Here is a 144,179-nt window from a genome sequence, read left to right as displayed (position 1 = left end):
AATGTTTTTTGAATGAAAAATGTCAGGTTCATTTGTACAGCATAGAATAAGCAACTTTGATTTTAGGTTTCCCACAGTATATTATTTCTTCCCTTCAAATTCGGTTTGAATAGACTGATGTGTTCTCAAATTAAATATAATGTTCTTCATTTACAGAATAAATTAAAATTAATTTTTCTTAATGCTTTAAATTATATGTGCTTCAATGAAATAAGTAAGATGTTTGAGAGATTAGGATCTTAGACTTGTCAAATAATTAGTGTTGGAATCATTGAAACATTTTTTTATTATTTTAATATGTTTCAAATTAGAAATTAAAGAGAAATAGTGGATATGAAGAAGTAATGAGAACAAAACAATCCTGTAATCAAAATTATAGCTTCTTTATTCTATCCATGTAAAGTAATGGAGAAAATTTGAAGGTGATTACAAGAACAAGAGGTTTAATAGATTCTAAAATCATAGGATTTGAAATTGCATCCCAAGATCCTTCTGCCATGAGCACTTTGAATGAAATATGGCTTTGATTTGCTTTTGGATCATGAAGGTACAAAACAATTATATTTCTGAATGATTGGGGGATGGGGCATTGGAAATAAGATTGACCCATGCTCCTCCGTCTTGGCTGCTAACAGATAATCAATTTTGAAAATCCCCATTTAATTTATTTAAAATTTTTCAAATAGCCTGAAAATTTTGGCAAGAAAAGGTCCATGACTAAGAGTCAGGATCATCGCTACGGTGCTGCTAAAGGAAATGATATTCTGTGATGAACTGTTCTACATTGTTAGGAGCTTCCATTTAGTGGATGGAAATGTACTTTACAGACTACAACATGCTATGGTAGTCTTATTTCCTGTTACTCAAAAAAAAAAGAAAAAAACAGTGGAAGAGATATACTTTATTCTTGTTTAATAATTAAACAGAAAAGAACTTCTTTCAGCTTCTTTTGAAGTAATCACAAGGAGTTTTTGAAATCTCAGCAAAAGGAATACCTCATATGTTTCTTTTCCTTTTTTTTCTGAGTCTATGTCATGCGAAGGATAAAAGGAATGTCCTTAAGAATAAGACTACTGAAACTTTTGACATTTTTAAAGTAAATGTGAAAGCTTAGTAGTCACAGAATTAGTTTCTTAAGAATGCATAGCTACAATTTAAAAAGTTAGAGAAACTTTTGAGGGGAACTGACCTAAAGTACCAGAAGTATAAAAAATTCTAGAAAATATCTAAACTAAAAGTCTGAATAATTAAGAAAGAAATATCTGACCAAATTCTGTATGAATATTAGGCCTGGAATGGGTAAAAAAAATAGTTAATATTTACCGAGAAAGCTATCAATCCATTTTTGAGTGTCATATTCTTTTAAAATACTCCTTTATGGTTATATTCTTTAGAGCTTACCATTTATTTATTTTAGATATTTAAATTGATTTATAACATTTGTTAAAAATAATAATCAGTATTTATTTTTATAATAGCTATAGTGAAACACACACACACAGTCTTTGCCTTACGTGTTTTTTGGCCATGAATAAGTACCACTGCTAACATGAAGAGCCAAATATGATCACAAGGAAATATGTAAGAGAGTAAAAATGTTTCTTGAATGCCAACACCGAACATCCAAATCCCAGCGCAGGCATTTGGGCAGAAGGAACAAGTACAGCATATTGAGTGCTTCTGGCTGATGTCTGCCCTGGCTCCTTTGTACATCTTTTCTGATTGGTCATTGCCTATGTCATTCTGATTTTTGACTGTTTTTGATGTAATTCATGGTAACATATAAGATTATAAAGTGACAGACAACACTTAAGTGCTCACAAGCTTACTTCCATCTACGATAGCCTTACTGCATATACACAAGAATGTTCACTGCAGCATTTTTGTTTTGGTAAAAAAAAAAAGAACAACCTAAATGCCTATCAATAGGGGAATTAATAAATTCTGATATGCTCTCAGTTAGATGGCACAACAATAAAAAGAAATGAGGACAAATAACTGAGGAAACTAAGAAATAAAGACTTCTCGTGCCCCCTAAAAAATGAATGAGATATAGTTATTTTAATAAAATTTATTTTAAAAAGTTTCAAAAAAATATGGAATAGTATTATTAGTGTAAAAAAAACAGAGAAATTAATATTCCCATATATATGTAAATTCAGAGACAATGGCCCTGGAAGGAACACACGAAACAGTGATTACCTCCATTGATGGTACATGACACAGAGATACAGGGCTGGTTATCAAAAGGCACTTCATTTTTACAAAAAGAATGCATTCAGGTATTATTTGATTAACTAATTTTTTTAAAAAATAAACTTGCTAGGGGTATTGGAAAAGAAGAAAAATTAAGGGGTATTTGGTAATGTACTATGTTTTTTTTCTTCATGCTTCAGTAATGTCCTTCACATATGACCTTATCTCTAGGGACATGACAAGGTAACTGACCTTAGGCAAAACCCTCCATTCATTGATGGAACTGAATTTGCTAGGTAGAGAGCTATGTGTCTTGTCCCCAAATATGAACCTGTTTGAAAGCTTTTCACTCTGAATATATAATAGCTCATCTGGGTGTGTCTGTTCTTTTTTCCTGTCCCGGTGGGTACATGTGGTTCTTACTGACTAATGAATCAAAACATATATATTTCAAGCACATAGGGTTTAATAAAACAAGATATGGATTGATATATTACAGAGCTAATTTGGGAGATTGGAACAAAGAATCCATTGAATATAAATGTCCTTATTTTGGTGAATCAGCATTCTGGATGTTAGAAAGATGAACTGAAACATGGACATGGCAGAAAAGGTATGTTAATAATAACCCTTGGCTTTAACAATTCTTTTGTGAAAAACCCAGCTTACCTTACACTGTCAATAGACAGAGTTCTTGGCTATATGCTTATGTACTCTCATGGAACTATGCTTTTTAATGCAGGTTGGATAATAATAGACAATAAGCTTTAAGAGGGCAGGAACCATAAATGTTTTTCACTCACCTTTATATATGCACAATGCCTGGTAAATAATTGACAAATAAATCAATGAATGAAGTAAATAAATACAATAGCTGAATTTACATAATGGGGAGAGCAAAAACTTTTAAATGAAATTTTGCTTAATTCTATTATCTCAAAATAAAGATAAAGCCACTTTGTAAACAGAGCAATTTAAATGTCATTATTGGTTTTACTGAAAATAATTAAAGTAAGTATCTACTATATACCACTCATTAGTCTACAAATAAGAGTTATGATGATGATGAATGAACTGTACCACAAATAACTGAAATCACCACAAGGAATTTCACCCTGGGGACGTCTCATAAATGTGACCAACTCTTTAAACTAAGGAGCTGCATAATAGTGATACTATTGCTGTGTCCTGGCTTTGATATATTACTTAGATGGCACTGTAGCTATAGAAATGATTGATTCTCTGCACCAACCCTTATGTAAAGCTTACTTTGTGCCAGGCACGCTTCTGAGGTCTTATTATGTATTAACCCATTTTTTCTTAATTAAAGAGGTAGTACTTACTTACTGTAGAAAACTTGAAATTATAAAAGGCAATTTCTGATTATCCTTAATAAATTTTTCATTTTAATACTTATATATTTATTTTGCTCTTAAAGGATTACTTCAAATTGTTTAAAATATCAATCTGAGAGGATGTATAATATATTTATTTGTATTTTCATAACTGATATATTTCGCCTTGCTTTTGCTGTTTTAGAGATTTGGTCCTTTTATTCGTTTATTTGGTTTTATCTTTTCTACTTTGCTATCTCCTCCTCAGTTTTCTGCATTCACTATATTGACAATATTTTGAGTTTTTAAAGCTTCTAAACGTATTTGGAAGATAAAAATTTTATTTTTAATATTAATGGTTATTTTCAGTTTATGACATACATAGTTCAATATATATTTTTTTAATTTTCAAAGATAAACACAAAGGGATAAATTTATCGTTCTTGATGCGTAATAGAGAATTCAGCAAGTTGGACAATGTCATGCCACAAAATCTTCTAAGCTTTGTTGTCTGTGGTTATAGATTCAACACATTATTATACAATTATACAATTATTTTACAATTATTTTAATCCTGTAAACCTTTTCCTTCTTTTTTAATTTACCACTGAAACTCATAACCATTGCTACCAATGTAATTCACAGCCAGATCTGTAAGCATAATTTATTATTTAGTCATAATATCAATTAGTAACAATAATAAATATTCACTGTATATTCCTTATAACCCTCTAAAAGAGTATCTGTTTTATTTTCATTTTCGTAGAAAAATAACTAAAATTCAAATAGATTAGGCAATTCAACCCAGGTCAGTCTATTAAGCTGATAGTGCCCAAGCTGACATTTGAATGCAGTACTCAGTCTGAAGAAGCCTGAGGAACTCTTATAAACCCATTATACCATCACAAGAAGGCTTTTGTTATCCACCTCTTCAAAAGTTGCACTTCATTTCTTCAACACATAGTTATGAAGTAGGTAATATGTGATAGACAAACTGTTGATTAAAGGGTGAATTTTTGCCTTCATTGCCAAAAATCAGATGTTGAAGAGGTTCAACTTAAGAAGCCACAGTGCTGAAGTGTAATAAATATTATAATAAGAACAAAATACTAGCAAATCTGACCGGAGCTGTGCCTACTCTGGGCATCAGGGCAGGCACCTCAGACAGAGGAACTTTTCAGCGCAGACCTGAAATTTGAGGAGGACTTAAGTTGGCGAGAAAGAAACTGAAAAGAGGTGAATATGGCTGGAGAGTCCCATTTTTGCTGGGAAAAAATGAAAATAACAGATTTAAGGAAGGAGGGATGAGAAATACAGCTGAAGTGCCTACAAGTTAGTTAATAGAACTTGCCATTGCCCAGGACTTTGCTTTTAGCTCATAGAATTTCTCTTTTTAGGTTATAATGCTCGTGCTGGTTTGTCTTTTTTGTATCTGTCCATGGGTATTAGCATGTGATGCTTAGAGCAGGCATATAGAGCACTGTAAATCTGTTCTCATGTTATTGTGAAATTTAAAATGAAAATTTAGCTTCTAAAAGTATTTGCTATGTTGAAAAGGAAATTCTAAGAAGGCAGCTCTAAATTTACATTTGTTCAGCCGTTGGAAATGATGAGAAGCTCAGTGGAGCTCAAACCTCCATCAAGTTATTGACATGTTCTTGTTGGTTTTTGAGGGGTGGTCCCTAGAAAAGTCATTGGAATATTAATGAAAGTTTTACGATGAAATAAAAACCATACAGCTGGAACAAAAAGCATGCATTAACCAAAAATAATGCTGGAATACAAATTCCATGGCTACTAAAATATTACTCTGGTATTTGTTAAGCTAGGAAATGAGATGGATATCTTGTAAAGAGATAAGTGAGGGTCAGCCTAGTTACATTGGTTGAGAAGAAGCACAATCTCACTTTTTCACTTTCTACCATCAAAAATGGTGAACAACCTAAATCTTAAGTTTATGAGATGAAAACTCTGGTAAGAGTATTGGCCCTATAAATGTAATGTAGGGGGAAATTATTATTAAAGTCCAAATAGAACACAATATGTATAATATTCTACAAATAAATGATTCAATAAGTGCAGGAATGATGAATGCCATCATTTATAGAGATTCAAAACTAGCAAAAATAATAGATAGAAATCAACTCCTTTTCTTATATTTGCAAAATAAATATATTTTATTTAAAACCAAGTTCATAAACACAAGTAATTGAAAGTCTGACTTCAGAAAAATTATACGAATGAGGTAATATATGTTACTTATATAATGAACACCATCGATAAACTTACTGCACACTTCTACCCTCCACCAAAAGAACAAAACAAAAGAAAAGAAAAATAAAGAACGGCAACCACCTTACACCTCAAGGAAAAAAGTTCTTGTGAGTGGGAGTGGTGGTGGAATTGGGAGTGGTGCTGTGTAAAGCATGCTAACATCTAAAGAGGGAGTTTTAAAATTTTAGAACTTTACAAAACATTGTTCTAAGGGATGGATATAGGACAAGGTTTTGTGGAAGATTTACAAATACTTTTCTTCAGAATTTTAGTAAGTTCCTGGTATTTATTTTTCTTTAAGTGAAATACAATTTATTTTATTGAGAATAAACCAGGTACATGCTAATTACAAAATCAGCAGCAGAGGAGTAATGAAAAACATGGACTCTAGATTTAGACACTCTGAGCTCCTAGTTCTGTCATATTCAAACAAGCACTTTACCCATCTTCTCAGTTTTCTCATGTGTTAAAATAGGAAAAAAGATATCTAACTCTCAGATTGTTTTCAGAGTTAACACAGAGTATATGTAAAGATCTTAGTTGAGTGGAAAGTGCAGACCCCACAAAAATGATTAGATAATAAAGATGACAGCAATGACGATATGATAAGAATGATGATGTAGGAAGAAAGCCTTGACTGAGTGAAATTGTATAATCATCCATTCTTTTAAGATGGTTTCCTTGGTATTCTTCATGAGTTGGAAATAATTAGAAAGTAGATGTCAACCTTGAGACAGAAGCAGGGCTGCTGCATTTAGGAAGAGCAGGAGTAAGGCTGAGGATGAACTCTCGACATAAACTAACTTTCAGCTGAACTCCTGTTGGGTAATCAAACTCCAGAACGAGTAATTGAATCATGGGCCATCAAATCTGGAAAGTTTCCTCTTTTCGTCTGCTCTCGGAGCCATGGTTGACTGCCATTTGCCTTCTCTAAATCCTCCTCCCACAAATAATTTATCTGCTTGGCCTCCAAAAAACTTTTCTCTCCTGGTTTTCCTCCTATTTCGCTAACTAAAATTTCCTAGTCTCTTTTTGCATGCTTATTTTTTAACACTCCCAACCTTTGTAATGAAATGCCTTAGGGCTCCTTGGAATTCTTCCTTTCTTCATTCTACACTCACTTCATAAGTGAGCTTATCTAGCCAGGTGTTTCAAATACATACTCTATCCTGATAACTCTCATATTTACATCTTAGCTCTGACTTGTCCCCTGAACTCTAGAATCCTGTCTGTAGCCATTCACTCATCATTTTCACTTGTATATTTAATCAGCATCTCAAATTTATCACCAGAAAAACGAGTTTTACACCAAACTTTATCCACCCACCCACTGCCTATTTTCCTTAACTCATTAAGTCACAACTCCATATTTCAGTTCCTCAGGTCCCAAAACTTGGATTCATCCTTGATTTATATATTTTCCCTCATACCCTAAATTCAATCCACCAAAATATTCTATCAGTTCAACTTTCAAATACAGCACAACACAGAAGTCAAGGGCACCAACCCTTCATGCAGTTGAAAACCCACATATAATTTTTAACTCCCTAAAACTTAACTATTAATAGCCTACTATTGACAGGATGCCTTACTGATAACATAATCGATTAACACATATTTTGCATGTTCTATGTATTATATACTGTATTACAATAAAGTAAGCTAGAGAAAAGAAAATGTTATTAAGAAAATAACAAAATAAGGGAGAGAAAATACAATTATAATAGTGTAGGTATTTATTGAAGAAAATCTGCCTATAATCGGATCCATACAGTTTAAACCCGTGTTATTCAAGAGTCTACTGTATATCCATAACATGACCTCTTTCACCACTTCTACTCTCTCTTATTCCCACCTTCTTCAGGTCTAGGCCATCATCCTCTCTCTCCTGGATTACTACCATAGCTCCTTATGTGGTTTCCTTGCTGCAACCCTGGCCTCTCTACCATCTATTCTCAAAGTAGCAATTAAAACTATTTTAAAAATAAGTTATGTAATAGCATTTCACTGATCAAAACACTCTAAGATTTTCAACATCACCCGGAGTAAAACTGACCCACACTGACCCAGTTCCCCATTTCCTATCTGACTCACTTCCTGCCACTTCCTCCTTGGTCACTATTTGCCAGCCGCATTGCCTTCCTTGTTCCTCTCTCTCAGGCCTTTTGAATTTATTCATAGCTCTGCTTCAAATGGCATTCTCCTAAATATCCAGAGGACTTGCCTGCTTACTTCATTCAGGTCATTTCTGCTCACACCATGCTGAAAGATTCCCGTCCAATACTTCTAAATAACACCCCCTCCATGCCTTTTCTCTCTTATCTTGAGCTATTTTGCTTCTCAGAATGTAACATAGTCTATGTTGTTTATCACTTTTTTTTTTTTTTTTTTAGTTCACTGCTACATTATTGATAACTTGAAAAGTGCCTGTCTGTGGTTGGAGAAAAATAAATATTTATTAAATGAATGAATGTCTGGAATAAAATAAAAGAGGGCAGTTTTATTTCACCAGTGGAAAAAGATATCTTCCAAAATTTGGCTGAAGTCTTTGGAACCCAGGCTGAGTTTGGGAAGTGGTACTTAGAATAGTGCTTATGCCTGGTAAGGATCCAATAAACAGCTGATTTAAACAAGGTCGCCCTATGGTTTATAAAATGTCAATATTGTATGAGGCATTTCTTTCTGAAAGTCATGCTCTTCTCAGTCAAGGGTAATTTTTAGGATTATTTTTTGTTAAGAAAAAGTACCCCCCCAACACCGCTTGTGAAAGGCCGGTAGATTTTTCTTAAAAATCTATTTATGTAATTTCTGGGACAGAAGGAAATTTGACCACACATTAAAATAAGATTTTTGGAGCCAAGGAAGTTTCTTTTTCCCTTCTCCCTGAGGTCTCTACTCTTCCTTCCACTAAGATCTCTTGGCATAAGCCTGGCTAAACAAAGTAAACTGCACATATATTAATAGGAAAACAGCTGTTGAGCTGTTTCAAGAGCAATATCACCAACTAATATTAGGGCAATATATTTCAGTCTCTGAAGACAAAGAGCTCTTCAGTTCACCTTTGCATTATAACATTTGCACATTCATAAAAAAGAGGGAGGGGAAGGTATTTCGAACCAAGCATTGGAGACTTTGAATTAGGATTCAGATCATTCACCCTAGAAGGAAAAAGAACAGAGCCAAGACTTTCTTAACTCATATTTGTAAATTTGCTTATTTGCTTGCAATTTAAACAACATTATTGGTCAGGTAAAGATCCATGAGACTTATACATGTGGGACTGACTCTGATTGTTACCTGTGTCCCTGGCTGGCTCCTTGGGTCTCTCACCTTAAAAGGCCTCTGTCTCGTTTTCTCTCCCCATGCCACTATGTCTTTTTCAATCCACCCAATTCAAGTCCCCCTGATTCCAAAAATCTTCCCCTTAAATCTCCAACATATGTTCGTTGGCCTTCTGTGAAATACAAACTGTTGGCACCCTTTCTATCATTTCAGCTTATACATCTTCTATCATGTATATAGTGAGTGTGCACATGTGAGTGTATGTCAATGCCTGTGTGTCCTCTAATTTGTAAGATTGTTGAGAGTAGAGAGTAGGTTTCATATATTAGGCCATCCCTCAAGGAATCTCACAGTGCTGTGTACATAGTCAGCCTCCATGAAGTCTCCCTGGGGAGGTGGGTGTATGTGAGTGACGTGAGTGGGTGTTGCACAGTGTTAATGGTGAGGAGACTCAGTTTTGCCATTTGGATCTACTGTCCACTTGATGTGTGAATTTTGCCAAGTTAACACCGAGTGAGAACTAAAAATGTCTTTCTCAAGGGATGGTTGAAAGGATTGAAAGATAATACATATTAATTTGACTAGTTCAGAGTCCAGCATGTAAGTTTTTACTAAATGTTGACTTGAAAGTGAGTATAAAGTTATCAATGAATATATGTGGTAATTGTAGAGCAAGATGGTAATGGTGGTGCACTTAGAGATGATGGGGCAAAAAAATTGCAGAGAGCTTGGCTTCTACTTCACCAACCTGAACAGCTACCCAGGACCCTTACATGAAAATGTAAACTTCCTTTTCATGAAAAACCACTAAAAGTATACAATCTCTTTGTTATTGTAAACTAGCCTACTCTATTTTAATATACTCCTCTTATGATACTTTCCAAATTCCCATGCCTAAAAGTTACCCTGCGACATTAAACACTCTATGAGTGTTAGCTTTTAAAACTATTTCTACTAGAGGCAAATAAAAGTGTCTTATTTCTAAACCTGTTGATTCTCAAGGTCAAAATGTCATATCTTTTTATTCTTTTTTATTAATACAATTGAAAAATTGATACAATTTTTCATACATTATTGTCGATTTACTTTTTGTGTTTTGAGTGTTCTTTGCCATATAATTTGTTCATTGGATTATTTATCCTATTCTTTTGAGATGTGAAAATATTTTTACATGTAGTCATTCTTATCCCTTCATTATATTTTATTGGATTTGGTAATAAATTCTTAGTGACATATGGTCATTCAGTTGAACAATCTCTTCTTTATGGATTCTTCTTTTGATACGCATTTTTCCTATTTTAAAAAATGTGAGACTGAATGCAATTATACTACCCATATTTGCTTTCTGGGCATTTATGTCACCTTTCATGCCAGAGTATTTAGTACTGACCTATAACATCTTTTAAAAATCAGACACCTTTATCTTATATAGTCACTTTCCTTTTATTTCTAATTAAGCATTTGGGATCTAGGCAATTTGAGGAACATTTTCTTCTTGAATATTCTAACTTTTATTTTGTCAGTGTATCTCTCAGATCTCTTTAAGTTCTTTGTTTAATTTATTAATTTCTTACCAATGCTTTGAAGATTTCATTAACATGCTGTTTACCCCTTCAGATACTATTAGTGAAGATGATACAATAAAACAGAGTTAAACCGGTCCCCTATTATCTGATTAACCAGTCTGCACATTCCAACCTGACACCTTGCTATATTATATTCATCCCATGTTTGCTCTATTCAGATATTTAAGATCTACATATGCAGCCAATTTAAATTAATTTAGCTATCAAGATTTCATGAGATGCTGTATCCAGCACTTTACTCTGTGCACTATCAAGATACAAGATCAAATAATCATCTACCACATTTCCTTTAGCTTATATAATCTTTGTGATTTCAGCCAAAAAGTTTCTAGTTAGTTTAATCTGTCTTATTCATTGTGAATCTAGGCTATTTATTGCCTGTGGCCCTGTTCTCTTGGAGTTGGATTATCTCCTAGGAGCAGTCTGGATAAATTTTCTTCATTATAGGATTCAGAATGAAATATTGAGAAGTCTGGGAATTTTGCAGGAACTGAGCAAAGGAATGATGTAATTCCAATATCAATCAATCAATCAATCAATCATTTAACAAGTTTGTATCCAATCAATCATACCCACAGTCCTGAATGCTAAAGTGGATATAGATGTATAAAACATGAAATGTTTTAGTCAGAGGTTTTTAGTTGCAAGTCACAGAAGCACAACCTGAGCTAGTTAAAACACAAAAGGGAATTTATCAGAAGATTCTGGGTTGGATCATAGAAGTAAAGGAAGCAATACTACAGCCGTGAACCAGGAACATCAGAAACAAAATAAAAACCCAGGATTTGAATACTTTGAAGTCATCTTCTTTATTTCTGCCTCTTGTCTGTTCCATTCTTTTTCTCCTCATGGCAGGAAACAATTATTAGCATTCTTTAGAAAAACAATCAATAAGATGAACACAAATATGAAAATTGGCAAGTCTTAAGACCTGCATGGTGAATTGGCAAGCTGAAGACACTAGAGAGCCAATGGTGCAGTTCAAATCTAAAGGCTGACAGGCTCAAGATCCAGGAAGAGCCAAGGTTTCAATTTGAGTCAGAAGGCAGGAAAAAAAAAAAAAAGCCAATGTTACATTCAAAGGCAGTCAGGCAGGGAGAAATCTCTCTTACTTGGAGGAGGGTCAACCTTTTTGTTCCATTCAGGCCTTCGATTTATTGTATGGAACCCATTCACATTAGAGAAGGCAATCTGCTTTACTCAGTCTATCACTTTAAATGTTAATCTCATTCAAAGACAGAAGCACCCAAAATAATGTTTGAACAAATTTCTGGGTTCCCTGTGGCCCAGTCAAGTTGACATAAATTTAACCATCACAAAACAGACCTGCCATCATTTAAGAAGTCCCATCTAATGATTTGAATACCAAAGAGAAAGAAGATCTTCCCTTTCCTTCCAGTTCCCATTTAAAAATCCCTAGAGAAGAATTCTTATTAGTTATCTTCTAGACAAATCACCATGACTACTTGGATGCAGTATTGTAATTGCTCCAACCTTAGTCACCTGGCTATTCCTGTGATTGGAGGGATTAAGTAGAATATTTTAACTAGTAACTTTAATTCTCCAAAAGAAACAGTTAAAATTGGCAAGATGCAGTTTCTCAAGAGAAATAGGGGTGGAGTGATAAAGAGAAGACATATCATGTGCTCAAAGAGCTTGCAAGCTATTTAAAGGAGCGAAGCCAAAACAGTGATTCATAAGCAGCATATAATTATGTATCACACATTGATATATCCAAAAAGTATATAGTGATTCATAGAATGGAGAAGTTCAGAAAAATTATTAAAATCAGAGAAAGCTTCATAACAAAGTTAGGATTCAGACTGGGTCTTGAAAGATTGAGATGTAGGTAGAGAGATTAGTCAAGGCCTTTGAGGTTAAGACAGTGAGGAGGAATGAGAGTGACAAGGTATTGAGGAAAATTTCCAGAGCAGAAAGAAAGGAGTGGAGCATTTTATGGTCAGTTAATGAAAGGACTGAGGAACTAATTGTACAATCATAACCCCAGAACATCCTCTATTAACCTTCTACCCTACATCTCATATCTATATACAAAATATTTCTCCTACCTCCTTTTTTAACTGAAACTTGAATGTTCCTTCAAGATCCATTTCCCTGTTAGCTAAGGTGACTGTATGCTTTATCATCCAGATTGGGATATTTCTGGCTTAAACTGAAATGGATTCAGCCTTCTTGTCCTCTCTCATATGACTTCTAAATCATTATTCCTTTATTCTCCAATAATACTCCCTAGTCTTTTGAGATTCCTGATGTTAGGCCATTGCTATCTTTTTACCAAATCACTTCTCCCCATCTTTGGAACAGTCCCTGCAGTCCTTCCCACCCCAAGTTCAGTAACAGCATGAGCCCATGTGCAGTATCCATACAAAAATTCTAAACTAATGATTTCTTACCATGCTCATTTCTAAAGACCTTTGTCTACCTTTTACTTCACCTTCCCATTACTATGGCCATCTCTAAACTTGTGACCACCAGAAAGGACTATGCCATTTCCATTGTCTTAAATGCAACAAAGTATTTTAAAACTTACCAATATATTTCTTTATCTAGAACTTGATTCATCTCTTTTTTCCTGTTGTATAGGATGTTGCCTCTTTTAAGCCAATCCTCCACCTTTGTCCTTGACTTTGACTACTCATTTGCCCTCCGAGTTTTAATCCATTTCTCTTCACCTTTACCTTAAGTATTTTCTATTTTTTTCTTTTTAGGGTTCCTTCTTTATAACCTGTAATCACGTTTAAAATTTTCTCCCATTGCGTACTTTTCTTGTTATCTTTAAGGAATAAAAAGACTCTTTTCCATTGTTGATTTCTAATTCCCTCCCAAATCCTATGGCAATCTTTATTATTATCATATTCAATGGACAAGTTTCAGAACATAGCTTAATAAATCTCTGCATTTGATAATTTTATTATAGTCACTTTGAGCCACGATATTCTTTAGCTTTTCTTGATCATTTCTGTTCCTTTTCTGGCTAATTTTCTGGCTAATTCCATTCTTAATTTTGATATTCTCCCAGGTGATAATTATTCTAAAATTTCCTGAGTGATCTCACCCCCTCCTATGGTTTAAGCTGCTACTTATAGGCTGATGATTTGAAAATCTGTACCTTCAGTCTAGAGCTCTACTCAGGGTTTTAAACCAAGATATCCAATTTTTAAAATAGATATATCTATCTAGATATACCCTTAATGCTTCAACATAAATAAATATAAAATTGAATCAATTATGTCAACCTGTTCCTCCAATAATATCAACAGTCATCCAAGTTAAAAACCTGAGAATCATTTTTTTTTTTTTTTTTTTTTTAGGCAAGGCAACCCTTGGTCAATCTCACAGATTGCAAGGACCTTGTCAGTTTACAATCCCTTATTTTTTACACTCACAGCTCCTGGTCTTCCTAGGTGGTCTCCCATCCAAGTACTAACTAGGCCCGACCCTGCTTGGCTTCCGAGATCAGACGGGATCGGGCTTGTTCAGGGTGGCATGGCCTTTTCACCACAATGCTCGGTTGCTCAACAAGTATTCTTGATTGAATATCCAGAATATTTTAGAATTTGTTCCCCACTCTGATGTCCTCTACTTCTCTAGTTTAGGCCTTCATTACCTTTCTCTAGGACTACTGAAATAGCCTTCTTAAACAGCTTCCTAGTACTCATTTTATCTGCCAACTCATCCCTTGAATTTACCTCTTATGTAGCAGATGGAGGAATTTATCTAAAATTCATGTGTGACCACCTCTTTTCTTTCTCTTTTGATATCCTTCAATGACTTTTTTATTGCCTTGATGTAATGTAATTTTATGCACCTTAATATTAGACACAAGATATTCCATCTCCAATCTTCTTAATGGAGCACAAAATTTCTTATTTATCTCTCCAACTTAATTTTCTAGAACTTCAGCAAACGGAATTGAACATAGATCCCCATGGTGCTGTTCCTTGCTTCTGTGCCTTTGTTCGTGCTATAAACTTGCCTGCAATGCCTCTTCTCCTTTACTTCACTTATTCTATTCATTCTTTTAGACATAGTTCTGGCATTACTTTGTGTAAGAAGTTCTTTTTATCATATCTTAGTTGAGTTAAGTACCCATATCAGTAAGGTCAGTGTAGGAAACAGAACCCTATACTCTAGGTATTTCAAACAGGGAGGAATTTAATAGCAGAAATGATGATTATACTATTATCAATTTCTTTCTAGTTAGTAAAATCTAGGTTATGTTGAAGAAACAAATTAACCTCAACATCCATGGCTTAGCATAATAAAATATTGTCATTTTTCTCTCACCATGCTGTCCATCTTGGGTCAATAGCAGGGACTTTACTCTGCTTTATAAAGTCACTCAGAGACCCAAGCTGACAGAGACTCTAATATCTTATACCTGTGCCAGTTGGAACTTCTGGTCTTCTCAGTCACTGCAGCAGGGGAAGAGAGAGTCTGGAGAATTTCACGTGGCTTATCACTATCTCATCCTGGAAGTAATACTAATCACATCTTCTTATTTCATTAGCAGGGACTGATCACATAGTGCATTCATGTCTGGTTTTCCATGTGTCCCCAAAAGGGGACTGGATACTCTTGAGCATTGCTTTCAAGAAATGAAAATTGCTTTCAAGAAACTGAAGCTCAGGAAGGTTAAGTAATTTTTCTACATTTGCACAGTTAAAACATGGCAGAACTGAAGCTTAAATCATATTACTATTCAAAAGTGTCTTCTGCCTTTCTTTTTTGGTCTCTGTCTATTAGGCTCTCCCTTGGATGAGAATTATACTTTCAGCCCTTCTGATATTATACTTGCCTGGGCCAAGTAGGGGTGAGTGGAGGTCATATATATCACTCCCAAGCAGAAGGTTTAGCAAGAATCTTGTGATTTCCTCATTCTGCTTCTCTCTCTGCTACAAAAGTGACAAGTTCCCAAACAGAAGCTGTACCTTCAACCTGGAGTGACAAGTATATGGAGAAGAGCTTCAGGAAACCTGTAGGCAATATTTAACATGAGTAAGATATACATTTGTGTTGTTGTAAACCCTTGAGATTTGGGGATTGTCCATTACCTTAGCTAAACAAGTAAAATCTAACTAATATAAATACTGAAGAACTCACAAAATCCAACCAAAAATTGAGCACCTGGAATTCAGAAAGAACTAGAATCTTGGTGACTCTAAGGAATTTTAGACAGGGCCTAGGGACAAGCTCTACATGGCTTTACCATTAGAATAAATTATGCCAAACTCCTGGTTATGTGTCTATCTGATCAAGGTCTAAATTCCCATGGGAGAGAGAGTAAGAGTCTTTCTGGTCTACTATGGTCACATGCCCATCTACCTCTTTGCAAGAGAGTCGAGGCTCCTGGAGGGTGGACGAAAATAGCTAACGGTCCCACTGGAACCACTTGGAATGGGGAGATGGCAATTCCTTAAAGCAAACCGGATGCTGACATCCAAAAAGCAGGAAGGGAATGGCATTCGTAATAGCAGTCCACCGAAATACCAGTAATTATTCATTATTGGCATATCCCCGTCACCCTTCTCTTTCGCTTTCCTTCATAACCACATGAAATCATCTTCCCACTCTCTGCTTCTCAAACCAAGCATCCTTAATAACCTCGTAGAAGTCTTTTGTTTGGCGGTGCTTCCCGTCCCCTCTGCTCAAATCAATAGGAAAAAAATAAAGATAATCTACATTAATTTGTTTACAGTTGTTTTAACATCCCCTGAAACCTTGAAGTTGAGCAGTACTGGGCCAGCTTGAAGAAAACCTTTCTGACAGAAAAGCGAGTTTGAAAAAAAAAAAAATGTTCCCCAGTTTGCTAGGCTTATAAGCCTAGGGCAAGTTTAATTAAACTCAATGGAGCATTTTAAAGTGAAGAAAAAATTAGGACAGCAAGAAAAACGTGTTGATTGTTTCCTAATTATGCTGTGGACTTTCTCTCTAATGCATCCCCCCTCCTCTCTCTCTCTAAATAAAACAACTGGCACGTTAAGTTTGCACATAAAAGATTACATCTCAACCATGCGTTCTACACCAGCCAGGCGTAGTGCTTCCCATTCCACCATTGAACCTACTTTTCAGAGACTTTCATGCTTTTATTATTTCATAGAGATACTTAATTAAATGAGGGGGTGGGGAGAGAGAGAGAGAAAGAGAGAGAGAGAGGGATGCAGGAAACATATTAGACTTCAGCAGTTTTCAACCTTTTTCTTAGCAAGGACTCTTTTGATTAGCAACCTCCCCTCCAACACGGGCTCCTTATTTTAAAAGGTTTAGTCTACTGAACAATCTGTGTTTTTAAAGACATGATTAATATACTCCCTCATTTTTACTCACAAGAAACATGCATTAACACAAATTGATCTATTCAGAATAAGATAACCATACTACTGATATAATTACATCCAAAAGGAAAAAAAAAGACGAAAAATTATAATCCATGATTTCACTAACAATGACTTACTATGTGGCCGGCCCTGCACATGTAGCTTTGGTATGAGTAAGGAGATGATCTACATTAGGAATTAAGAAATAGCAAAGAAACTCATAGAACTTGGGGACTCCAGAACCCCTGGTTGGGACTTGAGTGCTGGAACACGTATTGACTACTTAGCTCTCCAAGACTCCTAGAAGACTGCTCAGAGAAAGCTGTAGATGTGGCTATGTAAGGAAAGGATGATTTCAGATAAAACCCTTGAGCCAGGGACTAGAAACACATAAAGAAAAATCAATGGGTCTCAAATGGTGTCACAAAGTTCTTTCAAAAAATAGTTAACACTTAACTAGCATTTACTGTGAACTAGACTGCTCTAAGGAGTTTACATATATTAACTAATTTTATCATCTTGACATTCCTGTGAGGCACAGAGAAGTTACGTGGTGGGCCCAAGGTCACATCACTAATTAATGCCAAAATCAGGATCTGAAGTGATGAGTCTGGCTCTTAACCTAGTGGTTAAATTTGCACATAGAGACTTTTAACTAAATATGACCTAACAGAGAAAAATGTGGGAATCACGTTAAACTTTTTCATCACAAGAGACTCTTTTATTTGTTTTCTTTTTTCTGCCTACGTGAACTGTACTTTGAAAGATAGTGACTGTACCTCACAAAACAGCAAGGGCTCAAAATAAAATTAATTTTATTCAATTTTATTTTTAATAAAGCACATCATGAACTTTGGAAGACTCTGGAAGAACGTATGTTAGGAAACTACACTAACAATAACAGAGCTAAAACTGTCCCCAAATTTAGGAATCAGGTAAGTTTAACTATAAAGTCACTTTGGAGTCTGATATATTAGATTAGGCTCCCTGTTAAAATGTATAGTACTGTCTCTCAGTGTCTCTCAGCTTTTTTTTCAGCAATGGCTCTCTAAAGTAATGATTCTCAAAATTTCAGGGCAAACAACTTGGAATACCCCTTGGTGGTATATTTGAATATTTAAGGAATATGTTGCATATGAAGAAAATCTTCAAGTGATTCTGAAATGCCTACAGCTAGGCATGGGGTTTAGGTTGTTCCCTACATCCTCCTCCATGACACTCAGAGCCCAGTGGATAATCACTGGACTAGATTTCCCAAACCGTTGTCAGCAATTCTTCCTATCCATCTAGCCTGTGCGGAGTCCTATATGTGAGCACTCATTATAGCCAGGCAAACCAACCCAAATGACAGCCTTAAAAATGCATATGGTAGCATCTCCCAAATTCAGCATAGAATGAAAGAAAAAGAATAAGGCTGAGAGCAAATGGAAACCCAACCGTGACCCAACTGACTGCAGATGTATTCAACTCACATTATTTCCCTGGCTTCAACTTCCTTACTTGTCAAAAGGGAACATCTTGACAAAACACGTCTATAATCCATTTTTAACTCTAAATTTACTTGACTCTAAAATAACAGACTGTGCACACCAGGGCCTGATATTATAAAATTTAACATTTGCCAGGTTTGGATAGTCTCTAAGAACAATAAAGAAAATTCTCTAGCCTGATGTTTGAATCCCTGAGAATGTTGTCACCTTCTTCTTCTAGCCTTTCCATCTTATTCTTCAAATGATTCTAGCTTTTTATACTATTTGAGCTCCCTCTTAGACCTGAACACATTTTAAAAATATACTTTTTCTTCCCTTTGATAGAAATCTATTCTTCATCTTCTATAACTCCATAATCTTAATCTTTCAAATCTCATCCAAATTTCATGGCACAGTCCTCTTTAGACTATTTCAGATTAGATTAGACTACTGGATAAAAGTGACCTTTGCTTTTCCACAGTCTTTTCCTTCCATCTCTCATATCGAATGTAGGTTGTAGTACCTTATAATGGAGTTCAGACTCCTAAACTTCAGCACCATGGTATTTAAAGTTAGATAACTCTTGGTTGTGGGGGTCTGTCCTCTGCATTATAGGATGTTTAGCAGAGTCTCTGGCCTCTACTTCCCAGATGCCAGTAGCACCTCTCCCACTCGCCCACCAGTTATAACAATCAATTTTTTTTCTGGACATTGCCAAATCTCCTTGGGGACAAAATTGCACCCAGGTAAGAACCACTGGCATAGATATTTGTGTATCTGTCTTACCTTCTTTTCTCCATAGGACTTAGCTCAGTACCTGCTAACATAAATATTTGCTTAAAAAAAAAAAAAAAAAAAAAAAAAATTAATAAATCATTGTTGAATAATTACTTGTATAATGAATGGATTCTTGTCAAATCATTATCATTTAACTATCTATTCTATTAAGTCCCAAGTTAAAAGAAGAGGCAAACATTTATGGTGGTCAGCCAGAAAGACTACTTGGCAGGGCTGATATTTACCTAAAGTTCTTTACAAGTTTGTTCTTTGCTTGACTCTGTGTGAAGGAAAACCAGCGTGAATTTGTCCTTTGGTTTCCCTTCAGATACCCACTAACATTTGCCTCTTTTTTAGTCACCCATGAAGTGGAGGAAAGTTGGCCTCTTTTTCAATAGACAGCCTTTGTGTTTATGGTGCTAACCAGGTCTGAGAACAATACCAGGAAACAACAGCAGTGATGGAGGAGAAGGGCAGAGAGGAAAAGGCTATAGGTTGGGACTCAGCGATTCAGAAGAAAGATCAGGCCTGGAATGACTATATTTGCTAGAGCAAATTTGTTTGTCTTCATGCAGGTTATAGTTTTAGGATATGGTGAGGTGTTTCAGGGTAGGACTTGTTCTTGGATGAGAAAAACTTCTGGCCTGAAAGAAAATAAATTAAGAAGTTAGACTTGGACATAGATTGGGATAGGGGGTGATTGAGCAATACATGTGGGGCTGAATGCCAGTAAGGCTCTTTAACAGTCAGGGCCCGTGAGGCACTGGGTAGGTGGCAGGTTCTGCATCACCAGAAAGGTAAAGCTCTCTCTCAGAGATGAAACTGAATTTCAGATACCTGCCAGCAACTGGGATCAAGAACAGAGCCAGGACTTAGAGTAAAAGCCGACTGGTTGTATGTCTGTATCTCTGATGGGATTTCAATTAAAAAAAAAAAAAGCCAGCTTGTTGAGTCAGTTGTCATTTTGGATTATTTTCTCCCTTCTGTTAGCAAAGATAACTGAGAGCTGATTTTGGAGACTGTACAGCAAGATTGATGTCTGTTCTAAACCAATTGTTTCTTTTTCTTTTACCTTAAAGCTCAATCACTAGTTTCTTCTACTGCTTATCTCAACTAAGAATTTTGTGGATTTATCCTGGAAACTATTTGCTATTTTTCTATATTAATAATATAACAACAGCACAATGACAGTAACAATAATCACCCCACTGTAACAACAGATAAAAATTTCAGGGTACTTGCCATGTGCTGCGTATCATGCAAAGTCTTTACACATATTATTAATGTGTAACCCTATGAGTCATTATTCTCATTTTGAGGTTCAGGTATCTAAGGCTTTAATCATTTAATAAATTCCTGCAACACAGCTGATAAATGGGTAGATCTAGGATTTGAATCCAAATCTGTCTGGTTCTAGACACTGCTCAAAACCAGGAAATGATACTTTTCTCCATGGTTTCTATCATAGTGCTTTCAATAGACAATTATTCCAGTGAAGAACTTAACAATAATAGAAAGGTACCCAGCGATATTTTAGTATAAGGCTATTAAGTCTCCCTAATGCTCCTGTTCTTTCTGTCAGTCCAAACCATATGAGCTTCTGGACGTTATCATAGGCCCCAGTGTTCGTGGGTTAATTCTCTGGGACTTTGAAATACGGGTCGGCTTGTAGAGATACCTTGTTTGCTGTGTATGATCTTTGTTTCAGTTTCGGATATTGTTATTAATTTCATAAAAGAGAAGAATAAATTGCATGGTGTCTTGAGATTGACTGACTTCTGAGAAAGAGAAGAGAGACCCTAAAAGAATTAAAATCCTACTTGAGCAGATGGTTAGGGGTAGTGGCCTTGTGAATTATGCCCATCTCAACCTTGACCTTTGTCCCAATCTCAGCATCAAAGTCCGTGGAACCTTTCTTTGGTTCCTACTTTGAATCTGGCCCAGGTCAATAGCCAGTAAAAAGAAGTTGTGCTGAATTATCACATTTTTTATTTGTGCTGACTTATTGGAAATCAGGCAAGACAGATGAGTTGCCGTATCTGCACACTTGATTACCCCCTTCCCCAATTTTTCTGTGGCTTCATTTTGGAGTTCTTTGCTATAGCATTTTAGCTCTAACTTTGCGCACTGAATCATGCTCTGATGTCCCATCAAGCATCTCGGTAATGTGATAAATTCATCCAAAGTCTCACAGTGCCATCCTGCACGTGACAAATGCAATAACACGTCAGGCTCAGAATGATACCCATATTAGGCAGATACTCCCTCTGCTGACAGCAGGTGTTTCTGCTTTATCTGAAAATAATTCACTGAATAGATAATTGGTGAATCCCCAGCGGGAACAAAACTTGATTCTGTCTGAGCATAGGTTACCAAGTGTACCACCATAAAATAATTGATTTTGTGATATATTAAGTGGGGACGTACTCAAGACTACTGAACTTTTCACTTAGGGCCTGGGGCTGAAGTTGAACTAGGCTCCCAAAGGTGGAGAACCCATGCATGACACGGGCAGGGCTTCACACTCCGACAGCCAATTTAACTTTCATTTTCTTTATTAATCTAATATGTCCTACCTTTCACCAGGACGTGATGTGCAGGGAGTTTCATTAAAATGGTTGAGTTGTTATTGGAGATAATCAGCGAAGGAATGTATCACAAAAGTCAAGAAAGTCTGAATCATTTTTTATGCTGTTGTTTTAGAGAAGAGGTTTCAGATGCTGATAGGGAAGTTCCTCTAGCTATAGGGCAAATTTAATTGCGTTTTTAGAAACTTCTTTTAATCCTATAATAACAAAAAAATTAAATCAGTGCTGACATTTTTTTGTTGCCAGAAGAAGGTACTAAAAGGGTAAAGAAATAATTGTTAGTTCTGAGAATATAATTAGCAACTTTAATGCTTTAATCTAAAAAATGCATATTTTGAGCCTGGGTGAATGATTAAAGAAAAGATATTGAAAGTCTTTGAAATTTCGAACTGTTTGTTTTTAATTGTGAGTTATGATCACTGTAATTAGCTCATTTAGTGCATTTATAATACAAACAAATATGAATTTCTACAAGTTCAGGGATATTTCAGGGCAAATAAAATCGACATCCTGACCTCTGGCTCTCTGTATTAAGCCTTCCTTATAATATCTGACAGAAGTTTATTCTCTGATCTGGGGGTAAGAAAAGAGGTTAAAAATCCAGGATCAAACACTAGGAGACTAGAATCAAGGTTGGAGTGTGTTTAGAAATTTATTCCAAAAGGGTAATAGTTCCCATGAGTAGCTAGGGTTCCCCCTGGTCCATCAAGGGAGGGCTGTATTTCAGCCTCCCCTGCCCCGTTGGCTGGAGCCTGAGGCTGGGTCTGAGTTACAAGCACTGAAGGAAGTGCCAGGTTACAGATCTAGGAAAGCTCAAGCTGAGCCTCTGTGAACGCAGAACCTGACTATCCTACTCTACCTTTATCCTGCTTCACCTCACAGAATCATAAAACCTCATTACTATGCACTAGAAAAGGGAAAAGAGAGAAAAAAAAAAACCAGAGGAATCTGGGGATATGAACTTTGGGGGGTCTATTTCTCTCAGAGGTGCACATTAAAATTCTCTCTTTCATTCATTAATGTGAATACAAGCTGCCTGAGAAAATAGCTGGTGGGACCTCCCTTAATGAATAGTGGGGCTTTTCTATGCTCTAGAGGCTTAAAATTGGGTTTCTTCCCACTGAGGATTTTTTTTTCTTCTCTTGTCTTCTTAATACTACATGTTTGGTTATATTTCTAGGACTCACCTAGGCTGTGACCTGACACATCTACTTCTAATCGCTCATATGATTAGATCGGGCCACCCACAGATAGACAGGGGGGCTGGTGTCAGAGATTCCCAGAAGTTCAGGTATCTTTCCAACATTATATGAAGGTTTCCACTCTGTCAGTCATACACGATCAAATTTGTTCTTGTAAAGCTCCTCATACTGCTTGGTTTAGAATAGGCCAGAGACGAATAGAAAATCTTTTCTCTTACTTTTAGGGTTTTTACATTGGTTTGAAATGGAATTAACCTTTTTAGCATTTTATGGTTTAATTTCTTTAGACTTCTTGTCTCAACTTACTTATTTTTCTCTCATTTCTTCCAGATGGGCTCAGTCACTCAATTCCACTGCATTCATATCCTCCTCCAACAATTATTGCCCATATCATTCATTTGGGATGTTTTGAACTATCTTATGTGTTGTTTATCTTCCTAAATGCAGTATGTTTCCTCAGGGAACTTAGAAATGTACTTATAAATTTCTAAGTATATTTCTAAGTTCCCTGAGGAAACATACTGTGTTTTCTCCTTGTCTATGTTTCCAAGGTCCCACAAATAGTAGATGCTCAATTAATGTTTTCATGGGGATGGTCATTATAAACCACGTCGTCATCAACTTGCTCCTTGCTCTCACCATAGGGAAGCCAGGGTGACCAGGAACCCACAATCATAATTCTCAATCCCTAGCCCAATTTATCTGAGACTGGTAGGGAAAGTGGTGGTGAAGAGAGCACTACCAATCTAGTCAAGATTGTGGTAGAAAGAAATGTTAAGATCTATCTCCCCATGCAATTCGAGAATGAGGTGACAAGGTGATAGCGAGTTCCAGAGGAACTGGTGGATCAGCCCCAAGAAAGCTCACACCGGGGACCACAGAGACAGCAGTGGATGGTCACTCTGTTTCACACCATTTGAGAAACACAGAGCTGTTTTTCTGATGGGAAAGCATTTGGAAGTCTAGTGTAAAGTTGTTTTCTTTTGTGTCTCCTTGAGAATTCTTTTAACACATGGTATTTAATTTACTTTTATTACACCCCATATATTTTAAAGACAAACAAATAAAAGAAAACAGTGTATCATATTATTTAGGGCAAAATTAATTAGGAAAGTGTATATAGAAAAAGGTAGAATGGTATTTAAGGTTAGAAAAAGGGGGAGGGAGAGTAATAAATACTTAAGAGCAATGATATAGTTACCTAAAGCTCCAGAAACAGTTCTGAATTACTCAGTATTCACATGTTTAATATTTATTGAGTGTCTACTATGTCAGATACTATGCCAACACAGTTTTATCTGTTTATTGTTTAATATTGTAAAGTTACTCTATATATTTTATAAATCAATGCAAGTTATAGTCTCATAGACTATCCAGTATACTGGGATATTAAAAAATTCTGTGGCATATTTACAATCATGATATTCTGGACTTAACACTATTGATAGAGAGCTACTTTGTCAGTGATTGTCTCTCAATTTGCCAGTAGGCTTTTAAAAGCCAGATGATTTTTCTCAATGGGACCCAAGGAAAAAATGATGATAGTAATACTGACATAAAATTTTTAAAAAAACAACAATAGCTATTAAAGGTCTACCTTTAGCATCATGTGCTCTATTTTGTATCTTTAGGAAACATCTGACTGTTTGAGGTTTAGCACCCATGGTGTAAGGAGGTAAAATTGTACAGTCAAAGTGAGCAAACTAATAAAGGAAAGGCGGTGCTTCCTCTATAGGCTCAGATCTGTTACCCATTATTTGGTTCTGCTGCTGAAGGAGAAAAATAAGTCTTAGATATTACAGCTGTCACCGTGACATCTGTTGTTTCAGGATCCGTGACTGCTTCAGTCACCACCTGACCCAGATCATCACCATAACATTCTGTCCACTATTAAACTGTGAAAGGCCCTCGCCCTCCAGGTGGTACTTCAAGGTTGACATACCAAGGTGTTTGTCTCTGTCCCCCCCCGACTGCCTCTCAGCTGAAAAATACAGCCTTACTTTGTGCAGAATTGATGGCAGACCAAGTCTCTCAGGGTTCAAGGGAGCAGCAGAGAGCAAGAGTTCTTGAGGCGTAGCCCAGTTCTGCTCTTAATCACTTGTCGCAACTACTGGAGGGCTTCGGAGCATTCAGAAGTATCGCTTTTGTTTTTTGTTGGTGGTGGTTCTCCTTTTCTTTTGATCAGATGACTCCAGCTATTAAAACAACAATAACAAAGCTGCATACACATATTTAAGCTTACCAAACAGATATGTAAGGATTTATTACTCCTCCCTAACACACGAAGAATATTTTACTTTTATTTTGTTTTTTATTTTTGTTTTTTTAAATTAATTAATTGCTTTTTTTTTTTTATGGTGACATTGGTTAACGAAATCCAATAAGTTTCATCTGTACATTTTAACAGTAAGGCATATATATATTTACACTGTGTGTTCACTTCCCATAAGAATATTTTACTTTTAGAAAGTTCCTCTAACTGGAGCTCCATCTCTGCTTGTATATGTTTGGTTCGAATCATTAATGACCTAACAGAATGGCTACTGTTAGTTTAGATGCAAAGTTGACACAGCGCAGAAAGAGTATATCACGTGAGTTACCTAAATCAGCCCTGCACATACATTTACAGGAATGTAATAAATATGTATAGTAAGGCACATCTCTGCTTTAAATAACTTTCCTTCCAAGGGCTCATTCGCTTCTTTATTCATTTAACTATTCTTACTTTCAAAACCTCTTGAAACTCTATAATGCACCAGGCACTGAGCTGGGAGCTAAGGTATAGGAGCAGAGGAGAGAGACATCCTCTGCTCTCGTGAAGCTGGGCATGACAAGAAAAAGCAGGGTTCACATCTATATATTTAATACAGATTTCTCCTATACCTTGAAAGATACAGAAAAATCTAACCACTCCCTGCCACTTAGTCATTCGATAGTCAGCAAGAAGCAGTTGACTTTCATTACATAATGAAGGCACCGAGCTCTAAATCACAAAAGAAAACAAAAGAGCTACAAGCTGCTCCTCTCTGGGTATATTTCAATTCTCTTTCCTTACTTGCATTTCCCTACGATGTCTAGCCCTAATTCTGCTACTAGTTAAATGCATGAGCATAACCTTAAACAAGTCACTGAACTTTTCTAAACCTTGATTTCCTCATATGTAAGATTCCTTTAGTTGATATGTAAGATCTTTTTCTTTTTTTTTTAACCTGAAAAGTATATGATTCTCTTTCAGACAAGCATAAATCTGTTTTAATTCACTGTCTTCAAAACGCCTGAGGACATTGGTAGTGGTGCGGCTTACGCGTTACGGTTGAGCAGGCAGGATAGGAAAATCCAGGGTCTGTGCTGCCCCAGCAGTCTCAGTGACATGAGTTCTCTACTCACCTGGAGAGACCCTGAGTCGGGGACCGAACAAAGACACATTATCTAGACCTGGAAATATTTACCTAGCACAGAACGCAGCTCAGTCTTGGCAAGAGAGAAGATTGGAGAGTACACTTTGAGGCATCTGCTTTTACTTTGTAGGTTTGCATTTGTAGTGCTTTCTTTTGTTCTCTCTTCTCTCTGCTTCTCTTTAATTTTCTTTTCTTTTTTTCTGTTGACACAGAACCTGAAAATTTAAGTAGTAGCTACTAGGTGAATACCGGCATCTTGTATAATGGCTGTGTTGGTTATAATGGTATGTACCCAGACATGGGTAACTGAGAGGGAGGAAGAAATGAATTAAAAAGTTAAACCTTATGTTTTATGTTCTCTCTATAACAAAGTGTTAAATGTTTAATTAAGCACCATCAATTATTGTATCACGGTGAATGGAAAATAGAATGTTGGATAAAATTGAAAAATCAATAAAGGCACCTAAGAGCCTTTGAATACTCTTCCCATTAAACCTAAATTTTCAACCTTTACTTTAGTTATTCTTGGCTCTTTCTTTGCATGAACTTTCTTTCACAAACATTTAATATTCTGAGGTCTTTGCTGACCAGATCAACTATTTCAAGAAATATGATCTGGTCTTTGCTGACCAGACCAACTATTTTAAGAATTATGAGATCAACTATTTCAAGAAATATGAAGTAGCAATAATACAACCATAGAATGGGGTTTGTGTATGATAGAATATTTTTGAATATAGCATTTAGGATTTTTTTCCTGAGAGTAAAATTTGGAAATGAGATGCCCAAAAGTCCATTTGCTCAGTGGCCAAGTGGTCCTCGGCATCACCGTTGGTTCTCTGAACTTTTCAAGCTCGTTACTTCTGTAAAAATAAGAGGATTTTAAAGCTCTTATTAGTGGACCATAAACAGTCTTTTCTAGGGAAAGAATTAGAAAAATATTTTTTTTTGTTATGCCCTTGTGATTGGAGGGTGAGAGAAAGGAGGAAACATGTTTTTGGAATTTAATATACTTTTTTAAAAGTTTGTACTTAAAAAGCTACCCCCTGAGTTCTTAATTATCTCAAAGTGAAGACAGTGTTACATCACTTACTTGTGGTGACAGTCTGTCAGATTGAACATGTAACAGAAGGATAAGGGGAATATTAGCAAACCCAAAAATGGATTCCACGTAGGGCGAGCTGAGGGCGGGGGGTGGGGTAGGGGGAGACTGTCTTCAAGGAATGGGACGGAGACACATTGGGGCAGAACCTGGTGTTTTGCCTCAAGGAAAATCCCAACTGCAGAAAGTGGATGGTTTCCTTTCTGATTTCCATGTTAGCAGCCCCTCTTCTCTGTGATGATTTGTGTGTGTATATATATATACATATTTTATATATATATATTTTTATATATATATAAAAATATATATATATATAAAACTATATATATAAAATATATATATATATATATATATATCTATATATATATATATATATATATATATATGCTGGCACTCCCATGAACGCACGTGAAGGAAATAGGCATCTTAAAAGATGGGACTTTACGTTCTCAGAGTAAACACTGGGAAGTATCAGGTTCATCTTACTGGAAACCACAAGGGTCTTTTGTTACATGATAGGTACCTGGGTTTACTCAAAACTTATAGATCATGTGAGGTTTTAAAGCAGATTCAATTGGTAAGAAAATGGTATTGTTGATATATACCAAAGCTAATAGAAGGAAAGATGGACTCAGATAAACCTAAATAAAGCATTAGAAATTTTGACAATTTACAGCTGTACTGTCTAACACGGTAGCAACAGTGGCTATCAAATACTTGAAATGTGGCTGGTTCAAATTGAGATGCGCTGTAAACGCAAAATGCAAAATGGATTTTGAAGACTTAGTATAAAAAAAAGAATGTAAAATATTTCATTAATAAAAGTTTTTGTACTAACTATATGTTAAAATAATAACATTGGAGAGATATTGGGCTAAATATCATATTAGAATGAATTTTGTCCATTCCATATTTTTAACATGGCTACTAGAACATTTGAAATTGCCTACATGGCTTGTATTTGTGGTACACACTATACTTCTATTGGGCAGCACTGGCCTAAAGGCTGATCACACGAGTAAGCCCAATGTATTTGAATGTGAGGGAACGTAGGAAGAATACTTCTGTTAAGGATTTAAAAAACCTATGTTTCTAAAATAAATTCTATAGAATGATACTACAACATGACTTATTATTATGAATACCTGGCTAGGCCATAGGTCAAGTAGTGTCTCTTAACCTTAATAACACTATTCAACTAAACCCCATGCACGCGTCGGCTTAGAATAGAAGACCATGTACCTACAAACATGAAAAGAGAGAAGGAAGGAGTATTAAAAACAATGTTAACATTGGAGGAATATAGGCAATTCATTCAATATGTAAGTACTTTTCTGCAACTCCACAATTAGAGAAATTTCAGAAACAATGAAAGGATGTGAAAGTCCCCAAGGATTAACTATAAGAAAGCCTATTGTCTTACAGAACCTCCCCTCAAGAGAATTAAAAAAAAAAAAGTTGCTTTAATGGGATTTTGTTGTGTGAGGACTGCACCTTGTTCTAGACAATTTACAGCATGCTGAACATTTCCCCCCATTTTGCTTCAGAAGGTTTTTCTGTATGAATTGGGTCTTCAAAGAGAAACTTTTTTTTTTTTGGTGCAAAGCCACTCAGACTCCTCCACCTTAACCTCTCGTGATGTGACGGATGCCTTCTCAGAAGACTGTTCTATCACTTGAGTCCTCATTGCTCATTGCTCCCGAGATGTTTTTCAATCCCAGTGTAATTATCTCCATGATGGAGGAGGCTCCAGATGCATTTATTTGCCCCTCTCTGTGACTGGAAAATGTATTCCATATTCAGTTAAAGTCAGTAATTAAAATGGCCTAATCTGCATTCACTTTGTAACCACAGGCTGAAACTCCCTCCCGCAGCCCCAGGGGTGGGAGGGCTGCTGCTCTTAAAACCACAGTGAAGATCTCTGATTGGATGGTATATAGTTAGAACAGGTGAAATAATCTAATCTGGAATATTGCTCTCCTCACCTTTTTTAATAAACATTTTGCCTCACCACAGACCTTAATATAACAGCAGTAAAGGCAAGAGAGGAAATTGGAAACATGGCCAGGAGTGTGCCTTATGGTTCATAACGGCCCCAAATTGTGACTGTTTATTAAAACTAACACCCTTTTGTGAGGGTGTGGATCAAAATATCCAGTGGTTTCTCTTTTCTGATATTCTCTCCTCCCCCTTTTTTTTTTTATAGTACTGAGTTTAAGTTTCAGTTTTAGGGTTTAGTTAAGTTTCTAAAATTGCTTCTGACTAAAATATTGGCCTAAAAAAGAAACTTGTCCATAATTTAGCCCCATCAAATATTTCCATCATTTATTTCAATCAGTAGGAGATGTATATGGAAAGATTACCTCTTGGGCCACTGGGACATGAAGGAGTTAAGGCAGGTGAAGGAAAGGAGGAATGAGGAGGCCAGAAAACTGCCTCACAAAATACAATTAAGGGCCTTTCCCAGGCCTGGGGCGCTCTGGTGCTGCCAGGGGAGATGAGGGCTGAGCACAATGTTCTCCTTGTCCACACACCTCCCTTTTGTTTCAGCAGCACTTTGGCTCCCACACATGCAGAAGTTTGAATTTCCTGTTGGCTCTGAGGTGAGATTTATAACATTTATTAAGGTTACTATTCATTGTGAATTTACTGGGCAATAAGCCTAAGAGCTTTTAGGGGCTTAATTACCTATGTTTATGGGGGTTGCAAAGCTCCCCACAGCGTCACTGTCAGCCAGGTTGGCCAAATGTGGACCTCTTAGAGTGTCCGGGGTACATGTCCTAGTCCAAAGGGAAGGTCCGGGAATAGATGAAGGGCTCAAAAGGAGACAATTACCTTAGAACATTAGATTGTTTTTAAGCTCTGGCTGCTTTTGTCCACTTCTCTTTGGCTCATCTACCTCAGTCTGGCCATGTTTGAAGACACACTTAAATTTTCCATTTTCTCTAGGAAGAAAGGAGAAAAAATCAGATGGGTGGGGGCCAGGGGAAAGGGGGAATGGTAGGAATGGAAATAAACATAATATAGGCTAAATAAAGATTTTCGCACATACTGTCATATTTAATCTTGACAACAGTCCTGTTAGGCAGATATTATTCCCACTTTACAAATGAGGAAATTAAGGCTTAGAGAAATGAAATAACTTGCTGAAATTAAAACAGCGAGGAAATGGAAGAGCTGGGTTTTAAACTCCAATTTTTCTGCCGCTTCGCAACCACAGTTCAAAGGTTCACACTACATTTATTCCTCTTTTAGTAGCTAGTCAATGCTCAAAACAATTGGTTCAGTTGTATCATCAGGACATTTGAAAGTAGAGGGTTAAATTTTTTCTTTTATTGTGGGTTTTCTTTGTCACTAAAAGGTAGCTTTTCCACAATGGTCTTATCCCTTGACCTCGCCAAACCCTTCCAGGATGGAATGGGCAAGAGCAGAATAAAACCAAGTGTAGCACAGCATTGGGCTACATAGGAAAAGGGGACAGATATCTGTCAGTCCACAAGAATGGCAGCTACTGAGGCAGCTCTGAGATTTAATGAAAGAGTTGGGAAGAGAGATGTCCTAGGGCCCATTAATTTTTTCATTCATTGTTTCATTCCACAAATATTTAGTGAGTACTCTATGTGCTAGACACTGTGGGAGGCACTGGGGATGTTAGATACGGCAGCACTCTCCCTGCTCCCTTCCTGCTGTGCAGAGGTGGACAGGATGCTGCCCACACCCCATCTCTTAAAGGCTTTCTCATATCTACTGCAGGTCTGTCACAGTGACAGATTTCCCAGACTGCTTCACAGAGGTAGTCCTACTACAGGGAAAAAGAAAACAAAGAAAAGGGCAGAAAGAAAAAAGCCAAGCAGACTGTGTATGTCTTTATATAAAATATATAAACAAATATGTGTGTGTGTGTGTGTGTGTGTGTGTGTGTATAAAACATATGTGTATAATACTAACTTTATGGAAAATAGTTAAATGATCAAAAATGTATATGCAGTAGTCCTACCCTTATCTGGAGTTTTGCTTTTTGTGTTTTCATGTATGCACATTCAACCAAGGCCTTAAACTATTAAATAGAAAATTCTAGAAATAAACAATTTATAAGTTTTAAATTGTTCTGAGTAGCATGATGAAATCTCATGAGGTCTTGCTTCATTCCACCTGGAATGTGAATCATCCCTTTGTCCAGCATCTTGACGTTGTACGTGCTCCCTGCTCAATAGTCACTTAGTAGCCATTTCAGTTACCAGATCAACTGTCATGGTATCACAATAATTGTGTTCAAGTAACCCTTATTTTATATAATAATAACCTCAAAGTGCAAGAATCGTGATGCTGGCAATTTGAATATACCAAAAAGAAGCTGTAAAGTGCTTCCTTTAAGTGAAAAGGTGAAAGTTCTCGATTTAATAAGGAAATTAAAAATAAAACATATTCTGAGGTTGCTAAGATCTATGGTGAGAACGAATCTTCTATCCATGAAATCGTGAAGAAGGAAAAATAAATTTGTGATAATTTTTCTGATGCTCTTCAAACTGCAAAAGTTACTGCCACAGTGCATGATAAGTGCTTAGTTAAGATGGAAAAGGCATTAACTTTGTAGATGGAAGACATCAACAGAAAACATATTCCGAGCGACAGCAACTTGTTATGCCAGAAAGTGTTGATCTTAAGTGAAGACTTGAGCAACCGACACCTGTTCCCCTGAAACAACTGACACCAAGCTACTTACTGCAAATAAGTGATGGTTGCACAGTTCAGGAATATGTTTGGACAAAAATACTAAAAATTCCTAGCTGTGTCCACTGATGAAGAAGTTCTGCCACATTTCCAGAGGAGTTGAAGGAGAAAGATATGTATGTATAGGAAAAAACATAGTATATTTAAGGTCTGGTACTATTCATGGTTTCAGGCATCTGCTGGGGATCTTGGAATATATACCCCACAGATAAGAGAGAACTACTTTATGTATATATACACGTGTGTGTGTGTGTGTGTGTGTGTGTGTGTGTATGTGTGTGTGTATAATCAGCTTGACATTGAGTCCAAACTGTCAAATTGCCATTCCAAATTTATGACTGGACTTCTAATAGGCAGAGAACCTACTGGCACAAAAGACTAAGCATTTGAGCCATCATTGTTGAAAATGTATTGTTCAGGACATTTGCTAATTTATAGATGCAGCAGCAGAGGTAGAATCAGATTCAGTTATTCAGTGGAAGAATAAATTGGAATATTTTGGTGCATTTCTTAAAAAAAAAAAAGCCACTTTAAAACCTATGTATTAAAATGACAGAGTCTTAAATAGGGGTCTCTTTTTCTAAACAAAAGATATGCAAATTGCAATTCAAGATTTATATTATGATAAAAACTGAAATACAAAAGAGTCATTATCTTGCAAAATGTAAAAGTACATTGCTTCATGAGTCTATAATGATATAATGGGATGTTGTTGTAGTAAGAGGTGTCAGAAAGGAGACAATGACCTTAGAATTTTAAGTCAGAAACATTAGAATTGAACAGTAAGTATCTATCTATCCACCTAACTACCCATCTATCTATTGAATATTGCATATTTTGAAAATCTGACATGAAGAACAGTATATTTTTATCCTCTAATGTTGTAGCCATAATAAGGGAGTTAGGAATGTAAAAGATGTGAAATACTTTTCACAAAACCATCCCAACTCTGAAACTGGATAAAGATTTACCTTGAATTTTAGATCAATAGGCCTATTGCTCATGAAAATTAGTAATGTGTTAGAATGCTTGGAGACCATTCCTGCCCTAGCTTTAGGGCCAATGCCTTAATATCGAATATCGGAAACTGCAATGCTTCCTGCATAAGAAAGACTGGCAGTTAGGTTGCAGACTCCCAATTTTTAAGGTGATGGGAGCAATATTCCGTTGATCATTATGTGTCACTGGAAGAAGATAGGTCAACTTAGAGAGACTGCATGAGAATACTAATGGATTTATTTTATCAGATCCCTGAGAAATTGCAGCGGACTGATATTTAGATTTGAGATTATTCTACTGACTTATTCTAAAAAATGGAGGCATGTGTGTATGTCTCTCTGTGTGTGTTTTTCCAATGGAGACATGGTTTAAGTAATCAAGTGATATACCACATGTGAAGCAGATGTACAGGCTTGTTCCCACTACCAAACAGAGCAGAAGGCCTGCTTTAGCTTTATTTGTCAGGAATTTATATACTTGCTTCACTATTTGATCTTAACTTAAACAAAGGACGTTGGTCTCAGCCACCATTGATTTCAGGGCAACAGCTCTGCCTTATTTCTGAAAGACAGCGGAATTGTGACATTTTGAAAATCAGATGGTTGCACAGTATGGAAGTATCTTAAATGTTTGTTTATTTTTTTAGTGAGCCAAACCCTCGTTTTCTTGTTTCTGAGTGTGCAATTGATTGCACTGAATGTTGTAGGCAGAAGTACCTCGCTTTTATACAAATGTCAGAACCTTGGCAAAGCAAGTCTCAGAACTTCAGAACAAACCCAAACAAGCCAGGGACTCTAAATGAGGCCTAAGAAAATACTCTAAGACTAAACTCCTCATAATTTTCCAGTTCAGAAAGTTGCTGAGGGTCTTCTGTCAGGGCGAGCTCATGGTTTATGATTTTTGAGTCTGCGCGACGCTCCTTTCTATTTCATCTTGACTTAATGTCATTAGTCTTCCTTCACAGAAACCTGAGCGTTCATTTTCTAATCTGTCTAGATGATACGCTGACAGCATTTTCCCTGATCGAGACTTTACCATTTATGTCTCTGCCTCTGTTAATCATTTTCAGAAATGAGATTTATAGTAAAAAAGGATTAAATCAATTCTGACTTTCTTCCAAATTTCTAGGTTTTCAGGAATTCTTGATGAACACAGAAACCATGGCCCCTCAGAGATACTTTACTAAAAAGATCTTTCTTACCTTTGTTAGTTTGCCTTTCAGAGTCAGCTGCTTCTCTGTGGATCATAGCAAGTCAACTTCTCTATGGTTTGCTTGGCAACCACACCCCAGAGGCTGAGCAATTTAAGTTATTTTTTGATTGGAAATGGATTAGTGAGCTATCAATTCTCTTCTTCTTCATTCTCCATCTTTTCTTCTCTCTCTTCTCCCTAGTCCTAAAATGAGTTCCCTTAGGAAACGTCAGCCTATTTCAATTAAGTGTTTATCTTTTGAGTCTCTCATCATGGGGTAAATTATGATATTTTTAGCAGCCAAGGGTCGAAGAGAGAAATTGCACCAGTCCAGACTAAATCACAGCTTATTTTCTTCCTTTCTAATTTCTCTAATCTTCAACTGACTTGAAATACCATTACTACTATATATCAAGCCTTATGCCAGGCAAGGAATTTTCACAAACATAATTATTTTCTCTCCTCTTCCTTTTTTGTTCCTTCCTTTCCTCAATCTTTTCTTTTTCTTTTTCCAAATTTACTCATTATTTTGCTTCATCGAATGGATTTTTCATATCCTTCCTTAATCACCTCGGATTTCCTCCTCCGGTACTCATGGTGAGTAAATATAAGAATAGCCCGGATAGCATTCCTGCCTCCCGCTGCCACCCATCCCATCCCTGTTCTATATACTCTGCCTATGCTATGAGGTATGCTATCTTAGCAAAAGGACAAAGGTCATATTGATGTATCCTTGGTCACGCGTCTACGTGATCATACTCAGTGCATTTAAATTCATGGAACCACTTACCTACCAACAGTTGTTCTAAACTATCTGTTCTATGTCAGTCTATTTGTTGTCTGCTACACTCTAGAACAGACTTGGGTCATGATCCTTCTAGTTTGGTTTCCTTTATCTGTTCCTGTGCTCATCCCCTTAGTCTAGGTAGACATTTTGGCTTCCCTTGATTTACCCTTTCTACTACATAGATCCCAGATCCTAGGATGCAACCTGCAAATCTCTTATAGTTGCCCTTTTTGGGGAAACTACTAGAGATTAACCTGTACCCTCAGAATCTTTCCCCAGTATCATCTTACTAGGTTATTATATGCTTGTTACAGTACCCAGGTTTAAGAGGTTGGAGGTGGGAAATATGTCAAACATTTTTGTCTCGATTCAGAATGTCTTTTTTTCACTGTGGTGAGCTGGTTTATGTCTGTATAATCTAAAGTCACTGTGTCATCTCTCTATTTTTCAGTGAGGGTTAAGTATTTGTGTGTGTAAGATTTGTATCTTATATACACAAAGATTTCAATGTCCATGGCCATAGCAGTGGCTGCCAGTACTGCTTCTTCATAGTGATTACACTTGGAGGTGGTAGAAGCTCCCTGTAACTCTTTGGACTGAGATAGAATTGTGACCTGCACACTTCCAGGTCTGCTATCACCATTTTCTTCATTATTATCCATGAATTGGGAAAGATTTACCCATACGGGAAAGGTAAATTTCTGGCAATACTTCAAGATATGACAGATTAAAAAGAGGGACATCAGTAGAAATAACCAGGGTACCTTACTCCTTTGTCAGTTCATAATAAGGAATTTAGCAAGCAGGAGTAGAATAACAGACATCACTAAATTATGGTTTCAGAGAATCTATGAGTCACATCATGTGGGGTGCTCATCACCATCAGTACCCACATTCTGTGATTCACTGAAGACACGAACTGTTATAAAATATAGTTCTTTCTTTCCAGGGACTTATGATGAATCTAAGAGAGACCACCATAGACCTAAAGGATAGAAATTACCATATGATAATTGTTTGTACAATAGAACTGCAGATGTTCCAAAGAGAACACAATGACTGAAACTAACAAAGTAAACTTTACTTAGAGACATGGCTGGCTTCATGAGTATGTGACCTGTGCAGTCTCAGGGGACCTCACACTTGGCTTAATTCTCTGCTGTCAACAATCTTGAAATGCTTAATAATTTAATCTTCGAATTTGTGTTTTGTAAGTCCTAAGGGACAATGAAGCACGCACATGAGCAGAAGATAAATGTACAACATGCATGACCATCTTTCCTTGCCACCTCATTTGCACATAGAATTCACAATGCCCATGAGTATAGAATTCTGGTGGACCCACAGTGCGTGAGAGTGAAGAGAGACACAGCAAGCATAAAGTAAGCATGTCGCATCTGTGACCATAATATAAAGAGAGGGGATGCCGTTATCCCCTAGAAGTCAAGTTTTCGATTCCACCAGCATTTTCTTCCAAAATAGAGCACAGAGAGAAGGCATGGTTGAGGAACTGTATTATAGCTTTTCTTATTCATGTTACTTCCGTGTGTTAGCCAACCATTTACATTGAAAGTGATGATGTGGAAAGAAAAGAAACAATAGGACAACCCATACTTCCTTTCTCTTCAGTCTTTCCTTATTCATCAGTAAACTGAAAGTGGCATGTTGATTGAATGTGTGTATATAAAAAAGTGTAAGAAAAACAGTTGAGTTCATTTTGTGCAGCATTTTCACAGTTTTGGTAACAAAATAAATATGTATGTACAAACTACCAAATAAAAATTGTTCAATTTCCGTAATTCTGTATACAATTTAAATGCTTTTACATTTACATTTAAAACTGGCGTTGCACAATAAAGATGAACAGTAGAATTCCTGCTAAGAATTAAAAATTGTAATTTTGATTTACATAGAATAGCAAATAAAAAACATAACAATTCAAGAAAGGAAAAAGTTTCATAACTTAATATGTTTAATGACATTCGTTTCCTGTTTTTTAAACAAGGATCTCCACATTTTTACTTTTTATTGAGTATCAAAAATTATATGGTGCCTGCCTGAGAGTTCTTATGTCACACATATAATCCTTTCTACCTGGAACAATATCATACAATTATATGATTACTCTTATTTCTTCCCTTCTCCCATTGAAATGAAAAATGCAAATTTATCAGTCTCATTTCACTTCATCTTGAAGAAGATGAAACCAAGAAAGAGAAGAACCTCTATTGGAAGTGCTACCTGTGTGCCCTGAAATTGATTTCCCTGATTTGATCCACGAGTGACAAAATGAAAGTGTGGACACACAAAAAATGTGTTGTATGGATTGAAGGCTTAAAAAGTTAAACCTACCCCAGCTGTTCAATAAAGTCTCGATTTTCTTTTCTTCTGGTTACTCGACACTTTTAATATTTCATATATTCGACTCTTAAATCCTCATCTGTAATTGACTTGGGGTAAGGTGTAGGGCCAGGGAAATTAGATTTTTTTTCTCAAAGTGATAAATAGTTACTTATGACCTTGTTGCCTCCCAAATCATATTTAAATGCCTGATTTTTATTTGCAAGCTCTTTATAAATTCTTCTTCCAACTTTCATGCACTCCAATTCCCTTGCTATCCACAGCCCTGAACACTGCTTATGTCCTATTATACTACTATTGAGTTCTTACTTCCAACCTGACAACCATCTCAATATCTCCTTTGTGGAATTTGCCTCTTCTCTCTCTTAAATCACACACCCCACTCTTTCTACCTGGAACAATATCATACAATCATCTGATTGCTCCTAGTTCTTTCCTTCTTCCATTATGAAAAATGGAAATTTTTGTCTCATTCTATCTAAGCTTGAGTACAGATTCATTAAAAGAGAGGTGAAGGACTTTATAACTATAAAGCACTGTAAAAAATATAGAGCATAATTATTAAAGTCATTTTAATTATATTAATACAGTCAACACTTGTTTAGGGCTTACTATATGCCAGGCAGTGTTCTACACCTTTACACGAATTAATTCCTTTATATTCTCACAACAACACAGAGAGATTAAGTAACTTGTTAAACAACAATTGAGTGGTAAATTTGGGATTCTAACTATGCAATTCTCCTGTTTTACCTGAAGAGAGATGCTGGAAAGTGTCATAACGTCATATATTAGTTTGCACTAATACTGACCAATTAACATGCATTTACAAAGACTCTACGTCCACGTACCCAAGATGAAGGAGGAAGCTGAACCCCCAAATTTTCATATTGAGAGTTACCTGCCAGAAAAATCCACCCACTGTTTTCCTCTATGGTTTTGTCTGGTTCAGTTTTGTTTTTTAATTTTGGAGAACAGACCTTCTCTGGGAAGTCAGATTTTACTTTGATTTTCCACCCGAGACTGGAGTGTGGAGAACATACATGCCTTTGCTCTCTCCCACAGATGCTTACTGGAGCTGTGTGACCACCAGCCTACAAGACTGCACTGCAATTCACTTGGAACTTCCTACAGGACCACCCAGAAGCTGCAGCTGGTGCTGAGTACGTGGGCGCCTGTTTACATGAGAATGTGAGCTGAAGGAAGTGGACACTACCTGCTTTCTGCTGTCAGCCAAATACTTGATTCCCGTGGAAAGATCTGATGTGTAATCTAGAAATATTCATAGGTTTTAAGGCCTAATGATTTTCCAGACATAAAGGTGTTCCTTTCCCAGAATTGGGGCAGAAAGGAGCTTCTCCCAGGGTGCTGGCACCTGCCCCTGGTCTGGCAGAGCCAGCTGTAGGTCTGGAAATGTGGGTCGGACAGAGTCCAAATGTGCTGATCCTCAGATAGACCATGTTGAAAGGACCATTTTCTCATACAAAGGCTTTCCGTTGAATCATATCCTATGTGCTATCTCTGGTTTCTCAGAGAAGAACAACATTGAACTTATAAGGGAAAAAATTTTGCTCTTAAAACCTTTGCCTATATCTATTACAAATAGCCATGTTCATGCCTAGCCACCCCAGGAGGGCATCTGGCAATAGTCGTAGAAGAAAGCTTTTCTGCTTCGATGAATAACTGTCCCAAAAAGCTGACCTGTGGGGTGAGGGGTGCACGTGGAAGCAAGGAAGAGTTTTATAGAACTGCTAGCAATGTCTTTATAACACACTTTAGGTAACGGATTTTTAGCTGGGTAGGTTATCTTATTTCTATGTTTTTGTAAATCAAGTCCTTCACAGTTTTGTTTTGGAACTCTTTAGAGGGCTCACATTTAAAGAATTTCTAACATCTACTTCCACAGTAAATCCAGATTCTCAAAGATCAAGTTGCTTTGAATCAAGGGGAATCTGTGTTAACAGCTTTGTCCTATCACCTTTGCCCTTTTAACAGGACCACTCCACACCCTCTGGAGTCCATGCTGCAAACAAGCCCAGAGAAGGAAAAAGGAGAAGGCAAGCCTAGAAATGAGACGAGACGAACATGTAAATGGGTGAGGCTCTTCCTGCGTTGTTAGGCATAGAGCACATTCTTTTGAGGCTGAGTCTTGAGAGGAAAGGCACACTAAAATTTACTGAATTGGTACTATGTACCAGGCATTTAATCGCACAACGGCCCCACGGGGGAAGAGGGAAATGAGATAACTTAATGAGCACCCACCATCCAATGGGCAGAAAGCTAGTAGCTTTACAATGTGCTGTTTCATTTAGTCTTTATAATTAGGGTTGCCATAGCTAGCAAATTAAAATCTAGTTAACATCTAGTTAAATTTGAATTTCAGAGAAGCAACAAATAGTTTTCAGCATAAGTGTGTCCCGTACAATATTTGGGATGTACTTATAAAAATTTGTTGTTTTTCTAAAATTTATATTTAAAAGGGTATCCTGTATTTTATCTGGCAACCTTATTTGTAATAGTGCTAAGAAGTAGGAATTATTATTCCCACTTTATAACTGAAGAAACTAAGACTCAGAGACATTAAGAAATTTGCCCAAGATAACGAGTAATGGTGGAGTTGAGATAACATTCTGATTCTGTCTGATCCTAAATCCCATGCTACTGGCAGCTATACCATTCAGTCTCCTCATCCTAGCTAATTAATAGTGTCAGTTTTTATTCAGTTAAATAAGTTGGCTCAAGAGACAGAGCTAACTTTAATTTAAATACTAGATATTTAGTAATGATCTACCTGGTCATATACTTTGTGTTAGGGTTGAAGAGAATAAAGGATGCATGACCAAGATAATTTAACAACCAGGCCTGCCTTCACAGGAAAATATAACATAGTGGAGAAGATGAGTTAAGAGACAGATAATAGATAGATAGATAGATAGATAGATAGATAGATAGATAGATAGATAGATGATAGAGAATGTTGAATTTGTTACTAGTCAGTTTCAAGTTTTTCAACAGAAACATTGGTGCTATAGTTGAGTCTGCTTTAAAATCTTGAGGTTTTCTGTAGAGAGTCTTGGAGGAGGGATTGGAGGAGTGCTGACTGATGAATATTGTTGACCATCTTCAGCGTCTTCAAAGACAAAGATTCCTCCCTGTCGGAGATCAGCATCTGCCTCTTTGTGGTCCCCAACTCCTTGAGTCCACAGTTCCAAGTTACACAGTAACTTTCAAGATTTGGCAATGGTTCAGCTGTCATACTGCTCACCTCACTAATGATCAGGGTGATCTTGGCTAATCTGTCCAGAGAGGAGGCTACCCTTTCCTTCCCTCAGCACTTTATTTGAAACTTTCCCATTGCTGCCAGATGGTGTGAAGACGATCAGGAAAGATCAGAAAGAAGGTGGGATCTAAGAGAACAAGTGTTAGAAGCTCGAAGAAATTAGAATTAGTGTAAAATGATATTTGAGTACTTCCTTTGTGTCAAGCATTGTGTCAGATGTTTTAAAAATATTTCTAAACACTTCAGAAAAACAGAAAGTTAAGGATTATTATTCCTCTTACAGATGCAAACACTAGGCTCAAAGATGGTAAGGGACACGTGAAAGGTAACATAGCTAGTGTGAAGGTCTACCTTTTTATTTTGCACCAAGTTCCTTCTTTAAAACAAAAGAATTTGAACCTCTTCCCATCAGACAGGCAAGGAAATTCTCCACTAAACAGCAAGTAGAAAGAAATGAGGTTCAGGGCCTTAGTGAAAAGAAGTAGGGCTGAATCTAATACCATTCTCCCTTATCTCTTAATTGAAGCTGTGGGTACACAAGCCTGTTTTTGAAGCTAACATCAAAAATAGAAATCAACATGGTACAAATGCATATCTAATAGTATAACTTACAGGGTATTTCCTTTTCCCTGTATCATTTTACAAAATAGAAAAGATTTGGAGAGAGAAACCTGGAAATGGACACAAAAAAAGCTTATATTTTGATAGTAAGGGCCTTTTAAAAGTTGAAGTTCTGTTTTTGATAAGAAAAAGCTTTTAAGAATACCTTTTATATAGCATTGTATATCTGTGTTTGTTGTCAATTCCTTCCTTCATTTTACTTCTTCTACACTACAATGCTAAGTTTCCTTTCATATTTTCCCAATGGTTAACATTCTGCTTCTGAAAATTATCCATTAAAATTTTATCATTTTTTGTGTTTTGGTGAGACAGTATGAGGAAATGCCATTGTGAAATTAGATTTTTCTTTGACATCAGGCGCCCAGTCAGCAATCCAATCCCATGTGTTTCTATTGAGACATTAGGGTTTGATATAATTTTGGGCAGAAAACATTTTAAAAATAAAACAATTGAATTTTCTAGATGGTCTTGGGGACCACTTAGCTTAAGAGAATACACTTCCAAATCAAAAGCCTTTCAATCATTTTAAATATTATTTGGATGATATTTGCTCTGTGTGTAGTAGCAGTTTGAATTTGTATTGAATGTTTGACCGGCTCATGCACACATAGATGATGTATGAAATTATTATTTCATATTTTTCTAGTGTTTGCATTGCAAGTGACATCTGGCTGACAGGAACTTGGAGAAATGGGATATGAAGTGAATGCTGCAGTTACCACAAGCATCATATTTATCAAAAGGTTTAAGGTTGGTCTGTCTTTGTTTAACATATGAGACTTGGAGCAGTGACTGGAAAACACTGTTTTTTGTTGCGTACATTTTCTTAACAGTTGTTTCATAAAAAAGCAGTCAAAGAATAAACACTAATTGTATTATTTGTTCAGCTTATGAAACTAAATATTATACATCCTAGTTGTAAGAAAAATGCTTAAATTAGATTTGATATAATTTTCATACATTTTGCCTATATCTAAAGAATTTACAGATTTTATGTTAGAAAAGCACAAATATTGAACACTATTCATCATTACTCAGACAAGATGTGGGAAAAAGACTCAACTACATTTTTAGTTTTAGTTTCTAATTTGTGAATGTGCAAGAGTAAGACATGTGAAAACATGTAGTACAGTGTTTGCAAGCTCTCTGTTGAAATACATACATATAAATATACACATTCTTCTCTTATCCCTTTTGATAGAGGTCATGGTGCAAATTATTAACTGTCATGAGAAATATCACTCATTTAACAAATATTTATGAGCCTACTATCAACAGCAGACTAGCCAGGTACTGGAGATAGGCAGAGTAACCATAAAATCCCTGCTCTTCATAAACTCACATTAAGTAACAGGGGAGGTCAGTATAAAACAACTAATTAAAATGTAGGGTTACAGATACCATGAGAAAAGTACAGAATCATTGACAAAGTAGGGGCAAAATGGTGACAGTGATTCATCTATCAAAGACATGCTGAGAAACAGAAAAGGTATTATGGAGACCACTGTGAAAGACTTTCAGTATTTAAAAGTAAGAAATGCTCATTTTTTTGAAGCTTGAAAATTTCAGAAAAATAGAAAGATGGCAAAAATCATCCTTATTCTCATCATCTAAAGACAAATACTTCCAATCCGAATATAACATTTCCTTCCAGTCCTTTTTCAGTAACTATTTTTTTAAAAAAATATTGTGCTAGTACCACAAATATACTGCATATATTCAAAAAGAATTAATACGTTGCTTTCAGAAAACGTTCAAAATGTTGTTGTTGAATTCATTATGTTTCTTTTAAACTCTTCCTATACATAGTTCTTAATGACTGTATAATAGTCCAATTGATATTTAATGCCATACATTTGCCATTACACTATTAGGATACTTGGTTTATTTTCATCTCCTTCAACTAACAATAAATTGATGACTTCGAATAAAAAGGAACTTGGGAGAAGAGAGGGAAATCTCCAATGGTGGGCTTCCTAGTACCAGAAGAAGAAATGAAAATGTTAAGTAACTTTTATTCAGCATCTATTACTGTGCTATGAACTTTACCTGTACTATTCTGTTTATTGCCACAGGAATCCTGATTCAAGTGTGGTATAGAGGAAATAGACTGTGGATGAAACTGGAGCTGAGTTCAAATTTAATTCCCAGCTCTGTCCAGCTATGTGATTTCCAGAAAATGAGTTTATCGCTCTGACTTTCAGCTTCCTCATTCATGAATTGGGACAGTACTATCATTTATTCATTTAACAGTAGTTTATTAAGCTCATTTTATGTATAAGGTATCTTGCTAGGCATTGGGGATATAAGATGTATATGACGAGTCTCCAGTGTTTGAGAGGTTACAGTTCAGTGGCAGAGCCAGTCAGGAGAAGGGGCCTGACAGGTCCCAGGGGAAAACAGATGGAAAAAGAATTCATTCTTCCTGGTAGAGTAACATTTGGTTGAACCCTAAGTAATGGGGAGCAGGTTTTGACTTGCTGTTCTTCGAAAATAGTTTTCATCTTCTGCTAAGCAAGTGATTATATGCCCACTGTTACGATTATTTGCTCTCATCCTTGCCCTGAAGAGGCTTACCAGCTAGTGTCAGTCCTGACATCCTGAAGAACACAGTTTCTGTTTTATACACTAGCACACTAACTTATTTAAGAAGTAACTGTGTTGGTTCAGAGGTGATTGGTTTCTGCTAGAGTCCTTCCTGCTAAAAGACGTGTCTAACCTTGTAAACAAAGGGTCCTGTTAACGTATCAAGGGCTACCTTTTGACACAATTTTTAAAACCTCATTAATCCAAATAAAACTTACTAAAATATCTGGATTCTACAAAAAGGTAATGGTATTAAGCAATGTACTCTGCCAGATTTGGATCTGCTAAAAATTCCTAAATCTAAAATTCAAATTGGAATATTCAGACCTAATGGCAAGTTTTCAAACATTCTTAATTGAGAAATTTAAAATGCTTCAGACACCATTAAAATTGTCCTTTGAACCAAAAGGACAAGATAGCAAATTTTTATCTTCCTTTTCTTCCTAAAATTTTACCCAAGTGTATATTTTATGAAGATTCACCAAATATGGCAAAGTAAATATATTTGCAAATTTCACCATTAAACTTTGATTTTAAAATAAAACGATCTACAACTCCTATCTTCTGTTATAAACCAATGGTATATCAGTTATCTATTGCCATAAACGTATAGCATAACAATCTACTCCACATTTCAGTAGCTTAAAACACCCATTTATTTAGCTTGCGAGGGTTGAGATCTGGCTACCCTAGACTGATCACCATTAATGGTGGCTCTGTTCCACGTCTTGTTTGTTCTGGGGTTTAGTTTAGGCATTGTCCTTCTCATGGCAATGGTAAAGTCACAAAAGACTGAGTCCAATCGCTTTTCAAAGTTCTGCTTGCATCATATCTGCTAACATCCTACTGGCCAAAGCAAGTCACTTAGTCGAACGCTGAATCAAGGCTTGGAAGAGCACTGTAAAATCATATGTCACACAGCATAGATACAGAGATTGGTGAAGAATTAGGGTCATTAATGTGATCTATCCCAAATGACCAGAGCACTTTTCTACAAGGACGAATAGAGTTCAATTTAATAGGCTTTTATTTTTTATTTATTTAAAACCTTTTATATTCCAGACATGGACTTAACGTCTCAGTGTCTTCCTGCAGTCTTACAAAATGCATTTCAACATCTCAATTACACAGATGAAGAAACTGAGACTTGGCTGATCAGTGGCAGAGTCTAGAGTTAAATCTTGTCTACGGACTCTGAGCTTTGTCTCTTGTGCTTTCTATTATGTAATAATGCCTCTATGTAAAATTTCAGTTGTATAATTTAAGAACAGAAGGGAATTTAAAACTTATTTAATCTCTTTATTTTTTAGATGAAACAACTGAGCCCTAGAGAGATAATTTTCTATATTTTTATCTTACTAATTAACAGAAAATCCAGGGGCTAGAACCTGAGTCTCTTTGATGCCTCATTTTCTCTGTTATGTCAACGTATACACTTTTTTTTTTCATTGTACACAAATTTACTGATTGCCTGCTATGTCCTAGGCACTATGTTGACTCAATCCTCTGTTACTAGAAGCATTTCTCTTCATATCTTGAATATAGAAATGAAGAGAAATGGGTCTTTTGAGTACCTACTATGTGACACAAAAGACATCTATGTTTTCCTAACATTTACCAAAACATAAAATTCTGAACTCCTTCATCTATTTCAAGCAAAGTATAAGATTTTCTTTTTGGCACTAACCCATTCCACATTGCATAGAGGCCAAGTTGTTTTGGGAGGCTGCAGGGGCTGTTCAGGAAGCCCAGGACTCGCTGCTGATGTTGAAGGTGGGCACCTAACTCAACTTTGGCAGCTGTGTAGCAACACTGAAGTCATACAGCTGCCAAGTCCCAACTTAATTAGAGCTGACCTTAAGATGGATTTTGCAAACCACTCAGATAGATCCCTCATTTTGGAAACTTTACAGAGTGAAAAAGGAGAAAACAATAAAACACCTCCAATTTATAGTCCCTCCCTCTGAGATGTGCTACATGTAGCCCCCATGTCCTCCCCAGCATTGAGTCATTATTCCTAGTGGGCCGTACAAACTTAAGACTGATGGAAAGCAAAACATGGCTTAGAGTCACTTGCATGGGATTAGAACTGCCCCACCCCGTGTTGCTGGGTCCATTGCTGGGTCCAGTAACATGACTAGGACTAAGTTAGAGGCAAACCTTCTTGGGTATGAGAGGTATTTAGCTATTTCTCTCTCTAAAAAGAAAGTGCCACTTGGACCTAGGCTAAGGCCTGGCACATAGTAGGTGCTCAACAAATATTTGTTGAATAAAATGATGGTTGAATGAATGATGACTTCTGTAGTGTTATGACTTGTCTAGTGGTGTTTCACTTGGTTTTAGGGAAAGTCTGTTTGCTTGGGGTCCTGATAATACTTAGAAGATAATGGTTTAGGCTCTGTATTCAATCATTCAACCAATATGTATGAGTGGTTCCTGTGTTCCCAGCATTGAGGATATGACAGTTAGCAAAACCATATGTAATTGCTATCCTTGTAGAGCAGTCTAATGATGTAAGTCAGATATGAGTTTTGAATACTGACTCTGTAGCTCTTTCTGGACAGATTATTGTGCCTCAGTTTTCTCACATGCTAAAAAGGTATAACAATAGTACCTAATTAAATTAATATCTGTAAAGCACTTGGAATATTGTCTGACATTTGAAAACATTATATAAATGTTTGTGCTTATGCCATATATTGCTGTAAGGATTAAATGTGAAAATCCATGTAAAGAGCTGGCACATGTTAAAAGCTTTAGAAGTGGTAGATATTATTATTACCCATTGTGGGTAGTTTTAAACACTGTTGCAATTCCAAACTTGATTTGGAAGAGGTGGGAAGTGAGAGTGAGTGGGTTGGAAGGAGGGTAAAACTGGGTCTCGTGCAACTAAAAATCTAATATTTTCTGATTCTCAGGCAGATATTTTGAACACACACACACACACACACACACACACACACACACTTTACAACACTTTTAAGGACACATTTAGGAGGAGGGGTACATGTGTCCCTAAATTAAATTTTCCTAAAAGTTTTAATTGTTATCCTAGATGCACCCTCACCTTTTTGCCACAGTTATTCTACTTGGCCCAGCTAGAATGCAGCTGGAGAGAATTTCCCAAAGACCAGGAGGAAAGGCCATGCCAGCTAGGGTACCTCTGTAAGGGAGGAAGAGGCAGCTACTTTCTGCCCTTGAGAGATTCTTCCCTATCTTCAGAGCCTGTCAGCATCTGTAGAATAATATATTTTCCTTCACACTTATGCTTCTTTCCTGTATCAAGTGTTTCTCACTCTGTATTGTCCTGTTCCTTTGGATCCAATGAAACCATTAAAGATCTGTCATTAATCATTCTTAATTTTATTCCCTTTTACTTTTCCCTCTGGACTTCTACTAGGACCTCTCCTTCTGTACATAATCACTCCAACCTGTTATATTCCCTTCTCTATGGGTTTCTCCCTCTATTTGAATAGCTCACTTATAAACAACATCATTGAGGCTCAAGATAAGTAGATGTGCAAGTGCCTCTGTACTTGAGGCTTCCCATCTGGACAAGTTTCCCCAGCTCCCTTCAGTAGCAAAGGACCGTCTGCCCCTCCTCTTCCCTCCCATTGCACACCAGTGAATGTGGCACCCTCTGAAGCACAGGTAGGTCTCTGAACAGCCTCCAGTCAACCACTCGCCCAGGATATACCTGTGTTGGTGAAACAGGAGAGTGCTGATTATGTTTGGAGGTGGAGCAAAAGAGACAATAAGAACATTAGAACTTTCATCTTAAGATCCACCACATAAAAGAATGACTTCGTAACAGTAAGCACAAATAAAAAAAGTTATTATAAACAAGATTTCAAAGAATTGATCTTTGTTTTCACAGGAAACAGGAGAAAAAAAAATGGCCTTATATTGTAGCAGGAAAGAGTTTTGCTAAACATACAGAAGAACCACTTGACAATGGAGGTGAATAGTCCCAGAAACAAGCAATGAAGTAAGTTCTTGAAAGCTATATTATAAAATGAAAAATAATGATTTATTTTGAATGGTTTAGAAAGAGACTTTCCTGGAGATGAGGTTGGCAGTGGAGTGGGGTTGAGCTAGACAAATACATACAATCTTAGAACCGGAAGGGGTGTTAAGGGCTCATGCCATCTGTTTCAGAGAAGAGGCACAGATGACATTTGCCCAAAGTTACAAGGCAGAGTTAGTGTTTCATACTGCAGGCTATCTAACTCTAAGAATGATGCTCTTTTCAGTGGCCCAGTTTAATTTAGAGATTGTGTCCCATTTTGAATTTTGTTCTTAGAAGAAAGAAAAGAAGAAAGAGGAAGAAACAAACAAAAAACATGGTGGTTGGTTTACCATTGTGGATCCTGGCAAATCCAGGATGTGTAATCCTCCTTCTCTGAGGGGAGGGGATATTTAACAGTAGTCATTAACTCTGAAACTGAATACTAAACCAGTGACTGTGAAGACCTGCAGTTGTCTCTTAGTTTTGTTGTTTAAAAGACTGGGTTCCATAGGCAAAGACAGAGCTGTGCTGAATAGCGACACTTACCATTTGCTCCTCCAAACGGATTCTGTGGGAGGGTGTGGGATTTCACAGCAGTGAGAGCAAAACTATTCACAGCAGTACCATATGCTCCCCACCATCAGGAGTGGCGGTACTGGTCACTGGACTTGGCAGGCAAATCAACTGAATGGAAATTCTGAAGACCACAGTAGGAGTTTTTTCTTTGTGGGTTTTGGATGGTAAAATCTTCAATCTGTTCCACAGGCAGAAATCAGAGTGAAAAATAATTCTACACAAATATCGTGTGTGTGTGTGTGTGTGTGTGTGTGAAAGAGCATGAGTGTGTGTTCCTTCTAGAAAATGTAAAGGAAAACAAAGGCCCATCATTTAGCTTGTACTATCCTACACAGGTAGGAGGTCAAACACTGAGTGCAAAATAAGAAAGGACTGAGAAACTGAAAGATGGAGAAGGATTATTTTTAGTATAAACTCCATGTTTTCAGTTTTCTTCCCTCTAAGAATAAAAGTAAGATTGAGAAGAAGTTCCCAAATGCCAAGACCATTTAATAGCAGAATTACAACTGACGATAAATGCAGCACTTTTTAAAGCTTGTCCTTTCTCTGTTATTAACTTTGTTCTTTCAGTTGTGCCAGAGAAAGCACAAGAGATAGAAATTGGCAGAAATATGGGTCTGAGGAACAGAAATTCAACTCAAATGAAAATACCGTGAAAACTTCTATTAAAAAAAGACTTTTGTTTAATAGCGCAACTTTCATCATCAAGAAAAGGTTTATTTGAATGAAAAGTAAAATTTAGGACAGTCTATTATCTAATCATTAGCAATTCTGTGCACGTGTGGGCTATTTTCTATTTCCAAAGTGGTTTGCAATCATTAGTTAATCCACTCAGCATGCTTAGTCTAAATTGTGTTATATGCATATAATAGATAAGGATGGTTGTTGGTGAGAGGCAGCATGACACAGCAGGCTGAGGAATGGACTGGTAACTCCGAGGCTGGGAAGTTCTCATCTTAGCCACCCGGTCAGTCTGCAGTAGGAGCAAGGCCCATAACACAGGATTTCAAAACGAGGATTCAGCTTGTTTAAAAATAAATGCATATGTTATATAAAATATCTTTTTCCAAGAATTGTTGGAAGGCCTAGAGTTTTAATTTTCCATTAAGTCCCTTAGGCATCATGTGGGCCCAGTCTCTGTTTTCCCTGTAGATAAAATATATTTTAAAGGGCCAGTCTCTAAATATCTTCGCAGAGGTGTAGTACGGTGTTTAATAAGGGTACATGTAGATGTTAACCAACGTCCTTTTCAACATGAGGAAACAGTCTGGAGGGTTTAAGTGCACTGGAACAAATCAGTAGTATAATTTTCCTTTCTTTTCATTTTTTTTTCAGCCATCAAATACGAGTCTATATTGTTGTGTGAGGTTTGCCAACTTCAGTTTTTCTCTTGATAAGAAGAATGCTTTAAGCGAGATGTTGCTTTTAAGTGCTCTCATGTACTTTTTTCACAGATGAACCAATGCTTGTGCCCAACAGAGCTTGTCCACATCATGCCCGGGTTACGACCACAGAGCTTTCTTTTATTTTCATCTGTTTGCTCCCACCCTATCCAAACACATTAATATGTGGTTCACATAATGTATTCCATATGTTTAATTAGCCATTACCTTCCTACATGAAATGTAGGAAGGTGTGGCTTTTTAAATGCATTCTCTATTTTTTCCCACTTTTCTGATTTTTAACTCACATTTTCTGGTAGTTTTTATTTTTGTTTGATTTTAATTCCTTTTTACAATAAAGAGTCTGTCCAGACTAAACTTATCTAACTGCTTCAAGTTTTAGATTTTTTTTTGGATAATAAAATTGAGTTTAGTCTATTGACAGATTAACTCTTCCTCACTTCACAAAACGTGTATAATGCAGCCTTTGCTCAATAAATGGATGCGCATAATAAAATATTACTTAAACTTGTGTCAAGAATTTCTTTTTTATGAAGTTTTTATAAAAGATTTTAAAATTGTATTTAAATGTCCACAATTTCCTAATTTCTTTCCAAATAGTTTACTTAGTAAGATTTTAATTTCATGAAGGATGTCCAATATGTCTTAACTGTTGTCTTGATGCTAAAAAAACAAAACAAAACAAAAAACCAACAAAAAAAACAGTACTTCATTTGGAGACTATTCAGAAATTCTTCACTTGCACTAATAGATTACCAGTAACAACGGCCCCCGGAATGCCCCCACAAAACACATGGTCAGCCGTGGGGTGATTCACCGTGGCGTCACTGGGAGAGATTATGAAGCCCAGAGCTGTGATGATGATGCCAGTTCATGCCTTTTAAGTGAGAAAGCATTCAGGTTCCACAGAGTGTTAATCTGGCCACAAAATGGGAGACGGCTAAGTCTGCCTGGAATGTCTGGCTGCTGGTTGGCAGACGCAGCCCTTTCTTCACCTTGGATCTGCTGGGCTAAGGATGCTTTCATAGTAATTTTCCAATGTCTTCCTTGATCAGTAGACTGCAGCATTTTATCATTTTGCAGATTTTGTTTTCTTCATGGGTTATTACTTCCACTGAACTGCACTTAACATCTATTAGCTTAGGTCTCCATAAGATCAAAGTCCCTCTGTATCTGATTATTCTGCTCTTTGCAATTTGTGTCTCCCCCTCACTCTACCCCCTCCCCACCAATCCAGGAGCCTCGCGCGTTTACAGATTTAGTTTCAGTGTCTTTCTCTCAGTCGTTTATAGACATAAAAGCATCATAAAGAGGACATTGTGTCTCTAGAAAGAGAATGAGAGAGAAAAATAGTGAAGACAGCAAGAGTAATTCTTATATTATTTCTATCTCAATATGAATCTTTTAAAACTCATATTTAAATATTTTTCTTTTCGAAACAGGATAAGTGAGGGAGGGAGAGATGGAGCAAGAAAGGAAGGGAAGAAAAAGTTTTAATGTCCTAGAAGCTTAATTCCTGTTGAGATGTATTTTTCTTTTCTAATTCACTCTACTCCCCTCCTTTTCTTCCAAATCCTTGTCCTGTCTCCACACATTTTAGTTAAAAACATTTGCATTGTCTTTTTTTGGGAACCTGTCCACAGGGCCAACATTCCATTCATTTTATGGTTTACTGTTAACCTTAATGACTAGGTTCTAATGGAGGATTTTATTTCTTTTCTGAACCTCTAGTAAATAATAATATTCCTCTAAATTTGGTCTCACAGCTGTGATGTACCAGAGATCCTCTATCAAATGTCAACCCCAGCTCGACAATAGACCAAAGCTGACCGGATCAAGGCATTCGCACTAGCCCTAGAAGGAATATTTTTAGAAGCTATATAAGAGATCCAGTACCCTTCTGTCAGCAGACATAAAGTGGGTGCTTGTGAGTTGAGACAGGTATTAAAAACTCAAACTACATCTGGCAGCTGAAAAAAAATTAACTAAGGAGATTTGAATTTGAAGAGATTATTGAAATAAACACTAGTACTTTTTTTTTTTTTTGGCAAGTATATTTCCTTGTCAGCAATGCTACACTATTCTCCGTGGTGAATAAAAGAAGCCAGAGCAAGAGGAAGAAGAAAGAGAGAAAAAATGTGTGAGCAAGAGCATGGCTTTTCTGACCTGACTGTGTATATATCACATGGGGCCCTTGTTAAAAGGAAGATTCTAATCCAGTAGGTCTGAGGTAGGACCTGAGAGTTTAAGATGCTCCCAAGTGATTCAGATGCTGGGAACCACACTTTAGCAAAGAGAGTATTTCTCAGTGCTCCATAGCTAGTCTGACACTTCAGAAGATCCCCTCACTCTACATAGCACAAGAGATCATCTCCTCGTGAGACACTAGTCTCAGAGGAGGGATGTGAGGGGCTCTAGAATAATGGTTCTCAGATTTTTCTGCATCTTGTAATCCTCTGTGAGCTTAAAAAAAATTTTGAGGCCACACTCCATATCGATTGAATCGAAATTTCTAGGAATGGTACACAGGCATCAGTATTCTTAAAAATTCTCCAGATAATCCAAAAGTTCAGCCAAGTTTGAGAACCACTGGCTTAAAAATAACATGAACTTGAATAATAATAAGCCAACATGTGGTGGCTGCTTCTATACAGGCATCACAATCAATATATACATTTTTTTTTCATTGAATCATCAAATCATTCCCTTTTACAGACCAGGAAACTGAGGTAGAGAATTATATAACTTGTCTCCAGACAAATAGCTAGTAGAGCTGATATTAGAAGACAAAAAGAACAATGTCCTCTGGGAGTAAGCCTATGATGGAGGTGTGGAGAACTTGCTGGTTAAATACATTTGTATGTAAATCCAAGGTTTTCTTTTCTTTGTATTTTTGATTTTTAGCTAACAGTTGGTAGTACTGTATTTAAAATTTAATCTCCTTCTCTTGCAGCACCCCTACCCTCAAAGACCCAAGCCAGTCTTCCTGAATCATTCATTGCCTTTTCTTACACTGGGCACGCTTGAGGCCCTAGACTCTTGAGCTAATTTCCTTTAATTGCTGGCTCCTGGGGCCAACCTGAGTCCAAGTAGGCTTTGTTTGCTTCATTTCAGATTCCTTTGACCTTTCTTGCCCCGAACTGGGCAGCAGGGGGAGCTACAGCAACTGGGAAAAACAGCCCCGAAATTGATAGGACTTTCATGCTCTTTCCTAAAAGAAACATTCCTAGCAGCTCTTCATCTTAAAGCTAATGCCTACTGCCCCAAACTCCAGAGGCCAGGAGAATAGCCCATCTGGGAGTGCAGACAGTGAAAAAATTAGAGGGTCTCTCGTGGGGCTTATGAGACAACTGAGAAGGATAGTGTGTGTGCAATAACGGTAGAGTTAGGATGGCCAATCAGTCCAGAAAGGAGCCATAAATAGGCAATTACATCTTCCTGAATGATGTTCTTCATTCAAAAAGAACTTAGCAACTATAATAAAATGTGTAGAACATAACCTTGAGCTTTCTTAACTTTGACCAATGGCTTGAATAGAAATTTTTGTATCAGTCCTCAGTTTTCTCAACTTTAAATAGGTGTATATGATGGAAATACATTTTCATTTAACTTAGATTGTACCTACAGGAGAGGACATATAGTTCGATGAGGAGTCAAGAATCCTCAAGACAACACTATCATGTCCTAAGACTTTGAGGGAAATTTGAAAAATCCTAGAGAGAAGGAATTCTTCCTAAGTTCACGACAGAGTGGGGTGTCAATTTACCCTGAACCGTAAATTCACAGAGGCTGCTTCCTAAGCCTGAGAGTGTTTTCGAAATCGTCGTGGCTCAGACCTTTAGATGGTGACATTCTCAGAGAAGATCAGGGCGTGTTACTGTGACCACATCGGGTGTCTAAGTAGGACTGATTCATTCCATAAGAAACCTCTGCCGTCCCAACTACTCTGAACTGTGCCCCCACTTCATCCTCCTTCCTTGACCCTACTTTAAGAAATTACGAGGAGCAGGAGGTTGACTATCCAATATGATACTCCATTCACAAGGAGGATACCTTTAGAATACTTATTTGTCCTTTGCTTCTGGGGTGCTTATGTGTCATCTCCGGGAAGAATTGAATGACATGGAATCAGAACTTTTTGTGTTGAATAGATTTTGGTAATCATGATGCTAGGGACCTTAAATTTGTCACCAAGAACTGGTGAAGCTCTTCAACAATTAATATGTAAACTTCTTCAAAGGTATCATGGTGTCTCTGTAATGGATTTTCAGTTATCTGTATGGCTTTGAGTCACTGGAGCTGAGTGATGTGAAAATATATTTGGTGTTTATTAACTCGAATTTCACTTACTGCATTGTTCATAAATGTGTCCTAATTGTGTGCGAGCTTGCTTCTCTTCTCCTGGATACACTCAATCAAGTAAAGAACCTGGGCTATTGCATTGCAAGCAGACAGATTAGTAGTGGCACAAATGCATGCAAAAATACACAGGCAAGGCTTTGCTCTGTAGTCAGAGCCTCCCTGGTAATTCTCCTGTGTCCTTGAAATTAAATTGCCAGTTTACTTTCACCAGCTAAGGAATCTGCTTCTTCTCACTGAGTTCTGTCTGAGACTCCCTGCGTTACTCTAGCATGTGAGAGTTGAATGTTCTACCCCTGGCCCACAGAATCTATCTGGGATCCTGAGCCAGACTGGGGCAGCTGAAAACATACACACAATCCCTTCTCCAAGAAAACGTTTCACTTGAGAAAAGGGGAAGTGACAATATTACAAAGGAAGCTGACTTTTTGAAACAGGTATTTTTTTTTTTTTTCAGTCTCAATGACTGTGAAGGCTTATATCATGGTGAAGGCTCAAAGGAAAGGTGGTCTGTACTTTGAGAGACTTGCCAGCCACAGTACAGTTCAGCCTTACCAGTTTGTGGGATCAGAGGCCAAAGAGGAGAGAGCCCGTGTGTGGGTGGTCAGACCTGGGAGCTGTCCTTCTTCCCTAGAATTAGAAATTGCAATTCTGCATGCTTTGTTTCCAGGTTCAAAAATAAAAAAAAGTAGTGGGCAGTTTTCCCCTAATATCCTAATAGGCTGCCTGGGATGTATAAGCATAAATAATAACCTTATTAAATGATAATTTGAAAAGGAAAATTGAGACCATAGTCAAATCTGATGGAGAAAACACTCACATAACCCCTCGCATCTTGTTGTAAGCAGAAAAAAGGCTCTCTTAGGGAAGAGATAGAGGACCAAGGAACATTGAAAGGCAAACCAATGTGAGAAGGCACATTCAACTGTACTGACCCTTTATTTCTGTGTCCCCAAATGCTGGGTCAGCTACACTTTCAAGGGTATCACACAAACAAACAATTTGATATTCATTTCCTGGGCTTCTTCTCTCCCCCTTACAACCCACAATGAAAAAGTCTCAAGGGTCAGAGATAAACGAGGCTTCTTCAGGAATTAGCTCCCATTTTCTCCGATGCATCCTTCTCTCTTTCCCTTCTCTACTGTTTTTTATTTATTGCTAGGTCTACCTTAGACAAAGAAACAAGATTTCCTTATAATTCACCTTTCGTGATGGGCCATATTTTCACAAATTTGGACCAAAGGAAGTACTCCAACGTTCCCACCAAATCTGAAGCAATCTGCCAAGTGGGAGCTGCCTTTCCAAAGCTTCAGCTTCAGAATGACCTCCAATGCTTTTCTTCCTGAGAAGTGATCCACTTTCCCGCTTTTGATGGTGCTCTGTGTAGCAGGTGTGACAGATGCTGTTGATTCGCTCACTCAACACCTATTCCCACCCCCCTTCTTTCTTGCCCTCTTTCCCACTGGAAGCAGTAAAAGCTCCTCAGTGCTTTCCTACTCACTTTCTCAGCTTCCCTGGGATCTGGGTGGAGAGTGGGGGTGGGGTTTGCAGTTCTGTTGATGGGAGTCCAAGACAGTTATGGCACTGCATCTGGGAAAGTGGTTTTCTTCCTTACAAATGGAGGAAATGAAACCAGTACCAGCCCTTCTTACTTTTTTTCCTGCTGAATGTAGATATGATACTTGACGGTACAGCCACTATCCAGCAATAAGCAAATGCTAAGGATATCACAGTGGAAAGAGAGAAGGAAGTTGTGTTCTCGATGACTTGGTTCAGTTACCATAGCTCTATGCATCTTGTATGGATGTCCTAGATTGCTTATCTGCCAATATCTTATGTTATCCAGAAATATATAGATGTGCCAGAAATATCAGGAATTCTGTTACTTACAGATTAATACGTCCGAAGAAGAAGAAATAAGATAAAAATCAAACCCATATCAATCCCACACCCCATCCTCCCCTGCAAAAGCTCAATCCCACTGAGTTCCAAGCCCCGTCTTAAAGAAAGCTATTTATATGATAGATCATGTTGCTATATTCTTATTTTTGCCATTTTACAGATAAGACAACTAAAGGCGAGGGATCTAAAACAGCCTTACCAAGGTCACAGAGTAAGCCGCTAAAAGCTGGGGAATAGAGCCAAGAGCTCTGTAATCCCAGGCGAGGGCTCCTCTGCTCTGTCTCCGCCCCCGCCTCCCCGCCCCTGAACTAGGAAAATGTCAAAGGATTTATCAAAAACAGCCTGAAGCTAGATTAGGTATTTTAATACCCAAAGCTCTTAATTACTAATACAGTTTAAGGTACATTAACCTAATTGGAAACTTTTCTGCATATGGCATAGGTTTTTTTTTTTTCCCCTTGAATAAAATTAATAGTATTTTTTCAAACTTTTCTACTAGCCAGCCTCATCTTTATGTGCTATTGTTGGTTTTCAAAGTTAGAAAGGATAGCACAGCCAAAAGCTGAATTAATGTTATTTTCTTCTATAAAAGAAGAACAAATAAAATAAAAAATAATAAAATAAGAGGAAAAGGAAAGATAAAATTATACCTGATAACTGCAGGTCTCATGCACTTAGCACACTGGGAAGCTGACTGGACTCTGTCTTCGGAACCCAGGGATCATCCTTGTCTCCTCCTCTCTTTCACATCCCATGTCTAATAAACATCACATCCTGTTGTGTCTAACCATTTCTCGCCTTCTCCCCACTACAGCCCTTAGGCCAGGCCCTCGAAGTCCTCTTGGATTACTTTGAGGGCCATCTAGTCAGTCTCTTGTCTAATTCCAATCTGTTCCTGATGTTACAGTTGGAGAGCCTTATAAAATGCAAATCAGATCTGTCTGTCCCCCATTTTAAACCCTTCAGTGGTTCCCCATGGCCCTCAGGATAAGTCAAAACTCCTTATGACTTTAAATGCCCTTCATTACCTGTTTTATATCTAGTTCTCCAGTCTTACGCTTGATGCTTCATCCATATCAAACTACTGGCATTTCCCCAGACTGGCTATGCTTTTTGTCCCTTCTGAGCCTTTGCAGAAACCGATCACCATTGTGAACTTCTCCTTTCTGCTCTTTCTTTTCCTTCTTCCCACCAATTCCCAAGCTAATTCCTAATTATCTTCCATTGCCCAGGCACCACTTTCTCTGGAATCCTCCCCTGACCATCTACTTACCAGACTGGGGTAAGGGCCTCTCCAATGTTCCCATAGCAACCTGGAATAAAATACACTGAGATAATGCTGGAATTATTTGCTTATGTGTCTGTCTTCCCCCAGGGCATGTTGAAGGCAGGGAATGTATTTTGTTTACCTTTGCATGTTTACCTAGCACAGTGATGCTTACAAAATAGACACTCAGTAAAAATTATGGTTGAATGAAAAGAACAGCAAGCTCATCTTGTATCAAGGACTATGCAAAAGATTAACAAGTAGGTGGGCAGGAAGGATGACTTTAAATAATGTTTATGAAGTCACACAGAGCTTGCTCACCCTACACTTAGTAAGGAAAGCATAAGGTCTGGCTTCTGACACATGGGATTACAGGTCATTCTCAAATAACAAAATTCAGTTGGAGGAAACTGGCAGATCTAAAATCTGACCTATACTGTCTGAGAAGAAATGGATGTGGGAAATTCTTGTAGATCCTTACAAGCCTCATGGAGGTTGAATGTGGGGAAGGAGAATTTTAGAATTCTAATTGTACATATATAATTTGAAGCTCCTCTCTCTCCTTACCTTTTCCTCGTCTCTCCATCACTTCTTTCTCTTAATGCCATTATCCTAATATTTTTAGCAACATAACCAGAGGTACATCCGGAACCTACTTTTCCTTTACAAGCCAGATAACTTCATAAATTACCCACACACAGATAACCTGTAGAAGCTAAAGCTGACATTTCACATAGAATATTATGTATGAAGAAGCACTAAGTGGGGAACTGATGACACTTCTCTGCACTCTCTCCTAATGTACCTTGTTACCTCTAAGTAACAAAGTAGTTGGCACAGTCTGTACTGATGTTAGCTTTCAGCCAGAACTAGCTTAACCACAAATGGATGACCTGTGTGGAAATACCACACCTCTGAGGACCTTCAGGGTCAATGGTTTTTATTCATTACCTAAGTATAACAGCTGATTAGGCTACCCTTGTTTCTTTCCATACCTGTCAGTACGGCAGATTGTGGGCATGGCAGCCTATCGTAATCACGCTTCTGTGAGGTTGACCTCAGCGTCAGGAAAGTTGTGCATGGAACTTCCAAAGAAACAGGCAAGCTGCCTTTGAGAGATTGATTATCTGGAGCTGGCTTCTGAGCATAAGGGTGGAATCCATATTAGAGTGAAGCAATGAATACAAGAAGTAGGCTGCATATGTGTTTGAGACAACCATCTTCTGTATGTGTTTAAATTATTCATCACGGCTCCTGATTTGGGTCGCCATAGCCAACTTAGGACACAAATTAGGGTTGTGCAGAGGTAGTCTCCTACAAATGCCCCCAAAGAGTGAGACAGAATCTAAAGGAATGTTCAGAAGGCCTTTGAAAGAATATAAAAATGAAATAACAACAGAAGTGGTAGCTCTAGGGGTATGCAAAGTCCTCTTGTCTGGAACTTTGTGAGATCTTGCATTTCATTTGATCAATAAACATTTATTGAAGGTTTAATACATATAGGATGTGACGTCGTGCTGTAGATACTATGACGCGAATAACATAGTCCCTAGCTTCAAGGAACAGTCCTTCTAATATAGGTGGTAAGAAATTTATCCAATAAACTCATATATTGAGTGAAAAATTGCATCCGTGAAATAAGAAATATAAAAGGAGTCAGAAAAAGGGGAAATTACAGCTAGCCATGATTACTTAGAAGGCTTTCTGGATGTCCAGCCAGCTGATCAGACATTGTTGGAATGACAGGCTTATCTTAGGGATTCATCTCCTACTTGTCTTCATCACACTTTCCCCACCCTCCATGTATTTAGAACTGAGATTTAAACTGCTGTCATATTGAAATATCCTCTGATAGACACTAAAGAACATATGGAAATAATAACACACTTTTACTAATTTACTTAATGGAATTTGGGGCCTCTGGGTACTCTACTATCTTTTATTTTCCTGTAGGACCTTAGCATTACTATTCTCTATTCCCACCCGAGGAAAGTCTCAGTCCTTTTCTGTTTCCTTAAGATGTATTTGCAAATGTTTTCTAGCACACAGATGCTTCTTCTCACGGACATTGTGTAATACTTTCACATGTAAAAGAAGCATTGGTAATATCCACATTATAAACATCAATCACCATAATTGTAGTTCTTTACCCCCTAGTGTCTCTCTTCTCTTAGCTCTATGGTGCTTCTTATCTTCTCTCTGCTTTCTTTTTTAACATTCCTAAATGTGTTGAACAACCTAGAAAATTTTTTGTACCCAAATCATAAGGCTTTATTCTTCCTCCTTAGCTTGGAACAAGGCCTCGTAAAAACCTGGTCAGCACATGAGCCCTTCCTCTCTTCAAATCCCTTCTCACTTTCTCCTTTACTCCCCAGTCCACTTATTTCAAAAATTTTGCCCCATGGCGGAGAATTTTAACCCTTTGAATTTTACCCTAATTTGTGTATGTGTATGTGTGTGTTGAGGAGGGGATAGAGATTGAGAGAGAGAGAGAAAGAGAGAGAAAGAGAGATAGAGAGAGAGAGAAGAGGAGCTACAGACCACTGATTTATTTTTATTATTTTAAGGAGGATGTAGGAGAGGGAAATAGAGTCCCAGAGGAAGAAAAGGAAGCTACTGCTTTTTGGTAGTCTAGGGCAAATTGGCTTTCTTCTAGGTTTATGAAAGCAGGATTCTTACAAGTATCTTTTCCACCACTTTCACTCATGAGTGCTTATGTGTTAGATGATACACACACACGCTCATGCTCACACACACATGCATACACATACAAATGCACACAGCCTTGACTTAGGGATGAGAGCCGAACTAGAATCAATGGTAAAGCACCCTTACTATTGAGCATAATGATGGGAACTAGGGAGAAGCACCAAAGCCACAGAACATACTATTGAAGAGTATTCCCTTTGTTATTCCTTATCTACTTGTTGTCTTAATTTCTTCTCCTTTGAAAGTGGGCTAACAATAGTGCCAGGTCATAGATCACATGCATTAATGTCTATAAAGCACTAAGAATGGTGCTTGGCACATTGTGAGTATTACACAAGTGTTTGATAAATAGATAAAATAAACATGTAAATCCATAGCCTAGTTCATGGTAAATACATCCTCAATATGGGCTATTGAAGAAGCTCTCTTCTGATTTACTGCTTTGAAAATCCCTTCGCCTCCTTAGAAGAGCCATCAGTTCAGGTTTCTTTTTATGAACAGTTGCTGGGTAGTGCTGCTTCCCCATTCACCACCTTATCCATGGGTACAACTTTCAGAAACCTTTTTTAAAATCTTATATTGAAGCAAGTGTAATCTGTATCAAAACTGGGTAGCACCTCTCCATCCTAAAGTTGGGCTAAGGCTTGAATAAATTCACTCTATAAAAGTGTAAAGACACCAAAGTTCTTCCTGAAGCCAATAGACCAGCATGTTGCAAACTTTGACAGTGACCTACAGTAAGAAAAATATTTGCTATTGTGACCCAGTACACAAGCATGTATGTTTATAGCTAAAACGAAAGCTTCCTAAAGCAATACCATTGCTATATACAACACACTTGATATTTTTCTTCTATTTTATTTTTTAAAAATACATAAAATAGTTTATGACTATTAAATTGGTTTTATAATCCACCAATGAGTCATGATCTGCAGTTTGACAAACACCAAGTCAGACCAAAAGTATCTTTAGCAATGGGCTAATGATAAGATATAGAATCCTATAAAAGACTCTAAAAGTTTTTTAATGGAAGAAAGATGACTATTGATTCAGGACTATGTACTAATGTTTCATTCTCCTTGAGAATTTAAATTGCAAAGATAAATTCTCAGCTTTAGGCATGTTTTTCTTTTTTTTTTAACTGCTTCTGCCTCATAAAATAGAAGTAATGGCACATTGGACAGCATTCTGGGACACACAGGTTTCAATAGGACAGGTAATTATCCTGAGGATTATCCACTTGAACTCTGAATAGGCTTAACCATGTATGGTGGAGACAGAGATATCAACTAGTTCTCTTCAGCCCTGCTGCTGATTTGCAGAAATCTCTGAAATACACTGACACTTAAAATCTGTGAGCTCTTTCGGCAACTGATATCTAAATAATTTGAGGTTGCAGTCTCATTCCTACTGGACAAGTTGCCATGACACTCTGGTTTGCTATATAACGAACATCAGTAATGCCTTACTTTTGTATAGTACTTGGCAATTTATGAAGTGTTTTAATACATATTATCTCAATCCCATATCAATCCTGTGAGATATACTAGGTAGGTATTTTCATGCATTATATTTATAACTAATGTCATTTAAGATTTAATGGTTTTAATTTTCATCATAAAGATTAATCATTTTGAAACATGTTGTTGGCTAATAGCAAGAGACAGCTCAATGTGGAAAGAACACTAGATTTTGCCTCAAAGACATGAGTTAAAATTACCAGGTGTGTGCTCTAGGAAGGTCTCCTAGACTTTAGTCTCATGTTACATTTAGCGAGTGGAGCAACTTAAGGCATACTCGCATGCGAAAGCTTGATGTGGTGGAAAGTGGGAACTTAAGTGTCAGAAAGAACTGAATTCAAATCTTAGCTTTGACACAAGTAGTGTCAGCTTAAACAAATGATTTAGTCCTCTGAACTTTAGTTTCTTTATCTGTAAAATAGGCATTACAATGAAACATCGGTGGCCAATTAAAACATCCTCCTAATTGATATACCATTCCTGCTTCCAGCTGCCTCTAATTTTTTCTATGTAATTATTAATTTTAAAAAGTAAACCTAAGTCACTTTCCTACTTAAGAACCTTCGATGGTTTTCTGTTGCCCTTCAAATAGACCAAAATCTTTGCCTTAGCCTACAACACCCCACATGATATGGTCTCTGTCCATCTCTCCAGTCTCACTTCATACCACTCCCTTTCCTTCGGTCACAAACTTTTAGCTAATACTGGTCTTCACTTGATTCTTTGTGGCTCTAGACATTTTGCTGTTTAAAGACTGTGCCCATTACTGTTTCTTCTGCATGAAATGATCACTTCATTACTACCCTAATACCACTCGCGTTCATCTTTAGGTCTCAATGTAAATATTACTATGTTGAGGAAGACTACATCAGGTCTTCATGTTTTATGCCATCATAGGAGTCTATTCTTTGTCCTTAGAAGCCCACACATGTAATTAAATAATTGCTTGTATAACTATTTATGTAATATAAGCTCCTCCCATTGGAGTTTAAATTCCAGGAGAGCAGAGACTATAACTATTTTGCTCGTGGCTATTACCTCAGTGCGTGGTCTCTGGAGTTATACTCTCTTTACTTGAATCCTCATAGCTGGGTAATTTTGAAAAGTAACTTTCCCTCTCTGTGCCTCACTTTTCTGTAATATGAAAAATATTAATAGTGTTTACACCTTAGAGTTATACAAAGATAAAATAAGAATACATAAAATAAAGTGTTATAGTCTAGTGTTCCACACAGAATAATTGATGCTAGCTGTTATAGGTGGTAAATATTGGTCTAATTAACAAAAAATATTAGTTAATTAAATAAAATCAAGCTTATAAAAAGCCACGTACAAGGCCTCATATAATAATAGACAATAAGTGTTAGTACCATACTTCCTTCAGTGTTGAGAGAATTCCTCAAGGGAAGCTGTCATCAAAAGACTTAAAGGAAATGTTGAGTAGACAAAGTTACAAGGAAAAGACATGAGAGTTTGTTATTGTCCAAGTTGCTAACTCCTAAGCTGCTTATCAGTCATTTCTGAGTATATGTAAATCTAGCAATGAATTGAGAAGGGAGATGAGCTGAGGGTTTGGGACCAGGTTCATGGTGTGGACTGCAAGTCAAAGTAGCTCATTGGCACATTGTGTATGAAGGCATCCAATGCCACTGAAACTTGATGACTGATATAAATGAAGACTTGAAACACAATTAGTAGGAAGAGCTGGGACTCAGCAGACCTTAGAAGACTGGAAGTAGAAAGTAGAAAGAGAACAAACACAAGTTTCTAAAGGAGTTTGAAGAATGAGAAGTAGGGGTAGTGGAAAGTCTTAATCTCTAGCAGGACCTATAAGACAGAAAAAAGTTCTCATGGCAAAAAGCACAGAATAAAGGATGAAACTAGTTTAACTTGGGCTACAAAGACATTCTTTTGTAACATGAACTAGCAGCGAGTGGGTACAGTAATTTAAAAAAGACCGACTTTCACAGGTGTTAAGATGCACTGAACTTGCCTGGTACACTGACATGGATAGGATTTGATAGCAGGACTCATTGGGGGTTTGAGGTGAAGATCACGAAAGATCATAGTTCACTGAGGCAAAATGGGGAAGTGAAGGTGGAGCTGAAGAATTACCAAAAGGGACTGAATATAGATAACAGCTTTAAGGAGGTAATTGATGCTTAGATAAATAAATAAATACATTTTAAAAGTCGGTTGAGAATATGTAAAAGATCAAGAAAAGGGAGCTTTGATGATGTTCAGGATTCAATGGAAGAGATCACATATTCACCTTAATCCAAAAGACTGGAACACAAGTGTAGATGTGACATGGCTTTGGTTCTGGTAAGATTCATATACACTCTCTCCAATCAAATCTTCCTTCCTGGCAATTATTCCTCATCTTACCAAAAGCCCACACTGGGAACTTGGCTTCTTAAACATAGAATACCATTTGGCAGCCAGGAAAGAAGGGGTTAAAGAAGCATGGTTGTGGCACAGCTGGGAGTCATTAACAATTAAGTTTTTGGACAGAAACCCAGCAGGAAGCTGACAAGAGGCAGCAAAGACACAATGGCTTCTAAAAAGTAAAAATTTGATTTGGAAATGAGTGAAATGCCTTTACCAGTGAACCTTCAGCAAAACCTAAATACCCTAATTAAAAATGAAAAGCAGATACTGGTTAAGAGTTTATACTATGCCTAGCCATAAATCAAGGTCCTTAATAAGGAAGATAATGAGTAAATTAATAATTTCTAGAAATATATTTTTAAAAACCACATAAGATACGGAAATGGTTCTGGCTTGACTTAAAAATCTTAATTAGTGAGTCAACATAAGATACCTTAGTGTCTTCAGTCATTTGTCTCTCAGTTCTGTTTCTATTTTTGATGGTAAAGAGCTTAATTTTGGAGATATAGTAGTAAATCTAGTACTTTAGAGTTATATTATCTCAAATGGAGTTCTGAGAGCCCATGCTTTTCAGTTTACTTTCTTCCTGCTTCTTATACTCTCACATTAAAGCCTCCATCTTCATACTGATTTCTCTTGTTTCTCTCTACCCCACCAAGATCTATTCATGATTCTCTAACATTCTCTGATAAAACTCAATTCATGACAAATTTGCAGAAGCCTATGGGTTACTTTGTATAGTCTCCCACTAATATTCTGTGACAACCTTGTGAAAAACTTCAGCCAATCTTCATTTCTTCCTTCTCTTACTATCTATAGTCCTCATAGGTATGTTTCATCTCTACCATCCATAATGATCCAATCTGATCATATTCAGTTTGGCACATTATTTCATGTTGTCTTTGAGCCATTCTTTTGTCTAATGTATAAAGTATTACCTTCTACTAAAGATTACAAGCCACTTGACAGCAGAGACATGCCTATACTTTTATACTTTTGTACATGGTGCTATGTACACAATAAAACTTAAAAGGTAATAAGACCTCTTAGAATTGAACTAAGCACCTTCACATGATTGAAAACTACCTAGACTGCTTCAGAAAGTAGCAGATAGAAGCAAGCAAGTGTGTTGATACATAAAATAGTAGGTCTGGTAAAAAGCCTTCTCCCCATAGGACTCTTAAAGAGCATATAATATAGAAAGTCAAATAGAAAAGTAAACAGCCAGCATAATTTATACTGTTCATATCAGACTTAAGACAAAAAGAATACAAGAATGAGAACTATTTCCTACTTATTGCCATCATTACTGGCTAGTATAACACCTGACACAATGGAAAAACACAATCATGTGTTGAATGAATGAATAGATGAAAACAATAAGTCAAAGAGCAATGATAATATTAGTAATTGGCTAGATTAACCAAGAATATGCCCCAGATAAATTAGGGAAATATTAACCTAATGATAGGAAGAGATATAGTTTGAGGCTTCACAAGGAATGAGGCAGAAGTTATGGCCTAAGAAGTCATAGGAAAAGAGAAGGGGTAGAATGCTGTTTTTATTCCTTCATTTTTTTGAGAGCGGGTTAAAGAATGATGTAGGAAGGGTGATCATAAGCCCCAGAGAGTTGTGAGCATTGGAGAAGTGTGTATAAAAAGATCTTGGAATAGAGAAGTTGGTGAAGTCAGAAGTTTGAGAGACCTTCAGAGAGTTACAGTAATTAGAGAGATTAACATATTATTTGGATAGTTTATCAGGAACAGGAAGATATGAAAAAAAGGGGCAAGGATTTACTTTGGCTAAATGTTATTAAGGAGTATCATTCTTTGAGACCTAGTCATACAGACTTCCGTGATGTTAAACTCAAGTGAATACGTCCCTGTAGGACTTGGAAGGCATTTTACTGCCTTCATTTGGAAGGTGAAATCATTGACCTCAAATCTTAGGAATGTGTTACTTTGTTCTCTTAATAATAATGATGAATAATGAATTTTCCTAGAGCTAGCAATATACAAATGCAAGATGCCTGGACTGAGTTAAAAGTGTTCTGCATAATGGATGGTCCAAATGATGATTGGCCTTGGAACTCTGTGCCAGCGAGACGAGCTTCTAACCAGCCCGACGAAGTTATCTGATTAGTGTTAAAGCTGAATAATAGTTGAAAAGTTCAGACAAAGTGTCCCCTGATGATTAAGTTGTGTCAAGAGCAAAAAACAAGATAAGGAGCCACATCACTGACATCAAGAATCGCCCTTATCCTTTACCTCTTTGAAATGTCAGTTAGAATTTTGTTTAAGCAAACACAGAAGAGAATTCAGCTTTGCATGATGACCATCCATTCATGATCAAGATATTCTGGAAGAGGCATAAATAGTGCTGATATACACTACTTTTGTGATAAGCTTTTAATTTTTTTTTTTTCTTTTTAGCGATAGCTCCAAATTTTAGCAGAATCCTTGGCTAGAAGGAAAATATAACCTCTCATCTCTATCAATTTTGAGTTATATTCATTTTTCCATATAAATTTGACATACATTTGTCAAGGAAAAAATATTCCATTGAAGCATTTTTAATGCTATAGGTAGGAATTGCCTGTGCTTCCAATTAAACCCTATAAAAAGACAGTTCCCACGTGCACGAAAGTTCCCTTGGGTTACCAATAGCACGTCTCATAGGAATGTCGGGAAATTCAGGCAGAATCGTTGGGGCCAATCTCATGCCATCTGCTCAGCATCTTCAAAAATGTTATACCAGAAGGCAGTTCTTCGAGTTCTTAAGCGTTTTTTTGACTTGACTCAGTGTGGCTGACAAAAATAACCTTCATATTTTGAATCACTTCTCATGCACACTTTCCTAAAAAAATTGGGCAAAAGTTTGTCAGTCTCTCTAGTCTCACTCATTGTCTGCTTCACAAACTGTGCTTAGTTCTAAGAACCACCTCCTTCCTTACAGACTATATATTAAGAAATGTTGTCATCTTGTTAAAGGGTGTGCCAAGTGGATGTCTCTTTGATCACTTGTCCCTTGTTTCTGTGGACTTAGAGTTGGAGCAGCCTCTGTTGTTTGAGTGATCAGTCCCTATCTGGTGAACAGGGGAGTTCTTACCATCAAGGTGAGAGAAATGTCTTTAACTATTTATTATCTGTTTTCTGTAAACTCAACTCAAATGTAGAAGGAGACAAGCAGAAACCAAAATGATATCTTGTTAAGATTCATTGTGTTTTCTCTGAAAAGAACATATTCTTTATCAGGGACTGAGAAAGTGTCCTTTTTCCCTTTTTCTTCAGGATATGAAATATTTACTTGTTAGTCTGCCTCTGAAATAGCCATTTTCCATAGAGCTATAGCAGCCCAGCCCATCAGTGTGCTGGTTAATTAAGTGTGACCTAAAGCAACTTGACTTGAGCTCTACATTAAATGCACAAAACCCATTTGGGCTGACCAGCAGCAGAAGTGGTACTCAGAGAAATTGGAAAGGATTTCTCCCAAATGCTTTCTACTTACTTACAGCACTCAAGTAATGGTTGAAGATTAGCATATGACATGACAGATTACATTAAGTCATGTCTTTCCAGTGCTTTATGACAGCACTATCACATTAGCTTCTTAGCACTGGCACATCGAGGCATGCAAATGTTTTCAGACCCTCTTATTCAAATCTACAAGCTGACATGGCAGCCCTGATATGATTATTAGTCATTTGAGAGACTTTAATTCACGTCATCAGATAACAAGTTCTGCTAAAAGGTTAGAGAAACTGTCTGCTTTTAATGAAGCTCTCAAAAAAGACCCTCAAAAACCCTATTACACACTAAGAGCTTGGTTTGACTTTATTGACAAGACCCCCCTACCCCCAAGAATGAACTTGAGTGGAATACTTAAATAAGCACCACATTTTGGAAATGTTGTCTATTTTTCAGAGAGGACCATGTTGGCCGGTTGTGTTTTTCTCCTCCCTCACTGCGCTCTCTCCAGCCCATTCTAATTTTGCTGTGGCCTCCAATACACAGCGTAGATAACACTCAGACATTTTTAAAATCTGATATCCAATACGAGTCTAACGGGCATAAAGATAATTATTCCTAGAACGTTCATTACACTTTGGGCATAAGCACTGTCGTAGCTCACAGTAATGGGTTAATGGTGTCTGACCAAGCACGGCATGACTAAGTGCTGATGTGACTGAGGATCACTGGAGTTTGTAATTCATAGTTTGTTTGCTGTAAATCAGTTTTGTAGTCAAATATTTTGTTTTATAATGCGGCGATCTGTTCTTCGAACCTCATAGAAATCCTCTTTTTAAAATGCTTCTACATAGATAAATGGAGTTTGGCACCAATGAAAACCTTGTTAGAATGAAGGCATATGGTACTAGGGAAATGAGCTGGTGCCTTATAGTGAGCAGAGAGCCAGAGAGACCTCTGCAGGTGAAAAAGGTGTTTGATGAAGGACCAGTGAGAAAAATCATTTCCTGAAACATGGAAAAGTGAATACAAATGTACTTCCTTTCCTCACTTTTTTTCTTAAAAAAAAATTTTTTTAGAGTCCCAAACAGCAAATTATGAAAAATCACTGTTAGAGAGCTTCTAAAAGGCAGACAGCAAGTGTTGACCCATCTCTAGAGCCTGATTTTTGTTCTTTTAAAAAAATATTCAGTGTCAGCTTATCCAGTCAAATTTCTGGAAGGAAGAAAGATAAATTTACAGTTTAAAGTAAACTAATCTATAGCTATTCTAGTATTTAAGAATTATTGAATTTGGGTTGATTTCCTTTCTTTTTATTTATGCCTAGGTGTTAACATATACTGCTTTAACTGAATTTAATACTCTCCATATTATCTTTTTTTTCCAACTTTCTTTTCCTTGTGTCTCTAATTTAACGGCTATTTTTGAGCTCTTCTTATATATGCTCTATCTCTGTCCTTCCTCATTGCTTTTCTTCTAACCTAAATTATATGTTTTCTAAAGTAACCTTGACTGAAAAGATAAGCTACCAAATATGGAAAATATAAAGGGCATTGATAAAATATAGTTCAAACAATTTCCGATTTAACTAAGAGCTGCTCTAAAAAAAAAAAAGGTCTGAAGAAAGCAAAAAAATCAAGAAAAAGGCATTATATTTTATAAATCAGACCATTCTCCTCCCTCCCTTTTCTATCACCCTCTTTTTTCTTTTTCTCATTTACCCTGCCAGCCTGCAATCATGGACATACATGCTACTAGACCAAGCGTAGATGCACACTGCGTATTTGACAGAAGATGGCTCTCTGGAGAATTCCAATGGCCATCAGGAAAATGCTGCTGACCTTCCCCTGCCCACCCTTGCTCCTGCCACTCTGACCCACAGAGCAAGATCTGGGTGTACATTTCAGTTGTGCAAGCATGCCATGTCTGCCTTAAGCTAGACCCTGTTCAGTGCTAGAAACTCGAGCCAAATGTACAGTGTTTACCCCCTATTACTTTCTCCATTCAGCCTGCAAAGCATAGAAGGTTAGCAAACAACTCTCTTCTGGAGGTTGATTCGATTTTGTGAAAATTCTACTTTCTCCATATTATAAAAAGCAATTGCAGTCCTATCTTGAGTACCCCTGAACTCACTTTCCATTTTGGTTGATGTCTCTTCCCGCCTTCTAAAACTTTCAAACACATTTTATTTTTCTTCTTTCAATTAGAGCTGACCTCCTTTTCACTTTCAATCACACCATTAAAAACAAAATCTTCTTTTCCTCTCTTTGGTGCTTTCTCTTGAAAACAACTCCTTTAGATCTCAAGGTCTAAGGATGGTAGCAGTGTCTTACTCATCTCCGTATGTCCACTACCTCACACAGTGACTGAGGTATGGCATATGATCAGTGTTTAGTGATTGAATGAATGAGTAAATAGAGAAGTAACTTGTAAACTATCAAAACTCTACAGAGAGCTGTGTTCTCATTCCTGGCCACATTCTCCTTTGCCTCTCCAGAAAGCAAGGCAGTCTTTCTATATTGATGGCCTCCTCTGACTCCCTGTGATCCTCACTATATGCATGTATGTGTGTATGTATGTGTATGAATATGTATGTGTATCCAATTCCACATCACGGATTAGGAATTTAGTAATTTTTGACTTGTAGACACTTGCCTGTGGATTGCAGTAAAATTATGAGTAATGTATAACCAGCAACTCGTGGTACTCCTTGGTATAGCAACCACCACTGGAATTTGGATCTGGTCACCTGTACAAACGTCCCTTTCATACTGGTACCCGATCCTTCCAATATTTTTGAAATAAAGGAATTAACAAGTGTTCTAAATGTGTTCTTGGCTGACCTGTCTGTTCTGTGGGCCTCAGAGAACAAATCCTGCCTTTTCGGTGTTCAAAACATATAAGGAGTATACAAATAATTTAAGGGACGTCATTTGGATGCCAGCATTTAACATCCTCCCTAATTTACACTGGCTTAAGTCAATTTCCCAGCACAGTGTTCTCTTATGTCTTTCCATCTCAGGGTTTTAAAAGAAAACAAACATCTGCATGCATAGATTAGAGCTCTCCCATAAACACATGTTCCTATCAAAACCAATCAAAATAGAAAAAAGAAAGAACAGAATATTATACATTTTTCTTTAGATCTGATGTCTGATTTTCATTAGGTTTAACCTTCTTTCTCTTAGATCCTAGGCAATGACCCAATATTTATTTTCCTGGCTGGGCCTTGTTCTTGCTAATATTTCACTCTGGCTCCTGGAGGCCTTGCTGAGGAGTTCAAGGCTCTCACACTCCCTTTTCTCTTCTGCTGCCCTTGGAGACAATATTTGTCACGTGCATCCTTCATTTCATCTCAGAGTTAATTCTGAGCCCTTTCTTTCCTCCTATTCACTACTTCTTAATTTCTCCCTTTCTTATTGGATTTATGACTGAATACTTTAATTTATTCATCATATAATGTCTTTGTAACTCGTTTTTTTCTAGTAATTTACACTGGACCATATGCTTTCTGCTACTGCCTCCTATTATATTGATCTGTAAAGCTTCTGGGGGCAGTGATTAGCATGAAAGAAGCTCTGCAAATGAAAGTTATATTGTATCTTATTTGTTCTCTTTTGAACAAAATATATTTCAGAGTTCTCCAAGTGGTATCAGATGTTCTTTAATTTTTGCAAGGTTCTGTATGATTTCAGTCATATATATATTTGGTTATATATATGTACGTACCTTTTCTGAAACTCAAAAAAATTTTTTTTAAATTGCCCATTGACTCGAAATTAATGCAGTCCTCAGATTCAGTTCACTAGTTGTATTTTGTAGACTATACTGATTCACAAAGCCAAAAAGTCTAAAAGTCCTTCTAAAAAAAGCTTAAAACCACATAACAATTAGCTTGTGTGAAGGTATTCTATGTTAGAAGGGTCTGATCTGTTTGCATAGGTCATAGGAGATATTTGTTAACTGTAAAGATGCTACAATTACCAACATGGAAATTGTCTCCCAGAAGTGACACTCACCTCTCTGAGTTCTGCTTCCTTGTGGGTAAAGCAAAGATGCCTATCCCTAACAACATCTTGAAGATCACAGGAGAAAATATGTACGAAAAACACTTTATCAATAGAAAAGAAATTATCAATAAATATTACTTGAGGTAAAATGTAATATTCGTATTTTTTGTTTTTGTTCATATTCTTTGTTCTTTGGGTTTCACAGAGACTAAATCATGTTCGTTTGACTTCCATAAGCAAAACCTTGGCAGGAGTTATTTGTGCTAACTAGTAACATGCCATGTCAACTTAAAGATATCAGTCAACCAGAATTATTCAACGCCACTATGTCTAAATAAGATCTTAAAATCTGTGGGTTTCTGTATTCAACAAAATAATACAACCAATAAGTAGTTTTGAGACCCCTAAGTGGTCTTTCATGGGCAACAGCATTTTGAATACTGGGAATTTTGCATATCCAGGTCAATTTAGGACTTTACCCTAGGCTCAGTCTATAAACCTGAGGATTAATGTCTTCAAATGAAAGGAGGATCAAGCAACAGTAAGCTCAGGAAGGAGGGTTGAAACGACAGTTTAACGTGGCCTCTGCTACCAGCTTTCAAGATTACTTCAAGCCCATTTCCTTTGTGAGTCTGCGAGGGAATTGGACTGAACCATAGAATTGCAAAGTCTTCATCAACAGGACCATGAGTTCAAATCCAATGTACATGATAGCTCATTTTATAAAACAGATACAAATGGAAATGCTGGAGTTAAAATAGGAGTGGGTGTCTAAAGCCCTTCTTATGAGCTCTGCTCATCCTATACCATGTCCACCTCCCCACTTTAGAGCCCATAATGCACCTCAAAAAACCTTTAGATAAAATGATTTGCCATATTTCTTCTGGCTTCTTCCTAGGAAGACTTTTTCTCTCTGTCTTATTTCACCCAAGGCCTAACTGAAAGTCTTCTCTGTCTTCTCCAATCTCAAAGTTCTTCTCTATTCTGTTTATTTTGAAAAAATTAAAAGATCTGGAAAAAAAAGAAAAACAATAAAATTAATGTTCATATCCACCCGATATTAGTAACATTTTGTCTAAATTTTAAAATATTTTTAATAAAACTTTATTTACATATATTTAAGAATTAATATTACATACAAATATGCAATATTACCTTTTGTATATATTTATTAAGTAATAATTATTTAATTAAATATTAAATAATATTTATTCATATCTCCCTCCCCAGAGGCAGCCATTATCATGTATTTGATGTGTATCCTTCCCATGTATATTTTAATACAAAAACAAACCTTATATATGTTTTCATAAATGAATATATGACATCTTTTTTGCTATGATTTTATAAAAAATGTAATGTTCTGTTTCTTTTTTTTAATCCCTGCAAAGGATTATGTAAATGAGATATAGCCAGGTTGATTATTTTTTTAAACTATATAGTTTTTCTTCACATGAATACTTCACATTTTATTTATGTGTTTCTCTATTTATGAACTTTTAGGTAGTTTTTATTCACTCTCTATTCAAACAATGCTAAATGTGTACTTTAATAGTTTTTTATAGCTGTCTCTCCACTCTCTATAGCTGTAAGAACTCCTCTACATCGTACACCTAAAAGTAGTATTGTTGGACTCGAAGGTATTTACTGTATACAGTTTACTAGAGGCAGCCAAATTCTCTCCAAAATATTGTAACAATTCACCTCCTGGAGTTCTCATTGCCTATATTTCATATTTTTGAACTTTTTAAATTATTTTATATTTAGATTAAGAAAAACTACTGTAGAAAGATTTCTAATATTTAAGGATTATAACCTTTATTTTTGGATTATAATTTGCATTTCTTTCATTATCACTGAGTTTGAATATTTAAAAAAATCTGTAGCCACTAAGATTTTCTTTTCTGTGAATTGGTATTCAATATCTTGGCTTATTTTCTAATTTTGCTGTTTTCTTTTTCTTTTTCTTACTGTTTATTAAGGCTATTTATATATATCCTGGAAGTTAATTGTTAACCAATTATCTATTATATGTTTCAAATATCTTCTCCAGTCTGTCACCATTATTTTATTTTTGTATTGTTATTATTCCCATTTTACAGGAAAAGAATAGGTTACAGGATAGCTGAGAAATGAACTCTCAAATTCATGTGGAAGAGCAAAATATATGAGTAATCAAGAAAATTTTAAGTGGATGAGCAAAGAGGTGGTGTGCTTGTGGCAGTTTCTTGCAGCGACAAGACTGAGGTTTAACATTTTTGCTGACTATCAGAGCCAGGGGCTAAACTCAACTTCTAGACAACACCCACATTTCTTACCACATTAACTTTATTTTATCTAATCTGAGAGTCTCTGTTTTAATCCATGAATTTGCTGCTTGTATGAGTTATTATTATGTATACATTTGTTTTTATCCCATAATTTTGGCTTTTTGCCCCTTCATTTTTGCTTTCTGTTGGATAATAAACTTTGCTTATTTCTTTTCCCCCTCGCTCCTCCCTTGAAATTTAAATATTTCCAGTTTATTATTTTACTGATTTTTTTAACTTGATTTAAAATTTTTCTAATCATGTTAGAATAAAGGAGTATTTTCATTTTCTTCCTGAACAAGATAAAATTCCTAGCATATTTTAAAATTCCCTGTAAGTTAACTTTTATGCTAATGCTCAAGATGTTATCTATTTTTTCTTCTTTTTTAATGAATGTTATTAACTATAACAGAAATATTAACTATTGTTTTATTATAATTATTATTTTTATTATTTATAAATATTAGTAGTAATAGTGTGTTTATTATATTCATAGTCATTTCTGCTTTATATTTATCACCTTTTTTTGATGTCTTAGATCATCTAATGTTAATTATATCCTATTTTCCCCTAGTATATTTAACCCCATGAAGTAATTCTAAAGTAGTTCTTTTAGTGAGGACCTGTGGGTAGTGACCTTTATGATCTCTAAATTGTCTGTTAATATCTCTATTTTAATCTCATTTTAAGTAATAATTTGGCTTTTTTTTTTAATTCTAGGTTTGCAATAATTTTTGAACAAATGTTAAAATATATTAATTAGATTATTTTCAGACATTCTGGTTGCTAATGAGTCTGTTGCTAAATTTATTGTCATCTCCTTTGAGATAATCTCTTTCCTCTAGTGGCTTTTATGATTTTTTTTTCCTTATTCGTTATATTCTATAAATTCCCTACAGTGTTTCTAAGTGTAGGCTTATTTTGAATTCTACCAAGCATTCAAAGTGTCCTTTCAATTTAAATTCCTGTTTTTGTCATAAATGAAAATTTCTCAACTGTTTCTCTTCAAATATTATCTACCCACCATTCTTTCTATGCTCTAGTTTCAAAAATCCTCTCAGAAGTAAATGTATTTCTCTCTATTCCTCCCACTTAAGACAGCTAAGGAGTCCTAGACTTTGTATCTAAGATAAATGTTAAGAACACTGAAAGGTGCCGAGAAGAAGGCAGACAGTTTAGATACTCCAGGACCTTAGGAATAACATGGTGGTGAATTCTGTGAGTTTTATTTTTATCACATATATCCCAGACTGTACACTGGAGGAACCAGCAACCAAGGAACAACAAGAGCATCAATGAAAAAGCCCCAAATAAAATTGGCTCTTTTTATCCAAAAGATGAGGAAAAGAACAGCTTAGAAAAGATAGAAAAGTTTGATACATAACACCTTACTCCAGACAGATGCCACAGAAAAATCTATGACTGAACTCCCCCGCCCACACACACACACACATTCTCCTAGTAAAGGCCTAACGGGGAGCCTACATAGCCACCCTTGCCTGACTGGAATGAGGTCTTTCCCTACCCCTTACTCACAAAGGCAATAGCAGAGAAGGTTGAATTGGAAGCCAAGAATTTCAACCCAGGAATGGTAACAAGGAAACTTCACCCTCTGTGATAGCAGTGATGAACATATGGGGAACCTAGATTTCCCTTACCACCTGGTGTAAACAAGACAGTGCTCCCTCTTCCTCTCTGGGATGGTGTCAGAGGAGACCCAAAGGGGAGCCATTCCATTATCTATCAAAGGTAGAGAAATCTTCTCACCACTGCAGTGTCAGTAGTAGCCATGTGGGGAATCTAGACTCCCACTCCCATCTCGCAATAATAACAGAGTGGTGCTTCCCTTCCTTACTTGTGTACCATTAGAGAAGGCCTGCTAAACAAGAGATTTAAATATAATGCAGAGTCTTCAAACATAATACCCAAAATTCCCAGGGTGCAATTGAAAATCGCTTATCATACCACGAATGAGGAAAATCTCAGTTTAGATGAGAAAAGAGATGCCAGCACTGGGATGATACAGATATTGGAATTATCTGATAAGAATTTTAAAGCAGTCATCATAAAAATACTTAAAATGAACAGTTACAAAGAAATTCAACACAAATGAAAACATAGAGTCTCAGCAGACATAGAAGATATAGAGAAGAAACAAATGGAAATTTTTGAACATTTGATTGAAATACACTGTTTTTTAAGCTACATAAATTTAATTTAAAAATTTTAAAAGTACACAGAAATTAAAACAAAAAACTTAATGGTTGAGCTCAATATCAGAATGGAGAAAACAGAAGAAAACCGGCAAACTTGATGATAGAGTAATAGAAAATATCCAATCTGAATAGAGAAAAATAGATCGAAGAAGATTAAAAAATAAAATTAATAAAGAGCAGAACCCCAGGATCCTCAAGGACTACAACAAAAGATCTAACTTTTGTGTAATCAAAGTCCAAAGGGTGAGAGTAAGAGAGGACTGTAAAGATATTTAAAAAAACTATGGCTAAAAGTTCCTAGATTTAAAAAAGCAAATTAAAAAACAGAAGAAAACATAAATTTATAGATTCAAGAAGCTAAAAAAACTCAGAATAAATTCAAAGAAATCCATACCAAAACATACAACAAACTTCTAAAAACTAAAGACAGAGGAAAAATCCTGAAAGCAGGAGAAATAGCACTTTACCTATTGGAGAAGACAAATTGAATGACAGTGATTTTAGATCAGCCAATGATCAGGATCAAAATCAACGGTAATAAGTTAAGTTGATAGTATGTACCCTTGATATGATATGATGAAGTGGCACTTTACCTCTGTGGATTTTCTTCCAAAATTTATAACCCTTGTCTAATCACGAGAAAAAGATCAGATAAATCCCAGTTGGGAAACATTCTACAGAATACCTGACCAGTACTCTTCAAAACTGTTAAGGTCATCAAAAACAAGGAAAGCCTGAGAAACTATCATAGTCAAGAGGAGTCTAAGAAGACATGACCACTACTGTAATGCAGAATCTTGAATAGGATCTTGGAATACAAAAAGGACATTAGGTAAAAACTAAGGAAATGTGAATAATGTGTGGACTTTAATAATAATATATCAATATTGATTTGTTAACTGCAAGACGGGTACTATACCAATGTAAGATGTTAATAATAGGGAAAATTGAGCATCAGGTACATGAGAACTTTCCTGTACTATCTTTCCAATTTTTCTGTAAATCTAAAACTGTTATAAAAAAATAAAGTTTATTTTTAAAATAAGTAAATAATCTAAATATAGCAATTAAAAGACTAATATCGAATCACTATGTTGTACACTTGAAATTAATATAATATTGTATGTGAATTGTAATTAAAAATAAAAAAATTTAAAAAGACAGTTGGGCAGAATGGATTGAAAACATGACTCGAATATATTCTGTCTGTGAGAAACTCACTTAATATATAGATATAGGCAAGGTGAAAGTAAAAGACTGGAAAAGGTATTAATCCAACAAAGCAAGAGTGGCTATATTCATATCAGAATAAGTAGATGTCAGAGCAAAGAAAATTATAATTGCAAGGAGACATTCATACAATTATATGCATATATCGTACCAATGTTAAATTCCTAGTTTTAATAGTATATGAAATATAATATATAAAATGTAACTGGGTATAAGCTATATGAGACCTAAGTTTATTATTTTTGCAAATTCTTGTAAATCAACAATTGTTTTTAAATAAAGCAGTTTCTAAAACTTTCAAATGTTGGTTGTAACTTCTTATTCTATTGTTCAAATATCTTGACTATTCTTTTATTGGTTCCATTTCTCATTTCTCTGTTCTTTTAAAAGAGACTTCCATTGTTCTGTTTTCTAATTAATTAATTCTCTTTTTAGCTATATCCTTTTACTTATCTATTTAGATTTTTTTTGAAACTGACTGCAATGTTATTTTTTTCATTTGTCTTATTGCTTATTCTTGCTTCATAACTTCTCTTATATTTTATCTCTCTTATCTCTAATTCTCTGAGAGTAGAAATTTCTCTTTGTTGCACATTGTCTTTCATTGATAGTGAAATTTCTCTACAATTGTTTTCTTCCAAATGTGGCCTAGTTATGGTGGCTCACTATAAGGTTATTTTGCAGTTGCTATATAATCTGGCCTTATAGTTTTTTAATTAATTTCCCCGCTCTTTACTTTTTCACACCAGATGGCTCAAATTCAAGCCCAATTTTTGAATTTGAACTTTTATCTATCACAGATTATTGCTTATATTTGTGGGCCAGCGTGAGCACCTAGCTTTAGGCTTTAACCCAAGACAGAAGATAGATATGTTCAAATTTTTTTTATGGGAGTTAGCATGTTCTGGGCTCCTAACTTGAGACTGATTCTAATTTCACCTCCATTTGCTTACAGGCTGTATTTTCAACTATTGTCATGTGATTGTTAAAATCCCTCTCCTGAGATTTTTCTTAATAATTCATTTGACCTCTAATTACTAGTATAGAATTCTTAAACTATTCTGGTACCTGAAGGTTTCACTTTCATTCAAGATCAGCTAAATGTTTTTGAAAAGAAAAATTAACCATTTTATTTGGCATTTCTAGCACTTGGAACAGAAGAGGAGGCTATTTAATATTTTTTCAATATCATCAGCTTTTTCCAGAATATTTCTGTACATTACCTTCTACCATGTATTGCTGGGTTTATCTGAGGCCTGTCAAACTTTGGATCCCTTATAATACCTATAATATTTCCTGGCCCAGAGGAAATCCTTATTGAATAAATGCACTAATTAAAGGATTAGATGACTGGACAAGTTTTTCTTACCATGTCTTACTTTTGATGAATATTTATGTTTAGACATATAGCTCATACAAGCTTTATTATCTCTAGATATCTGAGATTCTATTAATTTTTTCAGGACCACAGAGGGATAGAGGTGAAGAAAAACATTCACAAAGTTATTAATTTTACCCATTTTCAAGTTTATAGCATGATTCAAACTGGTTCCATAATTTCTACCTGACAGAAAATTAGAGAAAATTGTCCATACCACTAATGGCAAAGGAATGTTAGCCTACACAGTTAGTCAAGAAGGGGCCTCCAGACACAGAGGAAGAAGTATTTGAGAAAATAAATGAGATACGACAAGCAACAAAATGAAGAACTAATTCTATTCATTTTTAGTAGTTACGAACTATAACATAAATAAATATATTCCTATGTGCTGTATTCCCTGTAACTCTTTTTTTCTCCTTTTCAAGCATTCATTTTCAGAAATTGTATTAAAAATAAACCCAAGGATTTGGTTGATGCTGAGAGCCTCATCTCTTTCAGTCATTTCATTACACAAATTATCTTAGTTGTTGGCTCAAGATTCTTCTGGCCGATGCAAGGCTGTCCTCATCTGATTCAGGTAAACTTTTCAACCTCATCTGCCATTATAAAAAGTATTCTGTTTTCACATCTGACTTCTTCAAATTGTCTGGACAAGTCAGGTATTCTTCATTTCTGTCCTCAAGCATTTCACTCTGGAAAAAGATATGGTCTCCTCCTTGTCTGCCTAGAAAATACCAACCCAGATTTTAAAGTCAGGCTCTAAACTTACTCCTTGCTGCTTTCTCTCTAGATAAAGTTAAATATTTCTTAGAAATTTTCCCATATACTTTATTAAAGCCTTTAATTTAACAATTATAATATAAAATAATGTTGTGGGTCCTTCTTAGGCAGTAGACTAGAAATTTTTAAAGGCAGACATTTTTAGGGCAGTAATTGGCACCTAGTACATATCCAACAATATTTGATAAAACAAAACTATTTCCAGGAACTTTCATACATAAGGACCATTTCTTTATGGATTCTGACTCTCTAAAGCGTAGGTGACTGCCCTAGGTTGAGAGTTCAGTGTCAGATCCTCTTACTTCTCCAGGCTGCTCTGCTTCCTTCACTAGGACTCTTGGTTGCCTAATGACTACACCTGCTCATTCCACCCTTAACTGACCAATGAATATTTGGCCCATTTCCAGAGCAATCATATTATCGATCACAGAATGAAAGGAGGCACTGCTAATAATTATGCCAGCAAAACAGGTATAAATTATGCCATCTGAATCAACTGGGTTGTATAACCACTCTACCTATTGACTACGTAACCTAGTATGGTTTGCCTGATATTTACAGTCCAGTATTTTTCTAACTGAAGGTCATATTCTTTTATAATAGCAACCACCTCTTACAGAACAACTATGATAGACTAGACTCTATAATAAACTACTTCTTTTTGACAGATGCTGAAATTAAGGCTATAGACCAAGCGATTTGGCCAAGACCACCCAGATATGAATAGGTAGATATAAGATTTGAACATGGGTCTGTCTGGCCACAAGACATCTTTCCTTTCTGCCAAGCAGTCCTTATTTTAAATCACACTCAAGGGTAATAAACATTCTATTGCTCTAGGTATATTTTTACGATATGAAAATCTCCTGTAACATAAGTGAGGTATTTGCTAGGACTTGCAAACATTTTGGAAGATTGACAATTTTCTTTGTTATGATAAGATGTAAATTGAACAGTTTAGATTTTCATTTCTCTCCATACCGCTTTTTAGGGGTTTCACACCTGTCTTATTCCTTTCTCTCTATGTCATCCTTACAACTTTCATCCTTCCTTGTGCACTTCTCCTCTACCTCACTATTAAAAGTCCCTCACATGACTGAGATTCCATGAATCTTTTATTCAGAGAAACAAGTTTAGGTGTTGATTCAGCTCTTCAGTATGTTAATATATCGAGCTCACAGCAATTTGACACTCCACACCTGATGAACTAGCGGTTGGGTGAATTATAGTCGTTATATTTCCCTAGGTTGCTATAAGGTTTAACACTTACATCCAAGAGTGCAGCTCCAGGGATAAGACCAGTTTTTCCAGGGGTTAGAGAAACCCTGGGCTTGTTTTAGATTAATCCCCCTTGTTAGCAGCACTTATTGCTCTTACAAGCAGGGCAGACTTCAGTGCCAGAGTTTCTACCAACAGGGAAAAGCTCAGAGGCCTGACTCGGTGGCACAAATTCCAGGTGTGATGTGGGAAAATGACCGAGATAAGAGACAATAAAAGTGGTAGGAACTGTGAAAAATCTATTGTACAGGAGGTGAAAGGGAAGAGATTAACTCAGTAAGTTGTCAGCTCATTTTCTTACCGTGCTATCGCGAGTTTTCAGTAAAAAAAAATCTGTTTGATCTCCTGTATTGGAGATATATTTCAAGGCCTGTATCTGTCACTGAAATCTACAAAGTGTGCTTCAGCTATAAATCTCTATCCTTGAATGTACACATGCAAATATCTTAGAGAGATCTGGCTTCCATAAAAATGACAATTGTCATTCCTGGTCTTGCTTTCCTTTATAATGTTTATGTTTTAAAAATAACCTTCAATTGATAGGTAACAGAAAAATTTGTGTCATTATCATATTAAATGTCATATCCTTAAATATCTTTTAGTAGTCAGGAAAAAATCTTTTCACTTAAACTTTATTTCTTCCAGTGGGGCAGCACTGAAAAGTCATCAGTAAAATTACTTTACAAATTAAATGTCATGAGATTTCATGGGTTAGAAACATTTTGGATTTGCATGCATCTTGACTGTGATGTTTCTAAATTATAATAGTGGTTTCAGACAATGAGCTGTTTCCTCCAAGCTGCTATGCTAATGTCCAAAAATTGTATAATTCTGCCATTGCTGGACTTGGATTTCTAAATCACCCCAAGTTCTTACTGTTTAATGACTTTGTTCTGTATTTGAGAACTTGTTATTCTTTTTAAACTAAACTAAACGTAAGCTTTAAAATTAAAATGTAAATCAATACGGTAAGATTTAATAGTCATGGCAAACTCTCATGAGTTTTGCACTGGTATGGTATGAGTCAGGCCATGATTCTGTGGGGTAGGGGCTGAGTCCAGCATATTTTTGTAGGTATTAATAAACATTTGTTAAATGAATTAATAATATTTGTCATGGCAATAATAATGATAGATAACATGTACTGAGTGCTTAGAAGGCATAGGATTCTGTTCTCATTTTTGGACATACATCATCTTGTTTTTTCCTCATTGAAACTCTATGAGATAAATTTTACAAATGAGAAACATAAAGCACAGAGAAGTTTAGTAACTAGCCCAGGATCTCAGATGAAGTAGATGATAGAGCAAACACACAAACATTTTGGCCCGAGTCCAAAGCCCATGCTCTCATTGTGCTGAAAGAACGTTTTGATGTTTCTGTGTTAACGAACTACCAGCTTAATTGTTTTGTTCCAACATAAATGATAATAATAATAGGTGGTGGTTGTTATTCTGTGTCAGTCAATATAATCTACTTGCCGTATTTTATCTCACTTTAATCTTTCACCAGCTCAGAGGCTGCTGTTACTATTTTGATGATCCTGATGAAGTAATGAATTGTCAGAGAAGTCAAGAACTAGCCCCAGGTCATAGAACATAAGGGCCAACAGAAGGTCTGATATATTTACACATACACATACGCATACACATACATGTACATACATATACATATACACATACATATACATAATTAAATTTAAGGAATTAATTAGCTCATTGCTACTGTAGGGTTGGCAAGTCCAAAACGTAAAAGACAGGTAAGGAAGCAGGAGACTCAAGAGGAGCTGACACTGGAGTGTTGAAGCATAGGCAATGGGATTGATTAAGAAGACTTGGCTTGTGTGTCCACTAAGCTTCCCACCAAACTACATTCAAAGAACACTCGGTGACCCACATGAATGGTTTTTAAACTCTTTCTAGTAGGTACTGCTCTAGAATTTGGCAAGAGAGGCTTTGGGTCAAGGTTCTACACTTTAGATCACCTTGCTTTGGTGGCTGTAACTCTCCCCATGTGTTATAGCCTGAGGTCTATGGGGCTGAAAAGCATGTGGCCACCAGGGACTTATGCTTGCTCTCTAGGCCATAGTCTGGGTACCCAGAACTCTGTTTTTTTTTGTTGTTGGTGTTCAAATCGTCTGAACCCAAACAATCCTCTCTCCTGATTTTTATCATCCAAGGGTGTACCACAAGGCCAGTTTGCAGACATTGTAGACATTGTAAAATCCCATTGTGAGAGATAGAACTGGGAATGGTAAGTATAAGTGAGCAGACTACAGGCTGGATACAAAGGATGGAGGTCCAGGAGCAGGCCTGCTTCACTTCAGTTTCCATCACAAACTCTGAGGAGTCCAAGAATTCTAGATTTGAATGTGTTCATCTCAATCATTATGAATATATATTTAACAAGGGAGAAGAATATAATATTTTTTGATTAATAATTATTTAGTTTCATTTATAATGCTTTATTTTAAGTATTTAGGTATATGGTCTCCATTTGTACTCTTGCCCTGGCTCCAAAAATGTTAAGGTGGGCCTCTTATTAGGACTCCTTGATGATCCTTCAGGGTTAGTGGAAGAGATGAAGAGGCTGAGTACACAAGATTTGGGCTTTCAAATTCCATCCTTAATCAGCATAGTGCTTTTATTTGTTTTTCATGCTAGATTTTGTTGGAAAAAAAATAATTTTGAGAGCTTAAAATAAATGTTTAGAAACCACAAGCAATTATGTATTAAAAGTTAAAGAGATCTTAGAAATCTTCAACTAAAGCTCCTTGACTTTACTAATGAAGAAACCAAAAATCATGGAAGATGATTTTCTTTGCCTACTACTCTTTGCCATCTTTCCTACTACTCTTTGCCATCTTGATTATGGTTATGGCTGTCTTTGCCAGGCTCATTGAAGAAGCATCCTGAATGGAAGTATAGAATAGTTATGTTTTCTTTAAGATACCAGCATCTTTTCAAGTACTTCCTTACACCCATTTCTATGGTTCAGTTATCCAGAGTTCTCTCCTTTTGTACCCATGTGTATTGAAATTTGGGCACAAGAAGGCTCACCATTTGGTAAGAATAAAAATTATATGTTACTGCTCCCAAGGACAATGGAATTCTAAGTGTGTTCACTAATTGTAAAATTAAGTATTTCATGGTGAGCAAATAATGGAGGCATTTTGTATGTACACTGACTTTAAAGCAGGAGAAGTTTTAGGGTTTGGGATATTCTACAATATTTGTACCCTTCAGGCTCACTCAGGAGATAAAAAGTTCTTAATAATATAGGCTACCTAGAAAATCTAGAAGTTTCTCACTTTGTTCTATCTTTTCAGGTTGCAGAGAGAGTCTAAGAGCAATGATCCTACATAACAGTGATCTGAGATTTGCCATCCTTTTATCCATGGAATAGTAGAATCTCACTGGAAAATTTCTAGAGAGTAGAGAACTTGTTCTGCAGTACTAGAATATTCAACTTCTTGCTTGAGATATCAGAGATCTAGAGTCCACCATTCCTGGACTGAACACATCTTCATCACCACTACTTTCCTCAATCCTCCCTAGGCCATCTCCACTTTCTGGACTTGATGCTAACCATTGCTTTTTCCAATCCTTCTCTTCTTTTCAAAGTTTTCAGCTTACCTTTCCTCCCCTCGGCCACTCTCCACACATGGCTGACCTTTACTTTCTGCAAGGCTCTAGGATTCTCATTCTCATGGCATCCTCTCCATTAAGCTTTTCTCATCCCATATTCAGGAGCTCAGCTCTCATACCCTCAGGGTGTGATTGAATTATTATGAGTGTGATGCTGGCATTGTCAAAATCTTCCATCTCTATATAATGGTAGCCCAGAATCCTCATTCTGAGGCTTTGGGGACACAGAACCCTTGGTGGATGACATTTACAATGTGGGCAGGAAGCAACTCCATATTTGGCTCTAGGCAGCCTACAGTGTGGCAACTAGAAGAACAACGAGAAGAACAATGTGCACAAGGCATTGTTTCTGGGTCGAAGCAAACCCTACATGCAGAGGAACCCTAGATATTAGGTTATCTAATAGGGAACATTGTCTTCTAATGGGCATGTCAATGTAAATAGGTAATCAGGATCTAATTATATGTGTTAGAAAAATCTTCTGATAATGACGATGCTTATAGATTCTGGGAGCTAACAAAATGGGAAGAAAAATTGTGAAAGCATGATTTTGCTTTGTAAAAGTAATAACCGTTATAGCAATTATAATGTGCTATTTATTTTTATGCCTTATTACTATACTACAATAATTATGCATTTTATGCATATTTTATATCAACCTTTTTATGTGTTTAGTTTGGTTATGTACTATTTTCCTTTAGTTTATGTTCAATTTTAAGAATTTGTTACTCAAGTATTATAATTTTTTTAATGCAGCATGATTAATTGCCCTCATCTTTCAAAACAACTTAAAAAACCTGAATACTTATCAAAAGTGTAGTCGCAATGCAAGATATCTTTGATAAAACCATATATGTAGTTTATAGACATACTTTGAAACTCCATGATATTTTGCCTACATGTATTATAAAATATATATTAATAATATATGATTTGAAACAATGCATAATTTATTAAATAGAGTATAAGCTTGTGTTCTGAATTTGAAGTAAGATTTAGGATGAGCTAGGGGACTGTGCAGACTGCTAAACAATTGGATTTTTCACCACATTTTAGGTGGAAGAAAATAGGACCCTCCCTTTTTTAAAGTAACTTGGCTTAATAAAGAAGTTGTAATGTTGTGGTTAAAAATGTGGACCCTAGAGCCTTATCATTCTGTTACTTATTGAACAACTATTTAACCTTTCTATGCCTTATTCCCCTCAAGTGTAACATGGAAATAACAGAATCTATGTCATAGGGTTGTTATAAGAACTAAACATTTTTTTACGTTTTTTTTTTGTTTGTTTGTTTGTTTTACCAAATCAGTTTTCCCTTTCTCAAAATGATAGCAGAGCTGGGAATTCATATAGTAAGAATGTCTTTGATAGTTATGACAAAAGAATGTTATACTTTATTCAAAATAAGTTATAAATACATATCAGTTGAATCTCATGGAAAAATTAAATACCTTTAACTGAAGGCTCCCAAATGGTAGACCCAATAGTTGTCTATTTACCCAGTGGACTCCAAGGTTAAGTTTTAAAGATATAGTGAATATTTTTTTCTATTTGAGGAGAAGGCCAAGGTTGGATTTAGCTGAAACTATTAAGAGTTGAAGATTGTATTTATTTGTACTTAAGCATTATATTTCTTTAAGTCTGTCTGTTCATCTCTCTATATATACACCCATATACATATACTGATATAGATATGAACACACATGTGAATGGAAGCAGGTACTAAAATCAAAAACAGTTTATTTGGGAAATCTTTCCACTTACGCAGAAGACCACAACCTACGTACCATTGTTCACCTGGTGACAAGTACCCAAGCTATAGATATGATATCTGAAAGGAAATAAATAGTCTTACACATGCAAACAACCTTGCAAACAAAAAACTAAAAATAATGGCTGTTGTCATTTCTCCAACAACTTTAACAACATTCTTTCATTTTACTGAATTAAGTGGAAAGAACACTGAGAATGCCAGATTCTAAGCTTGCCTTTGCCTTTGAGCATCTCTGTGGCCTTGAGCAAAATACTTCACCTCTCTGAGCCTCAGTTTCCTCATGAGATTTGACTAGATGATTTATGAGGTATTTTTGAGATCTAAGATTATATGACTTTAAGTTCCATATATGAGAGTTTGAAGAAGATAGAGACACATCAGTTTTGACAGGAAATAAAACTTGTGTGATTCTGAAATAAAAGTACAAAATAACTGAAATGAAATATAAATTCAAAATTAAATTTCTTAGATTTTAACAACTTTTTATGATGCTATGTTTTATATACACTTTTCAGCAACACCTGAAAAATATATAGAGCTTTGCTAACCGTGAACGATTGTCATCTCTCAAATCATGTTTACCATTTCTCTTTTTTTGAATGTTGATATAAAAGGGAAAAACAACTTTCTTTTCATAAGTGCCATGCTTCATAACCACTAGTCCCAAAATATGCCATCAAAGGAAAGGAAATTTAAGGCTTCGGTTAATCTTTAAACTTGATTTTTGTTGTTTGAGTCCTTAAAATTGTGGGGATTTTTTTTTTTTGCTCTTAGAATCCTATTTTTTGATAACTAGACAAGATATTGACATTTCATGGCTAAAAATATTTTATGGTTTCCTAGTGGAAAAAATAAGTTATTCATATTATGGTACTAAGCAGTTATTTAGTCCTCACCATAACCTATTGCAAGAGGTGCAATAAAGAACTATTTTACAGATGAGGAAACTAGAATGTAGAAATTTTAGTCACATAGTTTGTAAATGTCAGATTTAAAATCAAAACATTTGTTAGTTTGGCTTTAAACTTTATCTACTTTCTTTAAATTAACATCATTGGAAAGAGTGTAAATACTTTTCAATTTTTAATTTGAATATTTACCATGTTAGTGGGATAATTTATAGTTGATGGATTTAGATATTCCATGCCATATATGTACTTTTTCTATCTCTGGTGCTTTCAAATCTGACAAGGGAATAATATCCTCTAATCACGAGAGCATCTTAAGAGCATTTTATTTAACAAATACCCAAATACACTTATTATGTACAAAGCACAAACCTTTTACAGATATCAACTCAATTAATTTTCATTCCAATAAAATGAGTAAATGCTATTATTATATTTAATTTTACAGACAATAAAACTGAGCCACAGAAAATGTAGGACACTTGTCCAACATCATACAGCTAGTATATGGCTCACTGAAACCCAAATATTCTGGCTCAAGAGTCTGGGGTTTTAACGAGTTTGTTGCATTTGATTTTTTTTTTTTCAGTATTCAATTCTATCTTTTCACTTTACAGTTTTAAAGTTTTGTGCTTAAATGAACTGCTGTGGTTATTGACAGATATGCGCCAGCTCTCACAGAACTTAGTAGTGAGCTCACACAGAAATAACCAGAAATAATCCCCAGCACTTGAGAATCTACTGAATGCTAGGCACTGGGCAAACGTCTCAGGCAACAAAATTTACAGAAAAACAAATATGCCTATATTATTTGCCTTATTGCATTTGATTAACATCACAGATAGTTTTGTGGCAATCTTCTTAGATGGTTGTGTAGGGACACGAATTCTAGCAAGGAAAGTGGCAAGCATAAAGTTTAACTTTAAAGTTTGTCCATACTAGTTATTAAGAGTTAATTTTTCCAGCATGACAGCCTTTCCCAAAGGTTTCTACTTGAAGTTTGAGTTCTTCTTGGCTTTGGTCCATAGATGTGCTCCTTATTTTAGAGAGCTCAACTAATATGAGGGCCGTCACCTCACTAAATGGGTGGGGGGTCCTGAAAGGTGGGTAAATTTGGCAAAACACCAACTATATCAATTGCACACTCCCACTTTTCCTACCCTCTACATTTCTTACTCTCCACAGGGTGCCTAAAAAAACAATCATGGTATATTAGCTTCGTTTTAATGAAAAACTCAACTAACATATTTAACACACTGGCTATAGGTTCATTAAAAACCGCCTTACAAAGTTGGCCCTGATACTAAGCAATATGAAGAGGAAGAAGCAAATTGTATTGAAAATCAGGAATTTCCAGCTGTTAGAATGAAACACCCCAAGGGCTGTGAAGATGTAATGTCTCAAGAATGGAAAGAAAGTGCTGACAACATTGCATTTCTGATGGCACCCACAGTTAGTAGATATGCAGGTGATCCTAATGAGCTAAAGCTTCCCTCCTAGTTGGGGGACAGATGCTGTAACTGTAGTAATAGTGGGGGCATAAAGAAACCCCAGCACGAGTGTAAGTGAGAGGGATGGAGCTTTCCCGAAGACATGAATATCAGAGGCAGATGCTGGTAGAGGACACAGTCAATCAGCTTAGCTGGTGATGGCAGACTCCTGCTGTGATAAAAAATATGAGGCAAAATATGAGAAAAATCTGATAAAAATGCATATTTTTAAACTGCTGTGCTTAAGACAGCATGGTTTAGTGCTTGGGCTCTCTCCATAGTTCAGTTTCAAACTGAGCTGGCTCTGAGTACCACTCCCTGCTCCTCCAAGACAGGGCTGACATTTTTGGCGTGGTAGTCTGGAGAAGTTTGCATTGGCACCCTCTGGGTTGAAACTGGACTCTGGATAAACAAAGTTCTGCAGTTCTCAGTGCTGCCAGACCCTGAAACTCCATAAACATGAGTATTCATCTCCCCAAACCACCCCCAGTGAAAATGAAAAGAAAATGAAACTATATTGGAGATTGTTTCCCTTGAATAAACACCAAACATACTCTAAAAACCAAAGCTGCTCTCCTCTCTGATATTAAAGCCAGTAATTACACCATGAAACCTAAGCCTATAAATTCAAGCTTGGGAAGGTAAAATTGTGGAGAGGGAGAAACCTAGTAAAATGCGTCCACTCTACACATGTATAGACCTTTTCTTTTGAACACTCTTCAGTATGATATAAACCGCACTCTACTGCAGAGAAAATCATTACACCCCACTGTTTCTATGATGTACCTCCCTTTCATACTCAGAATGCTTGACTCGAAAGCATAAGCATTCTAGGTACAAGGAAATCGATGCCCTTCAGTATGTTAGAGTTTATTTTGTGTGTGAGAGAATGTGTATTTTCCCCCATAACTGAATTGATAAAATCTTTCAAGATGGATGCTGGGACTATGACATTCTAACAGGTAGCCGGCTTACCAGGAGGCTAAATGTCTGAGGAGAAGGTATGTTGTCTCAAATCAGGCCCAATTTTGGGTTGTCTGTTTGCTCAGGTGGCCACTGTCTTCCTAAATGAACTAATATCATTCAGGCCTCCCCAGCACTATGGTTACAGCAACACTTTTCCTCAAGCCAGTCAGAATGAAATGCAGGCAACAATGCTCTGAAACTGACAATTAGGTTGCAGGGAAAAGATGTTTTACCTTCATCTCTTTAGCCTTACTTTTGCCTTATTCCGAAAGTGGCATTAGTTTGCTAAAAATGAGAGCAGAACCTTGAGTTTTTGTTCGGAATTCATTTAATTCATTTAATGTTTTAACGTAGAGAAAGGTTTTGACTATTAAAAGTAAACTTTTTAAGATGAAATTGTTCTCATGCTTAAGAGAAAAAGACCTCATCTTGTTAATGGAGTGTTTTATATACCAGAGAGGATATAGCTAATATAATAGCAAAATAAATGAACTCTCAGCCCACTTGGCCAAATTTCTCCCTTAGAACTGGATTCCTCAATTTTGTATTTAAAGAGAATTTGTCCACTCTTCAGGATATTTCTTTGTACTTTTGTCCTCCCTCCCCAATCTAGTCTATTAACAATATCTTTTGCTTTCTTTCTAGAAAGATGCGATTAGGTTCTTATCTTACTTTTTTTAATGTGCCTTTCTGCTTCCTTAATTCAGGTCACAACTACGATTTTGCCAACCAGGGCCTTGCACTGGACCGTCTTGCCACATCTATAGGTGTACTTGCAGGATTGCAAGGTCATTGCCTCCTAGCTCTATGTGGGGCATAGCTCTTCTGCTGACCCAAATTGGAAACAATTTAAACTTTGCTCATGGCCTTTTCTTTCTCCTCCATGTTCTATTTCTATGTGTTCTCAAACCTTCTTTTCCTCAGGCAAAGATAGATGAGAGTCACCACTTTTTATTGTCATGGTGCTACAGGGTGTTTTATTCTGCAGATGATAGTCTTTCACACATCTGTGAACACACAGATAAGCAGGATGGTGCATAAAACTCTTTTATTAAAGGCTAAGATATGTCAGAGACACAGCTATGTGGAGCTGGGCTCCTGTCCAGAATGGCTTCTTTCACTTTTTCCTCCAATTGCTTGTGTAGTAAAGTGTTACTTTAATGTTTAATTTCTACAATTGTCTGTTAAATTCTATGTTAAAATGACACACTACAGAATCCATTCTGAGAGCATATGTAGAGAAAAATAATAAGCAGATATAAGCCACATTTCTGAGTCGAATGGGAAAAATAGAGTCCCAACTTTCAGTCAGGCAGATATTTATAAATTGATAACAATGAAAAAGAAGCTCTAGTCACTTGAGAATGGGGTGGTAGTGATGTTATCTTCAATTTTTAAAGCCTATGTTGGCCAAATGACAATTTCATATTTGGAAAAAGGGGTGGGTTATTGTAGAAGATAGGAATTGGGTAGAACAGGAGGGTGAGAGAAAGAGAAGCAGAAGATAAATGGAAAGGCCCATAGACCAGTTAAGGTTTTGGGTCTTTGTCACAATGTAGTCTCTCAGTACTTAATCAGGTGATTATTTGATGGGATCAAAATGTGTATGGGGTCTCAGACACCAAAAATACAATATCATCAGTTCACTTATAAATTTCAATTGGGGTGGGCACGACAAAGTAAAAATGAACACTGATTGATTAATTGTCAACAACACTCACAATAGGTAGATTTATATCTCCGAATGCCATCTGTTAATTTAAAAGAGCAGGTATATTTGATAAAAAACAAAACAAAACTCTATTAGCTGTGTGGTATTATCTTCCTCATAGAAAAGTCTATTTGAGAATGATATTCAGTGAAGAATGAAGTTGGATTATTATCTTAAAGATAATTGTCAGCAAGTAACAGTCAGGTGACAAATGTTCTCCAATAAAGTCATAAATAAGTGGAGCAGACCATAACAATAAGTAACTAACCAGAGTCTCAGTGGACTCCTAGATAATGCTGGATCGAGACGCACCTGTATTTTCAAAACTTAGCAGTTGTGATATAACTATAGCACAGGTTATAGTTAATTAAACTTTAAAAGTACTTTACATTATCACCCTTTAGTTTCTTCAGTAAGGGTTAGGAGTCACCTTGGAATCATTAAAGGCCGATTTACAAATAACATAGGGGAACATTTCAACTTGTTTCCAGAACTCTTTTTGTACATTTTGATTTAGTTAAGATGACTTAAAGGGCACATATAAATTTTTAAACTATGAATTCATGAAAAAGTAATTGTTAGAAATCAAGGGAAGAATTAGAAGAAAACTATAATAAAGCCTTTTTTTTTTTTTTTTTTGCTTCACAGAGAAAGTGGTGGGGAAGAGGTACATTCTTCTGTTATTCTGCATCTTACTTTCAATCAATTCCCTTGATGTTTATCCCGTTCTCATTCATCTATTCTCAAAATTTATCACTCTACATTTTACACATCTTCGTATGAAAAGAACCACTCTTACCTCTAAAATTTCAAGCTATGAATTTCCTTGTTATATTTTCCTGGTCAATACAACACCATATGCTTTTATAACTTGCAGGCTTTCCTCATTTTTTTCTGATTTATTCCTGCTCTCTCTTCTGGTTTTACTAGCACTTTGTTACACACACACATACACATACATGTACTAAGGGGAACCATGAGAGGGAAGGAAGAAAGAGTCGCATATAGCAGTTCTGCCTTATCTGTAGAGAATATGTTTCAAGACCCCTAGATCATGCCTAAAACTGCAAATAGTACTGAATCCTATATACGCTATGGTTTTTTCCATACATGCCTCTGATAAAGCTTAGTTTATAAATCAGGCACAGTAAGAAACTAATAATTAATAATAAAATGGAATAATTATGATAGTATACTGTAATAAAAGTTATGCGAATGTGGTATCTCTCTCAAAATGTCTGATTATATGGTACTCACCCTTTTTCTCCTTGTGATAATATGAGATGATACAATGCCTATGTGATGAGATGGAGTGAGGTGAATGATGTAGGCATTGCGACATAGCATTATTCTACTATAAGGGTTACTTGAATGTAAACACTGAGACACTGTGACAGTTGATCTGATAACTGAGACATCTACAAAGTGACTATCAAACAGGTAGTGTATAAAACATGGACACACTGAACAAAAGGATTATTTATGTCTTGGGCCATATGGAGCGGATGGTGGGAGATTTCATCATGCTACACAATTTAAAACTTATGAATTGTTTATTTCTGGAATTTTCTATTTACTATTTTGGGACCTTGGTCGACTATGGGTAACTGAAATTGCAGAAGGCCAAACTGTGGATAATGAGGACTACTGTACTAAGTCTGCCATTTTGAACCAGGCTCTTGTAAGAGTCTCAGAGTCTTAGAGAAAGACTTCTATCTCATTGTTGGCGTAAAATGTGGTGAAGAGTTTCAGAATATAGTGCTGTTCATTTTCTTAGTAATTTCATGTTTTTAAATTTTTCTATTACAGTTGGCATTCAATCTTATTTTGTATTAGTTTCAGGTGTACGGCATAGTGGTTAGACATTTATGTAATTTACATGGTGATTCCCTGATAAGTCTAGTATTCACTTGGCATCATACAATTATAATATTATTGACTATATTCCCTATGTTGTGCTTTACCAACCCATGACTATTTTTTAAGTACCTATTTGAACTTCTTAATCCTTTCAACTTTTCACTCAGCCCCCTCAACCCCCTCCCGTCTGGCAACCATTGATTTGTTCCTGTATCTTGAGTCTTTTTCTGTTTTGTTTGTTCGTTTATCTTATTCTTTGGATTCTATATATAAGTAAAATCATATGGTATTTGTCTTTATGTCTGACTTAGCATAACACCCTATAGGTCCATATATATTGTTGCAATTGGTAAGATTTCATTAATTTTTATAGCTGAGTAATATTCCATTATATATATATATATATCTCACATCTCCTTTATCCAATTGTCTATAATGGGCACTTAGGTTGCTTCCATATCTTGGCTATTGTAAATAATGCTGAGATGAACATACAAGTATATAAGCATTTTCTATTCTGCTCTATTTTCTATCTATTCTTATATTAAACCATTATTCTTATTTTTACAACTTTATTATTCTTTCATATCTACTAATACAAATTTCCTTTATTCTTTATTTTTGAGTTATAAGTGGTATTTTCTTTCTAAATTATCTTGATCATTTTTTTATTAGACAATTTTATTAATTTTAGATCCACATGTAACTGAACTTTGTAAAAAGTAATGATCAAACAATTTTATCATTTTATTATATTTGCATAAAAATATGTAAAATTTTTTTAATTACATACTTTAATTTAGTAAACTGGATTTATAAAAGGTATAATATTGCACAGATTTTGGAAGATGCAGTTATGAAACTTCATCATAAGAAGAGATATAGACTATGTTAGGGAGATTTTTCAAACTTAAAAGTCATATCAAAATTTATACTGTATAATAAAGACTGTGATAAATTTAAAAGTAATTTTGATAAGAATCTCATTTTCAATATTAAAACTTCTTATCCAAGAATATGAAAAATCACTCTATGTATTCAAGGCTTCTCATATATCTTAGTAAAATTTTTCATATATTTTTTGTATAAACTCTGCATATATTTTGTTTTGCTTATTCTAGGTATTTTATATTTTTGTTTTCTATTAAGAATTAGATATTTGTTTTACCATAAGTTCTAACTTTTTTATTGAAATATATAAAAGTTACTTTTTAATATTTATTTTGTAAATGATCCAATTACTAAACTAGTTTATATTAATTTCAATATGTTTCATTGACTCTTTTGAGTTTTCTAAACAGAAACTTATAGGTAAAAAATTAAATAATGGGCAAATCATTTCCCTGTTTCAATATTTACATTTCTCATGCTTTCCTTGTATTTTTACAGGAGCTAGAATCTCCAGTGGTGATAGTTTTCATTCTTGTCCTATTTTTTATTCAGTGATAATGCCTTTGGCATGTAACCATTAAGCAGAATATTGGTAAGATTTATTACTTATTAATTAATTTATTTAATCATCTTATCTTCCAATACAGATGATTATTAATAATTACAGAAATATACAAAGTAAAACAAAAACCGTTATAAACTCAATGCAATCCCAATAAAAATACTTGGCAATATAAATGATTATGAAATTTATTCAAGAAGGTTTCTTAAAAATAATTTTAAAACTTTTACTAAAGAAGAACAATAAGAAAAAATTTGTCCCTACTTGATAATAAATATATTTATAAAATGTAATAACAAATATAATTATAAAATTATGATGGGATGTTCATTTATTCAATATACACTGATTATAGTGTTGCTAGATTTAGCAGATAAAAATATAGTACACCAGTTAAATTTGTATTTTAGATAAACAATGAATTTTTTTTAGCATAAGTTTGTTCCATGCAATATTCGGAACACAGTTATACTAAAATATATTTATTGTTTCTTTGAAACTCAAATATAACCGGAAGCACTATGTTTTATCTGGCACCTGTATTAATTGTGTGTGTGTGTGTGTGTGCATGTGTGTGTGTATGTATGTTTGTACCCTGTATACTACTGAGGTACAGAGTGGAGAAAGACAAAATCTCCATCCTTATAGAACTCTCAGATACAGCAAAAATAGATCAATGATATACAGCTCAAAAACAAATCTGGGTGTATTTGAGTATCTCATATATAATAAAGATAGTATTTCAAGTTAATGAGAGAGTAGATCAATTATTTTTGAATATCAATGGTATAATTGGCTTTCCATTGAGAAGAGACCTAATAAAGCTAAACTGTTACCTTACATCACATACAAAATTCAAATTTCTGATGACAGGAACCCTTAAATATTGAAAAAAATGTAAGAGAATATTTTTTTTTTATTTTTTAAGAATGAGCAAAGTATTTCTAAACAAAATATAAAACTGAAAATATGCAAAGAAAAATATTGGTAGATTTTACACTAATTACAATTTTTTTCAACAAGTCTATAAAAGTAAGTGATAGATTGGTAGAAGATATTTTTAGCACATGTAAGAATAGAATATTAAATATCAATGTTAATTTATAAATAATCCTTACAAATCAAGAAGAAAAGTAAAAAATGAACTAAGAATGAGAAACTATACAAATAAGAGTTTTTAACCTTATCAATAATGAAGAAAATTCAAATCATCATTGATAAGTTGCTAGTTTTTACTTTTCAAATTGATAATAAGAAAGATAAAATATGTAATATTGGCAAACATGTGGGACAAAGAGCTCTCCATGAAGTATTTTGGAAAGTATACAGTGATGTGGTATAATCTTTTGGAGAATATTTGGCATTATTTCACAATATTTTGTTACATGTACTTTTTGATTCGGAAATTTCACTTTTAGGAATCTCACTTTTAAAAATTCTAAAAGAATTATATATACACACCAATATAAATTTCAGTGATCATAATTACTGCATTGTTTATATTAATAAAAATAGAAACTACCTAAATAGCTACTTTAGGGGGTTGAACAATGGCTGCCGAAGTTATCATGTTCCAATGTCTAGAACTTGAGACTTTCTATGACCAAAAGAAGACTATAATTTAGTTATAAATTTACTTAAAATGTACAGATTAAGATATAATCTAATTTAAGGATTTTGAGATGGGAAGATTATCTCGCATCATCCACATTGGCCCTAAGTGCAATCACAAGTATCCTTATAAGAGAGAGGCAGAGAAAGATTTGATACATACAAAGCAGGAGTCCACATGAAGACAGAGCAGAGAGAGATTTGAAGATGCTGGCATTGAAAACCAGAGTGATGCAGACACAAGTCAGAGAATGCTGGCAGCCATCAAAAAAAGAGAGGAGACAAAGAATGAATGTTCCCCTTGCACTTCTTGAGTGATAGTGGCCCTGCTAAAACTTAATTTTAGCTCAGTGATATGATTTCAGACTTTTGGTCTCTAGAACTGTGAAAGAATAAGTTTCTCTTGTTTTAAGCTATCTAGTTTGTGCTAATTTGTTACCAAGGGAAAATAATACACCCAAGGAAAGGGCAATAGTTCTATAAATTATTTTATATCCATATATGGAAAATTTCATCTTACAATGGTGTATCTATATATTTACATGGAAATGCTCTAAGATATAAATTAAAATTGCATAATATTTATAGTGTTATCCCATGTATGTGAAAATAGAAAAGTAAACCTATGCGTATGTATGCATAAATATGAATATGAGTGCTGGTCTAGATATTATTTTTTAAGTATAAGTGAAGTTTTTACCTCTAGGAAGATGTAGGTTGGGGGCGATGGTAGGGGAATTTCCACAGTATTATATTGTTTAGGTATTTTGCAATACACATATAGTTGTAAATTTTTGTATCATTGTAAAAAAGGAAAAATATGGTATGAATTTCCCCAATCTATATTTTTATAGATTCCAAATATTCAATCTCTTTGAATACTTTTAAAATATTTGTCTTTTATTAAATTAACATTGCTTGAGAGTAAAACTTTACCTGTCTTGTTCACTTTGGTCTCTAGCACCTAATGGACTGCTGCCACATATCATACCAAAAAAAGTGTGGAATGAATGATGGGCTGTAACATCTATCAGTAGCAGCCAAAGGTGAGCACACCCATGAACTGACAGCAAAGGCAGCCAATAGCTTAAGAAATGACAGCACATACCTTCGTTTCTTCAGTTCTTCCCATCCAAAAATATGACAGCAGCAGCAGCTTTAGCAGGAAGATACACCCAAATGTCCTACCTCTGTTTCCATCAGACAGCTAGCTCACTGTCATAAGCTTGGAATATTTTGAGGGGATCCCAGCGGGTGCTGCTCTGATTGCAATGCTGAGGACAGTCTTGTTATTCAGAAGCAGTATGGTGAATCAGTGCTTGCAGATACAGGCAAATCTAGAATGCCATTTGTAGAAATAGGTATGGCTCCTTTCCTGCAGAAGTTTCCAGGGAAGATGCCAATGTATTTGCCATCCATTCACTCCTGAGAGGAACGGCTTGCTTGACTGAATCTAGGTAGGGAATTGAGCCAGTTGACTGCCTTGGGTGGTTAGTGTTCCATACTCCCTCTGGCTATCATGGACAGGGTCTGTGAGGGATGGGTGCAGGAAGGCTCTGGTGCATAATGAGTTTAAGGAAAAATTAGCCTGAAAAAAATCTGTTGGCTCTCAAATGTCTAGTGATATTTATAGAAGTTGTGAGTTAAATTTCACTTCACCGATTTCGTCCTTTACATTGACAAGCTAGATAAGATGATCTCCTTTTAAATATTTTTTTGTATGTTTAGGTATTTATTTGGCAGTTTTGTACTACAATTTAAAAATAGAATAGCCTATGCCTATACTCATTTTGACTATGGTATTTTGAACTTGATTTCTGAGGCTGCTGACAGCTTTTGAAAGATTTAACAACTGGCAGCAAGAAAAACTCCCATGGACTCTGTTCTATGAAATTTTTTCTCCTAAAAAAAAAAAAAAAGGAATCATTTAGCAGATAATATATTGCAATAAAAATATGGTTATGCAATAATGGTTCATTAATATGACAAATTATAACATAACCTTTTCTATTAAATGTAAAAAGCAATTTATTGAACTGAAGACATCTTCTTCCCTACAGCAAATTTCCATAGCTGTTGGTTTGAAAGGATTTTTTTTATTATTATTCAAAACAGTCATTTTGATTTGCACAGGAGATAACAGTTGTTCATGACATTTTTATTTCTGCATAAACAGATTTCCATTTTGGCAAAGGTTAATACAGTAGGAATTTGTTTTTACTTTTGGATATACGGTGATACCGCTAGAGCACTTTCTTTGGTATGGAACCGCTAATTTATCCTTTATGCCTTTACGATCTTGTCAGTTCTGCATGTCTCTCTTAGTTTTTCTAATCTAAAATAATCCCAGTGAAATCCTTTGATTGTCTGTTTGGACTTGCTCCATTCCTAAAGCAGGAATGTAATGGGCTTTATGGCACTTACTTGGGAGTAATTTATCCAGCAGAGTGACTATAGATACTTGTTTTAATAAGAATATGCTTTATGGTAAGTGGGGACTGCTATTTAATTAGCCAAAGGGAAAGTAGTTCATGATACAATCTGTTCCAATCATCTTGGACATTAAACAAAAAGTCAGGCTAAGTTATTTATGTACATGCACTTTATTTGTAGTTGCTTTGAGCAAACCTCTTCTCTGAAACTTTATAGCATTTTCTGAGTGAGCTGAATTGTGGTGGGGGAGGAATAGGGGAAGAAAAGGACATGAGAGCATCCTATAAAATTTTTGAAAAAGAAACAGAAGGTTTACTTATTGCTATCAAGGTTGTGAGTACAGGCATATCAAATGGAAAACAGGCAGAAAACTATAATTTATCCTCTGCCATTTGGTAGTTTGTATCTTTAGTGCATAGCTGGTGGAAGAATGTTGCAGGATGTTAGCAAGGCATTACGGGTTATGGGTGTGTGTGTGTGTGTGTGTGTGTGTGTGTGTGTGTTTCTATGTGTGTCTTTCCCTTAGATTTCCATTGCCTTCAACAGGAACATGTTTCTGAAAATTCACAATTATGACCCTATATTTTTTATTGTAAAAAATAAAATAAAATGTAATAGTTTATGAAGACTCAATCACTTTAATTCTTAGAACCAAATTAAGCACATGGACACATTTTAAGAAATCTCCCCTTCTTAATAAAATTATAATGATGATATAGTAGATGTAAGTAGTATCCATATGTAGCTGACCAACATTTGGGGCACATAAATAACTGACCATTCAAAGAATTGCCATAAATATGTTTTTGGATAGATTAAAAAAAAAGAATAAAGGAAATAAAATATGAGACCACATTTCTAAGATATCACTTCTCAGGTTATGGTTTTCTCAGTAGTTATATATTTTTCTCTCTACCTAGGTGTAAACTATTCAGTCACCTACTGTATACACAAAGAACCCAGGAGCTAGAATCTGAAGGCAACCTGGCTCCACAACGTTTTGCCTTCACGGACTTGAGAAACATTGCTTAAACTGGAAGAATCTATTTCCCTATGTGCCCTGTTCACTTCATAGTGCTACAGAGAGGATCACATGAGCTAATAGTTGAGAGTGTCTTTTGTAAAGTGAATGCCTGGTATAAGTTAGCACTTGCTTGTAAAACTCCTTAAGCATAAGGTTTGAGTTATAATCATGTTTGCACATCCCTGCACATCCTTCTATGTGGTCAAGTTTCCCTGAGTAAAGTCTGGGTGAATCAGTCTTCAGCTCTCCGGAAGTGTGTAGCTATTTCCTACACCTCTATTATTTTGTCTATGGTATAAATCTTGCTCTTTTTAAGTTGACTTTAAAAACTATAACTCAAATTAAAGAGCTTTAAATCACACAGATAGTTTCTGCCAGCTACGCGACAAAAGCACTGTCTTCACAACTGGCCTATCTCTTGGTAGCAGTGCAAAGATGTGGCACCTGGACTTGAGTCATAAGGAGAACACTGTGGGCGAATGACTCTGATGGCCATCCAGTAAGTCATTGTTAAGGGCTATCCTACATTCGTTATTGTACAATTTTCATTTTACACCTTTAGTTTATCTTTATCATCAACAGGTTTTTTCCTTCTCCCTTCTGTTCTGGGGAAAACTTTTCAGCTTCCTAAACAAAAGCCCCACGGATGGTTGCATATTAAGTCGTATCCTAGACAGCTTGGGGAGGTTACTAGAAGTTTTGGAGTCATTCCTGGTTTAACAACTGACTGCCACACAGTCCTGGTTATCAGGAAACAGGTGGTACAGTCAACCCTTGAAATGAAGGCCTGTTTGAGCCTGTGTTTAGTACTTTCAACATAAGAAGACAGAAAAAGAAATACTAAAGACTGAGCTTCCCTTTAACTCTGTGGTCTCACACTTCCTTCAATGACTTGGAAACTTTTCTGACAGCAGACAGTGTGCAGAGTGAGGTAGCCACTTCCCTTCTTCCTCCTGAAGATGTGTAAACAGCTGGTACATGCAGTCCCACTGACTGCAGGGAAGTCAATGCATGACTGATGTTAACCAAATATAAGCTCATGACCGGAACTCAGAAAATATTACATATACATCGTGATAAAGGGCCCAGCATGGTTCATGATCATTTCAGGTGGTAAGTGTTAAGGGCCAAGATGTCAGTCAATATATTTTTGTAAAAGGCTATGTATTTGTTTTTCATTTGGGATTCTTTAGGTCTTTTAGCTATAGTTTTCTTATCACAATATCATAATACAATTGTGATTATTGTTGACCACTATTGTCTCTCACTTTTTCTTGGTTTTAATTTTCAAACTTGGTTCACTTGCAAGAGTTATTTTCAATCTTGCCTTAAGAAATCAATGAGACATTATTTTCCCCTCAATCCATGTTTGCAAATCATTGTCACTAATGTTAATCGGGGTGGGGGTAAAAAGGATTGTAAGCCCAGTTTCTGTTAACTACACTTTTTTTTCATTACATGTAATGTTCAAAGGTCTTGGCTATGTAGTAAGAAATTTAGATACAAAGTCCAGATCTAAATGAAGATATCTGATTTATCAAGCAACACTATAAAAAGAGTCTGAGTGGCACTAATCTAAGTGGTACGTGGAGTGAATTAAACACTCTGTCCCCCGGGATAGTGTCAGTCTTGCTGACATTGACACTGAATAAACCGTGGTCAACTTCATTTGTTATATAGTAACTACTCAATCAATCCATTGACAAAATTGAATGAGAAATATAAAATAAAACTGAAAATCAAGCAAACATAGGGCATAATAGAAATAAATTATATGGACTAATTTCTCTTTTATCATCAACTTTGTAATGCTCAAAGTTCTGAAATCCTCAGGATTTAATAAGAATGGAGTAGATGTCTAACTCGATATCAGGATTTATACTTATATTTACCATTATGGCATTTTCACATTGTATGGTTAACCTTTGTCTTTCTTACTAGACTGCAAGTTTCTCGTGAACAGATCTCACGTCTTCTTTCTTTCTTTCTTTTTTTTTATCCCCAGCACTTTCTACAACTTCTCCAACAGGATAGATATTCAATAACTGTTCCTCACTGGATGAGTAGTGAATGGATAAATGAAAAAAAATGAACACAGCTCAGGTAGGAGTAGAACTTATGCTCACAAAACACTAGCTGTTTTTTTTCCTTTACCAGGGTCACTTAACCTCTCAGATGATAATTTTTCTTATGTAAGTAAACTTCCAGAAAAAAAAAATTTGTTATAATTACACTTAAAATGGAGGTCAACCTGAAATTGCTTCATTACAATTGTTATCTTGGATAAACCCGAATGCCTTAATAATAATAAACGTTCTATGTCTGTTGGTGGGCTTCTAGTCTTCCTGCTTGAGGGCATCTATTATAGATTTAACATTATTTAGTATTATATAATGTTATTCTTAAAAGGAAAATGAAACATAATTTATGGGAATTAAAAATACTGATGATTCTATTTGTATTATTGCTCACATTCATAATCCAATTCTTAAGGTTCTGTGCTAAGAGCTTGTGTATACGATCTGGACTCTATTCTGTTTGACTTGGTAAAACATTTTGCTGTTTCTTGTTCAGGGAGAGCAACAAAATAAATCATTAACCAGTTCGAGAAGTTGTTAGCAACAATCTTTACAAATGATAACTCCTTCAAAGCACCTTACATTAATTACTTCCTTTCACATCTGCCATGGAGAGTGAACAGGACAAATAGTATTGTCTCCATTTTGCAGAGAAAACTGAGGTTCATGAATTCATTTATTTGGTCCTGTATAGATCACTACCTCTTCACGACCCACAGAAGTTGCTGGATCTATAAAGCTAAACATGGTTTCCTCTCAAGTACCTCATAGCCTAGCTGAGGCAGTCTTGCCCTTAGAGTCTGGTAACCAGGGTCCCTGCAGTAGGCAATGAGCTTTAGAGGGCCCTACCTGCTCTCCAATGACTTATTCTTTCCAGGGTGCAAGAAGTCTGTAGGGCCATGGAGATGTGCTCAACCCAGAATTCGAGCCACCCTTTCTTCTAGACCATATGCTAGGTATCTGAGACCCAGAACTCCCTTCTCAGTGGAGCAATTCCTACTTCCTGGGCTTGTGTGAAGCCTATTCTCCAGCTTTACCCTCCCAAGGGCACACTGCTCGTCCCTAGGCCCAATAGTTTCCTGCCAGAAAAGCCCTTGAAGTGCAAAAGAGAGCAAAGGATGGGAAGAAAAGAGTGGACATCTCCAGGCAAAAGTTAGGGAGAGGCCTGAGAAGTGGAGGTAGAGAAGTCAGCAATTACAGCATTATCCATGGAAAGACGTATGATGGAAGTAAACAGAGAATGCTATGGGAAGACTGAAGAAAGACATTAACCCAGCTGGGAAACGAGAGTGGGAGAAAGAGAGGTTAGCAAAACTCTTAGAGAAGAAGTTGAATCATGAAGTCTGGGTTCAAATTATTCCATGTGGGTAGAAAAGAAATGGAGCACTTTTTTAGTGGAGGAAAATATGTGTAAAGGCACAGAGGAGTAAGATCACTTGAAGATTCATGGGCTTGCAAGATTTTCCATGTGGCTGAAGAAATGGAGAAAGACAGGTGAAAAATAAGAGGGGAGAGATGGACAATTGTAGATATTTGGCTGCCAGCATTCATTCTTCTTTCTTATGGCAATATAAATCTGATTTTAGTTGGATTCTCCCCATTGGGTACCATTGGGCAGGACAAATAGGATGCCCTGCTTTCTGTTAGCCTGAAGACAGAGAGAGTGACAAAAAGACTGAATATTACTGAGATCCAGAAGCATTCAGCTCTTAACCTTGAGCCTTTCTGAAATAGTCTGGTTCCTCCCAGTTCTGACTCTGGTCCTATAGCCTTTCTTTTCAGCCTGTCAGCATGGCACATCCTGCTAACAAATTTGATTTTAGGTTAAGCAAGTCATTGTCAGTGTTAGTTTATTAAATCAGAGCCCCAACTGATATTAAAAGAAATCAAGGTCCTGATTATCAAAGGCCTTGAATACCATACTGTGAAATTTAGACTTTATTTTAAATGCAGAGAAGAATCATAATAAAGATAGTAACACAATGAAATGGTTAAGTGACTTGCCAAAACGTCTGGCCACTCTAATTTACCAACTTCATAAGTATCTGGAATTCTCCATAGAGGTAATGTGTTGAATGAGTAGCCCTTAGTAACACATGAAAAAAAAAAAAATGATAGCTGTTATTATTCTTCCTACTACTGTAAAAGTAAATGTAGCCTTCCAAATGACTTAACTTTGCTCATGAGTAAATAAATATTGAGCTCATAAAACTCTTTATATTTCTTTCTTTTATATTTGGAACATGAAATAATAATTGTTACTTAGATTAGGATATTTATAAATACATAAGAGTAGTACAGCATATGCTTTTTTTCTTTTGGATATTCATATGCTTTTGCATGTTTTGTGCATAAATATTAAGAATAGATTCTTTAAGAATTATTTAAGTGAGAATAAACTTGTTCATTCTGAAAACATATATTTAGTATGACTTATCTGTCCACCTTAAATGATTAATTTAAACATAAATTATTTTAATATGTTTTAAAGGGGAATATGTTTTAAAGATAATTGTGATATGTTTAACTCTTGAATTCATTTATTCATTTGTTTAGCAAGTATTTAAGTAATTTTAAAGCATGGTGCCATACTAGGCACATTTTATGATGACTCAGTCCAGTGAGTGATGAGACAATTGTGCACTGACATTGTTTTGCAATCACCTGACAATTCTAAGATTAGTCTTTCTGAATAAAATCTCTTCAGACCTTTGAAATACAAATGTCCTAGTGATCTGGCAAATTGAGGAGATTATGTGTGACTGTCTGTCTGGGGGGATGTGCATGTGTGTATCTTTGATGTTTTTGCAAGTTGGGGGCCCATAAAGTAAAAATGAGACCTTGATGTTCTTATGACTTTATTAGCTATTGAACTCTGAAGACAACAAGCCTACACATTTTGAAATTTACAGTTTCCTGGAGACTTTCCACAAACAGTTTTGACATAGTACAGTATACTTGATCAACTGTCACCTTCGGCTACTTGAAGGAAATACAGGAAATGGAAGGGTCTATTTTGAACCTTGAAAATGCAAGGTCTTCTCTTTCACCATGATGAAGAAAAATAAACCTTTTCCTTATTGAGAAGATCTATGGAACACTGAGGTTGAAATCCCAAGTTCTGCATTACTAAGATTTCTGGACATTGTCACAAAATGGCTAAGCAGTATTTGCAGCTCTTTGCAGAGCTTGCCAGAAGACAACTTTAGTGAGAACTGGAATTTTATGATCATAGATATTACACCTGCCACCATATCATGGTTAAAAATGAATTTGAGAAAGATATAAGGACTCAATTAGCAAAGCAATGACAAACTAGCAACATTCCAGAAATCCTTGTTCTATGATACTTTGACATTTATAGCTGTGTGACTTTAAGGAAGATGCCTAATCTTATTCGGTCTCCGTCATCTCATGTTTAAACACAGCTAAGAATACCCACTTCTTAAGATTACTGGGACAATTTCATGAGATAAGGTGTATAAAGTGCAAAATGAAATTTCTGGCACGTACTAGGAGTTGAATAGATGCCGTGTCCTTTCTGTTCTTGTTACTGCCTTATATAATTTACTCCCAAGAGAAAGAAAGGCTCTTTAAAAAGTGTCATTTATTTTACCAGTAATAGGAGTAAAAAAGTTATCTGCATATTATTGAAGACCTACTTTGTTCCAGAATAATAATATATTATGCCTATATTGCACATGAAATAAATCTTATTGTCTCCATTTTGCAGATAGGAAAAAAAAAAAAACTCAGAGAAGTTAAATTACACTACCAAGGACATATAGCTAGTAAGTAAAACTGCATGTGATTCTTGACCCAATTCCAAAGCCCCTACTCTTTCTATGTGTCCACGATTAATAGTCAGGAAATTATAATCTAGAAGCTGATCAGTCATTTACAGAAATGACTGTAAGAGTGGATATAACACCAAAAATGCTTAAGCATTAAAGACAATTTATTTTTTTCTGGGGATTTTTTTCTTACACCTCTGACCTCTACTAATGATAAATAGTTTATTTCTTAATTTTCTTAAAATCTCTTGGTTTAAAAAATTCAACTTAAACTCTGAAATTTAAGAACTTAATTTTCCTATGATGTCTCACTTGCTAATGAAAATGTACTGCCCCTACAAGCTCAGAGTATTGCAAGGCTTTCTGGTCAAATAGGAGCAGGCTAGTGGAAGGACTGAAGCTAGTATTTATACCCTACTCCCTAGTTTAAAGTGTTAATGAATGAATATCACTTGACCCTAGGGTGCAGTTATATCAGGCATTCTCAGTTTATTTTACTATTTGGCAGTCAGGAATGTCTTATCCCAGATCCTTTTGTAGGGATTTGTTTCCACTTCGTTCTGTCAGTAGCCTTTACGAGAAAGTTTAATAAGTGAATTATGGTCCACTGTACTTGTATTTTATTGTCAATAGTTATGTATGTGAATATATACATGGATGTCCGCCTTCTCTAAATGAGAAGGGCTATATAGGTTTATTTTCCTGAGTGGGTTTTCTGAATAACTATTTTCTGCCCTGAAATCATGGAGAGTAGCAGGTTTTATTTATTTCCTTCCTGTTCTCTGTTTCTACCTGCCAGGTGAGAGAGAGAGAGTACCATGGTGTGAATGAGTATTCTGTGCAATCTCAGCACTAAGCATATTGGTATGTTGTTGTAGCTTGCCATTTTCGCCTCTTAAAAGTCTTTGTATACTATGTTGTAAATACCAATAGAATGTTAGTAGAAAAAAACATATAAATGCGCATTATTTTGTTTTTGAAGATTTTAGAGGACATTAAAGGTGTTTCTTAGGTGGAGGACGGGATAAGGAGAAGTATTTTTTTCATTTATAATTTTATGTTGACCATAAAAATATGGGTAAAATTAAAATATACTTTTCCTGAGTCTTTAGCAAGATATATATTTTTAACAGAAGGCATTCTAGGGTATAGACTCAAGAGTCAGGCCAATAAACATCATTTTCACTTGAAGATACGGTTCTCAGTATCATCTTTTTCTTTTTGTAATTAAGTTTATTGAGGTAACATTGGTTAATACAATTATATAATTTTTAAGTGTACATTATAGTTTGACATCTGCATATTTTATTGTGTGTTTACCACCCAAAATCCAGATTCCTTCAACTACCATATATTTGATCCCCTTTACTCACTTTGCCCTCGTCTCGCTCCCTATGTTTGACCTCCCTGCTCTTACCCCACCTCTGGTAACCACTAGTCTATAGTCCATGTCCATGAGTCTCTGTTTGTTTGTCCTGTTCACTTGGTGCTTTTAGGTTTATATTCCACATTAAAGTGATATCATGTGATTTTCAGCTTTTACTGTCTGGCTTATTTCACTTAGCATGATTATCTCGAGGTCATCCATGTTGTCGCAAATGGCAGTATTTCATCTCTTCTAATGCTTGAGTAATATTCCATTATATATATGTACCACAGCTTCTTTAGCCAATCATCTATCGTAGGACAGTTCAGTTGCTTCCATGTCCTGGCCACTGTGAATAATGTTGCTATGAACATCGGCGTGCAAATGTCTTTTCGAATATGGGTATTCAAGTCTTTGCGGTAAAAATCCAGTAGAGAAATTGCAGGATTATGTGGTAGATCAATTCTTGGTTTTTTGAGGAACCTCCATACTGTTCTCAATTTGCAGTCCCACCGGCAGTATATGAGGGTTCTTTTTTCTCCGCATTCTCTCCAGCACTTGTTATTACTTGTCTTGTTGAGTATAGCTATTCTAACAGATGTGAGATGGTATCTCATTGTGGTTTTGATTTGCATTTCCCTAATAGCTAATGATGTTGAGCATCTTTTCAAATATTTGTTGGCTATTTGTATGTCCCCTAGGGAGAAGTGTCTGTTCAGGTCCTCTGCCCATTTTTTGATTGGATCATTTGGGATTTTTGTTGTTGTTGTTGTTATTGAGTTGTATGAGTTTGTATATTTTGTATATTAGGCCCTTATCGGAGGTCTTGCTTGCAAATATATTTTCCCATTCAGATGGTTGTCTCTTTACCTTTGCTATCATCCTTTACCACTTGCTTATAATGACAAATTCAAGTTTAGAAATAAATTATTTCCTTTTTTTCTCTAAGAAGAGAAAGTGATTTTCTTCTTATATATCTGAGAAATGTGTATGGAATACAATCATTTGGCCTTCTCCAGTGGGTGATAGTCATAAATCAAACAAAATAAAAGAAATAAATGATGAGACTGAGTACGTTAGAGAGACTGACAGAATAAATTAATAAATGAAGTCTAGTGAGAAATACGACAAGGTTCCATTCCTATGTTAGTGAAACCAGTGAGAAACAATTCATGACAGTTATTCTGTTCCTGATTAGCAATGATATTATGCCAACTCTAAAATGAGAGTAATGTGAGAATATAGTACTGCCTAAGAACTGAAGCCTTGGAATGATTACTTCTTGAAAGCATAAAATTTCATTCTTTAAAAAGTCATAAAAAAAGGTTGAACATTTTTTTAGTTGGTTTAGGTTCTCTTTAGACCAAGGTGAGTTAGATGATTTATTTTAAAAGCATGTGAACCTACTTCACTTAAGACATTAGAGCATTATACACCGCTGATGAGATGTAAATTGATATTGCCACTATGGAAAACAGTTTGGAGTGTTCTCAGAAAATTAATAATAGAATCACCATGCAACCCAGCAATCCCTCTTCTGGATATCTACTCTGAAAATCTGTAAACATTTATCTGTAAAAATATATGTACCTTGATGTTCATTGCAGCATTACTTATGGTGGCCAAGACATAGAAACAACCAAAGTGTCCTTCAATAGACGATTGAATAAAAAAGATGTGATATGTACATACAGTGGAATATTACGCAGCTGTAAGAAAAGTTAAAATACTGCCATTTGTGACAATATGTATGGATCTTGAGATTATCATGCTAAGCAAAATAAGTCAGACAGAAAAAGTTGAGAACCATATAATTTCACTCATATGTGGGATATAAAACTGAAAGCAACAAACAAACAAGACAGACAAACAAACAAAATCTCATAGACACAGACAGCAGTTTACTGGTTTCCAGAGGGGAAGCGGGGAGGCGAGGAGTAGACAAGGGTAAAAGGGGTCAAATATATGGTGATGGAAGGAAATTTCACTTTAGGTAGTGAACGTACAACGGAATATACATATGATGTATTATTGAATTGTACATGTGAAATCTATATAATTTTATTAGCCAATGTCACTGAATAAATTTACTATAAGTAAATAAATAAATACAAAAAAATTAGAACATTATAGAGTAAGCTAGAGTCCCCTTTACTTCCAGAGGTAACTACTATTCTGAGTTTGATGTGTCTTCTTCTAATCCTTTTTTGCTCCCTAATCCCATTGATTGTGTGCTGTGCTTTTTAACTAATAGTGCAAGTATGATTACAGCAAGAGCATCGATTTTCAGGTGTGGCTTGTAGAATTAGTCTCATTACTTTAAAGTCGCATCTTGCATAATTCATTTTTGCAATTCTGTTTAGTAATTCCCCAGGCCTTCTAATACTTAAAAAGAAACACACAGCAGGGGAATAACTTCTGGGGCAGTATTCAGATGGCAAGAATTCTACAATCACTTATTAAATTGGCCTCCTAAATCCTGAGAAGATTTAGTAAGGTGGAATTTCAAAGGACATTACAATGTATTGAATATCATTTTACTTAAAAAAAAAACAAAACTCAAGTTCAGAAAATTACATCTACTGGGGATCTTTTGGGAAGCCTATTTTTTCTTCTACTTCTCTTCACCTTCTCTGAATCTCTTGCAGAAGAAAGGGAACAAGAGTCAAACATCAAACTAAAGAAATTATCCAAACCTTTGTTCTTGCTTACTTGACTTTAGCTACTTGAATTTTTTTCGGTGCTGCTTAGTCTGAAAATTATTATTAGGATTTATAAGCAGTCCCACGATAGACTTAGAATTTTTAGGTGTTTATAACTGTCATAAAGTTTTAGTGTGTCATGCAAGGTCTCAATCTGGCAGTAAATTTTGCAATAATACTTCTCCATATTGTAAGAAAGTTCTTTGTCCATCTTCAAGGAATTTGAAAAAGTGTGGAACAAAACAAGAATTTCATTGTACTGGGAAAAATGTGACACTAGGAGGAAAAAGCTGCTTTGTTTTGCACAAGGTGTTCCAAGTGCCATGAGGAATGGTGGTATATGGCAGAGTAGATTAGAACAAAGAGCAGCATCTGCATTTGCCAGCTACTTCACTTTGGACAAATTATGTAACCTCTCTGTCCTTGAAATTCCTTATTTGGACAATGAACTAATAACAGTAGCAACCTTATAAGGTTTGGGGGAGTACTGAATGAGTTAATATATGATAAGCATTTAAAATAGCACCAGACATATAAAATAACTATGTGTTTGCTATTAAATATTATCATAGAGAGCTGACTACATTCCCTAAGATCTTGTCCAGAAATTCTCACTGATAATGAAGTAGTGTTTTGAGGTTTCTAGAGGTTAAACATAAAACATAATTATTATAGTCATTATGCATCATGTGTAGTCAGAGAGTGACTATGAGTGGAGTATCCCAATTTTATATTTTTGCTAGACACAGTCTAGAGTCAAAAAGCATAACTCTATGAAATGCATCATATTTATAGAAAGGGAGATGCAGACAAAGTTGAGTTTCAAAATGGATAGAGGATGCACATTGGACTACAAGGTGGCATCTCTAGCAAAGATCATGGTTTTGAACTTAGTTAACTTGAGTCTCAAGTGGAAGTCAGTCCCAGATCTTACTTCTCAAAAGGTCTTAACATTTAAGATTAGATTTCGTTGACGCTAAAGAAAATTCAAAGTTTCTTCTAAACAATTTTTCCCAAAGATAAGAATCAGCTTAGTGGGTAGAAAGGGCACTTTTCTAGTAGACTGTGGCAGTCTGATTTTTGTAAGAAGCTGATCTTTGAGCTCTGTGACTATTGAATGATAGTCTCTTTTTTAAAGATTGTTGCATATTTTTAGTGAGACATAGAGGAATAAATAGGGTCAGAGCATAGTGCTTGCATTTCCCACATTTGAATGGCGCCTGTTTCCCTTTTTTTCCTCCTCTAAGTCAGTGATGTGCATGTGTGTGCACGTGTGTGCTATGTGTGTGTGTGTAAATCTATTTATAGATTACACATTCATTTATTGTAGTATAATTACTGGTGAAAGGAAAGAGAAATGAAATTTACTGACTACCAATTCTGTCATAGGCCTGTAGTAGGAACATTAAACAGTATCTCTTTTATCCTTACAATAATTTTGAGGTATAAATATTCTTATTCTCATTTAAAAGAAGAGAACACTAAAGTTCAAAATAGTTAAGCTTGAACAGCTAGTAAGAAATGAAACCTAGATATGCGTATAGATCTGACTCCAAGGTATATGTTCTTGCTCATTGTAAAGAACTCAATTGTGAAACATGCATACCTTTAGGAGTTAATAAGTTGCTAAGTCATAGACATAGCCATAGAGAATAGATAGGTGGAATTCGTTTCTGAATCTCCTTCCGTCTATCTTCCTATCTTCATCCTTTCTAATCATTTACTCTGATTTCCATTTTTTTCTTCTGTTCTAAACTCAACAAATCCAAATTCAATCTTTTTCAAAACTTGATTGCCTAACTCTCATTCATCAAGACCACGCTCGGTAACTAGAGCTAACCTGATGGACCTGTTTACAATAAATTATTTATTTCAAATTGCAGTGATGTATTTCTGGCCCTTCCACGCAGCCTACTCTGCTGCTTCCGAACACAATCGGGACACTTTAACATTCAGCATGCCAGCATGAATTTAAAACTGACATGAAGCAGAGGCAGAAAGTAACTCTTATGTATTTTCTTATAAACAATTTCCACAAAAGTAAGTGTGGTACAATTTCCTCTTCGTTCTTCCTGAGCCAATGAAAAGTTCTTATTTGAAAAATTTTCAGGCTGAAGACTGATAACTTCCATATTCAGGTCACATGTAGTACTTCTTTCCTTCTCTATTTCCCCTCTTTTGTGTTATTTGTGTACAATCCTCAATCCCTGTAGATAATAGGTATGTTTGAAGGCAGAGCTTGGTGATTTTATTAACCACTGAGTCCTCTCTTTCAGCATCAGTGTCCTACATGAGTTGCAATAAAGCAGAAGTTAGAGCCAAGGCATTTCAAGAACAAAATCCATGAGTTCAAATTCTTGTTCTGTTATTTATTAACAGTGTGATAATAGGCAGATTATCAAGCATTATTGTGTCTTAGTTTCCTCATCTGTAAAATAGAAAGAATAATAAAACTTCTTCCATGGAACTGTTATGATTCAGCAAGACAATTCATGAGAATCACTTCATATATTATGTAAATTATATCTGAATAAAACTGGGAAAACACTTCATGCAGGATCTGGCACATAGTAATTTATTAATATTCTATTTGGCAAACTTTTTTAAATTGTCAAAACCAGCAGCATGAGACCTGTGAGGCTGAAACTTATACAGATTTAAGTAGAACATTGAGCATCACATGAAATGCATATGGTATAATTATTATTAGCTCCAGCTTATTCAATTATGTGGGACTTATAAAAACCAGGTAGATTCTTGACCCAAGTTAATTTGTTATAATTTGTTAAATTATATTTGCAAGTAACAATTGAATATTTACAATTTGCCAGGTACTATTTACCAGGAAATTATGCTCAAAGTATTCAAATTAGTAAACGTTATCAAAAAAAAGCATTCTCAAGGTAATGTGCTTCTTTTTATATAAATATTTCTACTTTTTATTTTAAAAATTTTATGCGTTCAGTGAATAAAATCTTTCCTTGATCTGATTACAAGAGACAAGTTTTCTTGTCAGAAGCCAGAGTTAATTTTCAGTCTATGTTTAGGGTAGTGATTCCAAAATGATTTTTACTACTTGGGACAATTCTTTTAAATCAGTGTGATTTAGACTATAGTGCATTGGTACATAGATTATACTACATGATAACTTCCGTTGCATGCTACAAGAACTCAAAAGAGATTTTTGTCTATTTTGTTCACTCCTGAATCCTCAGCATTTAGAATAGTTCTTGATACACATTGCTAATGAAATGTTGTATAATCTACTACACACTAGATTTTGTGCTAGATTCTGTTAACATAGATAAAAAATGGCTCTTGCTAAGAAGGTGCTCACTATAAACTGGGAGATAAAATAAGAAAATCAATTAAAATGAAGTGAAAGAAAATGTTTAGGGTAGAATAATGGTAATTGTGCCTGTAGAATTTAGAAATGGAAGATTTAATATTTAAGTTAGGAGTTTTCCAGATGAGCTTAAGTTGAAGTTGGAGAATATTTTAGACAGAAGGAAAAAGCTAGAATAGATAGAGTTATGGAAAATGATACCTTCAGCATTTTCAAATAGTTTGGAATTACAAGAGCCCATGTTAATGGGATGAGGGCAGCCATCTGATCATGGAAAAATCTTTGTGCTCTTGAGAAACAAACTCTCATCTTAGGGGCACGGGGAACCTTTCATGTAGAGTTATTAAAATGGAGTGACATAATTTTTGCCTCTTAAAAAAAATCAACTCAAAAATGGTATAAGGATTTCTTGAATGATAATAAGACTCCAGAAAATCAACAGGCAACTTCTCATCATTTAGGTAGAAATAGAAAAAGCATGAACTAAGGTAAAGTCAGTGGTCGCAGCCTAAAGAAATTTTAAAAGGTAGACTAAAAGGAACATATTGATGTGAATGAAGCAGGCAAAGGAGGAGAGGTCAAGGTTTCTTAACTGGGTAAATGATGGGTAGTAGAACCATAAATCAAAAATGTAAATTCAGTTTTGATAAAGTAGGATTTTCATGTGATGTGCAGTAGGTAGTTATGACATATGTAGATTCGTAGGTCAGAAGAGAAATTTGAGCTGGAGGTATATCTGGCACTGTCGGGGTTTTTAAAATCATCTAGAGAGATTATTAAAAATTAGAAGAGATTAGATATGAAACTGAATTTCAGGTTTATTAATTTGGACAGGAGCCTCCAAACTTGGATATGTAGACATAATTCATTGTAGAAGATGATCCATTGAGGTACGAGAAGAAAATACTGAAGCTTTTATGTATGTTTATTGTCTGTACTGATAATAAGAATTAAGTTAACTTTTACTAGGATTTAATAGATTTAAATGCTGCTCACTCAGTCTATATTTCAGAAGATCATGTGTCATCTAAGGGTCACTGGAAGAAGGATAATAATTGTGTAAGACAAAATGGTTATTAGAGTTATCTTCAACTAGTTTGTTTATTTTACCCATACTGCGGTATATTTTAGTTTATGTAGAGATAATGATGTAAAGTTGTAGATTATGTTATCAGATTTTAACTAAACTGATTCTTCTAAAATGGACAAGTGGCTCACAAATTTTCCAGCAAAGAAATAACACTGTTTGTAGAAGTACCAGTAGTGTATATGCACAGATGAAAATAAGATACATATAGAGGTGACACTTCCACTCACAAAATAAATTCTTTTTATGAGCTAAAACCAATAAAGATTTACTTGGATCTTCCAATATTTCTTCCAAAATGAGTAAAATATATATATAAAAAAAATATTTGAAATGTGGATTTATCATTCGCTATTGTAACAATAAACCTCAAATGCAAAATATGCTTTGAGATATTAATTAGCTAATGATCTTTAAAAATAGTGTTTTGTTATCTCACTCTTTTAAATTTATATTTTGTACATATATATCAATATACTCAGAGAATATGAGGTAATATAATTGACAAATAAAGTATGCCTATAGAAGGTTGATTTTTAGTATCCTTTTTTTAGAGACAGGAATGAACAATCAACAAGATTTGGAGAACAGTGAGTTAAGAAGTGGAGAGGTCTTTGCAACAGAGTTAAGGAGAGTCAGAAGGGATTGCCATTGCTCACATTCCTTCCCATACTAGCTGAGAAAGGGGTTCTCTGTATTTCTCTGTGTAATACATCCCTGAAAAGAAAGCCACAACCTCCTCATAACATTATTGATTACATTATTGAAATTAAATCTCTGAGCCATAGCAAGGGACAGAGGCAAAATTTTTTAAAAAATTAGCAATGTGATGATTTTATTAAATGTTTGAGAGCCTTAGTGCCAGAAATTACAAGTGTAATCATCGGTCCTAGTTTCACAGACCATTAAGCAAACAACCTGTTTTTGTTTGGACTATTTTATTTGATTCAGGTAACATAAAAGACTTCCAAAAAATCTATGAAGAGAAGTTGACGTATCGATATGCTTCCATTTAATCATGTAAACTTTAATATGAATAATATAGCTATATATTTCAAGCTGTGGCATTCACATTGGAAAATTGGCCATCTTTAAGATTCATGAGTCTTCCTTTAGCCCTCTGTTGGTTCTGGGTGATCAAAGAGTGCAATATTCACTAAGAATCTTAGTTAAAGGTTTATAGGGGTAAATCCAAAATAGAAACTGTACTGTGAACTCCATTTACTTTCAATGCCTGAATTGCTTTGGTGGATTGCAATTTCCAGAATGTCAAGGGAATAATCCCTGTTAAGGGAAAATAGTAACAGTGCATTTGGCATAACCAAAGATTAGCCTTTGGATGACTGTCTTACTTACACATGCATAATAATATCTAAAAATTAGATGACATTGACTAATAAAATGACAAAAAAATTAAAAAGAAAAATTCAGGTTATGGTAAATTTGGTATTTTTTTAAAGAAAATAAGTATTTAATTTTTTTTTTTTGGAAAAAATAAAACTTTACAAAGCTAGAGATAAAAATGAACAACATTTTCCTCATGGGAGGCATATTACAAGAATTAGTATTTAGCATTTAAGATTCTTTGTAGATGAGCAAAGACCGACAGGTAAATCTCAATGCAGAGAAGAAGCTGGCAATGGTGGGGACTGTTTCTCGTGGTAGAAGAAGTTAGGAAGCTGGGTAATGCTTATAAGAAGCATAGCTGTAAGAATGTTAAGAAATCCCTGTCACTGACCATTCTAATAATTACCTACCAGCAGCAGCACGTAGTTGTAGGAAAAATTTACAATCATCACTGCGATTTACAATTTTATCTAACCATAAGTTTTCTAAATTTGCTTCCAATTTGGCTCAAGAAGTTAAGCTAAACAATCTCTCTAAACAAACAATTAATATAAATCTATAATTTGTACTTAATTTTTCCTAGGACCCAAGATCTCTCCTGGGCAGGTTCAACAGTGAATGATGAGGCTCAGGACAAATGATCATTTAGGAAGAACTTTAGCCCCTGGGCCAAATATAAGATCGACAGTTATAAGCACTTATTCTTACCAAAGCAAAGAAAAATAGTCTATTGGATTAAAAACATTTTCAAGAAATTAATCAAGTGATATGGGAGCCAAAGAATCTCACCCAAAGACTGCCCATGGAAAAGTTCCAGAAGGAACACAACTTTGGCCTCTTGTGTTTATCTCAGCAAGCACTCATGTGTACTGCGGGCAGCTTTGGGGTCTACTGCAAAATCTGCATTATGTACAAGTCAATTGTAGTCAATTGCATTTTCAATCTATGTTGAATAATTTTCTAGTGGTAATTGGCTGAGATTTGCTTTGTATTTAAAAACGGACTATCATCTTCCTTATTCTTTTTTTTTTCTTTCTTTTTTTTTTTTACCGTTATCTACCCCAACTAACAGTTCCTACACTGAATGAAATATATTAAAAACAAAAACACCTGCACTTGGTTTTCTTTGCTTCATGCTGAGTCACTGACTAGTTCTCCTTTTGTTGGCTTTTGATCCCAGATGTAACCCCAGTTTCTGGTCCCCCTTGGCTAGTCTCCTTTCTTGAGCCTAGTCTTTTCATTTTTATATGTATGTCTTCTCTTCTTCTGTCTTCTGTTTTCACCAGGGTAAAGGATCTTCTGGAAGGTTTTCAATTTTCTTGGATTTCCTCCCTCAAATATTTCTCTTCATTCTGCGGCTAATACTTTCATGTCTTGAACCCATTTCACTTAGTCTCTCTTTTAGATGATATAGTTCTAGTGAGAAAAAGCAACACCAAGGTTTTATAAGCCAGTTCTTGTTCTTGCATCTCAAATACCAATATCGAACTTTCCTCTAAGACATCACTGAAGTTTCATCTTTGAGCGTATTTCAGAATTCATATCTTAGGAACTACAGGGGTTGAGTTAAGCATGTTCAGCATACTTTTTTTAATGAATATATACAGCAGGCGATTTCTTTTAACTAGACACTTAAGAAACCACCCCCAGTTTGCTGAAAATGGAACATATCATGCAATTAGTATTTACGGATGCAGTTGTGGAGAACTCAATATCAGGAAGCAGATGGGTAGGAGAAGGGGAAAAAGGGTATAAAGTGTTGTTTGTCTTTTGTGGATGACCAAGAAAAGAAAAAAGAAAAAAAACTGCCACCGTTATGATAGTCATTGTGTAAGAGTACAAAAATAGACAACTGGGATACATCTTATTTCAAGCTCCTCCCACCTCTGAGTATTCTGTGTCTAAATCTGCCACCTCTGCTTGTGATCTTGAAATGGTAGTAACAGTGGCAAAGGCTAGCAGGTATAAATCACGGCAGAAAGAAAATAGTATGTGTATTCTAGAGACCAACAGCAAATAGGGCAAAAAAGGCAGCAAAAGAACTGAATTGGGTTAGAATAATAATAACAGCTAATAACAACAGGAGGCAGAGAGGACTTAGCCCCTTCTGTCTGAAGACTGCTCTTGATGATATGTATAGCAGTTCCTGGACTTGGTGGGAGAGCACACACATCTCTGGGAATCATAGCAGAACCTAATTATGAATGAAGCCCAGTGGATTTCCCCTTGTGACCTGGTCCCATTAGTATTGTCCATGGCTGCCTCTTGCTATCCATTAGGACTTTGGGGAGCCAGCTGCATAATAAGGGTTTTGTGAGCTCCAAAAATTATAAGATATTTGGCATCTCTGCATTTACATCCTCCTGTAACGATGTATTTTATTGTTTGGAGAAAGGAGTAAATTCACTTGAAGCGAAAGTGGTGAAAGCTTTTAGTGATTCTTATGGTTATATGTGAAGATATATTTTGCAAATTCCATTGCTGAAACAGTTCTTTGTATGGAGCAGTGGTTTTACCTTGTGTTTCTCCTTCTCTTACCCACTTTTCCGTTCTTGCTCTTAATGCAGTGTTCCTCCTTTTCTAACCTCTTCACCCCTCCCTCTGAAGAAAAAAAGATAAACAGAGGTTGACCATTTTATTCCTTGGGAGAAGAAATTTTTCTTTAGATACAGGTGATTAAACTACAAAGGGACATGCTACCCACTCATTCCCATTATCTCTGCACATCGATGGCTGTGTTTCAAAGGTAAACTTATAAGGAACTTAAAAGAGGCAATTTGCCAATGTGAAGTAACTAATATCTAATCTGGCCAACCTCAAAAGGGTTTTGGATTAAACTATTCAGAAACCATCATAAATGGAGGCTCCTATTTACTCTTAGCCTATTTCTGCCTCTAGTCGAGATAAGGTGATCCACACACAATAAAAACCCAAGACAACAATGTCATTGCACCAAAACCACCAGGCCCGCAGTTTGATTCAAAGCTTCAAGTCCAAGTATGTGCTGAAGTGCCCAGTCATAACAGGTTTAAATGAAAAAGTTATTCACCCATGAGTTTTCTGATGTTTGTGAACTAAAAAGCAGGTCTTTGGCACTTTAATTCTAATAGAAGTGGTGGTTATGGTGTCACTTTGTGTGTGAGTGTGTGTGTGTGTGTGTGTGTGTGAATATTCTTGTAAACTTATTCTTCACTAAGAAGTTCTTGGCAGGAATTTAAAATGTAAGGGTTATAAACTAATAAATGTGCTTCGAACAGTGCCAGGTTTACAGTCAAAGAAGGCAGTACATGGCACTATTAAGGATAACAAGAAGAAGAATTCTCTGATGGGAACCCTAATAAATGTAGTAGCATGCTGTAATAAAGAGCACTAGAATGGATGAGGTATAACAAAATTATTCATAAAGAGAAATGGAAAAGGATGTCATGCTGAGTGGTTACATGCAGCTATATAGACACTAACAAGTTTATCACAAGAAGCTGAGTGCTAGTACGTTCACATATGTTTTCTAACTAGCACAAAGAGAGACTGTTTTTATCTTGAAGAACAGGAGAGCCTGGAGTTAGAGGTGTGCTAAATCTTGCTACTGATTTTTAATAATTCAGAGCCAAATAGCAATAACGGTTCATGCAGGTCAGTTTAATGAACAAAGCGACCTCACTTCAGGTTGTTTGATGGAAGGTTCTCTGCCGAGTTGCTAACTGGTATACTTTACAACTATCTCCAGGGTTCTTTTTGATATGATATTATCTTTCTCACATACCGCGCTTTCTATACACCAAAATATAATGTGAAGCCACGAGCTAGGATGAAAACACTAAAAGAATTTCCAAATGAGCTCATGAGCTCTTGTTCTGAAGCCGTAGTGATGCTAGAAAAACAGCGGCAGCTGCCCTGCTCACATACCTCTCAAATCAAGTTTTCTAGGAACCACAATAATTCAAAGAGTTGGCTAGGAAGTCTTCCGACAAACCTTGGAACTAAGAAGAGAAGTTTACCCACAATATTTTCATTATCTGATGCTAACTGCCATAAAACGGCAACAGATTTATGTGATGTTAAACAGACTGATTGCAACCAATTGGAAAAACACATTGATAAGCAATCGTTTTATTGACATGCAGGACATGCAGGATCCTCTATTTCTGTGAATTTCCCTTCAGGATAAATTTAAATAGAGCAATTATACCAGTGTGTTTTAAATTTAACCGATGAAAAGAAGTTTTAACTTACAGATTTGAGGCATTCGGACCTTTTTTTTAGACAAAAATTGTATCAAGGCATGGCTGGGAGGATCCGTGGCAATGTCTTAAGCCAATAAAAATAATTGAAAGTATTTTTCCTACTGAAATTGGCCCTTGGAAATTTTTTTTTAAGATTTCATTTTAACTGGAACTCTAAGCCAATTCTATATAAAGGGAGACCAGACAGCTCACTAACATTAGAATGCTTTGCAGATTTCTGCTGCTTTGACCACATAACTTCTTGACTGACCTGAGCCTCACAGAATGAAGACTTATCTCAGTCTCTGTCATCTTCAGAGGCCTAACGTGATATTTGTGTGCGATTTAGCAGTATGAATGTGAAGATTGAACAATGTGTGGGTTTTCGGTGTATTAGCTTTTGAAATTTTTCTTATATTCTTTGCTCTTCCCTAGTATTTCAAAATATACATTTACACATTTTGGAAACACTTAGAAAGTAAAGGCGTAGACATGGATGAGTGGATTCTCTTTGACCCTCTTACAGTCCTTGAGAACTTTGTACAGAGAGGGCTCTCTTGACAACTAGATCCATCTAGATGAAAAACCTTGCCACACAATATTCAGTTACATGCGACCTCTCTTGCCAGAGATTCCTAAAAGGTTTGAGGTGTGTTTCATCCCCCTAAAGTGCCATTTGCCCTGGATTTATTTAGCGAGATAACAAGCCTAGAACAGAGGCAGAGTTCCTTCTCTCGGGTTATAAATGCTATCGTTGTGTGTGTGCTGATTCTCCAAGGTAAGCCACCTGTCCAGGGAGGGTTGGGTTTCTTAGAGAGTTTCACACAGAAGATTTGCTAGAGCTAAAGCATTTTTGAATGGAAAGATTGAGGGCAGGGGCCTGGGTATGAGCTTCAAATCAAGAAACTCAGTATGTTTCTTAACTATGAAAACAAATCATCCTCTGCTATCCAGTAAGAACTCTCCACATTGGTGGAGCAGGTGACAACCTTAATGCCAAGAGTAAAAAAGGATTCAATTTTCCCCCAATCTCATTAATTAAAACGATATTGTACAGTCGCAAAACTTAGAGTTGGCAAGAAAATTCACCCACTTCACTTAATTTGAGCCTCGTAACACTTTGAGATATGTATCATCTAGATGAGAAAACCAAGGCTTGTAGACCATGAGATTTGTCACTCAGATCCTAATTGGCTGAGTTGGAATGTGAATCGAGCCTTCTCTCTCTAAGTCCATTGACTTCTGCCTCCAAGACATATATAGGTCCTTTGTTAGATATTAACAACTTTACTTGGTTCTTTTCATAGCTACCTTGGGAACTAGAAAGCAGAGATCTCATGGATGAAAACATAAGCAGGTGAACTTTGAGGAAGCTGGGTAGATTTGTGCTATGACATCATGTCATGGGGGTGGGCCTGGGTAGATTTCTAGGCCTAGGGAAGCTAATACATGAGACCTCAGAGAAGGAGCAGGTAGTAAATGTTCCTAATAGAGGAGAAAAGAGAGAGGAGGGAGGATGGGAGCTTGGATAAACTCTGAAGACCAACTTCTCCTTCCCACGTTTGCCCTGGGGAGCAATACGAGGAGAACCAATTAGCGCAGGCCTTAATGTTTTGTGCGTGGAAGTGAATAACACTTATTGAGGGGAGACTAATGCAAGCAAAGCCTTCATTTCCAAGGAGCAATTAAAATTCTGCTTGTTAAAGTTTCCTGAATCTCTGTCTCCCTGGGTCAGACAGGGCAATAGTTAGTGTGGTAAAATCACATTACAATTCTCCTGGAAAGAATATGTTTAAAAAAATGAGCATTACAGAAAGAAGGAAAAATGAAAAATATGAGGAAATGTTTCAAAGACACTGCAGCATTGTTACCAGGAGGAAATGTCACATGTAACTTCAGACTAACTGTTTATATGGTGTAAAATCAATTTTGAAAAATGTAAGCAGTGGCCACAGTGGGGCCCTAGCTAGGATTTGAAATAAGCCTCCCTTAAGTAGGACATAATTATTTTCTTTGGTTTCTAAAATATTGGCTTTCGTAAGCAATAAATATATTTATTTAATACAACTCACCCTAACCTGTGTATCAAATATAACCATAGTCTCAGGCATTGAATTCTGGCACTAGCTCTGTGGTATGTGGGCAATGCCTGCTGTAGGTGGAGGTCACCTCTTGCTGAGGCACACTGATGAGGGAGATCGCAATGAAAAGAGTGCCAAAAGCATGTACCATCTCATTCTCCATGCTGAATCCCCACCAACCTTGCCAGCCACATTTTGTCTATGAAACAGATTTATGGTTCTAAAAAGCAGAACACACTCATCAAATGCATTTATTTTAAATACTGAAGCCAAATTGGAATTTTTCATTGCATCTGTGACTTTTTACAATAAATCTGGATATAGTTTCGTACCCACTTCCAGTCTAGAAAAAGATCTGTCTTGCTAAGTATTTTTCTTCATCCACCTTCCTCTGTGAACCACTGTTAAGGTTTCAACTCCCTCACCCAAATGGGTGACTCTAAAACCTGCATCTGTGTTAGTATTTAGTATTTTCAATGGCCTGAGAAGTTAGATTGCTTAGTCTATTGTTCTTTATACTACTGGCTTCTAAGGAATTGTCATATTCTAAAGAATTTTATGCCCTTTAAACTTACTTTTACATAGAGATAAACAAAGTAGGCCCTCAATAACATTTTTGGTTGTAAATAAAGAGCCAGACATCTACTTTGTGCCCCAGATTAAACTTTGGCAACATAATACATAGAGATTTTATTCAAGCAATGCTTTTTGATATTGGCAATTAAAAACTAGTTTGTGTAGCCAATAAATAAGTAATTTAGTGTAATTTTAAGATTAAAAGGAGTTTGGGATTTTTTACTCTTTTTATCATGAAGTATAATGCACATGCAAAAACCCCACAAGTCAAAAATATACAACCCAATAATTTATCACAAAGCAAACACCTCTGTAACTACCAACCAGGCCCAAAAATATAATGCATGTTAAAGTATTTCCTTTAAAAGTTATTAATTAATTCAGCAGATAGTTTTTGTGTCCCTACTGTGCCAAACACTGTCATAGACATACTTACGGTACCGGGGGGAATACAAACAATATGAAAATAAATATATAACATCTTAGGCAGATATGTGACATGCAAAGAAATAGAGTAGGATTGGAGACAATGAAGTTGCAGGAAAACAGCTATTTTACATGTAGGGTTACCAGGAGAGCCTTTGAGGGACAGGAATCATGCTTAGTTATAATTTGTGTCCCCGGCTGCCTAGCCCAAAGTATCAATTAATAAATGTTTATCAAGTACCCAGGACAATGATAAAACCAAATATCCATTACAGAACAAAGCAACCACAAAAACACACAAATAGAAAACAGCAAAAAAATTTTTACCTTTCCAAATTGGTGACTGAAAAAAAGGCTAGGTAAGTGATATTTTGTCAGGGCAGAAGAAAAAAATAGCCACTAACTTCAAACAATGTGTAGCATTAGGATAGGAAATGTGATTCATTTTCAGGCACTTCCTTCTGAATTATTGCACTGAGCTAACACTGTACATGTTCAAGAAACATCTAAATGTAGACACTAGACTATTAAATTTGCACCCAACAGTGCTCACCCATCCATGGCTGCCATTCACTTTCTTAAATGTTTCAAAATTGGTGATTGTATATTTCGAAATGCCAGTGGAGAATAAAGAAAGGCAGTGAGGACAAATTATCACAAAAGGTAAAAAGCTCAAGAAACTAAATACTTTTCAGTTTTAGTATTGAGATTGCTAAAAAAACTCACCAAATATCACTCGGAGCCTCTAAAGATAAGAAGAACTAATGAGACAGGGAGAGGGATGTTCCTTGGATCCTGAGGCCAAGGTCAATCAGGAATATTATTTGGATAAAGCTGCAGAAACCACATATAGAGTTGGTTCAGAGTTTTAATTAAAATGGAATCTAAACAAAAATCTCAAGGGCCAATTTCAAGAGAAAAACACAAATAAACATTTCTAGGGTTTTTTGGATGGGAGAGAGTTGCTTAAGACATCTGAGGATGTAGCCTTTCAGAAAAGAGATAGAGAGAGAGAAGGAAGGAAAATGGGAGGGAAGAAGGGAAGAAAGAAAGAAGGAAAGGGAAGAGGAAGGAAAAGACCCTTGACATTAACATTTTGAATACTAAGTTTCCAAAAATCGGAATTGAAATGGCTGTAGAATTTTCACATTCCTTCTTTATTATGCCAGTTAGAAAATTATCTTATTGTTAGGCTAGCCTCTGTATTTTATTTATTTTTTATATCCATTGCAAATTGATATTTCAAGCATTGCACCCTACACGTAGTAGTCCTTCAATAAATATATCCTGATGATATTGATTTTACTAAATCCATTTTCCACTTCCTTTTTAATGACTCCTAATAATCCTCATAATTAAGTTAAATCAATAGTAGCACAAGTGTGGAATTCGACATTAAAAACTCATGTAATCATTCATTTTGTCAATCAATAAATATTAATTGTGCTTCATGCAGTATGCTTATATGCTGGGATTTTCGCTATGAACAAGGCATATATGGTCCTTACTCTAGGTATTATAAAGTCTAGCTAGACTGACATTTAAAACCAATCATCATTTTTATCTTGGCCATTATTATCAGCAGCAGCAGCGCTAACACATACTGAGAACTTCCTCAGTGCCAGACACTCTTTTAGCATTTTACATACATTAACTCATTTAATCTTCACAGCAACATTTTTAAGCAGATAATATTAGCCTCAATTTTTTTTTTTTTTGATGAGGAAACTAAGGCCCTAAAAAAACTGAGACATATTAAGAGTGAAATCTAATACAGTGCTAAAGTTATGAACCATAACGTGATGGTTAAAATGATACCGAAAAGCAGCTATCAGTATTGATAAAGAAAGAAGATTAAGATTCCTCTTCTGTCACACCTCCTCCCTCTGCTTAAAGGAAGAAAATCCAGAAGTCTTTAAATATTTTTATTTTAAATTTTATCTTTTCCTCTTCCAACATTTCAAAGAGAGACTCGCTGATGATAATGGTTACAATATTTTATGTAAGTGATGTTTTGGAAGTTATTTGTTAAGATAGAGAAGGTGATACAGATTATATGATGTGAGCCAGAGCCGTCGAAAATGAGAAGAAAGGGTGTACCAATTGAGATGTAAGCAAAGTCTCTCTCTTTGGGAATTTAGAGCCCTCTATTTTATTTTCTGACCTCACTACAGAGAGTTCCACACCATCTAGGCCTGCTATTGGATAATAACTGTGTCCAGCAACCCCTGGGACCCAACTAATTTATCATCTACTCTGCTGGAAAGATTTTGGTTGCTTGCATCCTGTCTTGTGTTATAGGGTCTAGCAAAGCCAAAGGGTTGCTAATTGCCATGTTAAATTCTCCTGGCCTCAGCTATTCTTTCCCTTGTGTCTCTCAATCTCCCAGTCCAATTGGGGACATCGTAGGAATTTATCTGCACGCCGGGAGCTCAAAAAGCATTTACTGCTAGTTTGTCTGTATCAGCAGAGGAGAAAGTTAGTTTTAGTCAGGATGGCTGTGCTCTGCATTTATGATGCTATTTCATAATAAGAGGTTGCAGTCTTCTACCACTATAAGATAAAAGGGAACAGAATTCACAACAACCCGTGTTTGAGGAAACATTTTCTTGAATTTAAGGTTATCTATCAGGATAACAGTTATTACTAATGCCCTTATCAGATGTTGTCTAACTAAAGTCCATTAAATGACTTAACATTCCCAAGACCAGTTTCAATAACTTTATTATAGCTGTCAATACTCTGTTGAAAATAATAATTCTACCACTGATTTCTACTTCTTTGCTTAAAGACCCTTTGGCATCTCCACTGAATTTCTGGAGTTTAAAAAATTTGTGACATTGAGTGGAGGATTTAAAAAATCATCCTGTGAACAAGAGTCTCTAGGTGGCTTTCCTTATGCAATATTTTGGACAACTTAACTCTATTTCAGAAAATATAAAATCAGTGACTCGGGGTAAATTTTTTCTCCATCCACTTTCAAGTTTAAAAATATTTTAGACAGCATGAAATGTATTTGTATCATTTTTCACAAACATCATATAAACTTAGGATATGTCTGGTTCATCACGGTTAACCATTACACTATCCCTGATCTGACTTATCCATTTTTAAATTGATCTGAGAACACAAAAAACCTTCCTACTACTGACTGAAATGTGAAACAATACAATTCTCTTAGTAAAAATGTGCTTGACATATATTTTATGGGGAATGGGCTTTGTTTCTCAAAAGTTGGAGAGAAGAAAAATGTTCTTTGCATCACCAAGCAAGGGCAAGATGAACAACTCTCTTTTACAGGCAAAAGAGAGGTAGCCTGATGGTGCCAGGTATATTTGAATATTATATTATGAACTTATAAAGTGGAAGATGTGATGTAGGTACTATGGTACATACCATAGTGAAAGTTTGTTCCTAAAGAACATGGATTTGAAGGACCTGTTGTTGACCTTGGCAAGTCCTTTATGCCACCTTCCAGCTCTATATGCTCCTTATTCTCCCCACATCAGAAGATGAGGCTAACTCAATGTGCACAGCAACTGAGCAAGAAGATTTAGAGGTCTGGATTTTATTCCTGGCCCAGCCACAGTTTGTTCTCTTCTCTATTTATATTCCTTTCTCTTTTAAATCTATGATCTTTTTGGAGGCTAACATGGTAAAAAGAACAGGAGCTTTGGAGTTAGCGAAACCTGAGTGGTGGTCCTGACTGCCACAAACAAGGTGTAAGACCTTAGGCAATTATTTAATCTTTTGGAGATTCAGATTTCTTATCTGCAAAAATGGAAATAAAATTGTCTACCTTGCAGAGTTGTTTGTGAGAATTTAATTAAACTTCATAAATATAGTAACCAACATAGTGTAAGTTATATTGTAGGAACTTAATTATAATAATAATGGAACATAAACAGATAAGTGAAAACATAGGGTATTGTGATCTGGTATCTTTGTTTTTCTTTTTTTCAGTGTATGCAATGTCGCTTCTGGAGAAATATTATTTGTCTAGTAAAAGAAGAATTCATTTTCAGATACCTTCTCTCTTTACTAAATGACAATGAAGTTTACAGCTATTTCTCAGCTTCTTTGAGGCAAACATTGAGTGGGATAGTAAGGAAATTAAATTGTTATGTGAGTCCAACTGAAAAGTCTAAAAAGTTATTGCTTTATAGGCAGTTTAGGAATTGCAGTGATCTGATTTTAATTTTCTGGTTTAAAGGGCATTCTGAACCCCAATCCACTGTTTGTATTTGATTCTGTCATTTCACACTGGGAACCACACTTTCAGCTTCTATAATATGTGGAGTTAGGTCAGGGTAAAGTTCAAGGTCCTTTCAGTTCCTGAAGACCTGATGATTCTGTAATACACAGATGGGGAAATATGATCCTGAGCTAGCTGCACTCAGAAAAGGACCCTTCTATCCATATACCTAAGTCATTTCAGATTCACAGAAATCACTTGTGAAATGGATGGATGTTTAAGATATTGCCTCAGTCAGCCTCCAGAAAGAGGACAACCCTCAATCTACCTCAGGTTAATTTGTTTCTGAGGATTGGGTTGAGGGAAGCCATGAATTGTAAACTGTAAATTTTCTTGTTAAAAATGATAATATTTTAACAACCAATGTTTAATATGAAAACATGGCAATATGATGCACTAAACTTACTTTTTCTTTTAATTTTTTCAACCCTCAGTGTCCTAATCTCTCTATCCTCTGATCTTTCATCTATAAAAGAAGGAGCTTCAATTAGGGGAAGCCAGATTTTTCTTCTTAATGATCGTTATAACAATAATTATAAAAAGGAAGAGAATAGCAGGTCCCTGAATTAATCCAGTATTATGATCATATGTGAGATCCTAAAGTTTGCCAGAGCTCAAGAACTGGTTGTGTGACCTTGGGCACTTTAATTTCCTCAACTGTAAAATGGGAATATGAGTAATATGAACCTCAGAGTGCTGTTGTGAAGATTAATTAACTCAAGCTGTTTGCTACAGCTGAAGAACGACTTTCAGCCAGTAGGAATGATGGTGACCAGGAACTAGCTATTTAATTTAATTCTCACAGCCTGTTACCTCATAGGTATTAATATCCATATTTTATAGAAGTAACGGAAGTTCAGGGTGGTTAAGTAATTTTAAAAATGTCACATGGCAAGGAAGTAACAGTTGGATTTTAAAACTAGGTCTGTTTAATTTTAACCAGTAGGAAGAATACTTTCTAGCTTTATAATTCTACGAAAATTCTATTTTGATTAGAATTATAAAATGGCACTTATGAGTTACTTTTTCTATCTTTTTGCTCCCAAAGCATTTTATACATATTACTAATAAAGCATCCATCATGTCTTGTTACTTTGATTGTTTTTTACTTGTCTGAACAGCAGCAGACAGTGAGCCTTTCGAGGACAAGAATCATGGCTTTACAAGGCCAAGAAATGGAGATCCTGGCGCATACTAAACATACAAGAAATGCCCGTAGAACAAAATACATTTAAGAAAACAGAATCTATTCTAAAACAAAATAGAGGAAAACAAAAACAATTTCATTGAATTAACTTGGCTTTATGGAAAAAAAGAAAAACAGAGACTAGGCAAAGAGTGTTTTATCAGGACAATAGGGTAAACAGACATTGAAGGTACTACTTAGCTTTGAGGTAAGAAATGCATTTATTTTCAGGAACTCTCTCTTGAAATAATGTCTCTGAACTAAGATTTTACACGTTCTTACAATGATCATAATTAAAATTAATCAAATTTTTTTATATCCGGAGAAGTTATAAACTTAGAAACCTGATTATTATGTTTGGACCAAATACAGGCAGTTCAGTTTCAAAAACATTCTAAGAGAAATACACTACGGTTGATGTTTCATATTAAAATTTATATCATCCATCATCCTAATATGTTATCCATATGATTTGTCCATCACATTATGAGAACAAAATGCTATCTTGTCTCCTTGATACAGTGTCGAAAGAAAGAAAGAAAGAAAGAAAGAAAGAAAGAAAGAAAGAAAGAAAGAAAGAAAGAAAGAAAGAAAGAAAGAGAGAGAAAGAGAAAAAGAGAGAGAGAAAGAAAGAAACACCACATTGTTTCTTTTCTAGTTTTTTTCTTTGAAGTTGTTCATAGCACACAAGGCCTGGCATCAGGAGTAATTAGAGTAAACCATGCAGAAATCCCAAAGGGAACAGGCAGGTAGGATAATGTTTGCTGCATTAAAAACTTAAAAAGAAAGCTCAGTGTTTAGAGGACAAGAAGGGGAATAAATCCTTACTAGGAAGATTAATGAGTGAATAGGTTTTATCTGTCTAAATTAGACTCCCCTGGTCATATTCTGAGATGTAGTCATAATTATGGGTAAAATTCGAGAGGGAACTTTTAGTCATTAATGATACTGTACACATAGTAGGCATACAAGTGGTTTTGAAGATTATGACCCATAATTGTTGTGCACTAGAACCACCTGAGAGGATGGTCTCTACCCCAGACCTAACGAAGCTGAATCTCTAGTCACTAGGAATGGGTTCAGGCCTCTTCCCCTAACAGGTCTCTGGGTTAATTGTAAGGCTCTATCGACAATGTGAATGAAGACTCCTGACAGAAAGGATCCTTACAGAGAAAGTCTTCATTTTTCTCAAACAGAATTTGAATTTTTTCAATTACAGTAGTACTCCCTTATTTGTGGGAGATACATTCCAAGACACCCAGTAGATGCCTGAAACGTAAATAATACTGAATCCTATAAGTATATATTATATTTTCTCCTATACGTACATACCTATGACGAAGTTTAGTATCTTTTCCATTTCAACTAAGCATTTATCATGCACTGTGGCAAGAACTTTTTCAGTGTGAGGTGTGACAGCAAAACTAGCACGAATTTCTTTTTCTTTCTTCACAATTTCACAGATAGAAGACTTGTTCTTACTGTAGATCTTAGCAACCTCAGCATACATTTGTTTTCTTTCCTTATTAATTAGAGAACTTTCACCTTGTCACTTAAAGGAAGCACTTTACGACTTGTCTCTGGCACATCCAAACTTCGAGTACCACTACTCTTGTGCTTTAGGACCATTGTTAAATAAAATAAAGGTTACTTGAACACAAGCGCTGTGATACTACAACAGTCAATCTGAAAACTGTAATGACTACTAAGTGACTAATAGAAGGGAGGAATATACAGTGTGGAAATACTGGATAAAGGAATGATTCATGTCCCAGGAGCGACAGAGCAGGACTGTGTAAGATTTCATCACACGTCTCAGAATAGCGCACAGTTTAAAACCGATAAATTCCTTACTTCTGGAATTTCCATTTAATATTTTTGGACCAAGGTTGACTATGGGTAACTGAAATCGTGGAAAGCAAAATTGTGGATAAGGAGGACTACTGTAATTTGATTTGTGTCAAATGCATCAGATGCATCATGCTTCCATATCTCCTTTCCTTATAAAGGAAGAATGAGGTAAAGGATTTAAAAACGAAAAAGTGTGAAAATAGGGTTTTAGGATTTAGCAAGTAAAAATGTCCCTAACATTGCGATGGGACATATTTATTGACAAAATATTATTTGTTATTTCCCTCAAATTTAATGTTAACTGGGTGGCCTATATTTTTTTTGGCTACTCTATGCAAAAAAGCATAAGTCACAGCCTGAAGGCAGCTAGTACACCATTTGCAAATGAGCTCACATGTGAACTGATGCAGAGAAAATTACATTTGTCACCTAAAATAATATAATTAATAGAAATCTCAAAAATCTTTTCTTTGTTTAGAAAACAAGAATTCAAAAGTAACCTTAATAATGTATCGGCCTCTTTTATAGACTTTTTAAATTACTTTTCTTAATTCACTTTTAATTCCATTCAGTATTGTTATTGTTTTTAAAGAACTAGGTTTTTAATCAGTGAAAATAGTCTGAAAGAAACTCCAAGTTATATTTAATTTTCCACCTAGACAAATGTGGCTGTAAAAAAATTACCAATACTAAAATGGACATAGCTACTAAGACCTTCAGGAAGTCTACATAAAGTAGGTGATGATGATAAGCATCTCTCTGGTATTGAGATCTGTCTCTGTGTTCTAAACAGGGCATCAGGTGTGGCCACAATTGGAACAGATGTTTCCACATGTAGGAGTTGGGGTTTGAGTCTCTATTTGCTGCCTCTGCCTTTTCCTTTATATCATTCATTGTGGCAATGTGTGTTTTTAAGCTGTCGAACTTTTTTGCCTTACTTTATGCCTCTATTTGGTAGAGCTGTGGGCTGTGGTGTGCTATTTCTTTCTTGCATATTTTTATATGATTGTTAAGAACTTTTTTCTTTAATTTTAGTCTTGCTGTTTTGAGACTCCTGAATCAGACTTTCTGGTCACTGTTTCGGGTATAATTTTACAGGAGAGAGAGATAGAGGGAAGGAGGGAGGGAAGGAAGGAGAGAGAGAGAGAGAGAGAGAACCAGTAGAGGCATTATTCTTAAGGGAGAAAAAAGCCCTCAGTCAAAAGCATATGACCTTGCCCTTGTTCTGCCTTGACACGAGAAGTTGAACTGCCCCAGGAAGTCATTAACAGACCAGTAGTGACTATTTTGTCAGGTCTTATTGTTTAATTAGGTCACAACTTAGATCCCAATTTTAAAATCCTTTTTGGCACATGCCATAATTCTCAGTACTCTGTATCAAATACTTCCTAGCAGCTGACTAAGTAAGACAAAAGCAAGTAAATTCAATATTCAAACTAATTTTTTTTAATAACACAGTAAAAAGTTTCTAGTGGTCAATTACTCAAACTTTTTATGGAAGTAATTGCACCCTGTGGCTCCCAAATGCTGAATTTAGCTACAAGGCATCCCTTGAATCACAATAAGTGTGTTGCACCATGTCTGGAAAATAATAAGTCTTTGATTCTCCCAACAGTATATTCTGTTTTGAAGAAGTTTCTTCTGTGTTCATGGACTACAACCTGAACTTCTCCAGACACAAAACTAAATCAAAGTTCTAGAAATAGGGAATTTCTAGAAGACTTGTGGCAAACTATGTATTTGGCTCTAATAGCCCCTGACCTATTAGAGCTGGATTTTTTCTGGAGGTGCCATTACAGAAATTAATGTCATACAAAAATTAGAAAAAAGAAAGATCTGGAAAAAACAAAATCTCAGTCCATAAAACATTTCCCTCTCAATATATGTTTCGAGTGCTAGATTTTTTTTTATATATATATATATATAAAATGCCTAAATGAGAGCACTTATCACTTTCTCCAAGGAGACCATGACACAGACCAGTGGATCTGTTTATTGAGATGTTTCCCCTACAGAAGCAGCCTGCATTCCATTTTGCTTAATTTCATTTCACTATTACCACCGATGATACTATAAACAAGTCTTTTCTTTTTTCTTTCCTGTGTGTGTATGTGTGTGTGTGTTGAAATTCATCAGTTACTTTTGTTCTTTTGAAAGATCACTCTGGCAACATGTGGAAAATGGATTAGAGAAGGGGGAAAATGAGTAAGAGGGAATGGTAGGAGTCTATTTTAGTAAACTAAGCAAAACATAATACCCAAAACTCAAGTAGTAATAATGCAAAAGGTAGGCAGGTGCAATCCATACAACTTGGTGACTAGTTAAAGGATAAAGGTTTAAATGAATGACAAAGCAATGAAGGAATACTCTCAATATCCAGGCTTGGGAAAATAAGGGAATTGTGGATATTATTTATTCATTTATTGAGAAAGAAAATACCAAGATGAAAGCTCCAGTCTGGACAGGGATTCAGTTCTATTTTGGACTTGTCGAATCTGTGGTGCCTGTCATACTTTAAGCCACAGATATCCACTTGGCAAATATCATAAATATGGAATCCATCAGTTTACAGAAAGTAGTGAAGTCTTGAGAATAAATGAATCCCTTCTTGGCCTTTTGGCTAAGATCAAGTGAGAGTAAATGAAATCATTCAGAGAAAGATTGTAGAGTAAGAGTAGAGACTCTAAGACATTTGAAGTGTGGACAAAAGAAAATTAAGCTGTGAAGGATAATAATAACGAATAGACACAGAAGTAGAAATGAATTAGAGTGCGTTATGTAACTAAAAGGAGAAGAAAAAATTTCAAGGAGTACTCAATACTATTTGATGGAGAAGTGAGTAATAAAAGGTTCATTTAGTAGCAGGGCAGTCATTGGTGATTTTGTCAGAAATAGTATCATGGAAGTAATTGCTGTAGAACCAGTTTTAATGGGATTTGGAAAGTCAGTTTTGGTCATTTGTGACTTTCAAATAATTTGTCCATTTAATGCAAGTTGTCATATTTATTGGTACAAAATTTTTCATAATATTCTCTAATTATTAGTTTCATCTCTATAGGACTCATAATGATGTTCTCTGTTTCATTCTGATGTTGGTAGTTTGTCGCTTCCCTCTTTTTATCGTGCTCAGTCTAGCTAGTTTATCAATTTCGTTGATTTTTTTCAACAAAACAAGATTTGGTTTCATTGGTTCATTCTATTCTTTTTTTTTTTTTTTTCATCAAATCCTTCTCTTCTTTATTCTTGCCTTCTTTCTGCTTATTCTGAGTTTAATTTGCTCCTGTATTTTAGTTTCTTAAAATGGGAATTTAAATCATTGATTTTCAAATTTTTATCTTTTTCAATAAAAGCAATTAGATCTATGACATTTGCTCCAAACAATTAAGCTACACCCATGATTTTCATATGTTGTGGTTATAATTTTCTTTTATTTAAAAATGTTTTCTAAATTTCTTGTGATTTCTTCTTTCTTCTGTGATTTATTTAGAAGTATGTTGTTTTATTGGTAAATATTTGAAGATTTTCCAGATAATGTTATTAGTTTCAAAGTTAATTCCTTTTGTTTAGATGATACATACTGTATAATTTCAATTTTATTTTGAATTTCATTTAAATCTATTTTTAACTTACAATACTGTCTATGTAAATGTGTGTATTTGAGAAATCATGTATTCTGCTGACAGCGGTAGGAGTGTTCTACAAATATTAATTACATCAAGTCATTTAGTAGTTTGTCTACTACATTTTACTGGCTTTCTATCAATTTACTCTCTCCTTTTATTTCATTCATATTTTGTTTCGTGTATTTTGAAGCCCTATTATCAAGTGCATAAATATTTAGAATTGTTTTGTGTCCTTGATGGAGTGACTCCTTTAACATCATGAAATACCTGATAGTACAACTTGTTCTGAAATCTATTTTATCTGATATTCATTATAGCCCATCCCTTTGTTTTATGTTGAGTTTGTATAATATAATATTCTTTGCTTTTTAAATTATCTGTGTTTTTATAGTGTTTTGTTGTTGTTGTTGTCATTGACAGCACAGAATTGGATCTTTCATTATACAGCCTAACAATTTATTTTAATTGGAGTGCATAGACCATTTATATTTAATATAATAATTGATATGATTGGATTTAAATACCAATTTGCTATTTTTTCTATTTGTAATATCTGTCCTTTGTTTCTTCTTTACTCTTTTCTTACTTTCTTATGGATTGAGTATTTTTAGAATTCCATTTTAATTCTGCTATTGGCTTATTAACTATACTTCTTTGTTTTGTTTTAGTGGTTGATCTAGAGCTTACAAAGTGCATTTTACTTATCAAAATTGTTTTTCCATTTAAAATAGCTAAATATACCTGTTTGTTACATATAGGGGACTTCCCAGGATATAGGACTTTTAGTACTAAAACCAGGAAAGACCCTGGCATACAGTAATCAGAAGGATCACCCTACTTTTCACATATAAGAATATTAAGATGACACATTATAAACTCCACAATACACTATTATTTTGTTTGCTTTAAATAGTCATAAAGTTTATTATGTTTTACTCTCATATTTTCTATTTCTTATTCCACTTACAGGGATGGAGTGAAGAAAGAAGGGTGGAAAGGAGGAATGAAAGAAAAGACACACTGATGAGTGATGATTATGGGAAAATAGTTGGGCAATTTGGTGGAGTGCTAGTGTGCAATGAGTAGAATAATGGACCCTAATGGTTATCTGGAGGATGATGTTTTGTTTCCATTAAAGTCAGGAAATAGATTGTTTGAAGAAAATGGTGAATATAAAAAAGCTGTTAATAAGAAAGACAAGTGTTCCACTGTCCATAATATAAGCATATCACAGAGAGGCTGGACAACCTAGATAAAAAATATTTTCTACATTCTCCCACTTCAGGTCTATCCTAGCTTTTACGTATAACTTTGAGTCACTTTGATTTGAAATGAGCCCATCTGGTAGTTTTGAATAGAGTAAATAGACCCATGCCTTTTATAAAATATAGTAAGGTCTGGGTGTAAGTGGCCCAAGATGTGGAGAAAGAGAGAAGACAAAACATCTTAATTAGCTCAGAATAAACAATACTAGTGTGGTGCAGAGAGTGAGCAATGAAGAAAGTCGGAAATAAATACACAAGGTAAAAAAGAAAGAGTGAATTTAGAGAAGGATGGTAAAGTTTGTAAAAAAGGAAGAGGCCAGGCAAAGGAGCAAGCATAGGATGTTGGTTTTTGATGTACTAAGATATCAAAATACAAGCAGACTTTAGTGAAAGAATTGCATATATTTCCTTGTTCATTAATTTTGTAATGTGATCAAAAAGCACATGGATTTGTGAAAAGGTAATAGATAACAGAGCCAAAAGAATTAGGGTAATTTTCTTTTTCTTTTAATATCATCTAACTCCTATACATATGAAAAATAAATGTTTCCACTAGGGAATAAAACACTCAGAAAACCCTGTTTAGCATCTATGAGCAGGTTCGTCATACAGTTACTAAAATGAGTTACATTCAATCTTCAGTCTGTATTTTCATTCTGTATATCCCTAGACATTGGCCTTAGGGACTACACACATCTGCTGGAAGTCACATATACTCAATGAGAATCAGAATTAAAAATTATAGCTTCCTCATCTAATAAGACAATAGGGAATCTCAGCTATCACAGCCCTGTAGGATAACTTTTCCCAATGTTTCAATAACATTCCATGAGAAGGTATTGGGGGCTATTATTTGAATAAATGTGTTAGTTCACTGCTGTGCAAATGTTGGGCACACTGCAGCATTACAGCGGTGGCAAGTTCCTTTAACCCACTCTGAGGAGTATTAACCCTGAACTCCCAGCCAGACATCCATCAGCTGACCCTCCTGGAGCTGTCATTATTCCCTAACATGCCTCTTTGCTCCAATCAAGCTACCCTGCTTACTACTCTCTGTATATGACTTGCTAATTTTAGTACGCATTGCTCTGAATCGTAGCATGTCAGAGCTGAAAAGGCTCTTAGATATTTAGAACAGCCCTCCTCAATTTACACCTAAGGAAACACATTTCAGTAGTCCTTCAAACCTCAGCTCAAAAGTTACTTCCCACAGATTGCTTTCCCTGTTAAGCTGTAGCCAGCTCTGGGAACCAGTCCTTTTCTTTGTACTTCTTTTGCTATTGTCATTTCTGTTTGTCAAAGAAGGAAGCCTTGGATAAGTCAATGTGCTTCCCCTGGCCTCCATTTCCTTCTCTATGATAGGAAAGGATTTGATGATTTCTAAAGTCTCTTTTTGCAATAATACACTTTTATTCTACAGACCTATATCTTGAGGTCTTATAATCTTTATAATTTTTCTTTGTCATGTATGCAGGCAGTCCTTGCTTTGCACGGTACTTTGTTAACTGAAATTGGTACTCATTGGTACCTATTCCTCACTGCAATGTCCCATGGTGTCTGAGGTCAAATGTCAGTTACCACTGACCTGTGCAGAGTGAAAAATGAATGCCAGTATGCATGTGTTTCAGCTAATACTGCACAGAGCAAAGTAAGAGCTGCCTGTATTTTTCTTCTTCTCAGTAATTTTTTTTTTTTGCTTTTTGAAACTCATTCTCCTGATTTTCTTTAAAAAACTAATTTTGCCTTAGTAGATAAACTGTAATTCAAGGGCATTCTGCCCTGGCCAAAGGTAATCACACGACCAGAGCAAGGCCAATGAAATGTTTTCCCTGGAATTTACAATTGAGCCATAGCAACACCAGGATTAAAAAGTTCTGGAGAGGATTCACCTGATGGCATCTATCTAAAGGGATTGTTCCCTGGTTCCCATGTACAAGTTCCTGCTAGAATGGGTCTGATACCTGCACTCTCCAAGGTCTGATTCTTTAGCTTTTCTCCTGATTCTGAGAACAACCCTATAAAATTGTCAAAGTCTCTTTTTAACTTAAGTTATGCAGAATTGATTTATGTTGTAAACACCAGAAATACCTTAAATAGTTCAGGGTTTCTGATTTTGCTTGCACCAGTGTATTTATTTCTTTCTACAAACTTTACAAACCAAGAATATTCACTGGTTGCCCTTCAAATTTCTGAACACATACTTGTTTCTTACTCTTTTGCAATCTGACTTTCACCTCATTTAAACTCCGCCTTTGAAAGTTACTTAAATATAAAGGCTTTTTGGTAATTTCTCAACCTTTTAGACATTTCCTTGTAACATATGACAGTATGGAAATTCTCATCTTCTTCTGTTCTCCTTTATGACATAGTGTACCAATTTGACCCCCACTTCTCTAATGCTTCTTTCATTTCTCTTACATATCCTTCTACTTCCTTTCATTTCATAAATATTGACATATATAAAGGTTCTGTTCTTAGCTCTCTATGCTCTACTATGGACTATGTTTTTCAGTCTAGATTCTTCCTTCCCCAACTCCAGGGTACATGACAGCCTGTTGAGAATAAAGAAAAGGTTACATAGGGCATAACTCTTTAGATTTTAAATTTTACTTGACACTTGAGGAGGAGAAAATATTATTTTTATATTAATTCAACATTAAGATGAATTTTTTTTAAGATAAGAAATTTCTTTTTTTCAGTATTTTATTTGAGAGATACCTATCAGCTCCCTACAATTCAACCTTCCTTACTCATAAACAGGCAGGATAATATGGCATTCTTCTCTGCCATGAAGCACAATCTGAAAGCAGTATTTGAGAAGCATTGCCCAGGATGATCATATTTACTCTTATTAATAGTTTAACAAAGTAATTAAGAATATGAGACTTTGAGCTAGTTATTGAGGCTCTCTGAGCCTAAGTGTCCTCATCTATAAAATGGGACAATAATATCTACTTTATAGGGTTGGTGTAAGAATTAAATGAGATAATGCACATACAATGAAACATGTCTAATGAAAGCTAATTGCTACAGAGAATTTCTATTTATCTGTATAAATAATGGCCAAATCTTTATCTCTAACCCTAGGCATCTTCTCAAGTTTTAGTCCATAAATTACAATGGTTATTTAGTTATCTCGCTTATTCCTTAAACTCCATTAATCTAAACTGTAGTTATTGCCTCTTAAAAAGAAGTATTGTCTTCAGACCTCTCTATTTCTACCGATGATACCACCACTCTGTCCAGCATGAATGCATAAAACCCAAATTCTTTCATCTGAATTACCACCCCATGTCCAATCTCATGACTAGCCTAAAACTCAGAATCTTGCTTCTGCAATGTCTCACTTAAATCTTTTTTTTTCTTTTTTTCTTTTGGTTACAATCAATGAACCTACATTAACACATCATTATCACCTAAATTCCTTAGTTTACGTTAGGATTCACTCTTGGCGTACATACTGTGGCTTTTGATAAAATGCAAAATAGTTTCGCTGTCCTAAAAATCCTTTCTGTTCAACCTATTCACAACTTCCTCCCACAAATACTGAGTGAGATGTCTGTTGGATCTTGTATTCATCTTTTATTGGGTTGTTTGTTTTCTTATTGTTAAATTTAAGAGTCTTTGTAGATTTTGCCTAACAGTCTTTTATTAAATATGTTTTTCGCAAATATTTTCTCCCAGTCTGTGGTTTGTCTTCTCGTTCTCATGACAGTGTCTTTCACAGAGCAGAAATTTTTAACATTAATAAAGTCCAGCTGATCAACTATTCTTTTCATATATCGTGCCTTTGGTGTCGTATCTAAAAAGCCATTGCTATATCCAAGGTCCCCTAGATTTTCCCCTGTGTTATCATTTGGGACTTTTATAGTTTTGAATTTTACATTTAGATCTATGACCCATTTTGAGTTAATTTTTGTGAAAAGTGTAAATACCGTGTCTAGATTAATTTTTTTTTGTATGTGGATGTCCGGTTGTTCCAGTTTCATTTGCTGAAAAGATAGTCTTTTCTCCATTATATTGCCTTTGCTCCTTTGTCAAAGATCAGTTGACTATAGTTATTTTTTCTTCTTTTTTAGTCTCATAGTCATTGCTTAAAGTTTTGTATTAACTCTAACTTGGACAATTAAAACAATTTCCTGCATGATTTCTCCCTAAACCACTCTCTCCTCATTCACTTCTATACTGACACAGTCCTAGATTAATCTTTCTGAAGCATAGCTTTCATTGAACTATCAGTGACTCCCCATTGACAATAAGCTTTTGAATTTATAAAACCTTAAAACCATAGCTTAGAAAGTTGGAAGGAACTAAAATTATCAGTTTAACTTGTCTCCTATTCATTGTCACTAAGTTCAATGTCTCACAGAGGCAGTCATGCCATCGTACATTTTGATATTACCAGGGATGGGAATTCTCTATCCCAAAAGGAAGCTTATTTCATTTTTGAGCAGCTCCAAGTGTTAATGGTTTTTCTAATATTGAACTAAAAATTTGTTTTCATCTACTTTCTTCCATTTGTTCACATTCTTCCTGCCAGAACTTGAAGGATGAGATCAGCCTATCTAGGGGAGACTTAGGACTATAAGTTCTGAAGTCAGACATAAAGTGTTCCAATACCAACTTCATAACTTACTGGCTGTGTAATTTTTAATTTAACCACTGACAATAATGGAAATTATCTCATAAGGTTGTTATAAAGATTAAATGAATTAATACTTGTAAAGGGGTTAGACATCTCTTGGCATGTACAACCTCTAAATATGTGTTAGCTATCATATGATTAACTATTTACTCATGCAATGGCTCTTTCAAATATTTGGAGATAAGTATGTCTCTCTTTGCCTCTTTTCCATTTTTCTCCTTCAAGTTTATCACATCCAGTCTTATTATTCATGAACAGTGATTCTGGTGTGAGAGAGATTTGTGTTTGAATTCTAGCTTTGATACTTCTTGGATGTGTAAATTTGGACATGTTACTACACCCACAAAAGTTTTTTTTTTGTTTGTTTTTGTTTTTGTCATATGTGAGAAGAAAGAAGTACTATGCTAGGCTGAATAATGGTCCTCCAGGATACCCATGTTCTAGTTGCTAGAGCCTATGAACATTACTTTATATGGCAAAAAGTGCAATTAAATTAAGGATCTCGAGATGGGGTGATTATTTTGAATTATCCAGGCAGATACTAACCGTAATGACAAGTGTCCTTATATAAGAAGGAGGTAGAGGGAGATGTGACTACAGAGGAGGAGAAGGCAATGTGATAACAGATCAGCTATTGGACAGATGTGACCATAAACCAAGGAATGCTGACATCCAGCAAAAGCTGGAAGAGGCAAGGAACAGATTCTCCCCCTAGAGCCCCCATAAGGAATCAACCCTATAGACCAATACATTGGTTTTAACCCTGTAGATTTATTTCAGACTTCTGGCCTCCAGAACTGAAAGAGAGTAAATTTCTGTTTGTTAGTCAGGAATTTCCAGCTACAAATCCTAGGGGAGGATTCCCACCAGGTAGAGGATGGCAAAGAGTGTAGCACTGATAACCACTAGAAGTAGGAGCCCTCAGACCTCTGCCCACTATACCACCTGTGGGCTCAGAGTAGCCGAGGAAAACTCAAACACACAAGGTGCTGGTTGAAACAATGTTTTAATCACAGAAAAAAAACACAGCAAGATTTGTGTCTGTGATGTGCGCTGCATCTTTTCTCCTTTCTGTGTTAAAATAATTGTTCCATTCAGCACCTCGTGTGTGAAAAACCCTGTTCTCTTCCTTTGGAGGGCAGATATAATAGTGTGACTGGCCAGCTATCATATGATGCATCACTTAAGCAATGCAAGGAAGTCCACTGTGCACCCAGAATAGGGGAAAATTTCTCTGGATAAGAAAGAAGAACCTGAGCTATTGCTGGGCATTGACCTTCTTGTAAGGAAATATTCCAGGCCAGGGCACTGATTAGGCAATCCTGGGTACTGACAACAGGTCATATGATGGCTGCTTCCAAAATACTGTTGTTTAAAGTCACTAAAGTCCATCATATTTTTACAGAAATACTAGGAATCTAATACAATTCTATTTATCAAACCGCTTTTTTGATAGAATCAAATGAGAAATATATATAAATGTATACTTATACATACTGCCTTGCACAGTGCCTGATACAAAATAAATACACCATGTTCAAATACTTAAAAAAAGACTCAGACCACAGAGAGGTAAAAGAATTGAAGGAAATTTAAGACATATAGGTAGCAAATTACATGTTTATTGTATAGTCCACATAAGAAATGAAGATGACAGTAGGTTAGAGAATAGTAGAAAGATTACAAGTATTTTTAGAAAGTAGATAAAATTTGGTCATAGATTACATGGAGAACATTAGAAGTGAAGAAGACTTAAGAATCAAGATTGGCTTCCAGCTTCCTGGCCTGAACAACCTAATTATGTACTTTTCCCTTTTCTCTTTGGGGACCTATAAGGTTCACTTTTGCTAAAGATGAAGTTGTTAGGCTACGGCAATGAAACAAAATAACTGGCCCACTTTTCTACTAGCCTAATATTAATTTGTCCCAGACACCGTCATAACCTGCAAATAATCAGAACCATGTTTCATGTTTGATATTTCTTAAATTCAGCATGTATTTCCTTAATATAAATACTTAAAGCACTGGAAACTTTGTTCTCCAATTTCAGAAGGGCCTAAACTGGCAAAATGACAATAATTGCAGGACCTTCCAAAATACCATGCTCCATAGAACTATTCCCTGGAAGAGAACAATCGGAAATCCAGGACTTGGTTTAAGAGACAAGGTATACCTTCCACAAACATTTGGCACACCTTCCAGTGGCTGCTCTGCCTTGTCCCTGGATAATTTTATCAAGTGACACGTGTGTCTAGTGGACCTGTATGTGGAGTAGCCAGGAAAAAAACATTGAAGGAAAAAAGACATGTAACGATTGTGTTTGTCTGGCTCCACAGTTTATGTGATTGATATTGAATATAGAATTCTTTCTCTTTTGACACAATCAATTACACTGACAATTTTTTTTTTCTAATCTCAGATCTGTACACACCTGCACACTACAATGTTTCCAGAAGGCTCATTATAATCATTAGTGAATATTTATTGAGAACTCACTGGGCACAGAGAACTGTACTAGGCATGTGATCAAGAGAGAGCCTATTTCCAGCCAAGTCCTTTTGTTTCCATCTTGTTCTGGGAGTAATAACATACCTAAGGAAAGAAAAATTCTACACATAATCAAACTTATTATCTGATTTGATCATTATTTTGATTGCTACTTATGATTTATAATAGAGGCCATTATTTTATTACATACTTTCCATATATAATTAAGTTACTTTAAATGAAGACTTTCATTCAGCTCAAGTTAGTAAGAATAATGTATTTCTGATTTTCTCATCATCAACTCAAGAGAAATTTAGCCACAAAAATATGTATTATACTATTGAACAGTTTTTTTTTTTTCAAAAATTTATAATGCATTGAATAAAAAATGGGAAGATTGATTATGGCATTTAGTATGAGATAAATTTCATTGTTTGAAAAAATTATCAGAAATATGTCAAGGAAACTAAGTTTCTGACGTTGCTTGTGGGGCTTGAATTCTCTGATCCTTTTACAAGTATCAACTTTTAACATGTAAAAAAGATCACATTGTTATAGTTGCACATATATTTTGTAAAAGACAAAAGGGCCAAATCGATAAAAGAAAAAAGAAAAATTATTGTCTTTCAAAACAGAATTTTGTGTTTTTTACTGTTAGTGAATTGGTTTATGTGTCAGGTAAACTTTGATCTTAAAATAGCTTTCACAGGCTTGATTTCCTCTACAGACTATTGTCTTGATATCCTCATAAGTGAAACAAGAATAAATATTTTTTTTGTTCCATAAAATATTCCTCCCATGACTATTCGTATCAAACTTGTCTTTTTGTGAAAGAAGTTGTAGCCAAGTTTTTGGAGATGATTTTAGCTTTTCAGAAAGCTTCTCTCTCTCTTAAATATAAATCATTTTCTAACATTCTAAAAATGGGGGGGAGGGCGGCAAGAAGATAGTCCCATATTATTTAAACTTAATGTAATATCCAATATTCATAACAAAGTTTGTCTTGTTTTCTAACTCTTTATTTCTCTGCTTTTTTTTCTCTCTAGCCATTCCTTTCTTCTCTCCCTGTGCCTTTCCTCTTTTTCTCTCCTCTTAACAAGATGTCTGTGTCAGTGCAGAAAGTGAGAGAATGTCAGCAGTTGAACGCTGTTCCTTTTAGCTCTGATCTGGCAAGTAGAGGTGCCTTGCCCTTCTGCCTGAGCTATTTAGCACCAAAGCCATTTAGGTATGTTCTGTGCACAACACCCCCTACCCCCATCCCGACACTAAGTCTCTTCCTTATTGTGCCAGAATCTTCTTGGAAACCTAAACCAGATGAATTAGTCAAAAGTACATTCTCTATGATCACAAAAAGTAATCTAGACTATGTTGGGGCTATATTTAAACTGAATTTAAAATGATAAGGTCTGCATGTGTTTCCCTCTCTCATAGAGGAGAAGTAATTTACTTTCTCATTGGCTCCTATTTTTGTTATCAGAATTTTTAGATTAGTCGTGTCCTAATTAATTCATTCATGAATGTAAATCTGGATATTTTTTGCATTCTAAGCTTTTCCTTAACTCTTTTGCAGTGCTTATAAAGACATAATGACTAACAGAGGCAGACAATCAGGTCTACTAGGGTCATCCTAACATATACGCCCCAGGGAGTCCAACTCATCGTCTCATTACAGAGAATCCCTCTACAAAAGTAGAGTTCTGACCTCCATCTAGGACCAAACTTTCTCATTTCATCAAATAATTCGTTTCCTATAGTCAGCCCAAAATAAAGTCAATAAACTGTCCTGCATTTGTAAAGGGTTTATTGTCACAAACAGTTCCAATGCACAGGAAAAACTCATTATTCCTTATTAAGAGTTGTACATGCAACCTTGATGGCGATTTCCAACCATTTTATCATTATACTTTAATGTAGTGTGACATTCCTCATAGAAAATCCCAAACTTGTGAATTTAGGACTTAGAAATAACCCAAGAATATAAATAAGCAGTGGCCAAAATTTTGTTCTCCATTCACCTTCTTCCACTGCCCACTATCTGACACTCAAACCTGCTGGG

At 35.7% G+C, this 144,179-nt stretch overlaps 1 pseudogene; it reads right to left on the bottom strand.

Annotated features, from left to right (window-relative positions):
* Window positions 1-14,072: 14,072 nt before the first annotated feature.
* On the bottom strand, window positions 14,073-14,191 carry LOC120583483 (uncharacterized; annotated as a pseudogene).
* Window positions 14,192-144,179: the final 129,988 nt, after the last annotated feature.

Source organism: Pteropus medius, unplaced genomic scaffold, assembly GCF_902729225.1.
Source record: "Pteropus medius unplaced genomic scaffold, Ma_sr-lr_union100, whole genome shotgun sequence".
Lineage (NCBI taxonomy): Eukaryota > Metazoa > Chordata > Mammalia > Chiroptera > Pteropodidae > Pteropus > Pteropus medius.
This window is presented reverse-complemented; position numbering and strand designations above follow the sequence as displayed.